General features: G+C 38.0%; 11 protein-coding genes and 2 long non-coding RNA genes across 14 annotated transcripts; 8 read left to right on the top strand and 5 right to left on the bottom strand.

Annotated features, from left to right (window-relative positions):
- The first annotated feature begins 1189 nt into the window (after positions 1-1189).
- Positions 1190-10758, top strand: LOC135074346 (nuclear pore complex protein Nup85). Its single transcript, XM_063968601.1, has 9 exons — positions 1190-1357; positions 1428-2117; positions 2252-2374; positions 3582-3797; positions 4669-4778; positions 6227-6444; positions 8022-8240; positions 8832-8931; positions 9721-10758. The coding sequence occupies exons 1-9, from the start codon at positions 1283-1285 to the stop codon at positions 9926-9928; spliced, it is 1959 nt and encodes a 652-aa protein (XP_063824671.1). The 5' UTR covers positions 1190-1282; the 3' UTR covers positions 9929-10758.
- Positions 10759-10967: 209 nt separating this feature from the next.
- LOC135074887 (oxidized purine nucleoside triphosphate hydrolase-like) lies at positions 10968-12056 on the bottom strand. Its single transcript, XM_063969263.1, has one exon. The coding sequence runs from the start codon at positions 11859-11861 to the stop codon at positions 11361-11363; it is 501 nt and encodes a 166-aa protein (XP_063825333.1). The 5' UTR covers positions 11862-12056; the 3' UTR covers positions 10968-11360.
- Positions 12057-15956: 3900 nt separating this feature from the next.
- LOC135074347 (ecdysone oxidase-like) lies at positions 15957-20976 on the top strand. The gene is made up of 4 exons (XM_063968603.1): positions 15957-16109; positions 16594-16740; positions 17119-17252; positions 17657-20976. The coding sequence occupies exons 2-4, from the start codon at positions 16599-16601 to the stop codon at positions 19247-19249; spliced, it is 1869 nt and encodes a 622-aa protein (XP_063824673.1). The 5' UTR covers positions 15957-16109; positions 16594-16598; the 3' UTR covers positions 19250-20976.
- Positions 20977-32981: 12005 nt separating this feature from the next.
- Positions 32982-37126, bottom strand: LOC135074888 (uncharacterized). The gene is made up of 7 exons (XM_063969264.1): positions 37076-37126; positions 36506-36988; positions 36027-36271; positions 35759-35812; positions 35198-35350; positions 34631-34717; positions 32982-34513 (listed from the first exon to the last, which is right to left on the bottom strand). Exons 2-7 carry the CDS (start codon positions 36604-36606, stop codon positions 33303-33305), a joined length of 1851 nt encoding a protein of 616 aa, XP_063825334.1. The 5' UTR covers positions 36607-36988; positions 37076-37126; the 3' UTR covers positions 32982-33302.
- A 1757-nt stretch (positions 37127-38883) lies between these two features.
- LOC135074785 (uncharacterized) lies at positions 38884-41390 on the bottom strand. The gene is made up of 5 exons (XM_063969167.1): positions 40973-41390; positions 40690-40792; positions 40435-40563; positions 39636-39703; positions 38884-39033 (listed from the first exon to the last, which is right to left on the bottom strand). The coding sequence occupies exons 1-5, from the start codon at positions 41387-41389 to the stop codon at positions 38884-38886; spliced, it is 867 nt and encodes a 288-aa protein (XP_063825237.1). The 5' UTR covers position 41390.
- Positions 41391-41953: 563 nt separating this feature from the next.
- On the top strand, positions 41954-44570 carry LOC135074352 (uncharacterized). Its single transcript, XM_063968607.1, has 5 exons — positions 41954-42314; positions 42545-42683; positions 42836-42955; positions 43541-43652; positions 44365-44570. The coding sequence occupies exons 1-5, from the start codon at positions 42027-42029 to the stop codon at positions 44432-44434; spliced, it is 729 nt and encodes a 242-aa protein (XP_063824677.1). The 5' UTR covers positions 41954-42026; the 3' UTR covers positions 44435-44570.
- Positions 44571-44823: 253 nt separating this feature from the next.
- Positions 44824-45871, top strand: LOC135074889 (uncharacterized). Its single transcript, XR_010257899.1, has 3 exons — positions 44824-44924; positions 45085-45202; positions 45843-45871. It is a non-coding gene; the product is annotated as an uncharacterized LOC135074889 (long non-coding RNA).
- A 5541-nt stretch (positions 45872-51412) lies between these two features.
- Positions 51413-55052, bottom strand: LOC135074890 (uncharacterized). The gene is made up of 4 exons (XM_063969265.1): positions 54820-55052; positions 52980-53159; positions 52225-52342; positions 51413-51553 (listed from the first exon to the last, which is right to left on the bottom strand). The coding sequence occupies exons 1-4, from the start codon at positions 55000-55002 to the stop codon at positions 51504-51506; spliced, it is 531 nt and encodes a 176-aa protein (XP_063825335.1). The 5' UTR covers positions 55003-55052; the 3' UTR covers positions 51413-51503.
- A 9849-nt stretch (positions 55053-64901) lies between these two features.
- LOC135074350 (C-type mannose receptor 2-like) lies at positions 64902-77187 on the top strand. Its single transcript, XM_063968605.1, has 6 exons — positions 64902-64981; positions 69260-69397; positions 69590-69721; positions 69835-70011; positions 70458-70709; positions 74794-77187. Exons 1-6 carry the CDS (start codon positions 64927-64929, stop codon positions 74961-74963), a joined length of 924 nt encoding a protein of 307 aa, XP_063824675.1. The 5' UTR covers positions 64902-64926; the 3' UTR covers positions 74964-77187.
- Positions 77188-77742: 555 nt separating this feature from the next.
- Positions 77743-86790, bottom strand: LOC135074349 (macrophage mannose receptor 1-like). Its single transcript, XM_063968604.1, has 7 exons — positions 86716-86790; positions 82809-82843; positions 82402-82536; positions 81149-81283; positions 79833-80009; positions 78962-79213; positions 77743-78512 (listed from the first exon to the last, which is right to left on the bottom strand). The coding sequence occupies exons 1-7, from the start codon at positions 86727-86729 to the stop codon at positions 78328-78330; spliced, it is 933 nt and encodes a 310-aa protein (XP_063824674.1). The 5' UTR covers positions 86730-86790; the 3' UTR covers positions 77743-78327.
- Positions 86791-91605: 4815 nt separating this feature from the next.
- LOC135074891 (lipase 3-like) lies at positions 91606-93073 on the top strand. Its single transcript, XM_063969266.1, has one exon. The coding sequence runs from the start codon at positions 91633-91635 to the stop codon at positions 93025-93027; it is 1395 nt and encodes a 464-aa protein (XP_063825336.1). The 5' UTR covers positions 91606-91632; the 3' UTR covers positions 93028-93073.
- An 8211-nt stretch (positions 93074-101284) lies between these two features.
- On the top strand, positions 101285-123015 carry LOC135074786 (uncharacterized). Its single transcript, XM_063969168.1, has 7 exons — positions 101285-101337; positions 110347-110551; positions 111278-111429; positions 113349-113394; positions 120040-120117; positions 122214-122317; positions 122406-123015. Exons 2-7 carry the CDS (start codon positions 110351-110353, stop codon positions 123013-123015), a joined length of 1191 nt encoding a protein of 396 aa, XP_063825238.1. The 5' UTR covers positions 101285-101337; positions 110347-110350.
- A 4046-nt stretch (positions 123016-127061) lies between these two features.
- LOC135074892 (uncharacterized) lies at positions 127062-128565 on the top strand. 2 transcript variants are annotated; one of them, XR_010257902.1, is made up of 2 exons: positions 127062-127541; positions 128403-128565. It is a non-coding gene; the product is annotated as an uncharacterized LOC135074892 (long non-coding RNA). The 2 variants fall into 2 exon arrangements; XR_010257901.1 differs by lacking the exon at positions 127062-127541 and adding an exon at positions 127645-128320.
- The last annotated feature ends 15614 nt before the right edge of the window (positions 128566-144179 follow it).

The raw sequence follows: 144179 nt of genomic DNA on the forward strand, positions 1-144179 counted from the left end.
TTTTTCTTATTTTTCCTAAAGCAGTCATGTCTAGGTCCACACTGCGGCGCCGGCTTATCCTTGAATTTTGGGACACGTTGTATACACGTGACGTCACAAAACAACCACCCAACCCGCGAATAAACACACAACTAAGAAGATTACGCGGCCTAAATCTAAATACTTCGCAAGGCGCTGACGGGGCTACGTCATGCTCGCCCGCTATTTACTACGTTCACTAATCGGATGCGGCCTCATGAGGGTGAAGGTCTATGAATACAGGCAAGTAGTGGCAACGGTGGGACTGTGCTGCGGTCCAGTAACTACATAGAAAGTAAGTGACAGGCAAAAAAATGCAACCAAAAACTTACCAAATGGTAATGATTGACTTATTGTGTATCCTTTCCTTCAACCACCTTATTTACGTTTGTATACATCGAGCATAATCAAAATTATAGCGGTCTCAAGTCGCACAACACGATATCACTTGGTTTACTGAATAATTTTGTTCAATTCTTGTCTAAACAAAACACTTTTTGACGAATTGACAAATCGTTTTTATTCGTGACGAAAATCAACATGTCCACCGTCCGCTCAGCTCATTTGATCAATCAAGTTAAATACTTAATAATTAAAAACTACTCACATTGAAATATCTGTGTGGACGTAAATAAAGTATTATGAACTATAGAATTGATACTGCTATGACTAATTAATTACACTAAATTATTCATCAAAAACAAAATAAAAATAAACCGAGGAGTATCCACATAGCGGAAATGCTATTGACGTTTTGATCATATTGCCAACATACAGCTATGAATTCAACCCTTCTTTAGCTCTTATAGCACTTATAGCTCTTTAATTTCAATTGAAATAATTTTAGTAAATAATGCTACAGCTATTTACCAGACATTTATACATAATAGTATTCACAATTCACAGATTATCGGAAGACCATGGCAGTGGCCATAGAAGAATTTCTACGGCAGTGGCACTGAGGTTCTCTTGCTGCTCGACCTACAAAAAAAACTGAAGAGACTGTATACTATAATTCCTTTTCCTTTGCCTTTTCCTGCAAAAGAAAAGAATCGAACAGAACAAAAGTGTTTCGTTTCGGCCACGGCCAATGAACAAAATTCCAGGCCAGAAGAAATCGAAGAAATAAAAAAAGTGTTTGTCACTGTCAATGTCATTATTCTTTGTTCATGTGTGTGTGTTGCCGCACAAATGAAACGGTCTTTCTTGTTGTTTTAAACTATATAAATTTAGCTACGTATTGAATCGTTTCGTGCTGACAAAAATGAGCATATCCAACCACCCAGGTAGTTCCGCGCGTGGCGGAAGTACTGAATCTACCAAGAACCTTAAAACATTTGTAAGTATAATTTGATCATACGATTGAGGTTATGTTTGCTTTTATTGCACTAAATATTAAACTTTTTCAGGTCCTGCCTGATAAATGCTTCGAGAAGCATGCAGCGTGTGCCTGGAGACGCGGCAACAAGTTTTCTATATATCCACGTAGTCAAATTACTAGCAATTCGCCGTCCAACACCGAAAACAAAGTACTCGATATCCGCCAAGAAGTTCTTTTATTCATTCCGATTTTGCGTAAACTAGTGAACGAATCCAATGGAACGTTTTTGTCGCTACAAAAAGCTGCCGAAGCTGCAAAGTCTACGGATAATCAAGTGGAATTGTTAAAACTTTCGCGCCAGTATCGTTCAATCATCCGAGTTTGCATCGAGAGCTTACAGGACGCCGCAAATAAAGAAACTAACGGCATAGAAAAGAACAGTTTGCTTTCTTACATCACAATATTTTACTCTATCGAGTGTATTTGGCATCTCTGTGAGATATTGTACATAGACAACATTCCTGGAGATATTGTTTTGCCGTATCTTCTAGAATGGGTGCGTTTCCACTTCCCGTGCCACGAACAGACCGCTGCGCAGTTGTTAGAGGCCTGCGAGAGAGGGTCCGAAGATCACCCCGAATACTGGGACACCGTGGTGGGAATGATTGTTCAGGGAAGAGTAGATGTTGCTAGAGCGTTGTTGAAACTGCATTCACTGACTGATTCCAATGAATTTAAGTTGCTGGACAACTCTTTGAGGAGCATGCCTGTGTACAGTGTAAGTAACTAGTCTGAAGTTTAGAGATATTCGCATAACCATGTAAAAATTGCATTAAAAAAAGTGAGATTAGCTGAGCATACATTTTTGTATAAATCACTTGAAATATAATTTTATTTGTCTAATTACTTCAGGTATATGGCGGTATATCAACAGGGGAGTTTACCGTATCTTGGAAGCACTGGCAGGCGGAATGCCGTTCCAAGCTTGGCAGTCGTGTGTTGGCTTCTCAACCCAAGTTGGAACTTATTATGAAGGTATTTTTTTCTCAGAATAGTTTGTTTTTGTAGTATTATGAGTCAAAACTATCTTTACGTTACACAAAACAAATGAAATAGACATTTATAAAGAAACCTTGGCCGCATAGCAAATCAGACTAAGGGTGGGTTGCACCATCTTACTTTGACTTTGACAAACGTCAAAAATCTGTCAAACTCCATACAAAATGCACCGGTTATTGTCATAGTTACCGTTAAAGTTAGGTGGTGCAACTCAGCCTAAGCATATTTATTGCAAAACCACACTTGTTGCAACTGCATAAGTATACCTTGATGCTAAAGTGGAATATTTTTTAAAACTTGTTTACAAAAATCCCTTGGCATCTTGTTATGGCAGCAGTTGTTATTGGTAGAAGCATTGTGAAAAACAATGTGCATAATGCAAAACTTATTCAATAATAATGAGTCAGATGAAGTTTTATTTTATAGACATGTTATGTACTTTTACTATTTGAAACTCAATGAATTTTAATTAAATTTATTTGAGTTATTAATTTTAACATTATGACTGTGTCCTACATAAATGTGATCTTTTACTCCTTGATGATGATTCTTGTCATTTTACAAGAAACCCAAGAAAAGCAGTTTTTGGCACCTCAATCATTTTAACACTCAGTTAGTGGTAACAACAATGTAGTAACAATGTGGTAACAGCATTAAAAAGAAATAAGAATAACACACACTTGTCACCTATGTTAAATCTAATAGTGCAAGTACCAAATCACGAGCCCGCACACCGAAGTATGGGCGGCGATAAACCGAAGTGCGTGTTTACACTGTCTCGATCAATTTTCCGCATAGTGTACCTGCTTAATAACAATAGTAACTTGAATTAATTTAAACAGGTTTTAACGCGATACGCAGATAGGTAACATTGAAATATTACCTGTATTTGCCTGAAATTTCGACCGAGTTGCATCGGCCGTGGTCACAGCACAGGCTGACTTAACGCGAAAGTTTTTTAATAAAGCCTGGTCCGTGAGCACGTAGAATCCCGTCCAATGACCCGCTCGCACACTCACTGCGGGCGCGCGTCGCACAGTCGCGACAGCAATATAATTACGCGCGAGCGATAAGGATGGGTAGCTTGGGGTCATTGGACGGGATTCTACGTGCTCACGGACCAGGCTTTAGTAACTTGTATTCTATTACATCTTTTCCAACTAATAACCAAAAATATCACCAGTTGATCATCGGCGACTACTCAGCGTTCGAGTCGATCCGGGACAAGTACTCGTCCTGGTTCGACATCCTGGGCGGCTGGGTGATGTTCACGGCTCCGTGGGCGCGCCGTCACGCGCTCGGCGCCGCCGCCGCCGCCTGCGCCGGCATGAGGCCCGGCGCGCCGACCACGCCGCTTGATGAAATGGCGCGAGCGCTCATGGACGGTGATTTGCATCAGGTTAGTGTCAGATCAGGGTTCGAAATTATCAAGATAATTACGCTTCGTGATCATTATCAGATAATTATCGGATAATTATCAACAGTATAAGCCACATTTGTCATATTGTTTTATAAGAAATTCTGATGTTACATTAAGAATGTTACTTTATGTTTTTGGTTCCTATAGTCTGGTCTGTGAGCAGCTAGAATTTTGTCCAATGACCCCAAGCTACCCATCCTTATCACTAGCGCGCGCGTAATTATGTTGCTATCGCGCTCGCACACTCACTGCGGCAGCCCGTCGGACAGTCGCGACGGCAATATAATTACGCGCGAGCGATAAGGATGGGTAGTTAGGGGTCATTGGACAAAATTCTACGTGCTCACGGACCGGGCTTTACAAGTTATTTCTCTTCGTCCTTTGTCCCTTAGGCCCAGTTTTTTGATTCTTGGTTAAAATAACTAATTGTTAAATTTTGCTACTAATGGTTAAATATTAACAAAATGTAAACAAATAGTTAAAAAATGTACTAAAAGTCAAGCTAACCATTGTTCGAAAAACATTTTTTTCTGATATTTAATCACTTGTCATTTGACATCTGTCAAATTTGACCATTGGTTATTTTAACTTCGAATCAAAAAACCGGGCCTTAGTCTGGGGCCTAAACGTCACTTGTATGGGTAACTAATTTAGCAGTGCAGCAAAAGTGCGATAGTTTAACGCGGTGTATTATGTGCCTTAATGTAAAGCCAAGACAAGTATAGCGAAAGAAACCCAGCATTATGAGGAATGAGCAAAATATGGTAATATTCGCGATACAAAGAATTTTAAATTGAAATTACAAATTGAATAGTAACTCATTTGAACCGCTACTTCTTTCTTATTGCAGGTGATCCATGAAATACAACAGATATCGGACAACGGCTGGTTTGCTACGCATCTGACTGACATTCTGTTCCACTGCGGCAAGCTGGAGATTATGGATAAACACCAGACCGAGTAAGAAGAATGATGCTTTATTTAGTACCTTAAAGTAGCACACTTATCAACACGGAAAGGGATTGTAACCGTTTCAACTCGAAGCGGTCAGTAAGGCCCAGAACACACGGCGAAACGCAATTGCAACGAAACTGGAACTTTGACTGGTCGCGTCATCTGTGGTCTCTCAACTGACGCTATGGCAGAAACTTAGATGCAACTCAAAAGCAACTAGAAGTTGCAGTTTCGTTGCAGTTGCGTTTCACCGTGTGTTTCTTCTGGGCCTAAGTACTCAGTATTCTTTGTATGAAACTCCATACCGCAACGCATACTTATCCACACCGACCACACTTTTCATTTTTTTTTTCATTTTTCATGACAGCTCACGAAAGGCGATACGGTGTTGACCCCTTTCCGAGTTGATAAATCTGCCTTGACCTTAAGGGCCCTTGCCGACGGCGACTTTTTGTAGCGATGCAGTCGCGCTGCCGGCAGTAGTAGCTCGTTGGAATCACTTCTTCAGTGCGTTGCAAAAACGACTAACGCGCGTTAGTAGCGATACCGTGGACGAGGGCCCTAAGAGTCCTACTATCGTCCCACCGCCGTAAAGTTGCTTCTCTAACAGTTTTCTACAGGCTACACTTCGGAGAATGTGCGAAGGAATTACACAACCTAATTCCACCAGCCCCCTTCCATCTCCGGGGAACCAGACGCAGGTTAGCGTACCATCCCTACATTGTCGACATTCCACCAGCTCGCACTAAGCGTTTCGAGAACTCGTTTATAATGCGAACCGCTAGGGACTGGGATTCGCTGCCTGCTGCTGTATTTCCTGAACACTATAATCCGGGCGTTTTCAAAGCGAGAGTGTACAGGGCAGATATGTACCATCCTAGACTGCATCTCACTTAACACCAGGTGCGATTGTGGTCAAATACCTGCCTTGTCTAGCATAAAAAAGAATCAATTTTATAATAATAATATGAAATTTTAGATGTCCCAAGTAATTTGCTCTACACCCTTCAAAAAGCCTCGATACTGAATACCTGCCGCATCACACGTAAATTTTTCACAGCACTGCGCCCTATGATGCTTGGCTGAGGCCCGCATCGTAGGTTAAGTACACCCATCTTTAAAGTGGTGAAAGATATAATCTTAAAAATAAACATAATAATAATAAATCTTTGGACAATTTCACACAGCGCCAGCTAGCCCCAAAGTAAGCAACTTAATGCTTGTGTTATGGGTGCTAGCTTAACGGATATACTACTTATATACTTTTTTTTTTAAATACATAAATATTATACATAGTCACACCCAGACCCGTCACAGAAATTAAAATTCATCATTTCAATTTCTGCCCGGCCGGGAATCGAACCCGGGACCTCTCGGCATAGTAGTCCGTTCTGAACCACTACACCAAACGGCCACACACAATTTTTTATTTAACATGTATTGTTTCTCTGCAGTGTCACAGGCCGGCTCAGAGACAGCCTGATCCTCGAGTACGGGTCCCTGCTTATGGAGCACCCGTCTCTGTGGTCTGTAGGCCTGTCGTACCTCGCGTCTCGGCCCCCGGAGGGGCTGCGGCGCGCCGAACTTATTCTGGAGCGGATGCCCGTGCAGAACGAGGCCAAGGCGATGAGGATAGTCGCTGAAGCCAAGAAATACGGACTGCTGGGAGTCGGTAAGTTGATGAGTAACAAATGAATACTGTTTAGGTACTCATTATTACCAATTCAATCCAATCTGATAAAGGATGATAGCTGATCGCAGATAGAATAAAAGGAAAAAAAACGATACTCAAATGCGTGTAGGATGTATGTGAATTATTATATTGTTGTGAACATTTCTAACACGGCGAAGTTTGATTTGAGTTTCCTGAGTTTCTTGCGTCGCTTCTCAGCACTGGCCCATTTATTGTCCTGAAGCAGTGGTAGGGTTAATACTGGGACATGTAAAAGTGCTTTTTATAAGCCTACTTGCAAAAATAAAATAAGTTTTAGTTTATGTGCTGAATTTCGGTGGGACTATTCAAGCAAATCAATCAATCCAAAGCCATAGACAGCTTGACCTTAAACAACCCAACCGTTTCAAGTTTGTCCCAGGGGGATGGTTAAATTCATTCGACCCACAACGAAATGAATTATTGCTTAGCGTGGTGCCCCGCATACGTTGCACCCGCAAGTGTCCTTTTCATACGAGTATTTATTTTAGTGCTAGGGCAAAAAAAGAATGAGACATGTATAGGCTCCTTAAGAGCATTTGACGATTTGCAAGTACTAATTTAATTAGTCTAAACAAATAAAGATAATTTTGATTTGATTTGATTTGATTTTGAGTGGAATACGCACCTGGTAATCGGGATCTTGGGCAACAGCCCCGCGCTCGTGCGTTTATGAAAACCAGTGTATTTTACTGTCATGCAGGTGCAGACGCGCCCGAAGTTTTCCGCTTGGGGAAATCACATTAAAATCTGGAAGAGATCGCTTCATAGCGATAAGACCGCCTAGTTGTACCTTGTGTGTTTATTTCTGTTCTGTTCTTTGGTGTGCAATAAAGAGTATTTATTATTATTATGTTTGTACGCTTTGGAGCTCACGGGTCAACAAAAGTGGCCCGGTCCTTTATAAGGCTTGCGTGGGGATACAGATCCAACACGTAGAGGCCGTTTTAAGCGTAAAATAATCGAAAAAAGTGAAAGTGGAGCACATGCTGGATCTAGTCTCTGACTATATGTAGAGAGGTGTGCTGCGCTTTCTCCGAGGTTACTCGCGGCGTTATGCCCTTTAACACTTCCACCCCTGGAGCATATAGCTCTAGCGACTCCACTCTGGCCGGCCGGTTAAGGCAAGCCAGAGGAGAAAGTCCTGCAGACCCTCTCGGATTCCACTTCAGAAGACGAGGGTCTTGACCGACTCTCGGGAGCACTCGGATTAACAACTGGCCCCGTGGTGTCGCTACTCACCAACAGCTCGCCACAAAGCTGCCCTGCGGGGCTATTATTGTTATTAACTAGCTGACCCGGCGAACTTTGTTCCGCCTTAATGGCAATAAATAAGCAGACTTTTTTTTAATTTCGAACGGGATAAAAAGTATCCTATGTCCTTCTCCTGGCTCTAAACTACCTCCCTGACAATTTTCAGCTAAATCGGTTCAGCCGTTCTTGAGTTATAAGTGGTGTAACTAACACGACTTTCTTTTATATAATAAGATAAGATATAAGATAAGATAAGATTAATAACACCTTTATAATGTTCCCAGTGCAATCAGTATGCACCTGCATGGGCGCTCGCCACTTAGCGGGCGGTCGCGTCGGCGGCGCGCTGTCTTGGGCGGTGCGCGCGCGCGATTCGGCGCTGTGCGCGCGCGCCGCCGACCGCGCACTGCGTCAGTACTGCGCGACGGGCGCGCTGCCGGCTGCCGATCTGCTACTCACGGCTGGAGCCGCCATGCTGCTGTGCGACACGCTGCTGTTCTTGGGTGGGTCACTGTGACACATTTGACGTAAACGTAACTACGTCTGACGTAGAATGTGCATTTCGAAAAATGCGCACATTTCTATAATTTTTGAAAGAAAGCATTTGTATAAAGTCCGGTCCCCGAGCAGATAGAATTTCGTACATTGACCCCAAGCTACTCATCCTAACCGCTCGTGTGTAATTATATTGCTGTCGTACTTGTACACTCACTGCGGCCGCCCGTCGCACAGTCGCGACAGCAATATGATAACGACCGAGCGATAAGGATGGGTCAATATACGAAATTTTATCTGCTCGGCGACTGGACTTTAGAAAAGTGCGCATTTTGCAAATTGCTCATTTTGCGATGAGTACATTCTGCGTCTCTTCTCTTACCTCTTGGTCTTTGTCTCATCTGATGCAATGATGATCAGGCCGAAGGTAGAAGCAAACTTCGTCCGAAATCCTCAACCACTAAAGAACTGACTGTCTTACCTTTAACTGTCGAAACACCACAATTTTGTAAAAGGCACAGAATACGTCATCATATGTATGTATGTATAAATATGACTGCCTACTGCTCCACCATAACTCATGTATGTTTTTGTTGCAGGAAAGTACTGTGACTTCCACAGATTGTACAAAAATAGAGAATTCAAGAAGGCCGGCAAACTACTAGTGTCTTTGCTCACATCCAAAATAGCACCTGATTAGTAAGTTTTCTATACTTTAAACATATTTCTTCTCTAGAAACGTAAATTGAATTGTAAATTCTCAATAAAAAATGAGATATTTTTTGAGAGACAATCCGGTCGAGTAACTGTGCACCTATCAGCCGTGACGTCATAACGACGCTCTGGTACGGACGGGGCGAATGCGGGGAGAAGTTCGGATAAATGGGAGGAAGAGTAGCATTCCAGCCGGTGCGCAGTTAGCTCGATCTGGTAGTAGTTTTGATAGCAAACATAACTAACCTCAGATCACAGAAACTAAAGGGAGATGTGACATTATGCCCAAAAACAGAACACATTACTCGTGACGTCATAATGTAAACAGCATACATTGCTTGCGTAGTACTAAAGATTATTCGAACGTTGAGTACTGATACCGCAGTGGATAATGAGCACATATTTTGATTACTTTGTGTGTGTGAATTTCTAATACGACACTGAGTTTCGAACTCAGCGCATTAGTTGGCAACTCTCTACAGGGTGTTAGGTAAATGGGTATATGAGCCGACACTAGCCCATGTTAACATGGTCATATAAATGGTATGGTGAAGTAAGAAATTTGATATCATCATTTTTTTATTTTTATTTTCATACAAAATAAATTTTATAAAATCCGATTTGTATGAAAATTAAAATGAAGATATCAATTTTCTGACTCCACCATACCATTTATATGACTATGTTAACAGAGGCTAGTGTCGGCTCATATACCCATTTACATAACACCCTGTATATCCCTAAGTAACTAACAGTACCTTTTTCTCTCGCCAGCTTCTGGGAGACGCTCCTCCTAGACACACTCCCTCTCTTAGAGTCAGACGAGCCAGTCTTTTCATCCAGCGACACCTTCGAGATCATGCTGTGTCTGGAGCTCAAGCCGCTAGCACTAGCTGGCGAGAAGGCCGACTTGCTGCGACTGGCGCTGGCCAGGAATCTCGCCCGGACCACCCTGTCTGATGTGGACAGTGGGGGAGAATGAGACATGTCTACATTACTGCCAACATGTTTTTAGGATAAAAAAAAATTGCGAATGACCAAACAAGACTTGGAAAACCACATCTAATGTTTTTTTCATGCCTCACACAGGTTGGAAATACAGTATTTTGCCTTACCATAAAGATTTTTTTTTATGGAAGTGAACACTTAAAATGCCAATGTTTGTTGATTCCTTCATACACTTGTTTGGTCTATTTGCGCCAACACACAGAAAGCAATTTGAAATCAAAAGACAATTCTAATGTTCAGTGAATTTGTATTGTTTTCTTCTCTTTTAGTTCAGTCTAAAAACATGGAGTTCATGAGCTTTAATAACATTCAATCTATTGTGAATCTTCAATGGAATTGATTTACTGCTAATTGACCTAAAATTGTCATTTAACAATAATCCGTGATTATAAAATCATCAATAAATTGTAAGCAATCCACTTCGATAAAATGTATAGTGGTCGAGGATCAGAATCACTACAGCACTGTGTATAAAAACTAAAAATAAGAATAAGAAACAGTCTCACTAGTCAGATTTACGAATTGATTACATAAAAGAACAATAAATTATCAAAATACATAACCCCGGTGCCAAATACTGCCTCAAGATTTCAATAATACCTACTAAGTATTCAAATAAAATAGACTAATATCCATTGCAATATGCCTTAAAAGCTAGCTGTAGTCTTTCTAATTTTTACACCTAACTTCTAAAGTAGGTTTAATGTTCAAAATTAATTTGTACTTTAGTTAAATGTATGTTTGTTTTCTGAATGGTTTTACACAATGTTGTATGGGTGATGATGAATAAAAATATTTTTTTAATTCCTTGTTTGATTATTATCCTCCTGGAATACACTTAAAACAACATTAACCCTTTAAGCTCTGAAAATTGAGACAATAGAAATCACTTTGTTTTGTGCAGTCTTATGAGACCACTTGGGGTTTGATGGGTTAATGTTAGTGATTGAGCTTGATGTCCCCATTCTCTGTATTGAGTACATCAATATTTTAGAAATCAAAGAAACAAAATGTGATTTGTTTACAAATATATTTCTCACAGAATATTAATACTAAAATATACTATTTAGGGTCCTGCCCTAACACTAATAATTAGTTCTCACTCATTAAATTGTAATTTCTCAAAATCACAGTAATCTTATAAACTCTACTACTACAAAACAGAGATATTGGCTTACAGTGTAATAAAACTACAAAACTTAAATAGGTCACTAGAAAATTTAAATAGGTAAAATGCACAGTACTGAGAATCAAAATTTAAGAAACTAATTATCATTGTATTATTGTAGGTAACCATTCATTACTTTTAGCTGGAAGCCTAACCACTAATAACAATGTATCATGTCATGTGATAAAAGAACCGAACTACACACTAAGTCAAATGTTAAAATTAAAGTTCCATCTGATTATTTCTTCTTAGCATAAAAACTTTCCATGGATTCCAGCTCTTCAATAGTGTAGTTCAATATTTTGTCAAAACCTTGGTAATGGAATTTCCCATAGAACAATTTCCCTTTTAGCATATACGGGAACCAGAGACGATCGTCCAGCCACATGTCATCGTAAGGAATCTGGTCTAATTCAAACCATTTGGGTAACATTTCTTCCGTCTCTGATGGGACTCCTTCAAAGGAATTGGTGGCGAAAACTCTCACGTCCATCATCGTCGAATCGCCTTCAAAAGTAAACTCCAGGTGGCCTATATTCTTCAGATTGCTTGTTTTTACATTCAGACAACACTCCTCTTTTAGTTCTCTGGCTGCAGCATCAATTATCTTCTCATTTTGCTCCACTTTGCCGCCGAAACCATTCCACTTGTTAATACCAAATCCGCGTTTCTTCAAGCCCAATAGAATTTGCGCATCATTGCGTATGAACACTAGCGTGTATAATTTTTTAATGAACATATTTTGATCATATGTTTTTGTTATTAATTATTGAAAATTAATAAAATTTTACAGCAAACAAATCAGCTGAGAAATGTGGCAGCTGGCGGCTTATTCAAATGTCTGACATTGACAGTTGACAGCGACACAATAACCAAAGACAACCAGAGAATTTTTCTTGTTCTTGTTCAGCACCAAGGAATATATCGAGACACAATCGACTTTTTATGGACAGCGGTTTGATATTCGATTTATTTCCATTTTTTAGCAATTTTATTTTTAAGGTTTTTATCATCGTTCTTTAGCAATGAGGGCTATCGTTTTAGCGCTCACCAGTTAGCGCCACTGTAGAGTAAGGTCCTGTGACTTGCTAGTAGCGAAGACAGTGGCACCAACTTGTGAGCGTTAAAGTGGTAGGAGGACTATCGCATTTGCACTCATCAAGATGGCGCCACTGTAGAGTAAGGTCCTGTCAATCGCCAGGGGTGCCAACTGTTAAGTGGAAACACCTTCTTTGTTATTGGATGGAAACAAACAACATCAAAACTTTTCACGCATGTTCACGCATCAACGTTCGTAGCGACAACATTATTTAATTTTAACATTAAATTAAATATACTTAATTTTAATTTCGATAAAACTGCTTGTCATGTATTTCTTTGACACATTATGTTAAATCCGCGGCATGTAACAATGAAGAGAGGATGAGAGGATTTTCACGTAAAATTAAACTTAAAACCGAAAAAACAAAAAAATTAACGCTGTAAATTTTTAAGTGGAATTTCCATTTGCAACGAGTCGTTAGCGCGGCGCGCACAACAGACGGATTCCGAATGTATAAATAAAGTCCAAAAATCATGTCGCATTCAGCTGTTTCCTGCTGCATAACTTTGTTTAACTTGTGTATTCTGCATATGAATGAAGAGTGCCTTTTATTTTGGAATCATTCAAAAAAGTTTCGCTTGACTTTACATCCGTATTTCATAACTTGCGTAGGAGAATAGGAGCAGAAAAATATGCTCAATTTATGATTTACCAATATAACTCAAAAATCCTGTTAATTATTTTAGAGCCGCATTTCTCCTATCAGAATGTTGCCGATAAGTTAAGCGTAGGAGTACGTACATCTCGGCGATTACGTCATTATGCAGCTAATTGCCGGTCGGCCGCCCAGATTGTTGCGTATTTAGCGAGGGTTGCTGTCGGGATACACAATAAATAAAGCGGTTTTCTGGAATAAAACGAAGCTAGCCGAATGCAAATCATTCAGCCCACTTAGATAAGTAGATACTGTTTCTGGAATGCGCATACCTCACTCTATGCCTGCTATCAACCGATTGATTTTTGGCCATTTTATTTATAACCGCCAATGGGCCAGTTGACCCATCCAATAAAACCTTCGCGTGTTCCTTCAGCGCAATATGGGTGGAAGGATGAAGGGGATGAGACACAGTGGCGTTCGCGTTGTTATCCGGAATCTTGGCATACGACCGGCTAAGTAAGCTGAAATAACGTATTTTTTTTTACTTAGACCAAAGGTTAACTGGCAGAGAATGTCCAAAGGCATTAATTTCGCCTTTTGTACCAATTATAATGGCATTAAAGCTTAAATAAGGTAAGTGCCCCCTACTTCGGTATATTAAGGCACTTACGACTTTAACATTTTATTTAAAAATAACCAAGCATGATATCAGTATGAAAGCTTTTGTATGCTAAACTTTGGTCTTTTGACAGTAACTTAATACATAAATTATAGTTATATAGTTTGAACTTTTTTTAATATTAATTGTTCTGTGGACCTCTTGTTTGGATCCTGTTTCGTGATAAAATTTTGCTCTGATTCTAAGTTCATGAACTCATGTCCCCTATTTCGGGATAAGGTTTTATGGATCGAGTTAGGATATTTTAATAATGATTAAGGGTTTAATAAATTTAAAAACGAAAATATACATTTAGAATAAATGAATTGTGTGAAATTGACGATATTACTTACCTGAAATATTTATGAGAAATAATGTGTCTAGCTAGGTACGTACCTACGTATAAAATTTTGATTTGTTAATTCTAACAATATGTGAAAATATTTATATAACCATTAGAAATGTGGGGGGGGGGGGGCTGGCGGCCCCCCTTCCCCCTAATCCCATCTCTGGAGCTGCTTCAAGTGAGGGTAGCCCCCCCCCCCCCCCTGAAAATAACCCCAGATACGCCAATGATTCATAATAAAAAGTAAGTAATTAATAAATTTTTTAGGTAGGTCAGTATTAAAAAAACTAAAAAATATGTCGATTTCTTTGATGGTATGTATCATAAAAGTACCTAACACTATACGTTTATATATCACGAACTTGGAAAAAAGTAACATTAATACGGTTTCTTGTTTCGTGATATTGATTATTCCAAATTCCCCAAGTAAAATTCATGGATTTTTGGCAAATTGTGTCAATTGACTATTATCTATCTAATATATTACACAAATAAACAAAGATAAATAAAACAAATCGAATTAAAACCAAAATTGCACTGGTAGTACTTATGTTAATTTATCTTAAAATTGGTCATTTATGTGAACTTCAAACTCGTGTCATATAAATTCTAGTGAACGAAACATATACCGAATTTAGGTCATGAGAAACTTAAATAAATGCATTATTTGTTTCATAACTTACATTTAAATTATCATAAATAATTATTTAAAAACCAAGCATCAAAATGTTATCCATAATATCCTTGATTCGGTAGTGTCACGAAATAGGGGACACCCGAAAAATAATATGTACGCTATTTCGTGAGTCAATTAATCGCAATTTTAAAGGAATTCTACGTTTTCTTATAACTTTTTTCTAAGCCAAATCAATTGTCAAGGAACACATGAAACCACTATTACAAGTTTTATTCGAATGGGCGTTCCTTCGCCTTTCTATAAGCTTAAGAAGTTGGAGCGCTAACCTTAGGGTGAGAGCAACCTTTGCACGCCGCACGGCTGTTTTTGGCTCTCTGAGAGTTTGAAGCTTCGTATTGCTCTCATTTTTGGCGCCACAATGTTGGTACTTGGTTTTTTAGATAGCTTGAATAATAGAGTTTTTGTAGTAATGAAGAATTTTTATAAATAATATTCCATTTGCTTATTATTTGAACTAGAAAAAAAACTTACGAACTTACGTACTATCACGAACTAGTAGCCGTTTACCTTAAATGAGTAACAACAATGGGACCCATTGGCACAGACTACGAGCAGTTCGCTCGGAGCAAGTGACACAGGCACAAGCGCAGAAGCGACATTTTCTTAGGTAAGTACTTCGTAGAGCGGAGTTCTAAACTTTCTCATTACATTTCAACTAAAATAGAGAAATATCCCGTTGTTCTCTACTTGAGCGGAGTATAATAATATCAATAATACCCATGGAAAGAGTGTCCTGCCCTCCATTTCGCACTTTGGCCAACCCTACACCGATTTGATTCATACGAGCGATTAGCTGGGAATGCGCAATTTCGTCTGTTAATCGATTCCATTACGCGGTGTACGTATCAACCATCCGGTATGTTTAACAATACAATAGAATACTACAGCTAAATGCCCTAACGCGTAAATCATGGGGTAAGTAATAAGTAGTCATTTAGTAATATCATTATTGCAAAGACGATAAACAATGATGATCACGAGTTCACAACCACTCTGGCAAGGTACCGAATAGGAAGAAGAAAAGATGTCCTGAGATTGTAGTTACCTACAATTAATTTAAAGTAAATTATAGGTAGGCTAGTTTGTGTATGAGTTTGGTGTGCACTGTTCATACAATCATATGAGTGAATCCTGTAGTAGGTATAGTTTAATAATCCTGTAGCGATATAAGATAATCTGAACCTAATAATGAACTCAATTTTGGTCATGATATCTGATTAAAGAAGCCACGATTAACATTTACAAAATTGTGCAGTTAAATCATTTGATTAATACATTTTATGTAATTACATAAATGGCCTTACATACTTTTGTTTATCATCGAAATTAAATAACTCGCAACCACTATCTAAATGAATATAATTATGAGATAATACCATTCACTTCGCTATAGGTACTGATAGCCTATTATATCGTGAAGTAATTAAGTAAATAAATATCAATCAAAGTAATTTGTATCGTCCTACGTCTTATCTAGTTCGCGCGGTGCTATCTGGTGCCGTGCTTGTGTTTAAAACTGAATCTTTTGCTACTTAAATATTGAAATAGTGGAATATAACGAGGGACATCTCATCCAGGTGATCCAGGTAAGGTTGTGTTTGGATATTTTATTTTATTAATGGTCATTCATAATCACAATAAAATTGTGATAATAAATGTAGAAACTATAATTCATAAATAAGCAAACTTTCTCTACAATATTAAAGTTTGGTTTTCATTAACTAAGAAACACGCAGAGTTATCACAAAAAACTTAAACGTACTTTAAACATTTGTTTAAAAAGTCATTTCCACTCTAATTGACAATTTAACAAGTGTGCAACGCTCGTTTAACTTTTTGTAATAGGCTTTCTAGAGCCTTGCATACCGGAAAACGCAGCGTAAGACGTTCACCCACAAGGTGGACCGACTACCTCATAAAGGTAGCAGGAAGGCGCTGGATGCAGGCCGGCCGCTACCAACCGAGCGATGTGGAAATCATAGGGGGAGGCCTATGTTCAGCAGTGGACGTCCTGTGGCTGAAATGATGAATATTCTAGCAATTTTTAACGTTTGAATGGCGATATTTCAGGAGCAATGTCATGTCTGACGAGCCCATGCCCGGCGTACGCTCAAGGCGCCGCCGGCGCAGCGTTCGCGAACCTCATCACGCACCTGCTCGCTGCTCAGTGCCTGGTCACTGAAGACTGGCCCCAGGACCGAACTGATGAGGTTTCAGGTAGTGATGCTAGAAGAGCCATTGGTTTACGCTAGAAAAGTATCTAAATGGGTTGTCGCTATCAGTCAGACTCTATTGAAACCCTTTTTCCTCTTGATGGCACAATGAAAGCAAGAGGTCTTTCTTGAGAGTATAATCTTTTTTCTTTAAATATTTATCAAAGTCACAGTGGTTGATCTTGAATTTGTACTTCAGATTGTTCTATCTATCTTTTTGTGACTCGTGTTCGGATTGACCTCGACAAATAGATATCTAAGGCTGGGTTGCACCACCTTACTTTAACTTTAACAAACGTCAAAATTTTGTCAAACTCTATACAAAAAGCACGGGTTATCGGTTATAAAGTTAGATTATCATAATTTTCGTGTCCAACCATAGATGGAGACTCATTCGACTTCATTATCGTCGGCGCGGGCACGGCGGGGTCTCTCCTGGCATCCAGGCTGACGGAGGTCGAAGACTGGAAAGTGCTGCTCTTGGAAGCTGGCGACGATCCGCCTATAGAGTCCATTGTAAGTTAAAAAGTCCATACATTAAATGGCACTTTCTTTTTACCCGACTGTGCCAGAAGTAGGTATAGGAGAAGGATAGGATGTTTTATAAAATACTTCCCGCCCGCGGCTTCGCCCGCGTGGAATTTTGTCTTTCACAGAAAAACTTTATCACACGCGTTCCTGTTTCAAAAACCGGGATAAAAACTATCCTATATCCTTTCCCGGGACTCAAACTATCTCTATGCCAAATTTCATCAAAATTGGTTCAGTGTTTTTTGCGTGAAAGAGAGACAGACAGACAGACAGAGTTACTTTCGCATTTATAATATTAGTAGGTATAGATGTTTCAAAACATTGAACGCCATTAACGACCGACCGCTATACTTCGCCATGTAATCATTAGGTATGTTTGTTAATTTCAGATTCCGAATTTTTCTGGAGCTACTCACAGAAGCATATACGGGTGGCAATATTACACAGAAATAGATAATACTACCAACAGAGGGAGCAGAGACGGAAGGTCTTTTTGGCCCCGCGGCAGGGTCCTCGGAGGCACTGGATCGATCAATGGCCTGCTGCACATGAGAGGCAGTGCTGGAGATTACAAATCTTGGAACTTTGACGGAGAGTGGGACTGGCCGACTATTAAGGAATACTTCAAAAAGTCTGAAAAAATAGTAGATCCGTTCATCCTAAGTGACCCTGAACTCAAAGAAAATTATGGAACGGATGGCGAATTTGTTATTGATCAACTAAACTTCACGCATCCTCAAATAGTTGACAAACTAACACAAGCTTATGAAGAACTTGGACTAAAGTACTTGGATGACATAAACGGCCCTAGCCAACTGGGCGTAGGTAAAATAAGAGGAGGCAACCATAAAGGCAAAAGGGTTAGCACGGCCACCGCCTTTCTCAACCAAGCTAAAGACCGAAAGAATTTGTTCGTGTTAAAAAAATCTTTCGTTACTGAAGTCATTATTGACGACGAATTCGTTGCTCGAGGTGTTAAAGCTGTCGTGAAACCGGGCATCGGAGTTACATTTAACGCTAATAAAGAAGTAATTTTATGTGCTGGAGCGATAAACACGCCAGTGCTATTGATGGTATCTGGCGTGGGACCTAGAAAGCATTTAAGTAAGTTTGGTATAAGTACTAAAGCGTCTCTACCTGTTGGCAGAAATCTGCAGGATCACGTCAGAATTCCGATTCCTGTAACAATTGACACAGGTGCTAAGTCAAAAGATGAAATATACTGGCTAAGAGCAGCCGCTCAATATTTACTAGATCAAACTGGACCGCATGCTACAAATTACGATCAACCAAACATAAACGCTTTCTTAGCACTTTCTGAAAATGCCACATTGCCTGATGTACAAGTAGATCATAATTATTTTGTACCAAACACTTCATACGTTTACTCAATGTGCTCGGATATAATGTCTTTCCAAGACAACATTTGTAAGCAATTTGAGAGTTTTAACGAAAATAAAGAATTGATTATATTCTTTATATCACTGTGTAGGCCACATTCCAAGGGTAAAATATTGTTGCGTACCAAAAACAGCTCAGATTTACCTAAGATATATCCGAAGTACTTTAGTGACAAGCGGGACATGGAAACTTTCGTCAAAGGTATACAAAAACTTACTGAGATTATTAACACCCCCACTTTTAAAAATATTAAGGCCGAGATGCGAAGGATAAGTCACAAGGATTGTGATGAAACTGAATTTTCTAGTGATGAATATTGGGAATGCATGGCTAGAACTGTTACGTATAACGTTTATCATCCAGTAGGAACAGCTAAAATGGGGCGATCTATGGATGATTCGTCGGTTTTAGATTATAAGCTGAACGTGTACGGAGTGCAGCGACTAAGAGTGGCAGATGCCAGTGCAATGCCGACCATACCAAGTGTTAATACTAATGCTGCAGTAATGATGATTGCAGAAAGGGCAGCAGACTTTATAAAAGAAACATATGGATATAGTCACAAAAAAGATGAGTTATAGCAAATATTGAAGGAATCTAACAAATTCTTACATAAATGCAATTTACCAGTTAAGATAATCTAGACAAATTATAATTGAAATAATACGATTTGAAATAACAGTCAGTAGGTCGTAAATTAGCTCTTATTGCACTGTTTTAGTGTTTATTCTCATGCATTTCTACTACATAACTAGTTAAATTTAATTAAAAACCGTTTAGTAACACTTTGTGTATCGAAAATAAATATTCCGAAGTATTTAAAATATTAAAAAAACTATTTTTTATATTTTCATCTAAACTATCCCGAGGAAAGTGAAATCTATGTATGTAATCTGTAAACATTTTTATCTATGAAAATCTGTCAAAGAAGTCACTGCTGTCAATCCTGCTATAAATGCAATGCAATGTTTTCTAAGAAATGTTTATCTATTTATTATAATTTTCATCTTGATCGCGGTGTTTGAGGCAATTGCTTCAATTAGCATTCTTGATAAAGGTCTGGTCTCATTGCACAAGAATTCTGTAGGGCTTCAGTTCTACATTGATATTGAAAATCAGGATCGATTGTCTGGCTGTAGTGTGCACTCTTTGGCCAAGGATTGCTGCTTGACTGACCCTGAAGAAGACTGCAATACCATGTCCGTGTTTGGTGGCTATAATTTTATAAGACCCAAAGACCGGGAGACTCTTATTTTCGTGTACCCTGTTATACATCAGCATGACCAATTCGGATACTGTAATTTTGTGCTAGACTATCAGTGCGGGAGAAATAGAAGAGCGAAGAGGCAGAAAGTGGATATAGTTTTTGATACGCGAATAAATACAGAAAGAGGTAAACGTAATAATTTACTGGAACATTACATTGGAGACAGGAGCAAAACAGTCTGCGATACTTTGGACCAGGATTCCTTGAATGATTGTGAACCAGTCGATTGTAACTTAAAATATTCAGGACAGAGGCCGTTCTTTGATGGTTACGCCGGGAAGTGTGTTGAAGCGTCGATTTGCGAGTCCAGTCCAGACAATGAACTTCCCGACGTGGTGTATGTACCGAGCATAAATAGCTGTCGAGACTTGGAACACCCGCTGACAGTCGGTGATATTTACGCAATTAGCACTGGCATGGGAGTGGTGACACCATCACCCAAGCCAGACGAAGTCAAAGTCGAAGTGAGGTCAAACTGTTCAACGATATCTCAAAATCTCAAGTTGCTGAGGGATATAATGTACGGGAAGTTGTGTCCTATTCTGAGGAGCGATATGACCGACTATAGTAAATGCTGTAAATCGGCTCTGTTATCTATAGTGACGTGTATTGTGGGGGTGTGTGCGTTGTTACTGTCGTTTGTGTGCTGCGTTCAAACATCTGTATGGGTGCACAAGAAAATCACAGAAGGGGGTTTTAAGGAGTTTCTGGAGAGCTGTAAGGGAAAATTTAAGAATTCAAATAATAATCAAAATCATAACGATCCCAGAGTGAACAGTGAAGTCAGGAATACTCTGCTGCGAGAGGTGATAGTGAGAGACATTCCAATAGAGCTGAGGGAGAGTATAGTGAATGTTTGTGAGAGAATGGGAAAGAAAGTGAAAAGGAAGAAACGGTACAGGCGAGCAGATGTTGGGAGCCAAGTGAGCCTCACCCAAGTGGAGTATGACGTCAGGACGACCACAGGCACTTCCTCGACGTATTCGTCGGACGACTGCGATGAACAACATAAGCTATTGCAATAAAGATGGTTGCCCAGTCCTTTTATTGTGTTTTCATATCATACCATAGGTACTAATAGTGCTCAGGCGACTTCAATGGATCTCTCGAGAAATATGTAAAATAATATAACCTATTAGCACCTGGCCTGTAAAGAGGTATTTAATTGAAAATCATATTATCAAATACTCAGGTCCTACCTTTATGCTGTAACAAAATAAAGTTATTTAAATACCTACAGGTTTATACGGAACCCTCGGTGCGCGAGTCCGACTCGCATTTGGACAGTTTTTTTCAGTTAACTTTGGTCTTACTTATTTTCTTTTTTTGCATTTATACATTTTGATTCTATTAACGTACAACGAAAATTAATCATAAAATATTGCAACATTGTTTATTTTCCAGTTTTATGTTTTATCTAACTAGATCTTTAGCTATCGGTGTAAAATACTGCAACTACGTACTCTATCAGTATTAGACTTGACTTTTATGTTCGTAAATCCTGCAGCTGAATATGTTACAATACAGGGTGTGATACTTCACATCTACTGATGGGTGGCTTATAGGATCCCCTTCGCCTAGGGTAAATCTCCCTTGCTTATGCGCGTAATAGAATTCTCAAGAGATTTATTGCTTGACGCCTTTTATTAACTTAAGGCTCTGTTACATACTCGTACGTAACGCTTTATTTCATCTACCCCCTTCGAGCTTGCCACCGGATAGGTGGCGTTTAACACCCCGGTGGTAAATGTCACCATTTCGTTTCATCTGCCCCCTTCGAGATTGTTACCGGGGTCTGTGTTGTGAGCATGACGTCAGGTTTTCAGTCGATTTGACAGTTCTCGACGCAAGCTGCGACACGCTGCTTTGAAACACCTCAATTACGATTGTCAAATCGTGTGGAAATAACGTACGTTCACCGCACCTCGTTCATGCAAGTGTACAAGAAGCCTTCCTTAAAATCCATTGTTAAGAAAAGTGGCCAACATTTTGTGAAACGTTTTTGGTAGGAAGGTGCATTTTAAGTAGGTACCAAGTTTGGTCAGATGGCTAGAAGAAGTACTTTTAGTAAGTAAAGGTCAGTAAACACTGTAAGAATAATCCAACTTTACTGCACAGAAGATTAAACAAATTACAGTCAATCATTTGACCTACGTGGCTGTGTACGTTCGTTTCAGCCGAAAGACGTCCACTGCTGGACAAAGTCCTCCTCCAAGGATTTCCACAAAGATCGGTCCTGCGTCGCTCGCATCCAGGCCCCTCCCGCGACCTTCACCAGTGGCTGTGTGTTAGGATATAAATAAAGGTGCTAATAGAAGATAACATAAATAATGCAGATAATTCACGAAGCACTAAACCTTAAAAAAAGATAATATTTTATCTGTCTATCTGTCTCCTAGTACAGTCACCGTCAGATACAGGTTGATGATTCCGGGTGAAGCTCGCTTCCACCTTCGGCCTGATCATCACTTACCATCAGGTGAGATACAGGACAAGAGCTTCCTCGTTGTGGATAAAAAAAAGATAGGTACTTCGTGACACCCAAAGTGGCTAAAAAGTTGACAACACAACACAACCTTATTCCAATAAAGGTTCGGCCAAACCAACGCGATCAGCCGGCGTGCAGCGATGGCGACCAGACTTCAATGCATTGATCGCCATCGCTGCACGCCGGCTGATCGCGTGTGATCGCATTGGTTTGACCGAACCTTAAGTAACAAGACGCGTTGCGAACTTTTTGGCTACTTTGGGTGTCACGAACTACACTCAACATCAAATAAACCGAACCTTCCGCGACGCGAACTTTAAAGATTTTCTTCTGACACAATCATGGAACCCCAATAATATTGATGTTATTTGAAAGCCCAATAAATATCCTTAAAGAAAAATACATTTCATTTCCAAATAAATGATTAACCTAAACCATAAATGTGACTTGAAAATAGACCTCACTTTGGGCTCACCTCAATCAATTAGACCAATTTTTATGGTTATAAAACCAAATAAAGATCTCACGTGTCCTCTTTAACATATGGATAGCGATTAATCCCAATCCCAAGTTTTATAGTCATAAAAAATGGCTATAGCGTAACTACCTATTTTTTGAAGAAGTGTCGCTGGATCCTTGTAAAGACACATTTTTGGGGTAAAAACCTTTCCTTTAATGAAATGAACTTAGAACTAGGCTTTCAAATGGTACCAATGTTGGTGGAAAGTGGGGATGCATACGTTTGATAAGTGCTTGTCGCGGGAGGTGCGATTTATTTGATGCCGAGTGTATTTGAAGCTGACTGCATAAGATGCGATTCAATTTGTCTGCACACTGCTGTGTTCTCTTTTGCTAATATTTGCATGCAAGTACATAAATATACATAGCTAGTAATCTTAGTTATGTTTTGAAGTCTGTATACAATGCGCTGCATGAAAGGACATTGTCAGAAACCGCCTTAGATTCCTGGGCACAGCAGTAAAGTATCAAAATTAATCTCTTACTTTTTGAATACTTAAATATTAATTAGATTGTAACGGACACTTGAGGATTAAAAAATGAAATAATAAAAGTATTTTATATGTATTCCATAATACTATGACGACATCCGGACATTTTAGGGCGTGGCCTGCTCCATATCCTATGAATTTCCATAATTTGTGTCGATAAAATCTATGTAAAATCGGCACAAGGCAATGCCGTACTTCATTGTTAGGAATCCATGTAATAGTGATGTTGACTGCGGTCATCATAGACAATAAGATACCGATCTTGTAAATAAAATAAATCGTCCAAATTGCTACAGTATGACTAGATTTTAATTAAATCTATAAGATCGATTGCAGCTGTGGTAGTTCTTATATAGGACAAACTAAGCGGTCTATAGCTGAAAGAGTCAAAGAACACATAGCGGCTGTAAAGAACCGACAGACGTGCAAATCTGCGATAGCTGAACATCTGTTAACTTCGGACGTTAATCACTGGATGGAACTTCATGACCCGAAAATCCTCTCAACTGATAGGCACTACCATGTTAGGTTGATACGTGAAGCCATTGAAATTAAAAAGCATAAGAATTTCAATCGAGAAGATGGATTTAACCTATCATCAGCGTGGAATCCGGTGATAACGAAGTACAAATCGCGTTCTAGGCCGTCTCAGAGAGACCCGGACACTGTTAGTGTAGTTTGTCGGACTGACTGTACCACTGACGAAAATATTGTGCAAATGCGGGTGGGTGAAGAAAACTCATCGCGCCGGAGCAGACGACGCCGCATCTCTTCAGTCTGCCCGCGACCATGACTCGTGCAACCGAGCCGAAACGTCGGGAGGGTAAATATTATTTACCGTTAAAATAGATATTGTTGCAATAAATCCCGTGAAGTGATAATTTTAATTAAAAGTTAAAAATATATTGCACGATACTACAAGAAGCTATCTAATGTGTCCAACTGGTCGAAGGTCATGAATAAAATAAAAAGAATTGTGATCATAACACTGATAATTATAGACAATGACAACAATATGAGATCATCTTTATATCTGTTACAGTTTCAAAATTCGATGAAAAATCCAATGCCGCTTAAAGTGAGAGAAATGTCTAAAGTTCTAATAGAATTGAAAGTTTTATTCGCTCAAAATGCTTATAACAATAATTGGTAATACATTTCAAATATTAAGTACCTTTATAATGTATCGATAGAACCAAAATGATATCCTCTCAGCTTGGAAAGGGAAAACCCAGGATTGGGGGAGCGCTCCAGGCAATTTTTAGAACATTTCATAGGTGGTAGTAAATAATATTTATTTTATTATTAAAATTGAATATTTTGATATTGATAAAATTGAATATATCTTTCGATTCAAATACCGAATATTTTTCAATCGATAATAATTATCGAGAATTGTTAATAATATTCAATTAAAAGTTGTTCAATCCCTAGTCATGCATAGACTAAGACGGTAACCATGGAGATAGTTAGTTTGGTAAGTCACGTGTTAAATGTCAAGAGTGGAAAGTAAACATAGGATTCATGTTATTTATTTACGTGCAAAATGTAAGTAAGTAAATCATAAAAGTGGAACGCCGAGCTATTTCCAAAACCCGTCCAATATTATAATACAATTTGGCTGCGACAACTACAATACAGAACATCTCCCAAATCGATGTGCATAAAATAATATAATACAATACTAGTAAGTAAGAGGTTATGATAACAATATTGCTATCAATAAGTTTATAGAATTGGTCCGCCAGGAATAATTGTTCTTACATAAAGATTTGTGTCATTTAGAACCTAGAAAGTATTATTTCGGCACTGTTGATCTAACGGCGAACAATGTATGGAGAACGAACATTGTCCTTTAATCACAACTTCAGTACGCAGCTGTTCTCGCTTCAAGTTGAGAACAAATCTATTACGAAAGTACAAATGCTAATGCACATGAACTTTTGATGTCCCACTTGGATGTATACAGATGACAACACATGAATCTAGAGATTTTGTAACCAGGCGATGTAGTTGTAGAGTGACATAATATGTCACTCTACAACTACATCGCCTCATATTATAATACTCTTATTATAATTATACTTAGGAATATTAAGAATTATAGATTAGAAGCTTATGATGATAATATATTTGTTACGGTTAATGTGATAAATTGAAAATTATTAATAATAACCGGTTATTATGAATAATTACCGACGGTCGCGGTAAAAGTGATAAATTAATCACATTTAACAGTGATTATTTAATAATTCAACCTTAGTACTAACAAATTTCATAAAAGAGAACAACATCTTGTGTACATGCTCCTGTACAGCCAAACTTTTGAACGTTTTGATATCATATATTAATATAATTTGGCATAATAAGTTTGAGATGTTTTTTGCATAATATTACTTTTTCATGATGCTTATAACATAATGTTTTGATTTAAAGTGAAAAATAGGTTAAGGTGCGGCGGGGGTGGCCCTTGGGCCACCCCTAAGCCGCCTATTTAGTTTTATACACACATAAATGACCTCATATTAATCACATTTACCAAATCATGCGGTAATTATTCATAATAACCGGCGATTATTCATAATTTTCACATTTATCACTTTGACCGTAACATATTTACTAGTAAGAGTTTACTAGATTTTCGTTAGCATCGCCAATAATTTATAGTACCATTCTCCGTATACTTAGGGCCTAGGAATAACTCGTTCAAAATAGTATAATCAGGAAGTAACTTTACTCGGAGCTCGTGATAGAGGCCCTTAACCGCGTCGCTAGCTACTAATAAGTAGATAATCTAAAAAATCCACATTTTATTGTACATTTAAAGCAAAAGTTTGCAATTGACCGTCAAACTGTAAACACCAACTGACGAGACAAAGTCGCTTAAGCCCGGGGACCGGCGACCGGACGAGTCCGTTTCCGGAGCTGCGGACTCCGGATAATCTTGACAGATCGCTGCTGCAAGCTGCAGTACGGATTTTTGAGGTTGAACACTTACAAATGATGGGAGGCAGCGGTTTACACCGACTAATTAAAATCTATAAAACTAATTTTATTTTTGCACTTTTACACACACGTCTCAGTATTAACCCTACCACTGCTTCGGGACTATAAATGGGCCAGTGCCAGAACTGTAGTAGAAAACCAGTAAATAATAATTATGTAGGTAAGAAATCAGTTTCATACAAATGAAAAAAGAAAATGTAGTTATAAGGTAAAATGGTAGAGAGGTAGGTACTTTAACCTGAACACGGCAGGCACGAATATGAGCTAGCAATCAAAAATTTTTTTTAATAAACAATAAAATCAAAATACTTATAAAAAGGTGAGAAACAATGTACCTAATTCTAATGGAAATAAATATTTAATTGTAGTAGTGTGTCAGTCACAGTGTAACATTATATAAAACAAGTTTGCATATTTTTAAATCTAAAATATAAAGAGTTTAAAATGCTTCCATCTTTGGTAGTAGGTAGGTATATCTGTTCCCAATACACAGAAGAGGGAATTCAGGATTTTTCTCAGCTTATAACTTGAAGCTGTAAAAGGGTTCACATATTCGAGCCAAATGAAAATAAATAGCTTAAACGTTATAGCGTAGCGATGTGGGAATAATATTTTGATTCCCAGCCGGAGGCAGCTGCACGGTAGATATTCATATTACGTTAAAATTGCGATTTTCTTTAGAAGAAAAGATCTTTAAAAGTATTTTTTCTTTGAGACAGTCATAACAATAATTATCTACGATTATTGTATCTCCATTTCACTTATTCGCATCATAATTGCTAAAAAAAATTAATATTGCTAAGTTCAAAGATACAATTTGGAATACACTTACTTTAAGGTATAATACTTGTTGTTAGGTTAGGTTAGATTAGGAGATTAGGAGGTCTATGTTCAGCAGTGGACGTCCTGTGGCTGAAATAATGATGATTACTCGTTGTTAAGTCCACCAATAGTGTTAGTAACTTAGCAATGTAATAAACAGTTTTCAAAGAATAAATTGAATCTTACCTCAAGGTCCATTCGTTACATTTGGCTTAGATATTCACAAGATGGCCGCCCATAAACATTGAGGGTCGGCGTTTACGGCGATGATATCTTAAACCCTTGCTCTTACAAGTTATTTCTTTTAGGGGACATCAATCGAGTTCAGATCTGGGTGCTTTAGGGGCTATAAATGCAAAGTAATGTGCGCTTTTGCGTTATGAAGGACCGTAGATAAGATCGTTTAAAGTAGGTATTTTAAGTGCCTTTTTGCTGTGATGCAGATTTGATTCAGCACGCGTGTGGATCTATCAAACTCTGCGTGGTCGAAGTCGCAAGTTCGCTTACAGTTTCCATAGCGGGCTATATACTAATTTAAAGAAAGCTTTTATTAGTCACTTTGCAATTACAGATTCATCTGAAAATTCCTGAAAAAGTGCCAATAGTCTGTAGCTTTAGTCCAAAGTCCGTAAAATCTGCAGCTATGGCCATGTTTCTTCTTTAGAGTAGGCTCACATCGTTGATTTTTAGTTGACCGATAGTTGTGTGTGCCCAATTTTAATTTGTATGAAGAATCGGCCAAATCGAATCGGCGTAGTGTGCGCACTCCCATACATGCCCATACTGATCAACTGCCCGACTAAACTATCGGCCGACGAAAACTCAACGGTGTGCGCCTACTCTTTTAACCCCATCCCAACGTAACTTTGACTCTTATTAAGGAACTACTATCTCCCGTAGGTAAACACTTGAATCTAGTTAAAACATCACACAAAACTAATTTAAAATATGATTCCAGCCGAACAAATTAGCATACAAGCCCCAACAATGTATGCCATCTGTTTGTTATAATCCGAGCGCCAAGTGTAAATCATACGAGAACATTATACGAGTATACTCGTAATTACGTTAAAGGTCATCAGTACCAGTGCCATCGTATGGTTATTCATAATTGTTTGGACATACCTAGTAACATAGGCTTCTATTTGCTTTGTATTTTCATTTGAGTGGAGTGGCAGAAAATCAATGGCCATTATGACAGTTTGCTTGCGGTGGATTACATTCCCATTTATCGAGAAAGGCTGGGTTACGGTACGACCATCAATGAATGTTGCGAAACCGGGAGAAAATATTAAATCGATTTTCATGCGATTTCATCAAATCAAATCATTTATTCAGTATTTAGCTCTCTAGGGCGCTTATACACGTCCCAAATATAGGTTATAAGAAGTCATAAGCTAGTAACTTATAATCTGACGAGCTTCCTTTGTTGCATATTTAAATACCTAATACTTTGGGTCTAGATGGCGCTGTGTGAAATTGTCCAAAAGAAAATAAAAATAGTTGTACCACCGAAGTTTTTTTGTTGTTCTCATAAATGACATCACAAAAATTCTCCTTTCCTGGACACATTTTATTTCGGCAAGAAACCGAAACAATTTACGGTAGCAACCCAACATGTCTAAGTGCGCCCTACCATAATGCATCAGACAGGCTCAAATTAAATTTGCGAGCAATTAGCTAACGAAGCAACGAATGGCTTCCACCATACCACAGTACACTAACCTTAGTAGTCCATTTAAGGGGTTTTATTGAGGTAAAAAAGGAAAAAAGACAACCCTAACTGACTATTTAGTCTGGTTCGAGTAGGACTCATGAGTAGCGGTTTCGAATATTCTAAGTATTACTGGTATTACTTTTATGATTTGTCAAGTTATATTCCGTAAACGGTATGGAAACTTGTAGGTGTACGTAAGACGTCATAATAATATTTATTACCAATGATTCAGCCACAGCCTCTCCCAATGATTTCCATATAGCCCAGATGGTAGCGGACGAGTATGTTTATGTTTTCTGTGGTAGCGGCCTGCATCCAGCGCCTCCCTGCTTTATGAGGTATCAAGGCACATATAAAGTTATTTTACTGTTCTCTTCTACTATGACTGTACTTTTAAAGTGTGTCGCTAATTACTTAGGTGCCGGAATAATAAATAAACAGCATGAAAAAACACTGGTGCTCAATATTAACCGATCACTTGTTAAAATTTGTAAGTATGAACCTATAGAGAAGAGAAAATTTTTGGGAATAATGATGTTGGTCGCATACAAAAAGTTGTTTGGTTCTCTGAATGAGAACGAATTTTGAAACAATCCTTTATCTAAACTGCTCCGTGTTCTGTTCAAGTTCTAATTTGTTTGAAATCTAAGCTCACCAGTGTGAAAAGATGTTAAAATTAGTAAACTACATTCGGCCTTTTAAATCAAACGTCTGTCATTTCATAACTTAATATATTATTTGACTAATTTTAATCAATAGGCAATTAAACAAAGCTTAGGTTTACTAAACTAAGTAACGTAAGTAAACTCTTGATCAGAAAATTAAACAAAGTTTATTTAATAAAATTACGACTAATAAAGTACTCTAAATCAACATTTAAAGATACTTATTAAATTAAATCTCAACGTTCTTGTCTTTTTCGCTGTAGTATCGCATGAGTTAGGTTTGGCACTCGTCCGGGGGGATCCATTGATCTAAAATTGTATTTAAAATGATTTATTCTATGTATTTACTATTATTGCATAGTGCATACCTTTTACGAAAATAAGCTCATGAATTGCCCTTGGATAGAGTCAGAAAGACGCTTTTGTGGTCTCATAAAATCTTAATCTAGAGCAACTAAGAACTATGATGAACAATCGAATGAGATCCAGGTATCGTTTTTAAACCGGATCATACAACAATTTTTAAATTGCCCACCAGCCGGCATAGGATGCACGCCATGACGAAATCTTATCGACGGTTTTAGACGTGCAGAACCGATAATACGCACCTATAAAAGTTTATCGTGGCGCGCATCCTTGGCCTGCTGGGCTTCAGAAGGCAAAAACTCTGAAGAATCGTGTACTCACTTTGGATGCTGGCGGTCCCATTCTTCGAGCTGTGTGCACAGTTCCAAGGCGTTCAGAGAAGAAAACACTTTGCTCCCAACGACAGGGTCAAACTGACTGGACGTACTCAACTGATGGGTCCCTGAAACCAAAAGGAATTTTTTAATATCCATTTAACAATGTTTAGTATGTAGGTAGTAAAGATTATGACGTGTACACCGAGATTAAGACACAAAAGTTGGCCGGCGACCAAGTTCTGATAGCGAGTCATAAAGTGTTGCTTAAAAGTTTGTTATCCAAGCAGTACGAAAATTCAGAATGGCACTATTCCCACCTCTCGTTCCTACCACTGCAACTCCTGTGTAGCCAGGATCTACAGCTTGATCGCCAATAAAAACCCAACCAGTGAAGGTAATTTATTGTCCCGGGAGAAAGTTTTAAACAAAAATTCAGAAGTATTTTAAAAAAATTGGTATAATTTGGAGTTGAATGTAAATGCTTACTACAGTAACAAGGTTTTGGTAATGTAGCTGTGTTATGCCCTTTACTTAGTAGTCCCACATAGACATTATGTTTGTCAAATTTCTTATCTACTTCATTATTGTTATCAATCTCTGTTTTATTATTTTGGTATTCAGTATCAATATTGCCTTTTGCATCAATACGTTCATTTATTTCTTTATCTTTTGGATCTCCTAGAGCTGAAAGAGCAGTCTCTATCGGTAACACTTGTTTTAAATCTTCATTCACATTAAATTCTTTTGACAGTTGTTTCAAAATGGTTATACATTTATCAAAATCCTCATAATCTTCATTGGTCGGAGAGAAGTCAAGTCTGATCGTATTAAAATGTGATTTCACTTCAGATGGGAGTTTATTAAGTATATTGCTTTGGATTTTTGTATCCACCCTTTTTTGTGTAATATTATTGAAAATTGGATCTTCTTCCACAGAAAATACATTGTTATTTTTCGAATCGTGTGATTTTCCACCACTTGCATAATGTTTCACATTACGGATTACTTTATTTGATTCCTGGAACGATACTCGTTTGTGACTTATTGATTTTTTTGGATTCCACGCACTAATATGGTCAGCCATTGAAATTAATCTAGTTGGTCTGAATACGAGTACAGTAAAGGTAATTCCTTTGGGAAAATACATAGATAACCTAATTTACGTTAAAATTTAAAAGGGTACATTAACGGCATGACAAGATATTTTTAGATTACGAATAATTTTAATAATGTTATAGTTTTATACGATACGGTATAAGATCTCAAACAAGATCTCATTTTATATAGCTACTAGGTAGGCGAATTCCTACGATTTGTATGACATGAATTTTGATAACGCTTTATATCTACACGCCTAGATTTGTTTGTAACAAAAAACAAACATTATGTAGGTACGTTAGATCCCAATCAGTTAGTACTCTTATTTATCAGTTTACGTCAACGAAAGTGTAGACGTTAACTTGAGGCACCAAGTAGCAACCCCCCGAAAACACCAACCTGCCCCAAAATATATTGTTTCAAACTTTCATGGTCACTAACAGAAATTAAGGTAGCAATCCCGTCAATAATAATTATTCTGCCCCAAAATAGTTTTCACAAAACATCCGATTATACAGTGTTATTAGAATTGAATTGCGGTGGACTTGGCTTCTGGAATTTTCAATCAACACGTTCTGCGGTCAAATGGTTGATTTACTGCGGTATTGTGTATGATCGCTACCTGACTAATCGTTTTGCGTAATGAAAAAACTATTAACCAAGCTACAGTCAAAAATTAACCAAACAGAGCCTGCAACGACGAAAAAACTCTATTGTATAGAATCTCTGTTACAAGTCTGCTAATGTCAAGTGCGTAATCAAATTATCATGGGGTTGCGGTTGGCGTCTTTCCGTTCTATACATGGCCAGAACGCACCCATAGGAAACTGCTCGTGTATATTTTGTAGTGCCCGTTTGTAAATCTGTGACTCCAAACTATACACGAATTTTGCGTACTGATCGTGTATAGTTTGGAAGAGCTTAGTAAAAAAAGTCATATCCAAACTATACTCGATTAGTTTCTACTACACCACTTACAATTGACTAGAGTGTGTTTAGTTGATATTGATTTAGTAAAATATGGAATTATATTTAAAATTACATTTATTCGATATTATTACATAAAATATTATTATTTTACTGAATCTATAATAAATCTAGATTTTTAACACTATTGTAAGTGGTTTTTGAAATTAAATTGATTAGGTAGATTTCAAATTAAATAACAATTATTAGTGTAATCATAAATTCATTTAAAATGAGAGAGAGTGAGAGAAGAAAGCAAAGAGCATAAAAGAGTAAGAGACGGCACTCCATAGATATTTTTTGAGCTCACGCACACATATGCATTTTAGAGAACGACCCGCAAATCTTTACCAACCGCACAAACTACAGGCGGAGCTACCAACATAATGCCTTATTTTCTGACAGTATTAGTGACGTTCGTAATAACTTATCGATTATCGATACTTTGCTAGGGTTGTAATTGCATATCGATATCTAGTATAGGAACCTTCAATATTTTAATGATTACTATTTTTATTTTATACTATGTGTAAGTAAAACGAAGTTTTGTAACGTAAATTATTTATTTCGAAATAAAATAGGTATATTACAATAAGTATTGAACATGACATAGCAGTTGTAGGCATGAGGAATTATTGAAAATTATAACAAAGTACAGAAATGATAATTTTGTAAACTTTTATTTTCACAACTTTTTCTAAGAAAAAATAGGATTTTTATTTATAAACATCTTTAATTTTCTTATCAGCTGATCGAACCTCAGCCCTAAGATTACTTTTCAATGCTTTGTTGCTGTGCTTTTTTACTTTTGTCAGCAAAATTGTTTTCACTTTTTATGAAGCTGTCATTAATGATTTTACAACTTTTTCTTAGAAAAAGGTAACTTAATATTTTAAACATCTTATCATAAATTTATTTATTATGTTGTTGACATTTAAACCAACTAAAATTACAATTTGTACTCAACATTAAGAAAATGAATTTTCCAACATTTTCCATATATATCTGGTCGGCAATATGGTCATGATAAAATTGTTTAGCTTCATTTACGGTGGTACATAATTGAATTGTTGGATAAACGAGACTTTTTTTATCATGCCACCATTCGCGAAGAGATATATATGCATACAAATCATTGTCAACAGGAGTTTTCACGCTCAAACACTCTTCACAAATTAAACAAGAACTGTTCTGTAATAGTTTGGCAGCTAAATACCCGCTTACATATACTACTGGTTGGTTTTCAAGGCTACACAAATTTTCAATGGGCTGTTCTAAGTTTTCAGGGTCCGGGATAGACAACACAGGATAAAATTCAGTGTCTGTGGAATCTTGAACATTAATTTTTATTTCTGTTGTTTTTAAATTAGTTTTTAAAATGTCTTTATATTCCAGCATATGTTTATTGTTGTCTGCTTCACAATTAGCACTTCTGCTATGAGGCACTTTCAGCCCAGTAACCATGCTTGTTTTAAGCGCTGCAGTAAAGTGCGTGATAGTGGGATTTCTATTGGTTACACTGTGTTGCCTAATGATTCCAAATAAGTTTTCCAGAGAGTCTTGGTTAAACTGTCTAAGGTTCATATATTTAAACCCTTCATTCTTTAACTTTTCCCAAATATCGTTTAAGGATTTGATAGATATTTGATATCCCTTTACGCATTTAACATTTTTTAGTATCGTGTTTTCTGCTGTTATAAATTTTATGGTTTTTAACTTATCAGTATAAAAGGTCCAAGACTCAATGTGATTACTTGATGTGGAAACATTTTCCCGGATCCCTTTCTTTACGTCATTTAAAGATGATGGACCATTTGTACAATCAAATAGTTTATCTAACTGTTCAATCACAAATGCTGTATCATTGCAATCAGAAACTTCTTTCCATGCCATCATTTTTAAAATAGCTGCCACGGTATTACTCAGAGCATGCGCAGCATACTTCACCCTCATCTTAGTTTTGAATGTTGGATTTACAATGGTACTATTCAGTTTTTTAATATTTAAAAAATTTCTGTTGTGTTCTTCTGCAACTACCTTCGCTATATTCCTTATTGTTTTTTTTGCATTTTGTAACTGTCGCCAAAGCCTCTTCTCTTTAATTGTAAATGTTGATGAAGTGTCTGTAATAAAAACATTTCCATTAGTAAAAAAACAACATTAAAGCAAATTGAATTGAATATTGGTTAATTAATCAGCAATTTTACTTAGTTTTTTAAATTAGGTATGTTTTATCTTACCTTTCATTTCAATGTTTTTCTTAGGTCTTTTATAACTGTGGACTAATATTTCTGCCTGTGCATCTTGATGGCAAATGTTTTTATCATCTGAAATATTATAAATATGCAAATTAGTTTAAAATTTATTTTGTTGTTTTATGAAACATATTATTTCCAAATCAATCAATCATTATCAAGTTTTAAAAAAATGCAAAGACAGGATAATGATAGCTCTTCTCATAAAATATGAAGCGTGGGCCCACCTTCAATAACAATGACATAATATTAAATTAAAGGCATTTAGAGGTTTTAATGTTCTGCATTCTGGATGCGGTCTGCGGGTATGTCAAGACAATCTGTAAGTGGTCGTGATAAGGCAATCAGTCACGTGTGCTTTGCGTTCTTTGTTCGTATCCGCACGGTCAAATCGCATTAATATAAAATGTACAGAAACCTAGAATGTTGTACATATAAGTTCATTTTGACCTGACTGCAGACTGCAGAACGCATCCAGGGTGGCATTCTTTAGTTTGAGGGAAGGCATATTTTAGAAGGTAAATAGTTATAAATATTAGTTTGTACACTTACCATGAGTAATGGGTTTATAGGTCATATGTTCTGGTGCATTGGAAGTAGAAGGAAGAGGTTCAAAAGTTGTTTTCGCAGAAATACCAGAATCTGGTATATCCACAGCTCCCAAACATGTTGAATTTAGTTGTTTGGTTGTAGTTGTAAGGGGAACTGAAAGCAGATAATGAAATGTGAATTGGGTAATAAAATGTCATGTTCTTACCCAACTTTAGGGTACAATCAGTCTAGTACATGTCTTGCTCACATTAAAAATTACTAGCTTATAAATATTATTAAACTAGCTGACCTGGCTAATTAATGTAGATTGCCTAAAATTTTTCAAATTGGTCCGGTACTTTTTTTGAAGAATTTGTATTACACAAATTACTAAAGTCCCTCTAACTCAACACACATTCTAAGCTAAATTGTGTTACGAGTGGGTTTACTACAATATTCAAGCTGTGGGGTTCTAACCCGCACTTTAGGCTATCTTGGCTCGAGTTACGGAGCTGATCAAATACAAACAAACAATTAAATATTTCCTTTTTATATTATTAGTATAATTTTAGATAAACATACCTCGTTCAACTGGATTTGACTTCTTTGGAATGCAATATGAATGATCATAAAGAACTGTAACAAAGTATAGATATAATTAATAATTGAAATTATATATTATTTATTGATAAGCATACAACACATGTTTGTGGTTACAAAGAAAGAACCTTGTTAAATTGCATTCGGTTGGTTTGTTTTGGAAACCAAAGAAAATTAATTAAGACATCTAAAGAAAAATTGATAGATAGTAAATTAAATTTAAAAAAAATAATTGAAGTCATCATCATACCTGTCTTGAGGTTTTCTTTATTGGAGTCTTTTACATGAAGAGGAAACTCTGTCAAAACTTCATCTGGCAAGATGGGATTGCTCAATTCCAGTGTTGGAATAGCTGAGTTCTTCAGCCGAGTTCCTTTGGCATTGAAGGATTCAGGAGTGAAGTGCCCACCACAAACAAACTTCAGTTGGTGTAACTTTTCAATAGGTACATATGCTAAGTCTTCTAAGCCAGCATTTTTAACCCACATTCGACAACTGAAATAAGAAATACCTATTAGAAAAGAAAAAGAATAACAAACTGAAATTTATTCATCAACTAATTTCTTTTAGTATTGTTATGCAATTCATTTGCAGAGTACGAAACAAAATACTGAAATTAAAAATTGGTTATGGTTATTTACTGTATGATTAAAAATATTAATCCCAGCCTTTAAGTTTACACAATCAGTAAAATTATCTTGTAATAAATGAGTGTTATTAGAAACTCACCGGTCAGAATCCAGAGGAAACCTACTCAAAAGTAAGGGTGATCCACCACGACTTCGCCTCTTATTACAAATAACGCACTTCTTGTTGTTTCTACTCTCCATTATCAGTAGAAGCCTAAAATGAAATAGGTATTAATTAAACAAAGCCTATAATTTCTCTCCAACCAGTGTCAATGCCCTGGTTCATGCATTTACCAGTTTTGAAAGTACATTTACATTTTCATCACATAGGGTTGTTTTTAATGAAAAATAGATTTGTAATAGATGTAATATTTCAAGTAAGTAGATAACATACCCATTAAACAGAAAAGTAAATAAGAGTTTAAACTTCTGTAGAAGTTGAAACACAGCTTATTTAAAAGAGTCTCTATCTCACAAAAAACATAACACTGAACAGCAAACTTTATCACGCCCGATACGGAGGAACTTAATCAACTCAACGTAAACGACAGAAAAGTTTATTTACAGTAATATTGCACCAAATCTGAGAAAATAACTTCACACGAATCAATTCGCCGGTTAAAAACTCAAACTCAATTGACAGACATTTTTTTTCATTTGTCAAACTAACAATACTACCAACATAAGGACACTAACAATTATTTTTAGTATGGTGGTATTGATCCGCGGGTTCCCCTGCTATAGTGAAATCAATCCAAAATGCACTTTATTGCTTAAGGGATAATTACCCACTGGAAGAAAGTTCAACGTGCATTATTAATACATTATGCGAGACTTTAAATGCTAGGTTTGTATTATAGGCCGTTTGGCACAGAAAAATAATAAGTACTTCGTACAGAAGATTTTCTTCGCGAAGGTATTTAAAAAAATGTATGCTCAATGTCGTTAACAATATGGTGTAATTTAGCTTGTCTCAAGAGTCGAGCACCATTTTGTTGACAAACGTCAGTGATCGGTACTGCGCCGAAGACATAGGGCTGACTTCGGTAAAATGATGTGTGACGTGAGGTGCCAAACTGCGAAAAATGGCGGAGGAAATACATGAATAAGCATGAATTATATTTTGTGTTTCTAATATTATTCAGGCAGTTAAAAAATACTGCACAGTATTAATTGCACCACCGTTTTTACATATCTTTACAATGCAAATGGGTGAAGAATACGTGCGTGCGTCAATACTCGCTCGTGATTGTCCTGTCGATTTGGTATCTCAGGAGGGGTAGTCGCGCGTGTTTTGTTTTCGATGCAAACTCGCGGAGATGAACTGGCCTGGTAGTGGTTCGAAACGGACTACTATTCCGGAGGGAGCGGGTTCGATTCCCGCACAGTACAAACATTTGTGTGCATGAACATATTTGTTTGTATTGGACTGGGTGTTTTCTATGTACCTATAGTAAGTATGTATTTACAAAAAAAAAGTATTTAAGTATGTATGTTTAATACTTAGTATTATGTACAAGCTTTGCTTAGTTTGGGACTAGAAGCGCAGTGTAAAATGTCTAAGGATATTTATTTATTATTTATTTTATTTATTAACTTTTATCTCAAGAACAAAATCATTTTGACATAATAATATTTCCATACCTACATAATTCTTAATTTAAGAGTTATTCGAGAATTGGTGAAAATTAAATATCAGCCCCAAAACAAATATCTTTTCTATGGCAGAATACGTGTCGAAAGATGATTCAATGTTTAAAGTAGACACGCAGATATGAATTAATATATAATAGAAAGAGAGGTCAATAAGACAAAATGACTAGATGCAACTACTCGCGTATAAATTGTAATCACGCACTTATTACAATACATACATGATTAGTCCGTATGCGTACTGGCGATGTATATTTTGGAGTAAGATAATTGACCTAAGTCACTACAAAGTATACGCGAGCAGTACGCAGCATATGCGTACTGGTCGTGTATAGTTTGGAGGGGCTTAGTAAAAAAAGTCATCTCCAAACTATACTCGATTAGTTTCACACCCTTGCGTTCTGGCTATGTATAGAACGGAAAGACGCGTTGCGGTTGGGGATGCGGTTGTTAGTCAACTCGCACCTGTCAAACTCGCTAGCAGGTGCGAGTTGGGAAATTCCGATTTTACCTATTATTTTGTTCGTCAACTCGCACCTTTTCAAAAGTACAGTCATATAAAAACAAATTGAAACTAAAAACTTTCAGTGTGTCGGGCATGTATGTAGTGATCAAAAACTCATCCTATGTACTTTTAGATGCAATCTGCAAGAATTATGTGACGGCAAAATAGTCCAGTGTTTGAGTATCAACCAATATTATTGAATCTTAGTTCAGACATCATGAAATCATGACCTATCTGTAATACCTATCTGGAATATTTTTTCTAAAAATAATCAGCTTTTTCCGAAAGTAATAGAGAAACCAGCAATGAGCAAACCTCAACTAGGATCCATTAGAAGGGTCTCGATTACAAATATCCCAATCAAAGTCCATCCCATTGTCTGGCAAACAACCGGCAGCACACGCGGATCGCAGTAATTGAGGCTCAGCCGATTGATATTCAGCCGGCGAGGCTCCGAGTGAGCCGGAGCACTAAGAAAAATGCATTTGAATGGACACGACAAATGCTACAAAATTTACCAGCTCTTGAGAGTCTTGACGTAGGCCGCTACCAATCGATCAACATGGAAAGCATTGGGGGAGGCCTATGTTCAGCAGTGGACGTCCGTCTTATGGCTGAAATAATGATGATGATGACAAGCTCTTCAGAATAAAAAATGTGTCACAGCGTCGTGCGAATACAACCTTCGTGGGCCTCTTGGCACATTCTGTCTGCACCATTGCTAAATAAAAATAACAGGTATTCTCGGAAATTCACATAGATTCTACTTCGGAGTCATGAAGCTTATCTACGTGATTTTGTTGCGGATATAGTACAGTCAGCGTCAAATAGTGACACCCACAGTAGCCAAAAAGTTCGCAACATGTCTTTGTTACAATTGGAATATGGTTGTGTACAAATGTCAAACAAATGTACACTGTTTTAGAAGTTTGTTACAAGTTATTGTGAAGTGGTCCTCTTCACTAATTACTGTCTCCAGATATTCTCTCTCAAACCACTAAATAAAGGAAGGAGGTGTTTATTGAATTTATGTAGAAGTTTATCATTTTTTCCTTATAATTTTTTAATGTACCGAGTCTTTCATATCCATTCCCGCCAACATCCGCGACTCTGGAGTCACAGTTTGCTTCCAGATGAGACCTGCATATTTCAAACACCATTAACCTGCGCATACTATTCAAGTTCACGGAACAGCACATGTTCCTAACGCTCCCAACAAAATGCAACCTTACCTACCAACACACAGAGCACAAAATTCAAGGTTCAGCTTAACTTTAACACTCTCAAATATGTGTTTCTTTGAAAGGAGCTAGTAATTTTGCATTATGTATCTGGCTTTTGGAAAACTTGCCAATTATCTGTGTAGCCAAGTTTCAGCGAAGTTGTAAGATGAATATTTAAAGCTCGCAAAAAGGTTCGCGTCTTCTGAAAGAGTGTAAATGATTCACACCTATTATTTCTGTATAAGTGAGTGCATTTACTCCTGAGACAGCTGCTTAGTGTACCTAACTATTATAATGGTGTTTTTATTGAATGATTTAGTTATTTAGAAATATACCTCAGTTCAGGGAACACTTTTTTTACTTATAAAGTTTTCTATGTAGTTTTTTCTTCGCAACATTAGGTAGCCTTTTTCAGGTACCGATTTGAGTGAAATCGAAAGTTTGGTGAAAAGAAGTTTTAAAATAGTAGGGACACATTGTATTTTGTTGAATTTACAATAGTATATGGGAACGACTGGCGAGCGCCACTTAATGCGACTCGCATGAAATACTCAACAAAATGATGTCGTTACGTAGAGTTCATTTTACTTTTCATCGTTCTTATACCCTTAGCTCTAATATTGAGTTGAATAAGGCAATAAATTGCACCTTTTTCTGCACTTTTGTGTTTTTGAGCTTCTTTGACCTTCGGTGATGATGTTTCCTCCATGTAGTCCCCGTTGTGGTGGTCGCAGTACTTCGACTCATGTTTGGCAGCGAACGCCATTTTTTGACCGACTGTAAGAAACCAAAGTTTAGAAATTATTCAATATCATCATCATAAAACCATACAAAAGTGTTCAAATGCCTGTCTCTATTAAAAGAAGAAGAAGGAGAGTTGGGAGTATAATAAAATGAAATAACCTCCCGTCTCTAGCCACTCCAGTGCGGGAGTCGGGACATTTTGACACTTCTCTAGACTTGTTTCGCTACTTGACGCCGCGATGACTTCTTCGTAACCTTTTTCCTGAAAAATAAATAAGAAATAAATAAATAAATTCATTTATTTGCTCAGAACATCAAGTTGTTACAAGCATTCATCTCCAAATATTCGAAGATCTTCTAAACTTCTGGGATAAGTGGCATAGGTGTTTGGATGATGATGATGAGGGTCTTTAGTGCTAGTGCATTTACAAACAAAACTTACAGGCATGACCATCAGTCCTTGTAATTTAGTTTGACTGTAGATAAACTGCCAGAAATCACTGCATTTCTTAACTATATGAGGATTGTCATCGACGCCTTCAATCGGCGTGAAGTCGAGCCTCAGGAATTGGCTTTGCATCGGTTCTCCACAATCAGCATCTGTGAAGTCACTTGCAGCAAACGTTTCATCCAAATCACCATCCTTATTTATTTCTTCCAAATTAATGTATTCTTCTTCAACCGCTTCTCCAGATATTTCTGAATCAATTGCAGTAACAGATTTTTCTTCACAAATACCGTGAATACACACTTTTCTCACATACCGATCTTCTAAATCAGTATCTTCTTCTTTTTCAGGAATGTCTTCTTCTCCTTCGTCTATTATTGATAAGGGCATCAATAGTTTAGACGCAGACATTATTTTGTAATACAAAATTATATTCTTTGTATTCCTTTAAAATAAGTTTAAATGTAAATCTTCAAATAGCCTACCCACTTGTTTTTTCTTCTGATTTCTGCGTCTTGTCTGCGTCAATGATTACTGACATGTCACTTGTTTGTCAACCAGAGCACGATCAGCCCCCCTAGACAAAACGCACTTTTTGATCGAATCGCAAATCGAATCCGTCAAAACTCCATACAAAAAAGGGGCTTTTCGACCACTTATCGACTGGTTTGCGATTATAATTTGCACTTTGTCTAGACCCACAGAGGTTCTACAAAAAATCAATGAACACAAATTAAGTAATTTCTCATTTAATTCACTTTAATTTTACATGAGTTTTATAATTCACTAAATATTCATATGTGTTACAAATACCTCTTATATTAAAGTACTTCTCAAAGACCACCTTCTATGTAACTTCTGACTAAAAACTACAAATTTCTTTTTTATGCTTTTTTCCAATATTGTCTCAATTATGTCTTATGTCTGTCAACGTTGTATTGTCTGTTTGATTTTGTCTACATTGTCTACTTTATGAACTTTGTATTGTTCGTGTTTAATTAATATTCCTAGCTACATATACCTACTATAATTTAGCTTTTATTTTAGGATGGCTCCTACCAATGATAGAACTTCTCACCACGATGTTGCTTCTACATCAGAAATCTATCCGAATTCCAGTTCTTCTTTCGAGACCACCAGCAACCCGCCTGGGTCTCACGAGTCTTTCAGCATCTTCGGGGACTCCGCTTGCGGGGAACCTTTGTCTCCTCAACATTTGATGTTAGACTTCACGCCTATAGAAGAGATAGATAACGATTTCGTTCAAAGAAAGTGCTGTGCCTTCTGGGACTTCCTGAATAGTAGAACGGATTTACATTGTTTGATGGTCATGCCGGTTTGTATCGTCACTTATCTATATGATGGAAAGACTGGTCAGATTTCTTTTAATATACTCCAAATTGAGTCTAAAATATTGTCGCTTTTAAAAACTGGACTGTCATGATTACCTACTTATTAATTAGAAGAAAGAAAAAAAAAACGCACACATTTTTATTAGACCTAGGTAAATTGTTTATAATTATTTTTAACAAATTGCTAAGAACTTTTGATCTGAATTTGTTTCAGGAGAAGAATCTTTACGACTTAGCACTAAACAGTGAGCCGTCGTTGAGAAAGGAATGCACCGGGCTGATTGGGGAGCGTGCATCATTTTTAGGGAAAGAAAAGACAGCAGTTTCCATGCTGGAGTTTGTGGAAGAAAAAGGTTAAAATCTTAACGTTGTGGCAAGACTTGGTTTTGTTTGGAAAATTCTGTATGGATTGACATCTCTCTATTTCTCTAAGGAGTATTTGGTGCAGGTGATGTAAACACTGTTGCATATGATGCTGATGCATAAACTAATGTCACCTTGGCAGGGCTCATAGACCGGACGTTTGAGGCCAAGCTACCGCAGTCCATGTGCTCGCTCGGCTCCCGGGAATACCGCGAGAACGAAGCCAGCGCGCGGTTCAAGCCTACTGCCCATAAGAAAGAAGGTAAGCTGATTATACTAAACTAAAAGTTAGTTAACCTATCATTCAGTCACACTACTAATATTGTACCTAGACCACTAACCGAACTGAGCAGAAAATTTTGCGCCCACTGGGAATCGCACCTGGAACCTCTGGGTCTGAAGAAGGTAGGCTTACCACTAGATCATTGATTTACTTAAGGTCTTATGTCCCCTAGATGGGGCAGAGGGCGTCCACACAGTCCTCGATCGCGTTCGGTCTTGAGCTTCGCGTTTGATCCCGTTTCAAGTCTTGCTGATTTTCTTTGCCTTGTTTGCTATAGTGTTATCATTATAGTTTTCCTTGGGGGTTCCAATCCAGAGCCTGCTTGGGGATGTGATCAGGGACTTGCCGCAAGTGGAACTGGTTTCGTAACTAGATCACTGCGTTTTTTGCACCGACTTACTCTTTCTGCATGACCCGTGGTCGACTGGCAGAGAATTCCATCCAGCATTAAGTCCGCCACAGTGCATTTGTATGTATATATGAGCTAAAAGTTTAAATTAAATAAATAAATAAATCATAGAGGCGGTTAAATGTGTCGTTTAACCTTACGACCTTACCTTGCAGTGTGCAAGTGCAGCGGGGACTGCAGATGCTGCCCGAGCCAGGCGCCCGCCGCGAGTACCGAGGTGCTGCTCATGTGCTCCAAGATGAGCGAGTGGGACAAGCAGCACCCCAAGTTAGTTTACGGGTCGAAGTATTACATTTCATGTTCAATTTCTGTCTCTATCTATATTTGTTTTTGCAAAAACTACTGAATTTTTTTGGCAACAGATTTTAGCGCTCTTACGCACTAGCGGTTAACCGTGGGGGTGGCTAGCCGCTTTTCCAGTTTAATATGCAACCGCATAAGATTGTACGCACCAAACCGCCAGAAAATTTCATTTTTTAAACTGAAAAAGTGGCTAGCCGCGCGGTTAGCCGCCTCCGCGGTACCGCTAGCTCTTAGTTTCGTTCTCAAATGGTGCCAATTAGGGTACCCTCATTTTGTAATGCCATAAATAAATATACCATAATGGCTTGTTCCCACATTCCGTTTTTTGCAGGAACCGTACAATTTTTCGGGATCCTTCATTACTGAATCCCGCAAAAGTGGATGGCCGTGGGAAATTGGGAATGAGTCCTAATTTGTATAATACCTAGCTAGGTGCTAACATAATCTATCTATCTATATAAATAAAAATGAAATGCTGTTCGTTAGTCTGATTAAAACTCGTGAACGGCTGGGCCGATTGAGCTGATTTTGGTTTTAAAATGTTTATGTTTGTCGTAGTCCAGGGTAGGTCTAAACGGTGAGCAAATAAGGAAAAATTGCGATGGCTTATTTATTGCCTTTAAGGCGGAACAGAGTTCGCGGGGTCAGCTAGTACATAATATTTGTAACCTCACAGGTCTATGGAGCCCCCGGGACACCCCCCTGCGCTGAGTCGCTGCGTCATGCAGCGCAAAGTCACCACGTAGCCCACTCCTGGGAAACCTTTTTAGCTCTTTATTTCATAGTTGCTTAATTCATACGTTTATCCTTGTTGTTGTTAACCTGATATTGTATTTGTTAATTAGTATTTGTTTGTAATTAAAGTTTTCGATTTGTTTTAAATATCTCTTTTATTATGTGAGGATGTGAGGTAAAAGTGGTAAGAGTAGTTGCCAGAAAAATGATTCGATACAGTCGAAAAGAATCGAAAGCATATTTTGATAACGATAAGGTATTTAATTTAAAACGTTATTAAAATAATATAGGCAGTGTGTAACAAGGTTTAATCATAGAGGGTATAAAACGTTTTTTTGCCTTTGTCAAATCAATCAAAACATTGTCAAAGACATTTCAAAATTACAAATTACAACGAAATCAACAATGAATTTAAATTAGTGTTAATATAATATCACCATTTAAGATGACACAATTACCAGATTTAAGGAGAGACCCAAAAGAAACAGCAGATCTATGCAAGTAAAATCCAAATTCTTTCTTCTATGAAATTTAATTTAGGAAATTCTTTAAAAATATTTATTTAAATCTATACTTAGATAAATATTTATATTGGTAACAGTGACTTATGTTCAGAGTCAGAATTAAGCAGAAAATATTCATCTAAACGTGAAATTTCTAGATGTCGTCCAATATGCAAGAGTCGTCGTCGCGAATGGCGAGGCAAGGTCCAGAACACGTCTGCAGAGCTGCTGCTTGAGCGGAAACCTTTGCCAGAGTGCTTCAGGCGATGCCCCACGGTGAATGCTTGTCATCGTTAGCTGGGCTACGGGACTACCCCCATCTCTCGTTGCCACCGCTGCAACTCCTGTGTAGCTAGGATCTACAGCTTGACCGCCAATAAAAACCCAACCAGTGAAGGTCAAGTTTGTCCCGAGGGAAAAATCAGCTAGGGTGCTAAAATCTAATCGATGATTGTATACCACATTGTATGGGCTTATAGCGTAAAATCAAATGGCGTGATAAAAGCTGATAACGGCGCGCGTCCTAGGCCTACAGTTCATTTAACACGCTGATGGGGCAGTAATTTTCTGAAGTGTAGGCCACGTAAATAAAGTATACCCACAAAGTGGAAGGTAGAGGTAAAGGTAGCAGGAAGTTATCAGTGGTTGAGGATAAGAATGAGATTGAGGTTGAAGTTGAGGATGAGTATGAACACGAGGATATGACGAGAAAGAGGATATGGGTGAGGATGAAACTGATCAAAAGTAAAAGTGGTTGAGATGTGGACGAGGAAGAAGATGAGGGTGGGAATAGGAATGGGATGGAGGATAAGAAAATGTATAAAAAAGAGGATGAGGATGAGAATGGAGATGGGGATGAGGATGAAAGATGTTTGCAGACGAAGATCAAAATATTTAACGAGTTTGCCGTGTGCAGAAAGTGTTCCCGAACAGCCCGTGCCCGCTGTTCTTGCGCGCGGGGCGCGTGACGGTGCACGAGCGGAATGCGGTGCGCGCGACACACGGGGATAAGGATGAGGACGAGGGAGAAGATGAGAATTGGAATAGGGATGAAGATGGGAATAGGGATGAGGATGGGAATAGGGATGATAACGACGAAGTTTAAAATGGACTATAATGTAATGTTTGCTAAATCCGCTTCTTGCAGAAAGTGTTCCCGAACAGCCCGTGCCCGCTGTTTGGGCGCGCTCGGCGCGTGACGGTGAACGAGCGGAATGCGGTGCGAGCGGCGCGCGTGGTTCGCGTTTGCCAGGCGCCGGTGGACGACGCGGCTCACACGCCGTACCTGAGGTTCGCTGAGATGGCCAAGAAAATTGGTAAGAAAATAAAATTGTTGGTTAGAATGCACCAACTTTTGAGACCGAATGTAGATTGAACACACTTCACGAACAAAGTTGAATTATTTAAAACGTAAGGACTTGTTCCCACGAAGACATCATTGAGACGAACAAAGCACACATGAAGCAATAAAGATATTATGATTATGATTATGAAAGTTGAATTATTTAAAACGTAAGGACTTGTTTCCACGTTTTTTGCAGAATCTTATTTAGCAGTAGGTAATATGTTCCCGTTTGTAGAGTCCAGCAAAAAAAAACCAATCCGTTCGAATTTGTAATTCGATTTTCAAACAATGTTATCATATGACAGTCCAGTTTTGCAGGATGTTACATCACTGGATCCCGCAAACTGGATTGTCGTGGGAATGAACCTTAATGTTTGGTACAACGCGCTGCGCCTGCGTGTACAACCTGGCCAAGAAATAAGCACTATTTACAAATTAATAGAGGAGAATGGAGGCCGCGCGTACCGGAAAACACAGCGTGGACGTCCACCCACAAGGTGGACTAACGACCTGATAAAGGTAGCAGGAAGGCGCTGGATGCAGGCCGCTACCAACCGTGTGATGTGGAAGTCATTGGGGGAGGCCTATGTTCAGCAGTGAACGTCCTGTGGCTGAAATGATGATGATGATGATGACAAATTAATATTTTTTTTACTTTGCTTCAGGCGCGTGGGGCGCCGTGAAGGCGTGCTGCGCGTTCTGCGAGTGCGGCGCGTGCTGCGGCTGCTGCGCACGCGACTACGTGCCGCGTGACGCCGAGCGCGCGGCGCGCCGGCGCGACGACATGCGCGAGTTCGACGCGCGCGTGCGCACCGACTGCTTGAAGATGCGCATCATGTACGACTAGCGCGCGTGGTTTAGTGCTCTTAGTGCGAGTTTACACTAAAAGTCCACGCTATAGTCAAATAATTCTGAAACGTTAAGAGCGCTTTCACATTAGGGCGTTAGTAGAGCGACTGCAGCGCGGCCAGCAGCGTTTTTATAATGTGAAGGCATGCATCCGCTGTCACATAATATGAAATTTTCGGCAGCGCGTCTGTCACGCGTTTGTTGCGCTGCTAAATCGCCTAAATGCGAAAGCGCTCTACGTGGCGTGCATTACCGCAGCAAAATTTTTATAAATGTTGTGCTTTAGAGAGTCGAGAGTATAGCAGATAATTAGTCCATCGTGAGCAGAAATTTGTCCACTAATAGCAAAATTCGTTCAAATTATAGTTTTAAAGTTATTAGGAAAAAACAGATTTTGCTGGGGTAATGTTTGAAACATTACCCTGGCAAAATTTTTTTTTGAAAGTCGTTCTATCCCGGAACCAAATACATGGATAGATAGCTTTTGTTGCGTAGTAATTTGTCCACGAATAGCAAAATTTGTTCGTGTTCCGGTTTTCAAGTTATTCAGAATTTTGCTGGGGTAATGTTTTGTGATGTCCCAGATCTCGTAAATGGCTCAACGCAGAAGTTTGAAAAAAATACCAATGATAGACCTTGATACGTCCAAATTAGTTCAAGCATTAGTCATTTATTTGAATGATAAACACCAGTGTAATTAAATGATTTCGAAAATCAGATAAAACGGATTTGTGAGTAAACCAGTACTCTTAGAATCGAATAAAAAGGTGTAGCATGTACCCTTGGTACACCTTTATAACCACAGTATATATAAATGATGTGGCTTTGCGCAAAAGAAAGATTTCAAGAAATTTAATTTATTTTAACAGTCTTACTTTCGTGGCCGAATACGCAATTCCCTTATAACAAGGGAACATGGCATACAATGGACAAATTAAAATGTTCCTTGAATAAGCTATCCTGTTAATTTCAGCTTTATATTACGACTTAAAAGAAAGTTATTGAACTGCAAAAAATATCAGGAATTCTTCTATAAGCCAACCAAATTATAAAGGTTACAGAAAAGCGATCACTCCATACATACAGGTATACTTTGCAAATTAGTAGCTTAGCTGTCAATGTTTTGTACAGTTATGTGGAATGTGGAATAATTGTAATTCGTGCAAACGATTTTTAAATATTAAATTTCTATGATCAGTCTCCATCGTCCTTCCACCATGCGTTTTTTTTTTTTTTTTAAATAATGTCTAAAGTCTGTAGCTAAAGGTCTACGCTGCAAGATGGAAGAATCTTCTAACCAAAAAGATGGCAGATGCAGCAGATGTCAACGGATTTAAAACTGGAGTTCATGTGACTCCTTGTAGACTTGCGTGTCTAGAGCGTCCCTTCCTCCACCATGCGTAAGAATTTTCACAAAAATACTGTCTAAGGTCTGTAGGTAAAGGTCTACGCTGCAAGATAGAAGAATCTTCTAGCCAAAAAGATGGCAGATGCAGCAGATGTCAACGGATTTAAAACTGGAGTTCATGTGACTCCTTGTATACTTGAGTGTCTAGAGCGTCCCTTCCTCCACCATGCGTAAGATTTTTCACAAAAATACTGTCAAAGGTTTGTAGGTAAAGGTCTACGCTGCAAGATGGAAGAATCTTCTAGCCAAAAAGATGGCAGATGCAGCAGATGTCAACGGATTTAAAACTGGAGTTCATGTGACTCCTTGTAGACATGAGAGTCTCTAGAGCGTCCCTTACTCCGCCATGCGTAAGAATTTTCCAAAAATACTGTCTAAGGTCTGTAATAAAAGTCTAAGCTGCGAGATAGAAGAATCTTTTAGTCAAAAATATGGCAGATGCAGCATATTTCAACGGATTTAAGACTGGACTGGCACCACCTCTCAACTCAACACAACACCTTTGTTCGCAACTGTACTGACGAAAGCTCGATATCATACCGTTGATTTAAGATGGCAAGCCTTATGTATGGAACGGTCGCTTTTTTGTGACCTTTATAATTTGGTCGGCTTATAGAAGAATTCCTGATATTTTTTTGCAGTCCGATAACTTTCTTATAAGCCGTAATCAGCCGTAATATAAAGCTGAAATTAACAGGATAGCTTATTCAAAGAACATTTTTAACCGACTCAAAAAAGGAGGAGGTTATATGTTCGACTGTATGTATGTTTTTTTTTTTCTATGTATGTTCACCGATTACTCCGTCAATTGTGGACCGATTTTCAAAATTCTTTTTTTGTTAGATAGGGTACACTTCTGAGGTAGTCCCATTGTCACCAAGTCAGGATCTGTGTGCCTACCATGAGTTTACGTTAGGTGTGCTCGCTAGCGACTGCGTAAAAAAATGACATTTAAATGTATGACATATTGTGCAGCGCCCCTAGCGGCCACTTTCAAGAAATAAAATCTTCATATAATTTTTTGACGTATTCGCTAGCGAGCTCACCTAACGTAAACTCATGGTAGGCACACAGATGATGGGATCCTAGGGAAATCGAGGGCAACCCTCAAATTTTATAGGCACGTATATCGTTTTTCAAACTTTTTCTTAAGTGATTCAAGTATTTGCTCCTGGAAATCATCATCTCATATTGATGAGCTGATGATAGAAGGTAAAACTCCTTAATGCTTAGGAGTTGGATGATAATTCTTTTAATTTTATAGATAAGTATAGTTTCTAAAGTTATTCAAGTGTTTGCATCAGATAGTCATCATCTCATCATGATGAACTGGTCATGGTACGTACAACTCCTTAACGCTTAGGAGTTGGAGGATAATTCTTAAAATATTATAGGTACAAATAGACCAACAGTTGTATTCTTTCATGTTTTTAAGGTGGGCTGACGGTTTAAGGTCTTTTTAGGTTGCCGATATTGTAACCTGTATTTTGTAGGGATTATTATTTTACACTTGACATGATGAATATAGTCTCAATGTACTGCCTACCTTCTAAACTAAAAAGCAACAAATAAGGTAATTTTTATAAAAAAAAAAAAACCGACTCCAAAAAACATACCTACACTAAAAAGTAGAAAAATAATTATTAATTAATCATCTTATTTATTAGGACGAATTAATATTTATGTATACCATGATTGATACTTTTGGAGTCGGCGCCAAGATTATGAAACGTGTGAAGTTTGCCTGCACCGACTCCAAAAGTATCAATCATGGTATACATAAATATTAATTCGTCCTAATAAATAAGATGATTAATTAATAATTATTTTTCTACTTTTTAGTGTAGGTATGTTTTTTGGAGTCGGTTTTTTTTTTTTATAAAAATTATAATTTGGCCATTGTATGCCATGTTCCCTTGTTATAAGGGAATTGCGTATTCGGCCACGAAAGTAACTGTTAAAATAAATTAAATTTCTTGAAATCTCTCTTTTGCGCAAAGCCACATCATTTATATTTACTGTGGTTATAAAGGTGTACCAAGGGTACATGCTACACCTTTTTATTCGATTCTAAGAGTACTGGTTTACTCACAAATCCGTTTTATCTGATTTTCGAAATCATTTAATTACACTAGTGTTTATCATTCAAATCAATGACTAATGTTTGAACTAATTTGGAAATATCAAGGTCTATCATTGGTATTTTTTTCAAACTTCTGCGTTGAGCCATTTACGAGATCTGGGACATCACAAAACATTACCCCAGCAAAATTCTGAATAACTTGAGAACCGGAACACGAACAAATTTTGCTATTCGTGGACAAATTACTACGCAACAAAAGCTATCTATCCATGTATTTGGTTCCGGGATAGAACGACTTTCAAAAAAAAATTTTGCTGGGGTAACGTTTCAAACATTACCCCAGCAAAATCTGTTTTTTCCTAATAACTTTAAAACTATAATTTGAACGAATTTTGCTATTAGTGGACAAATTTCTGCTCACGATGGACTAATTATCTGCTATACTCTCGACTCTCTAAAGCACAACATTTATAAAAATTTTGCTGCGGTAATGCACTCCTCTACGTGGCTAAAATTTGCACTAATAATAACTCAGTATTGATAGTAGCGCCCAGATTAAATATTATAATCTTATCTTCATACATTTTTGACGTAGGTACTCGCTAGTGACGACGTTCAATGTAAACTCGCACTAAGCATACTACAGCGATAATAGACATCAGCAAAAACCATAGAAATATTAAGTGCAGTAAATAATTTTTAATTTGCTTTTTGCTCTAAAAGGGGCAACTGCACCTTTTTTATTCAACACTGACTGGAAGATACTAATAAAACAGTAGTAATATATTATCAAGTGTTTTAATATTCTTTGAAATACAGTGTAAATAATAATAAAACAACAAAGAATAAAAAAATAAATAATTTAACAAAAAATAAAAGGATCCTGTAAAACTTAAGATTTGTGTTTTGATGTGGTTGTTGCAAATGCGGCGTTAAAAACTCCTGAAAAATAAAAAATGATTAATTTTTTTTCTAGTGGATGGAAGAAGGCAAATTGACATATCTATATATATAAAAGAAAGTCGTGTTAGTTACTCCACTTATAACTCAAGAACGGCTTAACCGATTTAGCTAAAAATTGTCAGGGAGGTAGTTTAGAGCCAGGAGAAGGACATAGGATACTTTTTATCCCGTTCGAAATTAAAAAAAAGTCTGCTTATTTATTGCCATTAAGGCGGAACAAAGTTCGCCGGGTCAGCTAGTATTCGGATATAACTAAGTCACATGCATAGTCATGCACTACTGCATCACAGGCGGTTATCAGCTGACTTAAAGATTGCACTATCATCGCTTTTCTAAATATTTACCGCAGCATGCTGCATAGTTTGCTAGAAAGGGAGCTCACAAATGAGCGACAATATATTGGCGACTGCTTGCGACTTAAGTCGGCCAAAGTCGCCGACGATAGCTTTATTTAAATTCGTCTGTCACCGATGCATCGCAACTCTCGAAGACGGGCAGTCACTATGGTATAGTCAGAGTGTAAACATAATTCATGACAGCGAAAGGCGCGAGAAAGTTGGCGAGGGAAAAACCCTCGCCAACAGTCGATGACTGACATAATGTCGCTTAGCTGTTCTAAGGCTACTACATCTCCGTATACTCGTACTAACCTGTGTCTCCCATATCCTTGATCGAGTGCAGCGCTTGGAAATTGGGTTGGTGGGCACTGGGAGACGACGGCTTGTGGACCGGCACCGAACTATTTATTACGGCCTGTGTCTTGTTCTCCTAGGATATTAAAGTAGACAATATTATCGGTTCTGAGCGTTGATTTGTAATACAGTTGAAAATTCAGACGCGGTATCGAAAAAGCGGCTAAAGACCATAGCAGACTTATTAACTTTTTTTTTTCTTGGCTTTCGCAGTTTGCGTTTAGCCACAACGGTGACTTATTAACTTGGAAAGGGATCAACACAATTGCGAGGCGAGGCGGATAAGTGGGACCTCGAGTTGATACGGTTACGATCCCTTTCCGGGCTGATAAATGTGCGACTTCCTTAATCCACCGATGGTAAAAGTAGCATGTGTGATGTGACTCTAAAGCCGAATGTCCACCGCCGGCTAAACTAAGTTAGTTTAGCTTAGCTCGCATAGTTGAGCCAGTTTTTCATAAATGTGCGTCCACCGCAAACTATGCCAGCCAAGCTACGTGAAATGCCCCAACTAAGTGGAACTAACTTAGCTCGGTTAACTTGACGTTCTAGCACTAACGTAGTTTTAGCTTATTTATTGGTGGACGGACAACGTAGTTTTAGTGCTCAGCTTAGTTCACTGAGTTTAGTTTTTATTTAGTTTAGCCGGCGGTGGACGTTCGGCTTTACAGCGAAATTGTTCTCGTGACCAATTGAAATTTGAGGGTACTAACAGGCAGAACCATCATGCCGTTCAGGTCGGGATGGGCGTTGACGGTTTCCCAAAACTGCTGGCACTTGGCGCCAGTCTCCTCGGTGTCCCCGGGCTGAGGGCTGAAGTCTATCACCAGGTGCTGGGCACGGAACGGCTCCCCGCTGGCCCTGCCTGGCTCTATCCTCGCCTCGGGGAGGATCTGAAGTAGGATGGATGGTAAAGGATAACTCAATCAAGGGTACAATCGCCAGAGATCTTGGGAGATGAATAAAATAATATTTTTACCTTGCCCCTTTTATTATTAAAAACTTAAAAACTCATTAAAACTCATTTATTTCTGTAAATAGGCTTAAAAAAAGCACTTTTACACGTCCCAGTATTAACCCTACCACTGCTTCAGGACAATAAATGGGCCAGTGCTGAGAAGAAGCAGCGCAAGAAACTCAGTCACTATTGTCAGCCTCTTTTTCAAAGGTTTACATGCTTTAAAATGTACAAAGTTATAAATATTTATGCGAGCTAGGCAGTAACGTATCCCAAACATTTTTATCTTTTAAATAATCATCGACTTTATAGTAGCCCTTTTTCATTAAGGTACTTTTAATATGTGCTTTGAATTTATGAATGGGTAGTTCTACAACAGTTTGTGGTAATTTATTAAAGAATTTAATACATTTTCCCATAAATGAATTACCAATCTTATGCAATCTGAAATTTGGAACGGCAAGTTTATTTTTGTTTCTTGTATTAAAGTTATGCAAATCGCTCTTTTTCGTGAATTGCTCTATATTTTTGCGGACATATAAAAGGTTTTCATAAATGAACTGTGAAGCTACTGTCAGTATGTTTATTTCCTTAAAAAAATCTTTCAAGGAAAATCGGGGTCCAAGGTTATAAATGGCCCGCACTGCTCTCTTCTGCAGAACAAACACAGTTTCAATGTCCGCGGCTGAGCCCCACAACAATATGCCGTATGACATTATACTATGAAAATAGCTAAAATATTTCTTAATAGCATGCAATTAGTATCTGCAGTATGTAGAAAAATACATTCGAAAAGATCTTAAGCGAGGCGTATCGTGTTCAGATCAACTCAATGAAACCCGCTGTCACCATAGATATACCAACAAATGAATGAATAGACGAACTCAAGTGCAGTGCAGTACTTCTAGGTGCTTCATAAACTCTATCCATATAATGGCAATATGAAATGGAAAGCAAATTAGATATTATATACCTACTTTATTTTACGTATTTACCTACTTACCTACTTCTCACTTTAAAAGAGAAAAAAATAATTGTTAAATGTTTACTTATTTTCTAACTTCTACAGTCTTATTTCTAAAGGCTTTCACCGCCAAGCTTTGACCTTGACTATGACGATGACCGTGTTTTTGTATGGAGTTTGAGAGATTTTTGGCGTCTGTCAGGGTTTGGAATGAGGTGGTGCAACCCGGCCCAAATTATCATACAGAGGAGCAGTCTCATTCTAACACAAGTTTTACAAACTTAAAAGGATGAGACTCACAACATCATTGTTAAGACTTTTATCGATAAATAAATAATTTTGTTTTTTTTTTAATTTGAATTTTTGAATAAACAAGTCGCTCTTTGAAATTACTAGTAACTATAATGGATTACTTACTCCTGACGAGAGGGTTGGATATTATAGAGATGCGCACTAAACGAAGAATGGTTACGATGGCAACAATTCATCATCATCATAATCAACAACCCTTTACAGCCCTCTGCTGGACTATGAGCCTCCTCCACTATAGTGGAGAGTTTTGCCATAATCCCCACGCTTGGCTGACGACAACAATTGAATTGAAAAAATTGACAAGCAGAAGAAGGCTTACTTGGAAAGACTCGACGGATGCCTTCTCACTCGTAGTGGGGGACAGAGGCATCAGGGTCCAGCACTGGCAGCACAGCATCGACAGCAGGAAGGTCAGGCAGTCGGACACCACCTGCACGTACCGCCAGAGCGTGACGAATCGCTGCAGCAGTGGGTGGAACGCGTACGGACTGATGGTGAACATCAGTGAACATTTAAAACGGGCTGCTCATGGTGTCTCGATGACAGTATTGACTAGAGTATGTCACGTGATGTCATGGCACAGATACAAAACGTTTAAAACTTGAAGTGACGTCCAGAGAAAAAATACCCATGTAGGTTTTATCTATATAAATAAAAATAAATTGATGTTCGTTAGTCTGATTAAAACTCGAGAACGGCTGGATATAAAAATATTGAACTGAACTGAACTAAAAATTATGGTCTTGCTTTTTGGCGTGTTATAAGCTGTAAACTTGTCTGGCTGCTGGGCCAATAAAGAGAAAGGATATCGGTCATTCTCCGGATCTGGATTATTTTGTTGATTACCCCGACCTTTTTTATTTTTGAATTTAGAGTAAGTTTAGGTAAAACATTTCAAAATAGACATTATTACGAGCATATTTTTTATATTGGCCCATCTGTAGCAAGCAGGAATAAAAAGTTATGCGACATCAAAATTTTCATGGTCGGGGTAATAGGCCAGTAGAATTAAACACAAAAATTGATTAAATCGGAAATAATTCCTACAAAAGATTTTATTGTTTTAATGGCTTCATTGGTTGCCCATTAAGACTCTCCTAAGTTTTCGACTTCGACGGAGTTGTGCTTAAGTGGTGGGGGCCCCCGAAAGCGGCGTTTTTTCGGTTTTCCGGTTATACCGCGTAAAGGACTTACCCTATCGAAAAGTGGTCTTCATGACGGTTAAAGGGCACTTAATCCTGAATTGAATAAGACCAAATTCATATGTTTTGGACAAACCGTTCTCGTGCAAATGTTCGGCAAAGTAGAAAATATGTGTATAATTAATGACCCTCTCCACGTCCAATGGCTTGTTACCCACATGCTTCCAAGCCTTGTAAAGGGTCGCCTTAACCAGTGTTACCCTAACAAGGCTCACGAGTTTGATTCGCTTATCCTTGTTCGTCCCAGCCGTTCCTTAACTGCGGTTGCTGCACCTCTTCCTGACACTCTCCTGAACGACTCTGTGTTACCTAATGTGGCTGCCTCTCTTCCTTGTACCCTCCTGTACGATTGCATTGCTTAGCTATATGCTTGGTCCAAGGTTCGACGCCACAAAATCAACTTTGTACGCGTGAAAATAGTTTAAATACTATTTTCCGTGCTTGCAACATTTTTCTTTACTGCTTCGCCTCTATTAGTCGCAGAGTGATTGTATATATCCTATAGCCTTCCTCAATGTATGAGCTATTCAACACAAAAATAATGATTTCAATCAAACTAGTAATTCTTGAGATTAGCGCGTTCAAACAAACAAACAAAAAACTCTTCAGCGTTTTAATATGAACTTGTTGTTGTTGATTTTTGGCGTCGAACCTTAGACCAGGCATACGGCTAGGCAACGTAGTCATGCAAGAGGATACAAGGAAGAGGGGCAGCCACAGTAGGTAACACAGAGTCGTTTAGGTGAGTGTCAGGAAGAGGTGCAGCAACCGCAGTTAAGGAACGCTGGGACGAACAAGGATAGGCGCATCAAGCTCGTAAGCCTTGATATTGTTACACTGGTTGAGGTGGCCCTTTTCAAGACTTGGAAGCCTGTGGGTAACAAAGCATTGGACGTGGAGAGGGTCATTAATTATACGTATATTTTCTACTTTGCCGAACTTTAGCGCGAGAACGGTTTGTCCAAAACATATGAATTTGGTCTTATTCAATGCAGGATTAAGTGCCCTTCAACCGTCATGAAGACCACTTTTTGATAGGGTAAGTCCTTTACGCGGTATAACCGGAAAACCGAAAAAATGCCTCTTTCGGGGGCCCCCACCACTTAAGCACAACTCCGTCGAAGTCGAAAACTTAGGAGAGTCTTAATGGGCAACCAATGAAGCCATTAAAACAATAAAATCTTTTGTAGGAATTATTTCCGATTTAAAAGCTAATTCTACTGGACTATAATCAAAGTTGGGAGTCAGAGTAATCAAAAATAAAACAAAATATTTTATTTTCTAAGGTTTTTTTTAAGTTATGGTAAAATAAATGTTATTATAACTAGCAATTTGTTATTTTGATGTATAAACGACAATATTGTAAAGTTTCAACAAAATCTGTTAAGTAGTTGTTGCGTAAAAGAGTAAAAAACATACATATACATTATACATATAATATTAGTGACTCAATGTCCTATGTCTCCTATATGGGACAGAAGGCGTCCACAACAGTCCTCCATCGCATTCGGTCTTGAGCTTCGCGTTTGATCTCGCTCCAAGTCTTAACAGTGCGCCGCTATGTTTTTTTGGCGCGACCACGTTTGCATTTTCCCTGGCGGTTCCAATCTAGAGCCTGCTTGGGGATGTGATCGGAGTCCCTTCGGAGAGTGTGGCCGATCCAGTTCCACTTGCAGCGTTTATTCTGCTGAACGATCGGTATTTCGTGGCAGCGTTCCAAAAGTTCGTCGTTTGAAGATTTTGGAGAATTCGGCGAAGACAGCGGCTGAAGAAGATCTCCAGCTGGTGCGAGATAACCTTAGTGACCTTCCACGTTTCACGCCCGCCCATAGAGCAGAACTGGTTTGACGTTGGACCCGAATATTTTGATCTTGCTTGGGTCAATTTCCGTGACTGCCATACGGCTCGAAGTTGTGCGAAGGTAGCTCTGGCCTTGGCATTGCGCGAAGTGATGTCCTCTTCGGTACCTCCAGGCTCTGAAACGATACTCCCGAGGTAAGTGAAATTGTGGACTCGTTGGACATCCTCTGCACCAACGGTGTGCAATTCCTCACTTCAGATCGCATCTCTTGGGTCTTCCGGTACTGATACCCTTGCTTTACCCTTTTTTCGGCACATTAATTAGAAGCCCCTTATGCCAGTCGTCTGGGACTTCCTCTTCCATCCAGATGTTTTCGAAGACAGGTATAAGGACGTAAACGACGGAGTTTACATCGGCTTACAGCATTTCAGCGGTGATAAGGTCGAGTCCAGGGGTCTTGCCAATTTTGAGGGATAATATAAAGGGTAATTTTGCTTATTAAACGTTATTTAGTTAATCATTCATTAGTAAAATTACAGTATTATTGATTACTTGGTGACAAAAGTCGGGGTAATCAAGGTCGGGGTAGTCAAAAAATTAAGGTTTATCCTGAGCCCTGCCTAATCTGTAAGTTGAATCCCATATGTTTTAATACACAAAAATGCGGTTACATGGACCATTATTCCTGTACATTCTCAAGAACTTTCCATGTAAAGAAACCTAAAAAAACAGGATAGAGTAAATCAATCGTGCACTGAACCAAGGTCGGGGTAATCACATTCTTATCTCGATAACTCCGAAATCCTGCGACGAGTTGCATTACCGATCACCTCGGCACGCAGGCCACTACTAAAGGTTCACGGGGGAGGATAGAGCTCGTTTCTAAATTGCGTAGCTAGGGACGTAGGCGCACATTAGCGACGTGTCGGGGTAATCACGGTTAACGCCCGGACACAACTTCAAATAGTTATTTTACAAAACCTTTTAGTGATATAGTTATATCGTATTTAATTTATCAATGTTTATTTAATCAGTAATCGATTACATAAGCATTGAAAGCGGTAATAATATCGGATTAATTTATACGAGCAAATTTGTTCTGAAATCGGGAGCGCGGACACGTCGTGGTAATCAATTTTTGACGACTTACGATTTTTTTTTAATTACTTAATTAACTATTATTAACTATCTCTGTGGTTTAACAACAAGAACCAAAGTTATACTCTACACTAATATTATAAAGAGGAAAACTTTGTTTGTTTGTTTGTTTGTTTGTTTAGTTGTAATGGATAGGCTCAAAAACTACTGGACCGATTTTAAAAATTCTTTCACCATTCGAAAGCTACATAACTCACGAGTAACATAGGCTAAATTTTATTTTGGAAAAAAATAGGGTCCCGTAAAATATTTGGGATTTTCATAAGACGTGGAAAAGCGCCATCTATCGTCATTGGTTAAAATCTTCTTGCGCCTGACAAAAATTTTTGAGGTACGTAAATATTCATGAAGGCAAAGCTGTCAAACGCCATCTATCGACATCATTAGTAAATTAGTAACTAAATATTACATGTACTATGAATAGCGCTGTTCGTAAATAATATTGAAAATTTAATAAATAAAGATATTTTATGTTATTGAACCATTCACTGTATGTACCTATTTGAATCATTCACTGTGTTTAACCGAGCAAATCAAAGTGTTAATTAGTGACTTTTTACAAACTTCCTTGCAAATTCTTACTATGTGCCGCCATCTACCGAGATGAATATTAGGGTACGGTTCAGCGGCGGACAAATGGGATGGGCGCGTGGGCGATTGTAGTTAAATAGGATAAGAATTACTTCGTTTTTATTTTCTGTATGTAATTTGTAAATTTTTTGGTAGGGTCTTTATTTTAATTACTTAGGTTGGTAGGTACTTACTTCGTTCGTTCGTTCGTTTCAGCCGAAAGACGTCCACTGCTGGACAAAGGCCTCCCCCAAGGATTTCCACAAAGACCGGTCCTGCGCCGCTTGCATCCAGGTACTTCCCGCGACCTTACTTATTTGATTTTAATGATAATTACTATAGGTACGTATAATTTTAGTAGAAAGAAAGGTCATTGAATGACTAAGTGACTCACTCACTCATCACGAAGTCTCAGAAACTACAAGTCTCAAAAGAGTTCTCAGGGGTTAATGGTTTATTCCACCTGGCTTTGATCACCAAGATGATCAAAGTGGACTCCAGACTTTAGTGTTCTTTGATCACCTATAAATTAATCATACCTCTGAATTGTCACATACATGTCCAATTTGTTTATTGGGGGCCATCCATAAAGTACGTCACACGAATTTCATGATTTTTTGACCCCCCCTCCGTCCTTGTCACAGGTGGTCACATTTCTGAGACCCCCCCTCCCTAGTGTGACGTCACATGTTTTGCAATTTCACATCGAAAAATTATTAAATTAACAGCAGTTCTGAAATTAGTTTTATTTCCATTTAAATTAAGTACATTTTTTTATGAAATCACACATGAATCAAACATTATTTCAAATATTTAAAACAATTGAAATGTGATGTCACGAAACTTAGGACCCCTCCCACCCCTTGTCACACCATGTCACACTTTGTCAACCCCCTCCCCCCCTCTTTACGTGTGACGTACTTTATGGATGACCCCTTGCGGTTTTTAGAAAATATCAAAAATGTTACAAAACAAAATATGTAGTACAACAATTGGACATGTGACTATTCAGAGGAGGTGTGATTTGTTTGTAGATGATCAAAGGACACTAAAATAATAATTTAACTAGAGTCCACTTGGCTCACCCAGGACATCGTATCCGTGGGTGATCAAAGGCACAGAATAAATTCAAAGGACACTAAATTGTCGCTGTAAGTCCACTTTGATCACCTGGCTGATCAAAGCCAGGTGATCAAAGTGGAATACACCTCCTTTTAGAACGTAGGTAGTCACTAAGACGAAATTTTGCAAAATTCAACCCCTATGGGAGTTAAAAAGGGTGTTAGAAGTTTGTATTGCAGTCCTCGGTTTTTAAAGTAAGAGACTTGAAAGTTAAAATGTATGCTCACTATGATCTCTAGATATTGTGGAGGTGTACATATACTGTTCGGTACACTGTGGTACTGTGTACACATCGGTTTGCCGACGATATTGTGGTCATGGCAGAATCGTTGGAAGATCTTGGCACAATGCTCGAAGACCTTAATCGATTTTCCCAACAGGTAGGCCTGAGGATGAACATGGACAAAACGAAGCTTATGTCGAATGTCCATGTTGCGCCCTACCCAGTTTCAGTTGGGAGCTCAATTCGCGAGATTGTCGACAAGTAGGTATGTCTACCTCGGACAAACGATCCAGCTAGGTAGGTCCAATTTCGAGAAGGAGGTCAATCGTCGAATCCAACTCGGCTGGGCAGCGTTCGGGAAACTACGCAACATCTTTTCGTCCAAAATACCTCAATGCCTGAAGACTAGAGTGTATAACCAATGTGTGTTACCAGTGATAACTTATGGCTTGGAAACGTGGCCTCTCACTATAGGCCTTATAAAGAAGCTCAGTTGCACAGCGAGGTGAGGGCTATGCTTGGTGTTTCTTTGCGAGATCGAATCAGAAATGAGGAGATCCTTAAACGAACCAAAGTCGCTGACATAGCCCGACGGATTAGCAAGCTGAAGTGGCAATGGGCAGGGCACATAGTACGCAGAACTGATGGCCGATGGGGCAGAATGGTTCTGGAATGGAGGCCGCGTACCGGAAAACGTAGCGTGGGACTTCCACCTACAAGGTGGACCGACGACATCGTAAAGGTAGCAGGGAAGCGCTGGACGTAGGCCGCTTCCAATCGATCAACATGGAAAGCATTGGGCGAGGCCTATGTTCAGCAGTGGACGTCCTATGGCTGAAATAAATAATTTGAATTTGAATTTGAAATGGTGGTGGTGGTGGTGGTACATATACTGAAAATGTATCATTAGAAATCAACTAAGGGGGCTAAGGAGATAAAAGGAGGGTTGGAAGTTTATATTATGAAAGTCCTATGTGTTTAAAGTAAGAGAGTTGAAATTTAAAATGTATGCGCTATAGATGCTAAGAGCGGATTTTACGAAACTCCACCCCTAATGGAGTAAAACGAGGTCCACGTGTACGAAGTCGCGGGCGGCCGCTAGTATTTTATAAAACATGAAGAAGTATCAAAAAATAATCACAATAAGTGTATTATTTGTCATTTACTCACTTATACAACGGAAAGTTTCTAATTACAAATGACGTAAGTGGTACCAGTGGTACTTACCAACTTTTACGTCGGAGTAATATATTTGTTCAAATTATTAACTGCCACATCAGTAATTGTACACGGGAACAAAGTTCAGCTACTACTGACCGTAACTCTCACTCTAGGCCTATAGTCCTGCTCGACGAGGCATAACAGCGTCCCGCCTCGTTTCCCAGATAGTGGCATATTGGAGGCACTCAATACCTTAAGATTCTTCCTTATCTAAGGGTTTTTTTTACTGAAGAATACCTGTAGAACCGGTAAATTTTCTTTGTCAATAGTGCCGGCCAGGTTTGACAGCATGACATCGAGTCCGAAGATCCACATGGCTCTTTTTTGAGTTCGATCTTGTGGAACATTGAATATGACTGGGTACTAAGTGGAACCCTTTTCAAGGGCATGAATATTTCAAGGTATCATCTGTCATGCAGATAGTTTCATCATTACAAGAATATCCTCATAAATAAATAAATAACTTTCACAGCGAGGCGGCTTGCCTGGGCTCCACAGACGGCATTATGGTCGCCCTAGGCCAGGGACCACATATATTTAAAGGCATCCCTGACACCTTCACCTGACGCCCACACCACTGTCAAAACTAAGGCCCAGATCTAATATCTAAGAGTTATCCTGTAAATCACCAGTGGCGCTAAGTAGTGAACGTAAATACGGTGACCTTAACTGTATATAACCAGTGGCAGCTCGCACTTTTTCCAATACGTCGCCGTGCGAATGGAAGACAGCTTGCTTTTTCGTGGCTGCTTCCCTAATTTGGAGGTCCGAAAACTCTATGTCGGAAGGCTATGGAGAAAGGCCGGGAGCTCTATACTGGCACCTTCAAAGCATGATTCTGTCCCATCTAAGGCATCACCCTCATTGGGAAGGGTAATGCTGCCCATCTTCTAAGACCTTAACAGGCCCAGAAAGTCTACAAGGCGACATCGTCGGCTTTAACGCAGCGTGAAGAACGAGGTGAAAGCTCCGCCATAGGAGGACAGAGAGGCCGTTTGACGTGAGACTCGCTAGACTGTGCTGTAGTCTAATAGTTGATAAACCACCTCGCCATGGGCCGTGGCTAAGTTGGGTCGTCGAACCTTATTCGCACTCGTGCTGAAGTTTAAGGTTGCTCTAGCGATCGCACCATGACTGGGCACGGATCCTTCGAGCCCTACCTGTATTGAGGTGGCTAGGAACATACGACACACCATATTCTTGCGGGATACCATAGTCAAAGCTATGTGGACGGTAACAAAAGTTGGGTGGTAATGAATCACCTCTATCTGAGAAGACAAGGTGCCGCAAGAAGCTGCGGTACGATAGCGCGACTACTAACCAAGTGCATTTGAATTCGCTCCAGGGAAGGTGACAGTATGATTGCCTCCTATCTTCCTTCCTCGGTACCTAATGGCCAGCGTAACGGGGGCGTGGGGCCGCACGGGAGGCATTGCATAGATTGGCCACCACCACCGTCTGCTGACGGTGAGTGTGTGTACGGGAAAGCTGTGTACTTCCAGTTCCTCTCAACTGTCGCCGTGTAGGTGGGAGATCTTGTCTGGAATCTCAAAGTTAGCACTTATAGCGAGTGACGGGGCACCACCGCACCAGGGTATTTTTAGTGGGTATACCTCATCCTTCTGATGGGTATATGTTTGCAATATCATGTAAGCATTATCATGTAATAGTATATTCTATATGCAGTTAATTTAAACTTTTGTTTGTAAGTGCTACCTGCATAACTTTATTTCTGAATGCTTTAATATGCTTAATAAATAAATAAAATAAATTTCACGATTTTTTACTGGTATCTTGTATTATAAAGTAGCATAGGAGAAGAATTTGGTTGCGTTGAGTCTAATAAATAACCCTAGATACCTAAGTCGTGTTGTATAATATCATATTTTATATTGTTTTGTCTTCACTTTTATGTCCACCAGATATTGCTAAAATACAATTTCTCAGCGTAAAACACCGTTACTGGCACTAACTTATAGACATAAAACAAACTTCGTTCGTTTCAGCCGAAAGACGTCCACTGCTGGACAAAGGCCTCCCCCAAGGATTTTCACAAAGACCGGTCCTGCGCCGCTTGCATCCAGGTACTTCCCGCAACCTTCACCAGATCGTCGGTCCACCTAGTGGGAGGCCTGCCCACGCTACGTCTTCCAGCTCGTGGTCGCCACTCAAGAACTTTCCTGCCCCAGCGGCCATCAGCTCTCCGAGCTATGTGCCCCGCCCACTGCCACTTGATTTTAGCGATTCTGCGGGCTATGTCAGTCACTCTGGTTCTCCTACGGATCTCCTCATTTCTGATTCGATCACGCAGGGAACTCCGAGCATAGCACGCTCCATCGCTCTTTGGGTGACCTTGAGCCTTCTTATGAGGCCCATAGTAAGCGACCACGTCTCAGAGCCATACACCATCACTGGCAACACACACTGGTCAAATACTTTTGACTTGAGACACTGCGGTATTTCGGACGTGAGAATTTCGCGAAGCTTCCCGAACGCTGCCCAGCCGAGTTGGATTCGACGATTAACCTCTTTCTCGAAGTTGGTTAATAGGTTAAGGTTAATTTTCCCTAGTAAAACAACGCAACTACCTTATGCCTACAGTTAACTGATTAATTTGCCGTTGGTATAATGTTGAGTGAAATAAATTAAGTCAGAAACCATAATAATACCTTTGTCCTTCATAAATTACGTATCAATTTACTCGATCTGCGCGAATGACAGTGGCAGTTGCGGGGCTGGGCGCGCGGAGTAAGGCGTGCGGTCCAACGTAAAATTTCTTAACTCCCACTAATGCAATTTTACTGCGGAAATCGTTCTAATTTTGTAGTTGCGGGATTTGTTTTTTGACGTTTTAAGGTTCAATTTGAATAAAAACTGTATGTTTTTTTATCTGAGCCGAAACTGTTGGGTGCTCTGAAGGTTTTGCAAACAAAAACGGCAAATCACGGAACTGGTAGATACTGAATTATACGTAGGGACCGTCGATTTATTTCTGTACAAAAACAGGAAATATTTTGATAATAGGTACTCGTTTGCGGTTTCAATGGATAAACGTAATATTATAAATATAGTTTTTAATTCAACGCGCGCAGTTCTTAACTTCCCGCAACACGCAACAGTCTTCTCGAGATGAAAGTCTCTATTGTACTAGTTTTGGTTTTTATTTTCTACCCACATCATGGTGGTAAGTCCAAGCGCAAAGGCCTGATCATCACTTACCATCAGGCGAGATACAGGCCAAGAGCTTCCTCGTAGTGGATAAAAAAGCATACCCGCGACTTCGTACGCGTTGATCCCGTTTTACCCCCTTAGGGGCCCGTTCCCGTGGGAATTTCGGGAATTCCTTTCTTAGTGCACCTCTACGGTACCTAAGCTACGTCCCTTCCAAATTTCAAGTGCCTACGTTTAGCCGTTTAGGCTGTGCGTTGATATGTCAGTCAGTCAGTTTCTTCTTTTATATGTATACACTGGTCATCACAAAAATCTACCCTCCCGCGACAAGCACTTTCAAACGTATGCATCGGGGACTTCCCACTAATATTGGCACCATTTAAAAGCCTAGTTCTAAACTTCATTTCATTAAAGGAAAGGTTTTTACCCCAAAAATGTGTCTGTAGAAGAATCCAGAGTCACTTCTTTAAAAAATAGGTAGTTACGCTTGAGCCAACTTTTATGGCTATAAAACTGTTAAGTTGGGATTAATTGCTATCAATCTGTTAAAGAGGACACTTGAGATCATTATTTGGTTGTATAACCATAAAAATTGGTCTAATTGATCCCAGAGGTGAGCCCAAAGTGAGGTCTTTTTTCAAGTCACATTTATTGTATATCGCGTTTATGTTAATCGTTTATTAAGAAATTAAATGTGTTTTTCTTTAAGGATATTTATTTATTGGGCTTTCAAATAATACCAATAGTGTTGGGGCACTATGATTGTGTCAGTAGAAACGAGTTTTCCTGTAAAACGTAGGTGGGCCGATTTTTGTGATGACCAGTATATTTAGATGGAAAGTGATGATCAGGCCGAAGCGAGCTACACTTCACCCGGAATCCTTAACCATAGAGGAACCTTACTCTAACATCATCATCATCATCATTTCAGCCATAGGACGTCCACTGCTGAACATAGGCCTCCCCCAATGCTTTCCATGTTGATCGATTGGTAGCGGCCTGCGTCCAGCGCTTCCCTGCTACCTTTACGATGTCGTCGGTCCACCTTGTAGGTGGACGTCCCACGCTGCGTTTTCCGGTACGCGGCCTCCATTCCAGAACCTTTCTGCCCCATCGGCCGTCAGTTCTGCGTACTATGTGCCCTGCCCATTGCCACTTCAGCTTGCTAATCCGTCGGGCTATGTCAGCGACTTTGGTTCGTTTACGGATCTCCTCATTTCTGATTCGATCTCGCAAAGAAACACCAAGCATAGCCCTCTCCATAGCACGCTGTGCAACTTTGAGCTTCTGTATAAGGCCTATAGTGAGAGGCCACGTTTCCGAGCCATAAGTTATCACTGGTAACACACATTGGTTATACACTCTAGTCTTCAGGCATTGAGGTAATTTGGACAAAAAGATGTTGCGTAGTTTCCCGAACGCTGCCCAGCCGAGTTGGATTCGACGATTGACCTCCTTCTCGAAATTGGACCTACCTAGCTGAATCGTTTGTCCGAGGTAGACATACTTGTCGACAATCTCGAGAATTGAGCTCCCAACTGAAACTGGGTAGGGCGTAACATGGACATTCGACATAAGCTTCGTTTTGTCCATGTTCATCCTCAGGCCTACCTGTTGGGAAACTCGATTAAGGTCTTCGAGCATTGTGCCAAGATCTTCCAACGATTCTGCCATGACCACAATATCGTCGGCAAACCGAAGGTGAGTGATGTACTCGCCATTAATGTTTATGCCGAATCCTTTCCATTCCAGGAGTTTGAAAGCGTCTTCCAATGCAGCGGTGAACAGTTTCGGAGATATAACATCTCCCTGCCTAACGCCTCGCTGCAGTGGAATCGCCCTCGTGCTCTGCTCCTGTACTCGGACCGACATGGTGGCGTTTTTGTACAAGCACTTCAGCACCTCGATATATCGATAGTCAATACGGCACCGCTGGAGAGATTGTAACACTGCCCAAGTCTCAATCGAATCGAAGGCCTTTTCATAGTCCACGAACGCCAAGCATAGTGGCAAGTTATACTCCTCAGTCTTCTGTATAACCTGCCGCAGCGTATGGATGTGGTCTATGGTACTATAACCTTTTCGGAATCCGGCTTGTTCGGGAGGCTGGAAGTCATCGAACCTACGCGCGAGACGGTTCGTGATGACTCTCGAAAACAGTTTGTAGACATGACTCAGAAGCGAGATGGGTCTGTAATTCTTCAGCAAGGTCTTATCACCTTTCTTGAAGAAGAGCACCACCACGCTTCTGTTCCATGCCTCTGGCGTAGTTCCCTGGAGTAAGACGGAGTTAAAGAGTCTCTGAAGGACTTTCAGTATCGGTGTTCCACCCGCATTCAGAAGCTCCGATGTTATTCCGTCATCACCCGGTGCCTTGTTGTTCTTTAGCTGTTTGAGAGCCATCCTAATCTCGTATAGGCTGATGTCCGGGATATCTTCGGTATAGTGTCGAGTTAGCTTAGCTCTTGGATCTGAAGTTGAGCTATCAACGGGTTTGGTGACCGAGGTATATAGCTGTCCATAAAACCTCTCGATCTCACCCAGAACCTCGGCTTTTGTTGACGTTACACTACCGTCCGCCGTCGTTAGCTTCGTCAGCTGGCTTTGCCCAATAGAGTTGTCTCTTGCGAACACTTTGGAGCCTTGGTTCCGCTCTATCGCCTCTTTAATACTGTTAGTATTAAAGTTGCGAATATCATGTCGCAAGGACTTCCTTATCTGTCTATTGAGCTGCCTATATGCCGTAGCGTCAACGGAGGACTGCAGCGTCATTGCACGTCGTTCTGCCATGAGGTTGAGGGTGTGGTCGGTGAGCTTTTGCGGCTTGTCTTTACGACGAGGTCTTTTAAAGAATTTAAGCCCAGCCGCCTGGACAGTTTCTACGAACCCGTTATTGATCTCATCCACTGACTCGCAGTTTTCCAGGCATGCAAAGCGATTTGTCAACTCGAGCTGAAAGCTCTCGGGGCAGTGGATATGGGAATTGTAGGGTCGGAGCGTAGACTTCATCAGACGGGACCTTTCTAGCTTGACGTTAATATTTAGTATGCCTCTGACCATTCGGTGATCACTACCGGTTTTCACCCTATTGATCACGGAGACATCACTAAATATTCGTCGCTTTGTGGTCATGATGAAGTCAATCTCATTTTTCGTAGAACCATCGGGACTCATCCATGTCCACTTCCTATGAGGCGGCTTCTGGAAGAAGGAGTTCATCGCAAAGAGGTCTTCCTTCTCCAGAAATTCGGCCAGCCTCTGCCCCCTGGGGTTCCGTTGCCCACATCCAAATTGCCCCACTCTCAGCTCATCATCACTTCGCATGCCCAGCTTCGCGTTGAAGTCCCCCATAACAACATTGAAGTAGGTTTTAGTAGTATGTATGGCCCTACTTATGTCCTCATACATAGCCTCTACTTCCTCATCTGGGTGTGTAGAGGTCGGTGCGTATACCTGAATTACCTTCAGCAAGTATCTTTTGGATACTCTGAGTATCAGGTAAGCAACCCTGCTCGACACACTTCCGATGGTGATGATGTTGTTAATGAGGGACTTGTGGACAATCCGTGGGAGAGCCACGCTTCGGCATGAATGGGCCGGCTCGACCGGAGTGATACCACGGCCTCACAAAAAACCGGCGTGAAGCAGCGCTTGCGCTGTGTTTCGCCGAGTGAGTGAGGATACCGGAGGCCCAATTGGGGGGGAATGGGATTTAAAAGGTTGGCAGCGCACTTGTGACTTTACTGATGTTGCGGGTGTACATGGGCGACGGCAATTGCTTACCATCAGGTGATCCGTCTGCTCGTTTGCCTCCTATCACATAAAAAAAAAAAAAAAAAAAACAAGAAACCCGACACCACCTTGGGACAGTTGTTCGCCCTCCCGGTAGTAGAGTAGGTTGCCGGATTTTAGAGTGATCGTGTCCTCGCCCTCTTGTCGGACTTCCGATAGTCCCATTATACTCCATCGCAACCTACTCAGTTCGTCTTCCAACTCTGTGATCCTTTCGTCAGTCCTCAATGTGCGTATATTATGCGTTACCAGGGCCAGTCGTCGTTGGTGTGGGTAGCCAGTCCGCCTCCGGAGATTCTTAGCACTCTAACAGCCGGAACATTATTATTATTTATGGCGACAGAGTTACACGGGTTTTAGAATCGCGCTGACTGCTCGCTGAATGTCGGCGCTGCACTGACGCTTCGTACTTTTCGGCTTTTAGTGCCGATGGTTAGAGTGCGTCAATCTAAAACCAGCCTTAGGTAAATTGGTTGAAGAATGATTGTGTTATTAACAGGTAGTTCCGAGCTCAACACGTCGAAGCCAAACGGGTTCAGATCTGACTACAGTTACAGCAAGCTAACTGGAGGCTGGATCAAATTCCACAGCTTGTCTACCACGTGGGAAGACGCGCGACTACAGTGCTATTATGAAGGTGGGCTCACTTTATAACCGACTTCAAAAGACTTTCGAAGTGTTTTAATGTTTCACTGCACATTAGAACACAAATTAAGACCAGAGTTGTACACTAAAGTCCATTAAATACATTCATTTAAGACGGTAAGACCAATCAATCAATCTGAGGCGATAAATTCAAAATCAATTCTGATAGTAAACTTTGTTTTAGGAGCCGAATTGGTTTCACCATTCAATGAAAATATAATTCAAAAGATGATTATGCTGATGGAGGCTCACGAGCCATATATCTTCACTGGGATTCACTCGACATTTTCAAAGGGAGTCTACACATCAGTTGGAGGTTAGTTACCGATGGAAGACGCAATATTTCTTTATTAAAAATAAGTATCTAACGTTGTCCTTTATTTGTCAGACTTTCGTCCAGTCCTTGGATTGTCGACTTGTGATTTCCAGGTGTTCCTCTGCACGAGATGCCCGTGAGTTTACACAGTTGTGACGTGTCCGGAAACTGCGTGACGATGCGTTCCAACGGGCGAGTCGAAGCCCGCAACTGTTCCAGTCAATATCCATACATATGCTTCAAAAAAGGACCAGAACATCTGACACCGTCGGTTTGCGGGGCCGATCAAGGTATTTTTGTTTTACACTCAGCGTCAAATGGTTCGTGACACCCAAAGATGCCAAAAAGCTGTGTTATCAACTTTTTTGGTCACTTTGGGTGCTACGAACTGTTTGACTAGTTATCATACCAGTTTTAAGAGGCGACTATGTTATAAGTTTTCTACCTTCGTCTATCGCATCTTCTATCTACGTAACAAATAAATAAGTTCGTCTATCTATGCCCAAAAATTTTATCTATCAGTCATTCTAACGGTACAGGTAGAATAGGTTTGACTTAGAAGCTTTAGGGGACCGTAAGCTTAGTATATGGATTGTTTCAGCGTGTGGAGATAAAAAATTGTAAGCGCTTATTTACTGTGTTTTTGGTAATTCTTGACAATTTACTCGTACCTATTCGTTAGTGTAAATTTTTGGGTTCAAATGGTCAACAAATACAAATGTGCCTTTGATTTTAGAGTACAAATATGAAAAACGAACTGGTAGCTGCTATAAGTTTCACACACTCGGTCGAACCTGGCCTCAGGCGTTTAGAGTGTGCGTGGCGGAAGGCGGGCACCTGGCCATCATCAACAGTGACGTAGAAGCCGACGTCATCAGGGGGATATTCCAGAACTACCCCAACGACGCCTTCCAGGCGGACGCCAAGTACGCAGCGAGCATCGGATTCCAAGGTTGGGGAGCAACGAAGATCTGGTGGACAATACACGGTACCTACTTTTTTATAACACTTCAAATTATGTAACAGAAGCTCAGAAGCCTGAGCAGAAGCTCAGGGGTTCCCAACTACTGGTCCATGGAAAAGGTTACAAACCTTTGTTTGTCACTTGTCATCCGCTTTGCAACGGAGGAACTCTCGGAGGTTCGACTAACCTTAACTTCGAACTCCTCTTATGTTCTTCTGATTAATTTCGTGGCAGTTTAACTTTCCCCCGGGACAAACTTTACCTTGACTGGTTGGGTTTTTATTGGCGATCAAGCTGTAGATCCTGGCTACACAGGAGTTGCAGCAGTGGGAAGTAGAGGTGAGAAAAGTCCCGTTAGTGGTCCATGGACCACCGGTGGTCCACAGGAGCTAAATATGGTTCACGAACGATTTTATGTTTCGTGAGCGATGGACTTCCGCGTGTCATGAGAGGGTTTAAGTATTAAGTAATAATAGTAGTCCAAATGATATCATCTTCATGAATGGTTTCTGTTTAACTTATCGTCATCCATAATTATATTATTATCTATCATCTTAGTATTTATTTATTTATTATATATTTTATATATTATTTATGTATGTGTATATGTAGCATATTTGTTTTGCCGTTGCTTTATTTTATTTTATTTTTTGTTATACCGCCAAACTAATTTCTCTGCATAACCCAAAGGTAAACTGGATGAGAATGCCTTAAGGCATTAAGTTCGCCTAATGTTAATATTTTTGGCATCGAAGTATAAATAAATAAATAAGTAATAATAAAAACTCAATAAAACTCAATAAAACTCATTTATTTCTGTAAATAGGCTTAAAAAAAGCACTTTTACACGTCCCAGTATTAACCCTACCACTGCTTCAGGACAATAAATGGGCCAGTGCTGAGAAGAAGCAGCGCAAGAAACTCAGTCACTATTGTCAGCCTCTTTTTCAAAGGTTTACATGCTTTAAAATGTACAAAGTTATAAATATTTATGCGAGCTAGGCAGTAACGTATCCCAAACATTTTTATCTTTTAAATAATCATCGACTTTATAGTAGCCCTTTTTCATTAAGGTACTTTTAATATGTGCTTTGAATTTATGAATGGGTAGTTCTACAACAGTTTGTGGTAATTTATTAAAGAATTTAATACATTTTCCCATAAATGAATTACCAATCTTATGCAATCTGAAATTTGGAACGGCAAGTTTATTTTTGTTTCTTGTATTAAAGTTATGCAAATCGCTCTTTTTCGTGAATTGCTCTATATTTTTGCGGACATATAAAAGGTTTTCATAAATGAACTGTGAAGCTACTGTCAGTATGTTAATTTCCTTAAAAAAATCTTTCAAGGAAAATCGGGGTCCAAGGTTATAAATGGCCCGCACTGCTCTCTTCTGCAGAACAAACACAGTTTCAATGTCCGCGGCTGAGCCCCACAACAATATGCCGTATGACATTATACTATGAAAATAGCTAAAATATACTAGCCTTGCCGTTTCAATGTCAGTTAATTGCCTTATCTTTCTCACTGCAAAAGCAGCCGAACTGAGCCTTTTTGACAAAGTTTCAATATGAGGACCCCATTGAAGTTTAGCATCTAAAGTGATTCCCAAGAATGTTGTGGAATTTATGCTATTTAATGGTTCATTCTTCACCATTAATTGCGTGGAAACCTGCCTCACATTAGGTAAGGTAAATTTAATGCACTTAGTTTTGTTTGCATTTAACAATAAGTTGTTAACAGTGAACCAATGTAGAACCTGTGAGAGTGTGTTATTAATATCGTCAAAATTTACTTTACCTCTATCAACTTTGAAAATGAGAGATGTGTCATCAGCAAATAACACAATATCACACAGATCTTTTACAAAGTAAGGAAGGTCATTAATATAAATAAGAAATAGCAAAGGTCCTAATATTGATCCCTGCGGCACACCCATAGTAAGAGGTGCTCCAGAAGACTCAGTTCCGTTAATACAAACTTTTTGTTTTCTGCCTGTGAGATACGAGTTCAGCAGATCAAGTGACTTATTCGAAACACCATAATGTCGCAATTTGTTTAGTAAGGTTTGGTGGTCTACACAATCAAACGCTTTTGAAAGATCACAGAAAATACCAACAGCGTCCTTTTTACTCTCCCAAGCATCAAAGACGTGTTTCAATAGTGCTACCCCAGCGTCAGTAGTACTTCTACCTTTCGTAAAACCAAATTGCTTATTGTGTAATAATTTGTTAAAAATGAAGTGAGATAGAAGTTGGTGGAAAATAATTTTCTCAAAAATTTTGCTAAGTACTGGTAGAATAGAAATCGGTCGAAAATTAGAGGGGTCACATTTGTCACCAGCCTTGAACAATGGAATTATTTTACTTAACTTCATTAAGCTAGGAAAGCAACCTTGATCAATACATGTATTAAAAATGAATGCAAGGTGAGGAGCTATGGTGTCAATAATTGTTCCAATTATACTGACTGAGATTCCCCAAAGGTCCTCGGTTTTTTTCATATTTAATTCTCTAAAGGTTTTAATTATTGTATTACAATCTATATGCCTGAACTGGAGCAGACACTGGCACTCGGTGACATTAGATTTTAAAAGAGACTCTGCAAGAACTGGTGATGAATTCAGTTCTTTAGTTGTTTCAGACGCAATATTGGAGAAGAATGTCTCAAATGTGGTTGCAACTTCTGTATCGGAATTTATAATTTCGTTTCCGATTTTCAGTGAAAAAGTGTTATCCTTCGATTTATTTTTACATGTTTGTTTATTTATTATGTTCCACGTAGCCTTAGCTTTATTATTAGAATTTAAAATCATGTTTCGAAGATGATTTGATTTAGCAGCCAAACAAACCCTTTTAAATATTTTTGAGTAATTTTTAACATATTCTATAACATTCAGATCTTGCGTATCGGCTTTAAGACTATATAATTCATACATTTTATTTCTACTCTTGTGAATGCCGGTTGTAGCCCAGTCGTCAAATTTACATTTAACAGAATTTATTCGGATCTTTTTCTGTGGGAATGTGGTTTTGAATTCCTCACTCACAACACTGAATAGATCCTCATAAATGTGATCAACATTATTGTCATCTAATATAAGTTTATCAATACCATCACAAATATTTTTCTTAAATTTGTCAATTCGGTTAGTTGTTATTGGCCTACAAACAACATCCACTGTACTAGGGACATGATGGTGTTCAAATGTGGCCAATTGTCCACTATGATCTGAACTAAGGCAATTAATTATTGATTTACTTTGAATATTACAGTTACAAAAAATGTTATCTAAGCAAGTAGCTGATGTTGGAGTGATTCTAGTAGGCTCATTGAAAAGATTTGATAAATTAAAAGATTTAAAAAGGTTTAAGAATCTTATTTTATATTGAGTATTATCTAATAAATCTATATTAAAATCTCCACATACAACTACTCTCTTATTTGATTTAAATACCTTTTTCAAGACCTCCTCCATAGTGGATTCGAATAATTGGTAATTTGCAGATGGGGGCTTGTACACACTTACAATTATATACTGCTCTAGCTCTGCACACGCAAGTTCTATAGTTCGTTCGATTGAGAGTGAAACAATGTCTTTTCTTTCCTTGTATTTAAATTGATTATTTATTATTATGAGTGACCCCCCTCTAATAGCAGACTCCCTGGTGAACGAACTACAAACTTTATAATTACCTAAATAAAACATTAATTCATAATTTTTAAGCCAATGTTCTGTTAAGCATAATACATGAACATTGTATTTTTTTAAAAACAATTCTAGTTCTAATTCTTTGCCAGCCAGGCCTTGTAAATTTTGATGAACAATATTAAATCCTTTAATAGACCTGTCTGTTGTCGTCCCTCTCAGTTTAAATCAGAGGTCGTCACAGAAATATTCTAGGATTACCGTGCAGAAGAACGCTCGCTCAATAAACACACGAATTTTTACTTAATTGATTTGGTATTTGGTTTTTCCTTTTCAATATTACTTTTTGCTTTAAGGACTTTTTTAATATTCCCTGGGAACAATAAAAAAAACGAAATGGTCCCTGAGCCTCAAAGAATTACTGGCCTAAATGATAAATGAGTGTTTTTTTTGTAGGTCAAATATTGCAAGATGCAGGATACAGCAAGTGGGATAAGTTTGTACCTGCCATGAGAAGTACAAGGCATTATTGTGGTGCAGTAGGGAGGAATGGGACATTATCTCACATAGAGTGTGAGGGAGTCACTTTCCCTGCCATTTGCGAAAAGAAAGCTGATCTAGTTTAGTTCCTAATTTTGAACAGCAACCAAGTAGCAGATAAACAAGACCGCTATTTAAAAAGTTTTACATAATTTAAAATTTTTGTTTCACACATTATTATGTAGTTACATAGCTGGGCACCGTTAATCAAATAGTTAACTTCGTTAATCGTTAAACCGTTAATAAAAAAATTAACTTCGTTAAACGTTAAAACGTTATATTTCGCAAGACTTAACGCAAGTTAACGTTAATCGTTAATCCGTTAACACATGATAATAAAACGAAAAAAATAATTGTAAGTATGCAAGGTTCAAATAATTTCGTAAGCTTGTATCGCGCATGGAATTTATTCCTCTTTTATGTTTGCGCTACAAGCTTTCGAAATTATTTGAACCTTGCATAAGTACAATTATTTTTTTCGTTTTAGTACAACTGCATTTCAAAATAAAAGCTTGTTTTAAAAAAAGTTCTTTTTTATTATAATTTTATTTTACACTTTTTAGGGTTCCGTAGTCCTGACAAGGAAGTAAGGAACCCTTACAGTTTCGATATGTCTGTCTGTCTGTCTGTCCGAGGTTTTGCTTGGAAACTATTGGCACTAGAGAGCTGTAATTTTGTGGAGGTATTACGACAAAACATGTAAAGTGGGGATGATTTTTTTTTCATCTTCTACCACATCGTGTGGGGTATTTGCTTTTGAAATGGATTAGGGGTTTCTAAGACTATTTTTCGATTTAAGGATCTGTTTGCAAATTATTAAAGTGCCAATTTTTGTTCGAGTAGGGCGTCCCCCCCCCCCCCTCTAAAAACTAAACTGTTCGCTTGAAAAATGTGGAAAAATTTGTAATAATACTGCTTTTTATGAACTTTCAAGGAAAACTATAACGGTTAAGATACATCAGTTCGTTTAAAAGTAATAGTCATTATTGACTCATGTATTATAAAATTTTTTAATCAGTAAAAATTCCTTAGAAGAAAATATGAAAGTGACTTTAGTTAGATGAAGTAATTGATTGCTTCTGAAATATATTGTGGTAACGACGGACAACTACGGAACCCTACACTGCGCGTGGCACGACACGCACTTGGACAATTTAGCACCAAAGTGCTCGAAAAGACAAATCCAACAAACCCAAACTCGATAAGTTTTCACCGTTTCGTTTAGGAATTCCTATAGCCACTTCCTGACTCCATCATCAGAACCCTGGACATCATCTAGTACTAAAGTGGTCGAAAAGACAAATCCAATGAACCCAAATTTGATGCGATTCCGCCATTTCATTTAGGAGTTCCTATGGCCACCTCCTGACTCTACCATCAGACTAGCTCAATGGTACCATAACATTGCATTGTCATTGTATTTACATAAGTATAGCAAATTTCAGCTCAATCTGTTGAGAAAAACTGGTCTTAAATTCAGTTGCAAAATTTGTCCCACAAGTGAAGTCAATATAAAGCTTGTAAATAAATAAATAAAAAATAGAATTTTCTTATATCGTTATATATCGTTTCGTTAGTGATATGGTTACAAAAACTGTTGTTTTGGCTTCTGGAAGTTCTGGAAGCCCGAACGTACTTGTCAGAACACATTTTTCTAGAGTTTTTCAGCGTGCCTGCTGTATATTTTTGGTAAATAGTAGGTACTGGATTAACGATTAACGGACTTAGGATAATTTAACGGAAGTTAACGAGTCCGTTAACATTTTTCAAAGTTAACTTAAAAGTTAATCCGTTAATAGAAATGTTAACTTCGTTAATTAACGATTAACGGATTAACGAGTTAATGCCCAGCTATGTGTAGTTATTATTAATGAAATGAAAAAGCACGGTCAGTATCATGGTGAAAGTAGCTAAAAACTATATCAAAGGAACTTTATTATTATTAATTCTTATTATACGAGTAAATCTTTTGAATAATGCATTTTTTATTTTGACAAGATCCTATAGCCGTAGCCAAGATTCAGTGTTTATAAAGTAATCTTTAAAGTTTAGTTTTTAAGTAATTATAAGTTTTTGGTAAATGTGTTATCAAATTGTATATTGAATAAATATACGTACCTAATTAGTAGATTCATGTATTGAAGCCTTTATTTCAAAAAATTAACATTTAAATTTTAAGAACAATACTTAGCAATTTTAAATAGTGTAAGTTTTGGAGGTCCGTGTATTTTTGTGTGCGTATAACTGATACAATAATTGTACAGTGTAAATGATTTGTTGTACCTAAATAAAGAGTTTACTTAAATAGTTGATAGGCATTTTATCATTTCCCTACCTACCAAAATTTCTCCATCAAAATTTTGTGATGGTACGTCAGAAAGGCACGTTGATTTATCCAAGTTCGCCATTAAACTAATAGGATGCACTGTTGCATGTCTAACACCTAGGCCACACACATCGCGATAGTCCGGTAAAACCCGGATAGAAATCGAGCAGATGGATCACCTGATGGTATTACCGTCGTCCATAGACAGACACCCTTTGACGGCCTATAAGATATAAAATACGCTCTCTTCTTGAAAGATTGTAGGGCAGAGGTGGATTTGTGTAAAGCAATCGTAATCATTTGATAGTCCATAACGTACGATAAAGTCAGTTAAACAAAGCGTTTGACAGAATAATCGTACGTTATGAACTGTCAAATGATTACGATTGCTTTACACAATTCCACCTTTGGATGTATAGTTAGTTACTACTGATGAATAGTTCAACAGTCAGTTTGGGAATATAGTATGATAAAAAAGGGAAAAGGAAATAAAAAATCTATACACAGACACAGTGTAGCTGATTAAATTGAATATTACATTGATTTGTCACAATTTTATTACACATTTGTTATATTGGTCAAGCAGTGGGTCATATTCATATTCATTTATTTATTGCATCACATATGTATGTATTGGACCTTACTGTAGGTCTTATAAAATATGTAAGGTAAACATATGGGCCCTGCAAAGGCATTGCAATTTTACTCGTATTTACAATAGCAATCAAATAAATATAGATGTGTTTGATAGGAAGTACATCAAGCAATTTAGAATATAATGTCTATTATTGTAGTATCTATAAAAAATATATTTAAAAAATCACGCGTACTGGGCCGACACTTTTTCTATAAAGTCTCTCCAGGGAATAGGAAAAAAAAATTCTAATAATTATCATAATAGGTAAGTATAGTAGGTAACTGAACAACTGAATGTCATATGTATAATGGGTGATACAATAGATAATAGTTAAATGTATGTATTGCATAGTACTGTATATGTGGGCTTATCATTATAATATTCATTTAAATCATAGTAACACTTGCTTAGTAGATTTTTTTTTAGCAAATTAATAAATTTGTATTTGGTTCAGATTTTATGTATGTGGGTAGTTTATTATAGACTTTTATCGTAGGGTTATCAGTCTAGGGCTAAACTCTGTAGTCTTCTCACAAATGGCAGGAAAAGTTTGTTTTTCACACCATATGTCATTCAATGTCCCTGCCCTCATCACTGCGCCACAATACTGGGTCTTGTCGTCAGGAGATCCTTTATTCCACTTGCTGTAGCCGGCTTCTGTCAAATCTTGACCTATAATAAAATTACCAATTTAAACTTCATCTTTAGTTCACTGTGACGGGACTATTCCCACCAGCTCCCACCGTTGCAACTCCTATGCTAGCCAGGATCTACAGCTTGACCGCCAATAAAAATACCCAACCAGTGAAGGTTAAGTTTGTCCCGGGGCAAAGATAAACAATAATTGGACCCGAAACGAAATTTATCAGAAGAAAAATAAATTAGTTCACTGTTAAAAATTATGTTCAGCATTATAAATAAGTTTAAAAAATCGAACTGCCTAAGGCGGGAATTGGACCCACGATCGCCGACGACGGCTTAGTTAGGCAGTTCGATTTTTTCAAGTTGTTTATAATTATCAAAGTCATTAGTTTGAGATTAACGCTAAAAATTAAATAACTATGTTAAGAATTTTACTAAACATTGCAATTTAAGAGTTTAATTTAAAATGTTTTGAGTACCGTGTATTGTCCACCAGAGTCCTCGTACTCCCCAATCTAGGAATCCGATGCTCGCTGTGTGCTTGTGGTCCGCCTGGATGGTGTCGTCGGGGTAGTTCTGGTATATCCCCTTGATGACTTCAGCCTCCACGTCACTGTTAATGATGGCCAGGTGCCCACCTTCCGCCGCGCACACCGAGGCAGCTTGGTACCAAGTTCGCCCGAATTTGTGAAACTTGTAGCAGCTGCCAGTTCGCGGGTCATATTTATACTCTATTGTAAAACAAAACAAAAGTCTATTAATTAGTTAAAAACCTTGGCAATTTTTAATATTGAGGTAAATATTAGAAATCATAACCTGTAACTATTTTCGATTAACTAAGAGTTGTAATCATCCATGCATTTTCACGAATACCAATGTATAATTCTAGCTATAGTCGGCCGTTTGGTGTAGTGGTTCGAAACGGACTACTATTCCGGAGGCAGCGGGTTCGATTCCCGCACAGTACAAACGTGTGTGCATGAACATATTTGTTTGTATTGGACTGGGTGTTTTCTATGTATAATAAGTATGTATTTACAAAAAAAAAAGTATTTAAGTATGTTTATATCCGTTGTCTAGTACCCATAGTACAAGCTTTGCTTAGTTTGGGACTAGAAGCGCAGTGTAAAATGTCCAAGGATATTTATTTCTTATTTATTTAGCTCTACAGTCCAGACTAAACTTAACTTCTTTCTTCTTCTGCTTCGCCTTACCCCGTAACGCGGAGTCGGCTTTTCCATTTTGAACGAAACTTAACTTCTTTACTTAATAAAACTGCTGTAAAGGTATAGGTCTCGTATCGATGATATACTCGTAGTTCTTAAAACATTGTTATTATACTCGTATTACCTTGATCGACCCCGCAAATTGAAGTCGTCAGATCCCTTGGCGCTCTTTTGTGGCATATGTATGGGTATTTACTTGAGCAGTCGTGACCTTCCAGTCGTCCGTCCATCATAAAAGTGACACATTCTCCCGATATATCCCCACTTCTTATATTCACGGGCATTTCATGGACAGGGATACCTGAAGATGTAAAAGTTCGACATCGAGGTGTGGATACTTAAAGCAAGCAGCTGTTGGTATTGATTCCAATTTCCGAAGACGCACGAGGCAAATTAAATGTGTTGAGGCGAATGTTTATGTCTGGGGTAAGTTAAGATATATATCAATGTATATCTTACAACCCAGTCGAGTTAACTGGGCACCTGGCGACCGTGAATCCTCAACCACGGAGGAACTGGCTATCTTACCTCTAACTGCCGGAACACAACAATGCTGTTAACATTGTTTTTATGGCGACAGACTTAGGTAAGATGGTGGTAGCTAGCCAGTAGAGATGAGACGTATTTACTAGAACAGATCCACACACTAGGTATTTTACAGTACTAAGCGGCACCTATTCCAATTTTTTAAATACTTGATCCACCTAGTATTTTTTAAATTACACGATTTCCGACCCTACCATTAAAGTAATAGAGGTTATTATTGCGTAATCCGTAGTCGCGTATTACGCGTACCGAGTATTTCTCGCTAAGCTTATGTGCGAACGTAGAGATTCACTCCGTCTCTGTCTGACCAAACAAATTTGAGCGCGACGAAGCAAACGCACACAAACGTAGTAAAACCATATTCATGTAAATACATGTAAAAAAGAAAAAAATTGTAAATATTTTTATGAAATTGATATCTTTTAAATACGCCAACTTTTAAGTTGACAGTCCTAAGCCTGTTGAAGTATGATGGGAGGAATTATTATTCAATATCAAATTGCATTATTCATACTACGGTTGTATCTTTACAAAGAAAATTTTATTTTAAAGTCATAATACGTGGATCAGTCCGCACTAGTCGTGTCAAGTATGCTAAATTACTACATACTAGGTGGAATAGGTATTTGGATCGAGTATTAATAAATACTAGGAATAGGTGCACCTAGTATCAAATTTACCTAGTATAACCCATCTCTACTAGCCAGGCGGACTTAGAACAAGCGCTACTACCAACCAAACCGAACAGAAAAATCTGCACCCCCTGGGAATCGAACCCGGGACCTCTGCGTCTGAAGCAGGTAGTCTTAACCACTAGACCACAAGGGCGGTTAAATTAGAACACTCTTATTACATCGATTGCTGTTTGTTATTAAAAAGGCTCTAAATACCAACCTTCAACAGATGTGAAGTCTCCCTTTGAAAAGATTGAGTGAATTCCAGTAAAGACTTTACTCTCCAACTGATCGACCAGCAGTTCAATCAGACCTTGTTTCATGTTTTCATTGACTGGTGAAGCCAAAACGGCTCCTAAAACAGGTGAATATTATTTACACTTATTTCTGAAATATGAAAGAAACTGTTTATGAGTTTTATTGTAAAATGTCCAAAGATATTCATTTATTATATTTTACACATCAAACAGAGAATGGGCAGCAGCGCTCTCTGAAAAACATCAATCTTTTAAACTGCGATCTCCAACCCGCCTGCCAAGCGTGGAGATTATGGCAAAACCCTCCACTATAGTGGAGGAGGCTCATAGTCCAGCAGTGGACTGTAAAGGGCTGTTGATAATAATAATAATAATATTTTGTACAGTATATTCAACTACATTGAAATAAACCTATTATACATAAAGTAAGAGTATTATCAGTATTATATGTACTACAGAGTGCGTAACATCTAGTTGTATGTAGAATATGGAAATTTTTACATAAACTTTTACATACGGATAATTCCGTAGATTATTATGTTGGTACTACATAAGTAGTTAACCTGGCATATAGCTCACAGAGCTGATGGCCGCTGGAGCAGAAAAGATCTCGACTGGCGACCACGAGCCAGAAGACGTAGTGTGGGCAGGCCCCATACTAGTTGGACCGACGATCTGGTGAAGGTCGCGGCAGGTGCCTGGATGCGAGCTGCGCAGGACCGGTCTTTGTGGAAGAAATCCTTGTCCAGCAGTGGACGTCATTCGGCTGAAACGACGACGACGACTAGCTAACCCAGTTATAACTACCTACTGTTAATTGCGAAAAATCTAAAACGTTAAATAACGGTATCGTTGTGGCCAATGAGCTGTTGTCATACGTCAATCGATCAAACGTCAGAATAGAGGGACGCGCGGAGACGACTCCGCGCGCTTTTGTACTAAGTGATGAATTGTATCTAAAATAAGGCAATATACTGTGAAAGTTAAGTAGCCAGTGTTTTATTTATGACAATAGATCTACCGGCCTTTACTATTAAAGTACCTATGTACTACCTACATAGAAAACACCCAGACCCGTCACAGAAATTAAAATTCATCATTTCAATTTCTGCCCGGCCGGGAATCGAACCTCTCGGCATAGTAGTCCGTTCTGAACCACTACACCAAACGGCCGATACAATTATTATCTTTAGATGATCTTGTGTTCTTTACTCACCTTCTAAATAACATCTTAGCCGTGCCTCGAGCCACGTGGTTGGTACGTGATGGAACTTCACCCAGCCTCCAGCCAATTCATTGTAGTGGTAGTCAGGTCTAAACCTTTTAAACTGCGTTTCATTTGGCATGCTCTCTGGCGAAAAATAAACCAAAATAAAATTGAGAATTTCGTTTTCATTTGTTATATTTCAAACTTTAGTGATGTAGTGGTAACTAATTAATTTAGTTCTTTTGGAGCAGGTATACTATGCGTGAAATTGATCGAACAGAAGCTCGAGCACGTACACCGAAGTATGGGCGACGCACGGCGAAACTAGCTGAAGTGCCTGTTTACACTTTATGTCTCGACCCGCATAGTGTAACTGCGCCATTTCAAAGAGACACGTTCCATTGGTAAAGGCTTACCTCCATAATGCACGTAGTAAAACAACAAACTAATAATAAGGGTGAATATCCCAAACACGTTTTTTACGCGGCGGAGCTGAGAATCGATGGGAGAAATGTAACTAGAGCTATGATTTTTTTTCTGTATATAGTTTATACAGCGTTTTACACGATAGCAAAGTCTTCAGGACAATAGGTAGTTATTTTATGTACTAAAAAAATTTTCAAAGACCCAAAATCTAATAGCGGTGGCGCGTCCTAACTCTATTTCTACTCATAAATTGTGTTATTCCTTCTTTCTCGGGGATTCTAGTAATTTAAAAATAGTATAGCCATAAAATACATTAAATAAGACTTCCAAATGATATGAAAGAAATGTGATATTTCATATTTTAAGTGTTTTAAATAGCCTTTCAAAACTGTCCCACGAAAAAAAGCAATTACAGTGGCTCAATTTCGACACTCTCTTACTTCTCCAAAGAAGCTTTGAGGGACGTAGAGTTCTTCTTCCCTGCATCACTCAACTGTGTCCTCCTGATCGGGCTATAAAGACTTGCGACTTGTGGTATTGTTTTTCCAGCAGACCCGTAAATATTAGTATCAGCGGCACAGGAATACAAAATTTTTCAATTTCGCTGGCAAGTGTATCAGTGAAAGCTACTTACTTAGATGCTAAACGATTCTTTAACATGATTAAAGTTTGGTGTTTTGTTGTATCTGCATACAGAAATTATTGATCAAAATTATAGTTTTCTTTATAATTTGAATTTTGTAACAGTTTTTCAATTCCGGTGGCGCAATTTCGGTGGCTCCGGTGGCGAATCTATTGCCGGAATTGGTCTTATTGGCTCTGGAGCATTGTACCTAGGTCTACTAAGGTCTCAGTCATAACTACAATATCGTCAGTGAATCGAAGTTGTGTGATGTACTCGCCGTATCTTGATACTGAGCTCGGTCTAGCTCAGAAGCTTGAAAACCTCTAAGTGGAAGGTAGTGAAGACTTTAAGAGATTATGGTGTCTCCAACTCTGAACCCTCGCAGCAATCAGATAAGTTTCGAGTTCTGATCTTGGGGGAGGGCTGATATGATGAAGTTTTCATACAAATACTTCAGAAGTTGCATGTATCGACAGTCAATTTGACGCCATTAAAGAGACTGTAGCACAGCCCAGGTCTTGACCGAATCGAAGAAGGTACAAAAAGGCCAATAATAATGACTGATTATAGTCCTCAGTCTTCTGCATAATTTGACGCAGCATTAAATATGTACGTAGTATTACAAACGTCTTTTCGAAAATGAGGTTGTCTGGGAGACTGGATGTTTCAGGAAAAAGCTGCCTCACCTGACTCTGGACCATCGCCAACGTCCATTCCATTCCAGTCTCTAGCACCACCACCATGTCTTATTTTTTGGTTTATCGACCAATAAACATGGTGGTATTTAAGAAAACTTTAGTACTAGCATTCCATCTGATTTCATAAGCTCAGTTGTGATTTCATTATCTCCTGGTACATTCCTTGTTGTTTTTAATAGGGCATTCTAATCTCACTCAAGCTAAAGTCTAGGATATCTTCGCTAAAGTGTCGGAATAATCTCGATCTTCAGCCTAATTACTAGTAGTGCTTCTTAATCTCTCCTAGCAGCTTAGGCATTTACCAAAATGGTTCTGCTATCCTCGTTATTCATGTTGGTATATTCAATTTGGTCCTCTCAAATACATACTTTCGATTTATTACAAAAAAATCGTCTCTATAATACACTTTGTATCAGCGTGAGGACTTGGATAGCTATTTATACATCGATACTAAGCAGAATCTTAAAAACAGATGAGAATAGTCCTGAAACAGCTAAAATTTCCCTAGTCTCGTAGGTTGCAATCTATTCTGCCACTCGAGATGAAAATTCGTGGGGCTTTGGAGCTGGATTGGCACTGGTCGTGACTTAGGCTTCATCAGTCGACAGCTTTTGAGCATCTTTTATTCGGCATTCTTCTATTTCGGTGATAACTTCTTCTTCTTCCTCGGTCCCTCACTGATGAGGATCGCAACCGCAGATAGTGTTCCTTCATAGACTGCGGTCATAAGCTGTGTGGTGATCGGAGAATGCAAATGTGATTAAATTGCCTGTTCGTCTAAAAATTATTACTACATTTTGATTTTTGCAGTACTATTAGGGTGCAGCTCAGTACGCTTTTACAGTTCTGGCATCTTTTGCTAGGCCTTCTCTCTCTATGAGGCTGGCTGGATTTAGTCCTCCGTTTCTTAATTGTACTACTTTCATCTAGCTCATTGTCGCTAGGTTTGCATAGTATTCCGTTAAATTACCCTGTCACAAATATTATGTATAGCCTGACCAGGAACATAAAAACCCTCGCCATGTTGCGGAAAACTAATGGTACTAATTTCTTTTAATGGCAACAGTAACTGAAAACTTCATTGTCATGTCACCTTGCATGTCAGTCTATTGCTGTCAAAGTGTAAACAAACTTTATTTTAAATGTGCGCAATTGATTTTGTGAATTAAATTGCTAAAATATTTTTATAGTCGTGAAAGAAAAATGGTTTACAATGTGTTAAAGTATTTGTCGAAGAGAAATACTAAGGGTTCGGACAATATTTTCATTGAATAATGTTTCCGACAAAGGTTGTCAAATTGACTGACATGTTTATCGCATAGTACAGTCCACTATGAAAATTAGTTGTGGTTTGTTTCAACTACCTATTTTAAAAAATTTTGTCACTTTCTAAGTGTTGTTAATTTTATGGAATTGGGAAAGAAGTACCGAGTTTGAAGCGTTCATGAGCAAACATTGCAGTTGAATATTCAAGTTCTGAATTTGATTATTGATGAATAATAAAATAAATCCTACTAGCTCGATTGATGTTTTCATTTAATTTATTTAAACCAGGTTACCTATAATAATATTTGTTCGTTAATTCATGAAAATATCAAATTAGCCCGTAATCCTGAATCCTGATACATAAAGTTAGCCTATTAATTTAACACAGGTACGACTGTACTCAGTGTTGCACTATCAAATGCAATTGACGCGCCTCTATGCCAGGGTTTTTATGTTCCTGGTCAGGCTATAATGTGTTAGTTCAGTAGCTGGTATAGATCTAGAAATATCTTCATACTTAATCTCCAGTTCGCATGGTCTTTAGCGAATAATTAGTTGCGTAATTCTGAGTATAGGATAGGTATGATACCATCATGAAAACTTGGCTAGCCTGGACCAATATTTTTACTTATGGAAGATAAACCTAACACCAACCTGGGGCAGTTGGTCGCCCTCCTGGGACTAGAGTTGGTTTCTGGGTTTGAGGGTCATGTATGATGTCTTTGTGATGACTCTAGAATAACGGGGCTGTTGGCGGCTAGAGCCAGAAAGTTTTGGATTTGTTCTCTATGGAGGGATTTTGCCGTTATTACCATGCTTAGCAGGCTGGTTGGTAGTTCCAGTATGGTAGTATAATACCCGGAAAGATGCTGCAGCCCACCCTCCAGTATTTTGATTCCTTAGTCGGCTATTACGACTCACGTGGGAAGATTTGATGCTTTTTTAGGGTCACAACACAGGCCTGAATATTGTTTTTAATTATAAACATCTTTACTGGATAATAATACTTAATTGATTACAAATAAATAAGTAATTTGAGACAATCATCCGTAACATTCCGAAGTCCGCTGTATAAATAAATTTCGGTGGATTGGTTCTTAATTCCGGTGGCTCAAATACAATTTCGGTGGCTCTTGATAATTTCAAATTGACATATCTCGAGAAGTATTAATAATATTTTGATCTCTACCATATCATTGAATAATACAAGTTATTTACTATTATTTCTGCCACAAAAAAGTTTTGGAAAGTGGAAATTAAAATTCGCCACCGGAATTAGGCAAAAAACGAGTTTGTTGATATTCACCCATAAACACTTTCATGATTTCAAGTTCTGTTCAAGACTGCATAGCGTTAAGTTAAACCATGATTATTTATAGGTACTTGCAAGTCGTTTCCGTTGTAGTAATCTCAATTTCAAACAAACAGGAAAGTCCAACAATTTTGATGTAAATAACTTTAATTATGTTTTATTCAAATATTTATTATGGGCACACGCATACAGATTACACGTTATCTTGTATTTCATTCCTATTTGAGTTATTTATAATTATTTATTTTACAGAACTGGAGAATTAGGTAGGTAGGTACTAGAAGATCCGAACTTAATGAAAAAATAGTTTGTGTGATTTAAGATGGCCTTGAACTTAGAATTGAAGAAGAATGTGAATATTTTTTGCACTGTAAGGGCCTTGCCACACTGGCAGATTGCAAGCGTTTTCTGGGCGGAGCAGCGGTACGGTGCCGCTCGCGCTCCGCTTGCAATCCGCCAGTGTGGCAAGGCCCTTAGTTTCAAATGCTAAGGCAGATACATTAGGTTACTTTTTACGTTAACTTTCATAACAACATGTAACGACGAGAAACACGATGTGATGAATAGAATTCTAAAAAGTTGGAAGTACCAACTACTTATTACTTTCCGAGTTTCATTATCTCCACGTAAATATATTTATCTTTATCTACGAAAGCAAATACTAATGTTCTGTTTGATCAATTTCCTAACTTCATCAATGAGGGCTATCGTTTTAGTGCTCACCAGTTAGCGCTCACCAGTTAGCGCCACTGTAGAGTAAGGTCCTGTCACTTGCTAGTAGCGAAGACAGTGGCGCCAACTTGTGAGCGCAAAAGTGGTAGGAGGACTATCGCATTTGCACTCATCAAGATGGCGCCACTGTAGAGTAAGGTCCTGTCAATCGCCAGGGGTGCCAACTGTTAAGTATAAAAACGATAGCCCTCATTAAGGTATTTCTGAGACGAAATAATACTGTCTTGATCTATTTAGATTCCTAATTCAAAACGTTTATTGCATGTCACATTACAATAATTGTAATGTGACATGCAATAAACGTTTTTTTACAACGGTGTTACAAAATAAGGGTAGGTATACATGTGTGTGACGCCCTGCAAGGGGAAAGCAAAACATCAGAGAGAGGGTTAGTATCTACCTTAAATTAGTTTAAAATAAGATTTAGCTCGTCTTAAATCCTACCAATATCCTACTTCCTACTTAATATTATAAACGTGAAAGTTTGTGTGGTTGTCTGGATGTTTGTTACTCTTTCACGCAAAAACTATTGAACGGATTTTGATGAAACTTTACAGTATTATTGTTTAGAACCCAAAATAACATACAGGCTATAATTTATGACGATCTGTGACAAACTAAATTTCACGCGAGTGAAGCCGCGGGCAAAAGCTAGTGCTCAATATACAGACAATCATTATTCCATTTTATATTCTGCACGACAAAAAGAATTAGAATTGCGATGTCGAAGCAAATCAATATGTTTCTTAAACTTCATATTCGGCCACCCTGTATTCAAACAATTACACAATGTTCCTTGATCAGAATACGATGTAGCTCTCACTCAATGGGCTTAAGAATACACTGTCATTAAACGGCCAATTTAAATGTCAGCAGCTACTTTGAAGCTATTTAAAGCACATAGTGTAGTTTGATGATGAGGCTAGGGCTGCCTGAGCAATAAATACTGTTTTAATACTTTAAACTGATGACTAGACTTAGAACTGATGGCCGTAGGGGCAGAAAAGTTCTCCAGTGGCGACCATTAAGTGGAAAATGTAGTGTAGGCAGACCTCCCACTGGTGGACTGAAAATCTGGTTAAGGTCTGGCATTGGAACTGACAGTGCAGGATAGGTCGTTGTGCAAATATTTGGGGAGGTCTTTGTGCAGTAGCGGACGGCATTTGGTTGTAGAAACGTATAGGTATTGTAAATTATTACTTGTGCATGAATATGAGAAAATGAAAAAAATGCGGTACTTTATTCAGTTGATTTTATAGAAGTAATAAAAAAAAACTTTGCGTGTGTTGATAACTTGTAACTTGTAAATGAAACCTGTTTTGAGTCAAATAGATACTTTCTTTTCTTTCAAAACGGGTACATATTAAGATAAGTAGATAACACAATATCTAGGTGGTTTTACGGCTAACAAGCGATCTTTTCCAAAAAAACCTGTAAGAGAACGTTTCAAAAGTTTTCAATCATTTAGCAGCCCTAGATGAGAAATTCAGGTGGACGGCTCATAGGCGTTGGCTCGCGTCCAGCAGTTCTCTCAGGTAGATGCTGCCAGTTAAGGCAGGTCTACAGTACCGCAGTACTTTGTTGCAAACCAATTTCTATAATAATTTTTTATTTGATAGGGTATGATACCGTTTAATGTTTACCTGCGCCTCTCCACCACTACAATCAGGCGACCACTGAAAACCAGCGTCGTGGTGCTACGCACTGCGGCATTATGCTGAGTGGAAGCCTATTTGGCATAATTTTTGAATTAATTTTTTATCGTATTAATATTCTGTAATTTGTTGTTCTAGTGTGCCAAATAAATGTACTTATTTTCTTTCTTTCTTTCTTTCTAAAATGATATACCGGGGTGGCTGACACTTGATGGGTGCCATGCACTCCGTTGAAGGCTAAGACTATGACTACCGGGGTAGATAAAACACTTTTTTCCATCCACCCGATTGGGACTACATATCTCAATTTTACCATGATTGCTATTCATGGGTCAGTGTCGGAAAAAAAATATACGTCTAACTTTGGAATTTAATAGACTGGCAACGACTTCGAAAATCAAGCGTCGTTCATAATTGGTTATAATAAGTAAAGTAATTATTTTTCTCCTTTTTTGGAATTTACTGTAAAACTGTAATTAAGATAGTACCTAGTCCTAAAACAAAATTATGTATGTAAACCCCTTTGCTTGAATTTGTGTCTGTCTTGTTGGTTGTCCTAATTAAATAAATAAACAAATAAATTTTATGTATAACAAGGCAGGTATTTTTGACCACATACAATCGTACCTGGATGTGGGATGCAGTCTAGGATGGTACATATCTGCCCTGTAAGTGTTCTGTTGTGCCCTGTTGATGGCTTCGTCTAATCAACAATCAACCCAAACATCTAAGCTGTGGGCACACAATCGGACAAATTAGGCCAAGAGCTAGCCGCAGACCAATGCGCAGGGGAAAGCGATGCGGCTTGCGGCGGGTTCCTAATTGATTGGGTGTGGTATGGCCGCCGTAACTACAGATCTTGGCAGTTTAGACAAGCCTTATTTATATGCAACAATGTTTTTAATCGTACCGACGTGGTTTTGTTTTATGCAGAACAAAGATTGATTGCAATCACACCTGATGTTAAAGGAGATGCAGTCTAGGATGGTAATAGTACATGTCTTGTAACGTTGAAGAGGCCCGGATTAGTTTTCGGGAAAGACAGCAGCTGGCAGCAAATTTCAGTCCCTAGCTGTTCGCATCTTATTAGCATGTAAAATTAAATAGTGTGAACCGACCTTATTGAAACTATTCAGAAGAGCTGGTTAAAAGTTGTATTTTGCCTTCACAGGTGATTTAAAGTGGTTGACTAAAAGATACTAAAAATATAGTGAACCTGGGCACGACCTAATGAATCAGATCAGGTCAGATTTTTTAGGTCAGTTCAAAGCGACTGCGACCTGGCTACGCTCAAGTTTGAAAGGGATACTATAACATCATCATCATCATCATCATTATTTCAGCAATAGACCGTCTACTGCTGAACACAGGCCTCCCCCAATGATTTCCATGTTGATCGGTTGGTAGAGGTCTGCATCCAGCGCCTTCCTGCTACCTTTATGATGTCGTTGGTCCACCTTTTGGGTGTACGTCCCACGCTGCGTGCTAACATGGTATGTTGCCTAAAATAGAGTGATTTGTTATCTCTAATCTACGATCATGTGCATTTAATAGCTGGTTGGCAAATGGACCGCGAGTGAGCGAATTCCTTTTAATCGGTCAGCCGACAGATTGATTCGATTTTAAATTAGCTGGCCATACATTTGCCTAACTTGAGAATTGATTTATCGCTTCTACAGTGGTCTAACAATATAACTGCGTTTCATAACTCTTATAACTGTTTTAAAGTGACTTCTAAAGAATCATGTCTTTGGTGTTTCTTATAAATAGTTTAACATCTAAAATGTCTAAAAATCTAAAATGTAACCCCAAGTCATAGTCATAAGTCATTTATTCCATTTAAAAACAATAAGGGTTCCTCCTTGCGTTTTCGTCCGTCACAATTTACGTATAAATATTTTTTGCATCGGCTCAGTCTCAGATGAGTCAAGAAATAGAATAGAATGTGTTTTGGGAAATTCTCCGAAGTTTAAAGCAATACCGGAAATGAAAATGAAAAATACATCATATTTATTCAATTTTGACCAATATATGGTACCTATGAACGTCAAAATAAATAGCAAAAAGCAAAGTTAAACATCTTATAATTCACTTACCATCCGTTGAGATTGAGGTCAAACGTAGTCCAGCCTCTGAAAAAAGAAAGAAATATATTTCAGACAGTGTCCATTAAATATTTTAGTTATTGCTAGGTAAAGAGATTTCAAAATAATTATAAATTGAAAATATTTGCAGGGAGGTATAACAATAGGCAGCATATTTTTTACCACTGGTTAAAACGATGTCTTTATTTAAATCAGCAGGTACAGTATGATTAATAAAGGTAGGTACTCGTACGTGTTGGTAGTTTGAACCATGTCATGTTACTTCGACAACGTCATTTTAACATTATTTTTATGACTCATAAAATAATAGCAGTGTTTTCAACAATGACGTCTCTACTTGACCCTTAGGTGAACTTTTGTTCCAAACATCGCAATTTATACTCGGTCGGTTAGTGCTGTCTGCGCCTCGGGACCAGACAAGATGTTTAAACTACTAACGAGTACCGTCGGTGTGCTGCTAATGGTGACCCGACACGGCATCGCCACAGCCGACCCAAGCTGGGAAGAATACATCACTAGGCAGAAGACTAAAGCAAACGACTATTTTGAAACCCAAATTAACTACATAAAGCAAATAATGGATTCCACCTACAAGGAAATTAACGGCAATACCTGGATAAAGGCTGTAGAGGACTACATAGACAATTTTAAGGATAGAACTTCCTTCATGCATTCAGATGACCCAGGCGCAAGACTTAAAGACCCTGAACTAATTTTATCTGTACCAGCGATGGTGACCAGCAACGGGTACGACTGTGAAACGCATTCAGTGGTATCTGAAGGCTACATTTTGACTGTGCACAGGATTCCGAGAGCTAAGGCAGGTGGGTCTACACCTAATAAGGCAGTCATCCTCCAACACGGGCTGTTCGACAGTTCCGCGAACTTCATCGCCAGTGGACCAGAGAAATCCCTCGGGTACGTCTTGGCAGATGCCGGGTACGACGTGTGGATGGCCAACGTGAGAGGCAACAGGTACTGCCGGGAACACTCTCGGTACAAAACTAACACGAAAGAGTTCTGGAACTTTTCGTTCCACGAAATTGGACTTTACGATATGCCAGCTATAATTGATTACATACATAAAGTTAAGGGGGACGGCGCTAAGGTTGGGTACATAGGGCATTCTATGGGGACGACGATCATGTACACGATGTTGTCGCTTCGGCCGGAGTACAATGAGAAGTTGAGCGTGGGCGTGGCCTTGGCGCCGGCGGTGTTTATGGCGAACATGGAGTCTCCGGTGAGGGTGCTGCACGCGGGCGCGAGCCGGGCTGCGCACGCGGCGCTCTTGCTGCGCTCGTACGAAGTAGGACAAGCAGACTACTTGGATAGACTCGGCAAGATATGTCAAACGGAGTTGGCCAGCGACTACTGCAAGCGTTTAGCGTTTTATATCATCGGTAAGGACGAGGAACAGTGGAACAAGTTCCGCATGCTCCAATTCTTGGCGAACGGCGGCGGCGCTTCCTGGAAGTGTATACTGCATTACGCCCAAACGCATCTCTCTGGAAAATTCCAGCAGTTCGACTACGAATCCCCGGCACGAAACCGAGCCGTGTACAACTCTGATACACCGCCCGAGTACGACTTAAAGAAAGTGACGTTAAACACGACTTTGTTTTGGGCTGAAAATGACTTGATGTGCAGTGAAAAAGATGTGCAAAAACTCCACGACACGCTTCCGGAGACCACCACGATGTACATGGTCCCTTTCTCGAAATTCAACCATGCAGATTACCTATGGGCAGTAGACGCGCCAAAATTAGTGAATGTAAAAATTTTAGAAGTATTAGAAGAAGGTATGAAAATGTAATAAATATAACTTTTTCCTTTATAGGTAGTATTTTAGATAAACAGCATTTTCGTTTGTATTATTTTGTTACAATCATCTAGTGATTAAGCCCCCCTAATCCAAGAGGAGGAGGGTGGGTCCATATAAGTATGGGGCATTTTTGTCGATAAAATTGACATCACAACATCGACAACCTTAAATTATCGCTAGCACTATCCCAAACACACTGTACATTTTCGAAGATCCCTATCATCTCCTTTCTTTCCCTCCAGCCTCTTCATTCTAACCGAAAGGGATCCAAAAGCGAATGGGATTGGATGGAAATAAATGGAAAAAAAAAGACCAGTATTAGATACTAGTACATGATTGTATGAGCTGGCCAAGTGAAGTATCATTAGTGAAAGCCATTCAATTATATCAAGAGAGATATCTCTTCACTTTACGACGTCCTTTTTTATAACGCAAAGTTAGCAGCTACAAAAATGCCGTTCGATTGGTACTCTGGCCAGTCGTTTATTATTTTTGTAAATTCATAAACAACGGCAGTTATCTGCTGACAACTGTCCATTGGGAGCCAGTGTTCCGGAATGGTCGCGATTGCGGTTCATTCGTTAATGAACGCCAATGATATCAACGTCAGAGCCAGAGCGACGCCTCTTTACCTACGAGCAAAATATAATAAAGTTTTTGTTAGAGCATTTTCACATTTAGGCGACTTTAGCAACGCGACTGTCGCGCGACAAACGCGCGACGATCGGGCATTTTAATTTTATACAATGTACGACAGCCGGCGTTTTCATTCACATTATGTCCCCTAATGTGAAAGTGGTCTTATTTTAACGACTACTGGTATACTCGTATAATTATGGTACCTGTAGTCCACCCGTTGCAGGGTTCGTATGTCTTTGATGTTAAATAAATGCTGAAGTTATTTTTACAATGAAAAAATCACAATGAATTAATAATGAATGACCTTATTCATCATCACTATCTGTATTCTTGTTAGGTTCACTACAATAGTCCAGCGGTGACGTTAATGCGTACTATTAGATAGTTTTCAATCACCAAAAGAACAAATCGCTAGACCTGGCACGCGGATGCGCAAGCGCATCATTCCGCGCCTTTTGAAGTGATTGAGGACAACATGCCTGTTCATCGGCGCTTTTTGAAGTGCTCGTGAACAAGATGCCTGTTCATTGTGGTGTGCAAATTGGTCTAGTCTAGCACTAAAATAAGACTCATCGTACAACACTACAAGGAAGCTAGATCTTTCTTTTTGTTCGGCTTCTGCCTATTTCCATATTAACTAATTTTGTGATTATTAGTAAGTATTCAGTTAAACTAGCGTTTGCTGCGGCTTCCCCGCGTGAAATTTTGTCTGTCGCAGAAAAACTGTATCGCGCGCGTTCCTGTTTAAAAAACCGAGAAGAAAACTCTAGGAACTAGTAGAAGTGTAGAGTGCTGATGGAATTAAGATTTAAAGAAAAAGAAGAGAGTGATGAGAGATAGACCGTGTATTTTCAGAGAGAGAAGTGAAGTGACAGATATATAAACAAACAGTATAAAAGTCACATTCAAATATAGCTATTAAAACATAGAATGTATGTACAGCCAAAACTGGCTGTCCTATTGTCCTTTCCGCAGACTCAAGCTATCTCTACTATACCAAATTTCATCAAAATCGTCGATCGAACAGTTTCTTTGTGGGTCTCACCTCAAGTGAGAGGCTACTTCTTCTACATAATATTATGTTAATTGATATATTATATTATCTATACATAATTATATTGGTTTTAACCAATAGAGTCAGACTTTATTAACCGTTAAGGCGTCTGACATCGCTTCGATAGTAAGTTTAACGTGTCGCGACGAACTTACTACAATCATCTGCACTGTGAACCGTGTGATAGAAAACGTCGGGTTTAATTGGAATACAGATTAAAGGATTCCCACCGACCCTGTTTTAAGTAGAGTTGTTAAGGATATGAGACTTTATATGGATAGGGATGGGGTTCAAATTTATTTACGGATATTTTTTCGGATATAATGAGTAATTATAGTACAGAATGGTATAGTGAATAAGTAATAATGTTTTCCTAAGAATGACGCAGTAGTTCAGATTATGAAAACTAACTATCAGTACTTAAACCATTCCGCAACTAATCAAATTGTAATTATAACTTATTTTCCTTATTTACGAGTACATATTATATCTACAATAATTTACGTTAAAAAACCTTCATTTAAACACGTCCCAAATATGCTTCAGATAAACGAATATTCTTTAATACCTGGTATTACATAAAAATTAAAATAACAGATTTTCCAAAAAGTACTTATTGATGTTAGTTTACCTATGAAAAAAAAAACAATTCGGATGAATGTTGAGTAACCGAATTTGGCGTAAGCTAAAATTTCTTTAAGTACCTATACCTACCAACTTCTGGGACTGTTTTATTTTTAATACCTTGTTTGTACCACATGAAGCAATAAGGTTTATGTTTATGATTATTTACGCACATCTTAAGTTCGGATAACTAATCTGTATATTCGATGCTTTACAACACTAAGTACCTAGCTGTTAACTAAGATCTTAAGGGGAATAGCTGTGAACTCGCCCCAAGTCTTGATCGGGTCATTTTATGTCATTCTAGAAGCACCCACGCCTTTTCACTCTCCCATACAAAGTTACACCAGCTTAACTTTAAAGGGTTTCATGATAATGGTAAGTGTGAGCTGATAGTTAATATAGATGAGAAGATAAAGTGTTCTTTTAAATAGTAACGAAAGTATAAACAGTGAATTTTCTTTTTGACAGTTGAAGCTTTAACTTTTTTGTTATCAGTTTGCCTACCATGAGTTTACGTTAGGTGTGCTCGCTAGAGAGTGCGTCAAAAAATGTATGAATATTTAAGTTCTAGAAAGTAGTCACTAGGGGCGCTGTACAATCTTTCATACAATTAATGTAATTTTTACGCTGTCGCTAACGAGCACACTTAACGTAAACTCATGGTAAGCACACAGAATGTCTATTGTCCATAATTTATTTAAATCGTTCGTAGTAGCCAAATGTCATATAATGCTGGACAAAGGCCTTCCCCTTTATCTAACTGTGTATATTTTGTCACAAAATCAAATGAATAACATATCTAACAATAGTCAATCAATTCAATTTGTTCATTCATGAATAATTTGGCGCAATACATAAAAATACGTCTCGGTAACGCCCCCAAGTGTTAGCAACAAATCAAGTCCCACATGAATCGAATAAACACTTTGAAATGTATGATCAAGATAAAAAGCTATCTATGAAAATAAATCCAAAATGAAATAGAGGTTCGTTGGTTAGTTTCAGCCAAATGACGTCCACTGCTGGACTAAGGCCTTCCCAAGGATTTCCATAACGAACGAACACATCCAGGTACTTCCCGAGACTTTCACCAGATCGTCGGTTCATCTAGTAATAGAAGTGTGTCACTGATAATCTCCATTCAGACCAATGAGGCAACGACACCAGGAGAAATAAAAATAAACTTCAAATCGTCTTGTTTTAAAAAAGTTTTTTGTCATTGACGAAAAAAATATCAAGGTGACAATATTGTACTTCCCTATAACGATAGTGTGTTGTACTGTACTAATCTATGAAAGGAAATGCTCAAAATACCTTTACCAATTAGCATGTGATTATTATTCATTCGTAAAAGTAGACATCAGTGGGTGTAGGGCATACTTCAGGAGGTGGTGAGTAGACTTGCAATGCACTGAGGGCCTAGTGTGAGTTTACATCAAACGCGCTCACTGGTGAGCGCGTCAAAAAATGACATTAAATGTATAACGGAATGTACAGCGCTCCTAGCGGGAAACGTTCAAAAACTAAAATTTTCATACATTTTTCAAACGCGCTCACTATATGTAGTAAGCTCATTGATGTAAACTCACACTCAGCCCACTGATTCTTTTTATTCATAAAAAAGTTTTAAGCTGAGTTGCACCGCCTAACTTTAATCGTTACTATAACGATAACCAAAACGGGACTATTCCCACCTCTCGTTCCCACAGCTGCAACTCCTGTGTAGACAGGATCTACAGCTTGACCGCCATAAAAAAAAACCCAACCAATGAAGGTCAAGTTTGTCGCGGAGGAAAGTTAAACTATCATTAGACTCGCAACGAAATTAATAGAACATAGGAGGAGTTCGAAGTTAAGGTTTAACGAGAACCAGTGTTTTTTGTATGGAGTTTGACAGCCTTTGTTACCCAGCCTTAGAATGCAGGGTCCAGTTTAAACCGCTCTAGTTTATAAATATGCAGTGTATTTTGGAAAGAGAGAGAGAATGACATTTCCATACTTAATGACAATTTAAACAAGTATTCAACGTGCGTTTAACTTTTTGTTATAAGGCCTTGTAAATGATATTAAATGATTTGGATTATTATGTACAAGTTTCGACTCTCTGTTTTGACTTCACTCAATGTCACGTCACGGCATATAGCGTAAATACACTCTGCTTGAGAGTATCCTATAACGTCGTAGCATGGTTAGAACTTAGAACAACTTGTACTTAGTAACTTGGATAATGAAAGGTCATGACCATTTGACTTCCTTCATCATCATGACGTGTGTGTATCGAATTAGAACATATCGTATTATTTGAAAAATCTACTATTATGCTTAATTGCTTACCCTTCTTAAAACCTACTGTATTCACTTCAACTATGGCATTGGCTCAGGCGCTCATCAGTTTGCGACATCGAATGCCTTGTTTGTTATCCAATGACTCACAATCTATAATTTGATTAAGTGATTTTCGATCATACATTGCTGCGTTACATCTAGGTCTTTATCAATCGTCTTATAGTGGCCCAGCGATGTGCACGGAAGTTCGGGGACGGTCGAGCGAAATGTCTATTTTTTCCGTTACGCATCCGAGTATTTAGTTCAATGGTTAGGCTGCAAATAGACCGCATGACTAACGATTGCAATAAATCTTTCAATATAGACAGGTATTTTGAGATACCGTGGAGCTCTATTTAGGAAATGCATATTTGATTGGATGGATTTATTAATCAAAATTGGCAATTAGGTCTAATAAATTACAATGTTGTGTTCCATCACGAGGGCTGTCATTCAAACGTGTGACGTTTACCCTAAAGTATGACGTAATACGGCACTTGTGCATCTTTGGAATTTCGTTTATGAGAAAAGTTTGCTAAAATTATTCCAAAACTTTCTTCCATATTCATATTTAAACAAAGTTATAGCGCCATTTTCACGCTGTTTATTTTGCGCGTTTTTTATAGCACTCTGGTGAAAACAACGACGTTCTTATTTAGGTTAATTTTTAATACTTTTTGTTGTACATCTCCACGCAAAGTAAAAGTACGTAGGTACTACTTATGTTTAAAAAATTTCAAAACCGATTCCAATGATTTGTATAATATTTTTAATTCCTTGCTTTAATTCTTTTATACGCGTTTTAACAGATTTCTAAATAGTAATGGTGCCGTTCTGCGAATCAGCGTGGAAAGAACTAAGTACCATGACATTAACGTAGCATTATCAAATTATTAATCTAGCATAGATTTGGTGCGTTTGGCGGAAAATAGAAATTGTAAACGCTTATAAGCAAAATAGCGATTGATACGTCATTTTTAACTAACTTCAACTTTTTTTTAAGTGACAGCGCTTACCGCTTAACGATCGCCATTTTGCTTAAGCGCTTATAATTTTTATTTTTCGCCAAATGCACCCATTGTCTTAACAAATACTTAAGTGAGGAGCGTGTAAAGACAGCCTAATGTATGTCAAGCGAATAATTGCGCCATCTGTCGCCGCCTCCATTCATGTGGGCTCTTGGCGCGGGCTCGCGATCCGATGGTTGTCATTTCTTTGTCATGTATTACAACAGCACCGCGTAACTTGCAGATCTGAGACCGCCCATGTTCAATACGCAATTAATAAGATTTTGGCCATGTAATTATTACACTTCACTTGCCTTTTTTTGTCCACAAGAAGAACAGACGACCTCGAAAGGCAAGTCATCATCTGCATCATCATTATTTCAGCTACAGGACGTCCACTGCTGAATGTAGGCATCCCTCAATGATTTCCACATCGCACGGTTGGAAGTGGCCTGCATCCAGCGCTTTCCCGCTACCTTTATGAGGTCTTCAGCGTAGGCCCAAATTGTGAGTGGACGTCCCAAAAGAAAAAAAGTTACTGACATAGCTCGACGGATTAGCAAGCTGAAGTGGCAATGGGCAGGGCACATAGTACGCAGAACTGACGGCCGATGGGGCAGCAAGGTTCTGGAGTGAATACTACGTACCGGAAAACACAGCTTGGGACAAGTATGATTTTTCGATTAAGATGCGCGCGCATGAAGTCTAGTCACAGAGAGGTTATTTCCTAAACGAGTACAACCAGTTATATTATTTCATTATAATACTTATTTCTATTCAGTGACAAAACTCCGTATCCTAAATTATGAGAAAAAATAACGTACTTATGAGTAAGCACGTGTATTCATTACAATTTCAAATGATCTCGTATACGACTTTACAAGACAGTCGAAGATTCCCATAAGAAAGAAGATAGGTAAATTATATTTTTAAAAGCATCGCGAAACAACAAACGGAAAAAGCACAAATAACATAGGTAAGATAAATAAAATCTTAGGCTGGGTTGCACGGGTTGCACCATCTTACTTTGACTTTAACAAACGTCAAAAATCTGTTAAACTCCATACAAAAAACACCGTTTACCGTAACGGTCAAAGTTAGGGGATCTCGTACCAGCATTAGGCTGCGTTTCTACCATAGATGTGCGAGGATGCGTGTGAGGGGTGTGTTTTTGAGGAATCAATAGAATTGTTTCATTTACTGAGGCGAGGTAAATGAAGCGATTCTATTGGATTCCACCAGAGCTATGCGAGGATGCGTAGCGAGGGATGTGTTTGTAAAGAACCACATCCTTACACACACATATCTGGTGGAAACGCAGCATTAAAAGTAAAGGAGAGACCCAAAAATAAGGATTAGTAGTAAAGAGCATAGGACTATCGTATTTTCTAGTTCCTAAAAATGCAAACTAAAATCATTATAATATTTTACTCGTGTGTCACAATTAATAGGACGTAGTATTTTTCTCGTGTGTATCCCAGAACTTTCAATGAGCAGTACCTTAGTTATATCAATCTTCTATACTTTTTGCGTCCTCAAGATGGAGTCAATAAAACGTAATGGAAGATCCGATATAACATTGATTGACATCTACCCGGACTGACATGCAAAGCCACGAAACGAATAATTTAATACGAAAAACATTGTATTTGTTCTTTGCAGGTTCTTCAATAAGACCGATATTTTGGCGATTCCACAATTTTGATACTTTTGATATTTTTGTAGCTGAAATATTGTTATTGTTAAGTTCGATAACAAAAGCGCTACGTAGAATTTTAATTAAAAAGAGGTATCGTCTTTCACGTGTCAGTCTATTGAGGGAACATAACTTTATTTTTAGAACCTACTTAATTCAAAATCTGAAATTCGAATTTGGAACAATCTATCGCAAATTTCGGTTGGAATACTTAATTTTGAAGGTGTAGCAGGGACTCGTTTTCAGCAAAAATATGAAATTCATGAAAAAATGTTATATTTCAGACTTCACACATTTTTTACATGAGAAATAGCGTGTGTATAAAAGTAGGAGTTACCCATTTGCGCGAATAATGATTAAGCTCTTGTTGTTCTTAGTAGGGTGATGCATTTGTAGCAATAAAATTGTTTAAACATAATAAGTAACTTAACGTTGTTTTGAGTAAGTTTAAGTACCAATTACGTAAAGTATGAATTCGTTTGTCAATATTCGTTGATCAAAAATAATGAGTCTCGTTAAGAAAAAAAAAAGCCTGGTAAGCTAAATAAATTCTTGTGTTAGGAGTGGTTTACATTTCGGCCAGCTCGAAACCGACACTATTAGGCTATTGTCGCCTAATTCAATTCATTTTAGAAGCGATTGCTTTTAAAATTATTGTTTCCAAAGATTTTGACACACGTCAAAAGAAGTAGAGTCTGTCAATGTTAGGCCCATGCGAAATTCCAAAGCAATTCACCATTTTCTAGAAGCATCCCCGAATTCACCACAAATATTGGCAGCCTTCTTTTGTCTTTTAAGTTGCGCACACCCACTTTGGCAGTAATTTCGAATTTCGAAGTTGTGCTCTTGGCGTGCCAGCCAGCCGCCTACGTCCGATATAGACTGCCACGATCAGTTCGACGAACACTTCAACTGAAGTAACATACGAGGGGTGAGGGTCGCGACATTCGAAGGTTAGTGGGTCTGAAGGTTGAGAAAGTAGGCCGTATGGGTGAAGTGAGCTTGTGTGGGTGGCTGACTTTATTTTTAATTTTGGTGTCTTGTGCTTTTTTTTTCGTGCTTTCTATGCGGTGAAATGTAAGTAGCTTAACTGTGAAAGGTTCAATTAAGTGGCAGGCTCAGAGCTGAAGTGGGGCATTTTAATAATTAGAATTTTAATTTTCAAGAATAAATAATGAGCGAACTATCTTAATAATTTCATTAATTAATTTTTATCTTTCTTTACATCCGTAATTAATCTTTAAGTTCCAATTTCTGAATTTTTGATTATTTTTTCAAGCAAATACTGTTACTACAAGGACTTACCTACTGCTTTTCCACTGTCCCTGCGACTATCAAACTCCGCTAACTTGGGAACACGTCCCGATAGTGCCCATGATTTGCCTCATTACGCTACAACCACGAAACAACCTCCCATAATAATTTAAACTCATACAATCTAATCTAATTGAAATCACTAAGAAAGAAGAGTCGGCTTTAAACATTTTGTAACCCACATCGTCAAAAATTTAAAAGACTTCAACAAATAGAGAAACTATAACAAAAAGAATGACAATTACAAAATAATAAATTAAATAACTGCCTTGAAATTGGAGTAATAAGTGCATACTGCATACTTATAGAACAACTAAAACTGTGTTTTTAACACAGTCCTAACAAAGACAAATACCCAAAATCCAAATTAATCGACTTTTCTCAAAGTAATAGATATAAAATAGGTGATAGTTAGTATGTTTGTCTCATTTCGTTCGTTTCCTCCGAATGACGTTTACTGCTGGACAAAGGCCTCCCTCAAGGATTTCCACATCTTTTCTCTCATCTTATCAAATGTATTTATTTTAAAGTTAAATATTACACAGTGAAAAAAATTACGCAAGAAAGATGAAAGTTATTCGTGTCTCCGCTTGTTAAGTGAAAATGAAAACTAAGTGAAAGAAGGAAGCTCCTGCTTAAAAGCTTTTCGAAGTTGATAATTATAAACTTTTCACATCATGAACTAACTCAAAACAGTAATAAAAAATAAGATGATGAATATAAAAGAACTTCACTTGTAAACGTAGCAAAACAAAGTAAGATAGAAAAAAATTACGAATTTTAGACTGAGTTGCACCACCTTATTATAACCGTAACAATAACAATAACCGGTGCTTTTTGTATCGAGTTTGACAATTTTTGACGTTTGTCAAAGTTAAAGTAAGATGGTGCATCTCAGCCACGACTCAGCCTTAGTTATTTTTAAAAAAAATCTTTAACTAAATCTTTAAATAATAAACTTAGGCTGAGTTGCACTACCTAACTTTGACCGTAACTATGACGATAACCGGTGTTTTTTGTATGTTATTATTATTCTGTCTCACGGTTTCAATAGTGCGAATTTGAAGCACATTTTTTGTGTGGAGTTTGACAGGTTTTTGACGTTTGTCAAACTTAAAGTAAGATGGTGCAACCCAGCCTTAAAATTGTTAACATTGAAAGAAGAGATTCAAAATTCAAATAAATGACACTGGTGACCTGACATTGACTAATGCAAGCCAAGATAAAAAAAATATAGCACAGACAACGGCAAATTACGCTACAATTTGTGGAATCTTAAGCAAATTGTAATAGGAGTAATTTTGCAACAAAAATATCTGACGTAGATAGACTGTAGGTATCTCAAAAATCGTAAAACTAGATAAAACTTTTTTTTCTTGGCTTTCGTGGTTTGCAAAACTAACCTACTGGCTGGAAACGAACAAAAAAAAGAAACACGGCTATTAAGTTTAAAAAAGAACTCGTTCCATTCAAGCTCTTTTGCCTCCTTCGACATCATTACTCGTGTAATAAGAAAAATAACAAATTCTCTTTGATTTCGAGATGATATAAAGGCGGGAAAATTTCTTTGTGAGGTGTCGGCAATGGAGGATGTTAATATTAAATTTAGTTGGTACGTAAACATTGAAATAGCAAGCAATAATTGGGTATTAGTATTAATAGTAAAAATAGGAATAGAGATTTTCACACTCCCACGATTTGTTGTCGATTTGTAAGCATTATTTTGATAATGGACTATCTTTAAGACTATACAAAAACTTTTTGACTTTGACACGATTTTGTATTGATGATTTCGGAGTTAAAGCTTTATTGGTGATTTACTTAATTAGTACCTACCTACGAATTATTTACCTAATATTTGTCAGTAGGTTAGACTTTGAGTATTGTGTTAATGGACCAATGCTTCTAAATATGGTGAAATATTTTATATTCCCATCCCACCATCTGATTATGGGGTAAAGAAATCGACCCTTAAGGACGAAGTACACTTATCAACTCGGTATCGGGTCATAACTGTATCAACTCGAGGTGGTCAGTATTATTTGCATGAAACTCCGTACTGCAACGCGCACTTATCTGCGCCGTAACGTAAACGTTTTTGCCTCACCGCGACCGCACGGCTAAAGGCGATACGATGTTGATCCCTTCCTTTATGCTGCCAGTAAGTAGTTAAGTAGGAAAGAGTAACAGAACTTTGCGAAAGGCAATCAGTCTTTTTTTATAAAACCGATTTTTCCGTTAAAAAGGTCACGCGTCCCTAAAGTCGTATATCAATCTCGTGCAAGAGGAAAATGAACGTAAATGGGTAAACTTTGCTTACGGATCCATCATTCTTCTGACCTGTTCTTCGGAACGTTCTTATAATACCGTGTGAGTATATCTTAACTGAATGAAGATGAAGATACGCTTCAATTATATCGCCGTTTTTATTAGTAAGGCTGTTTCAACAGCTCTTAACGTCTAAATAATAACGAAAAAGAAAAACCTAATAAAACAAGTAAGTTGTGTTTAATTACGAGCCTTCTACGACTTAATTTGCATTACTTTCTGTCTGTATTTCCAAAAGAACAGTTACCAAACGTTGCCTCCAAGCTAAGCAAAACACCGAAATTGACTAGGCTCTTGTTAGTCAACTAAACATTTCGTTTACGAACTTTGGCAACTTATTCTTGTAAATTTCTTCGCAAATTTTCCTCTTGAGCCCGTTGTTTACAGTCCAAATAAAATTTACACTTTTCGCTGTTATCTTAAATCTAATATTTATTCTGTTTATGGTCGATAGACTTTGTATGCCGTTGGGAAAGTTTTGAGGAAATTGGTTTTTCGAAGTTGTCGTGTTCTTTCTTTTCGCGGAAGGCCCGTGTGGCGGATCAAGACTTATTTTTGAGTTTACACGTTCCTATCTTATTTTCACGCGGAATGGATCATTTTAATAGAGTTGAATATACATTATAGCGCAGTTTGAGTACATCTATTTCTTTATTTTTTATGTTATGTATTTCCTAGTATTAACTTAAAGAACAGTGGTACGGTGCACATTTAAAGTAGAGGGAATTAGACTTTTCAAACCTCGCATCACGATGTGCCCTAAATGAATTTCGTCCGCTAGGTAGGTAGGCTGCCAATTTGGTAGACGGCATCTCCTTAATTAGTGAGCATGACAATTAGAATTTTGAATCTAAAGCACTATAAATAGCATTTAAAGTCAAACAGATTCCAGAGCAATGCTTACAAAAGGCCTGCACAATGTATGAGCTTACAAATCACTCGGCACAGGCGCGCTACGAATTTCAGCCTAAACCTGCGTGCCTATGCTGACTTTAGAATGGGTTTGCCTGGAACCATTAACTATCCTTCTAGTTGGGCCAGGAAAAACATCATGGTGTAACCAAGCGCGTTTCTGATCATTTCATATACTTCCATTTCAGTGTTTTGGGACTTTTTCTTCTTGTCGCGTCGACAACTAACCTATACAGTGTCAGCCCAAAACTCCGCTACGAGCGTTGTCAGTACATTCATTAAATCTCTTCATTAATTTATGACTTTCTCAGGTTGAAAGTAGATTAGTAGAAGAAGTTATAGTACAGTCGCGGAATGAAAAGGTTCGTCACCTTAGTGTCGGTTTTCGCTTGCACTAGGTATTATAAGGGAGAGTCCGCTAATTTGGACCAGTTTTTTTCAATCCCATTTTACACATAGTTTTCTTTTGTTTTTGCTAATATCCATGGTATATAATAAAAGATACATTATTCAACTTACTATTTCATAAGTATTAATTAACATGATTGTTGTATATTTGGCACAAATCAACATAGTACGAGTTCAGAGCTTCGGTCCAATTTAGCCAACCGGTTCGATAATTTGTACCACAGGGTTACTAAATTGGATTTCAATAAATTTCAAGCCTATAAAAAAACTATGGCAAAATATTATACGATACATTCTTAACAAATTAGAAAACGAAAAGGAACAGTAGTTAATAACATAGACAATCGATATTGTTTTAGACGTTATCACAATTTTGAGTACAAGTTTTGTAATTCCAATTATCGTAACGCACACTTGTACCTAATCTACTTTGCCAGTCTTTTGCTTTCATTTATTGTTAGTCAAACATAACTACGCTATTATAACTTCAAAATATGATTTACTAAAAAAAATTTCAAAATCCTTTGGTAAAGTTCCATACAACTTGATGTGGTACAATTTAGCCGACTAGGTGATAGTGCTTTTAAAAAATCGGTAAAAAATATAGCTTATAAATACCGAAAAATGTTTCAAATAATTGCAATCCACACTAATTTACGCTTCTAAATAATATATTAGAAACACCCTGTGATTAAATTTAACAAAATTACAAACTAAACATGTATTGTCAAAAGTTGCTTGAAAACAATGAAAAATACTTTTCAAAATAAAACACACGTGTTTGTTGTCACGGCAAAAACCACATGGCCGATATTAATTGATTTTAGTTGTGTATCGCTGAGTGTTGCAATTACAGACATTCAATAAATACTTTACGAAATATGAGGGTGGTACAATTTACCCGGCGGTACAATATACCGAACTCTCCCCTAAGAGTCAAACCTGCCAACATAACAGTGCAAGAAACAGTGCTGCTAACATTCAAATAAATATGACGTTTGCTAACGAATAAGGTTTTGCTTGTTTATTTTTCTATCCCATCAGTGCAATGCAATGATGACATTGACCAATTGACAATAGTTTTTTTTTATTTAATAGAAATAATAATGGCAGGTTGAACCAACAAGAAGGTTTTAGTTTATCAATCATAATAATCTTCTTGACAAGATAAATCGTCAAACAACTGATCTGAATAATTTTGAACTTTACTGACGAACAGTTAAAGATTATTTTCTCTAACTCGAGATTATTCTGTAACATAGTTTCAAAAGGTAATATGTGCTCGCGATTCGTTGAAGGAATCAATCTGAAAACTGACGAACCTGGGAGATTTAAAAAATAATACTTATTTTGACAATTATTTTACTTAATGAAGTGGTCGCCTTCTCGGCATATAATCTTGACAGTCTTGTGAAATCGTACTTATAACCAAATTCCTGGAAAAGAATTGTTTCTGATGTTGACTTCATACATGTCATGTTATTTATTTACTTCAATATAGGCAAAGACTTTCTTAAACATTGGAGATCGTTAACTAACCGTCTACGCGTGACACGTGCTAAGAACACGTAGGCGTCTACAAAATATCCACCACGTTTAGTATCAATTTCTAGGAACGCATGACTTGGGGCCATAAGATGAGAGTAAAGACAACAATTATATTACTTTTTACCTCTTAACTTTCGTTTTTACAGTTTCATCTTTCCGCGACTGCTTGAAAAAGTATTATAAACAGACATGCTAATTTTAGCATCGGCGATCGCGTGTAAGAGTAACAAACATCCATAAAGGCATACATCCATATAAATTTTCGCGTTTATGAGGCCCGATTTCCACCAAGGCCGAAGCGGAGCGGAGAAGGGTCATGCCGTCAAATTTTTGGCGCGGAGGGAGCTATGCGGAGCGGAGAGAAGTGGAAATAATGAAATGTGATTGATTATTCAAATACTTCCCCGTCTGTTTGGCCTTGTTGGAAACCTGGCCTAGGATTCTGTCGGTCGCTGCTGGTTCTGTGGCCCTAAAGAGGACAACTTCGTACCCTCCGCCCTCGCGGGCGGTGGGCGGCAGAAAAACATCGAACGGGACAGCCAGGCCCGGAATATATTACATTTTTTACCCATATTATTTGCGAAAATTAAACTCATTTTAGTAAACTGAAAGGTTTATTTATAATCAATATAATAATAATAACGTGAGTCAGCCGTCGATACCCAAGAAATTATCTTCGAGGTTTAATAAAACTTGTAATAACAATAATAAAAAAATTAGGAAATTGAATTGAATAAACGAGAAATAAATAAATAATATTCGTTAACAACGACTGTAATCTCTACCACGGTAATACGTATTACCGTGTCTCTACTATCTCTACTAATATTATAAATGCGAAAATAACTCTGTCTGTCACGCTTTCACGGCAAAACCACAGAGCCGATTTTCATGAAATTTGGTATAGACATAGTTTCAGTCCCGAGAAAGGACACAGGTTAGTTTCTATCCCGGTTTTTGAAACAGGTACATGCGCCATAAAGTTTTCTGTGACAGACAAAATTTCGACAAAAACGACGACCGAGGGCAAAAACTAGTCGTGCATAAACCCTACAAAAGAATCCTCGTTCAACCCACGTTTCGAGAGCGCAAATCCAGCGACATTTCATCATATTTCATTGTAAACACAAAGACAATGCACAAATAAAGTACAAAGAAAAATGCCATTAAATGTAATGAAATTGACACTCAAGAAACGAGAACAACATCACAAGATTATCTTCTATGTTGGTGCTCGCTTTTTATGGGAATAGAATCTTCAAAGAGATAGTTAAAGAAAACTTGTATTATTTTCTATTCTCCATGTTATTAGTTCCAAAAAACATAAAATTTCAAACAATATTGAACGGTTGACATGGTTTATGATCAGCAAAATGTATCAGGAGGACATGATAAAATATATGTTACTATGGAGGTTGCTGGTGTTTCACAAAAGTGGTACAATAACTAGAGGTCGTTTTTAACCATCATTAGTTTCAACTGAGTGTAACTATTTAGCTACTCTATTTGTGATTATCGTAGTAGTTCTCTTACCTACATCGTTCAATAAGCAAAAATGTTAATCAGTTTTTTAGATTTTTGGGATCAATTCTCTAAATCAGCCTACAAAACCTCACATTAAGCTTCGCATCATCCTGATTCCTGACCCCGATAGCCCTTTGGAAGGATAACGACAATGTCGTCGACAGTGTAAGGGATTTGAACCTGACTTAAGAACTCCTAATTCTCGGATAAACTAGGAAAACCCCTCGAGACCGCCTCAATAGGTGAGACCCCAATTACCAAGACCATCTACCAGTTTTGAAGTATGCAATGCGCGATCATGCATTTATGATGATTGAGAGCCAAAGATTTCGTCGTAAAGCGGCATGGCGCCGCACCGCTCATGAGTGCCCGCCACACACAGATATTTCTATGTAAAACAACGCAGCGACACCGCTCCAGCATCGCACCGCTACCGCAAAGTATCGTGTGCTTTGGCTCTTCTTATTAGTCGGGCATTCTTGTCAGAGTGGTCGTGGTTGCGCTGGCGAGGTACACGGCGGGGTGTTCGATGTCATCTCCAAGGGTAGATCTTCTGGCGATGTGCTTCCATTTCTGACGGTTAGATGTGTCGCGAGTACACTGGACTATGGTGAACTCAGTAGCCTTTGTGATGGCGTCTATCCAGCGGGTTGGCGATCGAGTTTTGGCTCTTAGTTTTAACTATTACGAGTAAATGCGCAATCATGCGTTTACAAGTCAAAACCAATTACATTCCTTCACAACTTGGCCACCCATGCTGAATGGGGAACTTCATTTTCCGCCTGCCAAACTGTCACACACGGTGACAAGAGGACTGATAAAAATTTATACCACATGTCAGAAAGGTGCCAATTAAAATGCGTATTATATGATTCATGAGGGCATTCGATTGTTGATTGTTTAATTTGGTAGAAATGATTAAGTTGTTATGAAAACAATAGAATAGAATTTGATGATTTGGCCCATAGAAATTTTCAATAAAATGGTGTGTCAGAAACATCCTCAACTCATATTATATGTTTTTCTCAGGTTTTCTAGCTATCGTGTCGTGTTTCTAAAAATACACTACGAGTAACGAAGATTATTATTTTTTCTGCTTGCTTATTCATTTCGTTCAAACATTTTACACATAAACCCAGAATACCTAGTTCATATTTCGTTTCTAGCAGCAAATAAATAGAGCCTCCAAATAACCTACGATAATAGCCTCCAGACCCCTTTAATTCATCCCTATCGCCAAAGGATTTTGCGATAAAGCTGACGAGTCCTAAAATATAAACCTGCCAAGTTTCAGTTTCAAGGGTCAAGTGGTCTCCGAGATTTTATGTCTAGGTAGTCTGTGGGTGAATGAACGAGTGACCTTTCTTATTATATTTTAGATGTCTACCCTATATTTGTGGAAGGCTGTCGTCCGGATGCGGACTGTAACATAAGATCCTAATAACATATTGGTTAAGTTTACAGCACACAGAGTTTTGTATGAAATAATGCCACAAGCCACATTAAAGTAATACCTATCATAGTAATACAGTGCAATGTCGTGCACGTGCTTTTAGAATCGTTGAATCTTGATTCACCTCGATTCTTGATCTTCAACGTTTAGGAAATTCTGGGCTTGAAACTCAAATGGGACACAATTGTGAAACCACTTTTATTTATTCCCACACCTTTGGAGGCCTGAATCGACCAGTTTGATTCAAAAGAAATATGATTTCGTGTTTCACGTTCAGCTGCCTTTTTGATCAGATATTATTAGCTATTGCAATTCTAAATTCGGGCAATAGACCAGTTGTTACAACTTACGTAGTAGAAGTAAAAAGAAATGTTCCTAGTTCTCACAAAACTCTTCATTACCAGGGACACTTATGATAAAAGTCCAAATTTCCTTCAATCTCAAGTATGAAAAGATCTGGTGGTGTTGTTTCCAGGGTGATGCCTCCAGACATGGCAATCTCGATGCGCCACTCGAAGCTGAAGGCGGAGGAGGCGGCCCTCCTCGCGGGCGAGGTCAACAAGCCCTCCTGGGAGTCCCGGAACGAGGGCATCCACGAGAGAGTCAGCTTCGAAGACTCCATCTGGGGGTTCGACCTTGCAGGTGGCTCGTATTACAAGACTCCTTTGAGGGTTACTTATGTAAGTACTTCTTTCTTATTTCAAATCTTCCATTCACTCTCTAAATAAAAATCTCTCCTTCACCAAATAGTTGACAGGTGGGGCAGCTGTTAAACGTATTGTGAAGCTACTCTACCATTATAATGTACCATACATCTGTGGATTGAATCCTGTAGTGATGATAAATAATTAATCATATGGTATTTTTTTAGTATCCACTGCAGGAAGGAGCACGACCAGCTGCAGTTTACCAGAGGAAAGTAAAAGATAGATTTCGGCTTAATTGTGGGAGTGCCATACGCTGGCCAGACGGGTTAGGGAGGCCAGTTGTTCGCATAATCTCTCTAAGTCGCCTCCAGGTTTTCACCAAAGCTAAGAGGAGAGATGTGTTTGAATACCTAATTACATTTCCGAAGCTCAGAGAGAGGTGATGTGGAAATAACGAAAAATTATTGGTAATTCAAAATATCTCCTCTCATTTGTGAAACTGCTTTAGTGCAACCCTTAGGCCCTTTTCACACGTCCCGGTTGCCGGCTAACCGGCGCCGGGTACCCGGTCGTGAAGTAAATGGGCATGCCGGATTAATTACGCCGGAACATGTGAAAGCTACGTACTATGCCCATACCCGGATACCCGGCGCCGGTTAGCCGGCAACCGGGACGTGTGAAAAGGGCCTTATTCTACTCTGCCAGAACCACACGGCCAATTTATACAATCACCATAATCGTGCTTATTGTTAATCCCAGGTGAAACCAGACAGCCGCGCGTCCAAAGCCGGCATCAGGGCGGGAGACAAGCTCCTGCGCATCAACGACATTGATACCTCGACGCTCACCATCCAGGAGGCCCACGAGATCATCATCGAGTCCGGGATCCACCTCAAGCTGGCTGTCACGGCGTGAGTGTCTGTCATCATCATCATCATCATCAACAAGCTCCTGCGCATCAACGACATCGACACCTCGACGCTCACCATCCAGGAGGCCCACGAGATCATCATCGAGTCCGGGATCCACCTCAAGCTGGCTGTCACGGCGTGAGTGTCTGTCATCATCATCATCATCATCATCATCATCAAGCTCCTGCGCATCAACGACATCGACACCTCGACGCTCACCATCCAGGAGGCCCACGAGATCATCATCGAGTCCGGGATCCACCTCAAGCTGGCTGTCACGGCGTGAGTGTCTGTCATCATCATCATCATCATCATCATCATCAAGCTCCTGCGCATCAACGACATCGACACCTCGACGCTCACCATCCAGGAGGCCCACGAGATCATCATCGAGTCCGGGATCCACCTCAAGCTGGCTGTCACGGCGTGAGTGTCTGTCATCATCATCATCATCAACAAGCTCCTGCGCATCAATGACATCGACACCTCCACGCTCACCATCCAGGAGGCGCACGAGATCATTATTAAGTCCGGGATCCACCTCAAGCTGGCTGTCACGGCGTGAGTGTTGTGTGTCATCATTATCATCATTATCACCATCGTAATTATAATCATCACTAATATGGTGTGATTGCAAATGGAGGATTTGACCTACTTTCCCCACGCCGGCCAGACGGGTTGAACGAGGCGGGTCAGTTCATCATCATCATCATCGTCATTTCAGCCATAGGACGTCCACTGCTGAACATAGGCCTCCACTAATGCTTTCCACGTTGATCGATTGGTAGCGAGCGGCCTGCGTCCAGCGCTTCCCTGCTACCTTTACGATGTCGTCGGTCCACCTTGTGGGTGGACGTCACACGCTGCGTTTTCCGATACGCGGCCTCCATTCCAAAACCTTGCTGCCCCATCGGCCTGGGTATCTGCGTACTATGTGCCCTGCCCACTGCCACTTCAGCTTGCTAATCTGTCGGGCTATGTCAGCGACTTTAGTTCGGCGGGTCAGTTGTGTAGTTATAAGTAGTAATTATTGGAGATTTAAGAGACATTCCGAACCTAAACGCCAACTACAATTACTTATCAGATACGCTAGTAAAGTCAGTTTAATCTACATCAACGTGGATATCTAGCTTTATTGAACTTTGTATTTTGTTTAGTCTTCACCCGTTTTAGTGCGGAGTCGTGTCAGTTTGACTTAAGTATATTCCAGTTCCAGGCAAGTAAGTAGCGAGGACCTTTCCTCGAAGAGCTAAGAGTGCACTTTAGTTACTCGCGTGTTTAAAGCAGAGCTTATAGTTCGCAGTCTGACGTCATATGACATGAATACACAAAGGAAAAGCTAATTTCTGACGAAAATATTCAACTTTCCACAGACTTTGAGGCGTCTTTGAAACTATAATCAATTTTGTATTTTTGCATGAGTTCTATACTCGTTTCAGTATTTATACGTTTTGATTTTTTTTTAATCTAATCATTCAAGGAATAAGAAATAAGATTAACTAATTGAAAGCACCAATTGCGGTGCAGAATGTATTTAAATAAATAAATAAATAGTTTGTTTAGTTTGATGTACAAAGTTAATAAGGTCATACATAAATGGGTTCAGATCGTCGGTTCACCTAGTGAAGGACTCTACCCCACTACGTCCTCCGGCCCGTGGTCGCCACTCGTGAACTTTTCTGCCCCAATGGCCATCAACTCTACGATCTTATATGCCTCGCCAACTGAAGGTGAAGGTCGCGGGAAGTACCTGGATGCGGTCGTTATGGAAATCCTTGGAGGAGGCCTTTGTCCAGTAGTTGACTTCATTTGGCTGAAATGGAATGTGCTCATGGATGATACATAATGTTTAAACAGCAACATCTTGTAAAAATAAAAAAGTTACACAGATTCTACTAATCAGACCAATTGGTTTACAGGCCCGAAGACGAAGAGGATGCGTATTACTGCTATGAAGACCCGATTGTGAGTACTATTTAATTAGTAAAATAAACTTTGTTTTAGCTTATTTTTAATAATGTTTGAAGAGAGGAAGCGTATTTGCTGTATGTTAAAAGCGAAACCTAATTTAGTTTTCCATTAGATGTGTATCTTTAATGTTTTGCGAGCACTGTTCAACTAAGGCAGATTGAAAACCGTATATTATGAAAACCATATCTGAGAATATTTGTGTGAAAATTCATAAGGTTTACTGTGACTTCTGTACAAAATTCATTGGGTGATAAATCACCGCCCCGGAAAAAACTGACTCTACCATCACTGTGTAGGTTTTTCAAGCGGTAGATGGCAGCATTGTTGTACAAAATAAAGAACAACATAATATTTTTTTTCAAAAGTAAATTTTTATGATGTCCTTTACATAAATGTTAGGTCTCAAAGGGCTTGAACATTTTGTATTTTATTTTTCATTTGTATTCTGTACCTAATCAGTAAATAAGTCACTTAATGTCAGCTGTGTTACCGAGTAGACCAATTCACTTTCATTACATTATATTATGTATTTAAATGGCTTCAAAGACTTGCCGACGATAAAACGTGTTTCGTGGAAGTTTTGCGTAGTGTACAAAGCCTCGCCTACGGCTTACATGAAACACATTTGATCTTTTGACTAGCTACCACATTCAATAAAAAACATCGGTAGGCTCGATGGTAATAAATCTGAAGGTTCATGTACAATTATTTTTAAGGTTGTAAAGTTATGTGGATGGCCCCAGGAAGTTGTTGGAAGATGATAGTACTCACTATGATACCAATCGCCTGGGAACAAGCCCTAATGAGTCTATGAAAAGTTACAAAATTGCGTTTGTTAGTCGTATACCTCGAAATCAAAAAATCCTTGTAGCTTTCACCTATTCGCATTTCACCGTGATAGCGTTTTTTGTTGTAGCGTGTAATATCGGTAGTATATTTTGTTACTAGCATTATATTTTTAACAGATTTTTACAACAGTAGCAAATTTTGGTGTAGCATGTATTATCAATAGCCTATTTATTAAGCCGACACAGGCAGGAAAGTAAATCTACTATGAATTTTTTAGACAATTGTAATTAGCGATCATAAATTATACTAGGTACAAGAATAAAAATCTGTTCAGAAATTTTGATATCGCGGCGAAAAGCGAATAGGTGAAAAGCTACAAGGATTTTTTGATTTCGAGGTATACGACTAACAAACGCAAAATTGCACACTTTACCTACACTTTTCTAAAAGTTCAATGGTGAAATATACCTTTTTAACACTATAAACGTGCGCTCCGTATACAAAATGTAAGAGCGGAGCATTAGAATGAGAATATAACTGGATTCCGACAAACGAGCGATGCAGAATCCGACCTTTGGACGATTCCGTGGCATAAGGGGAACAGTTACGGTAGCTCCTACTTTTAATGTCAATTTCTCAAATATGTCAATATTAAGCTACATTACAACAATACAATTTCACACTGAAAACCAGCGTGGCGGCCTTTCGATCCAGTGGGCATCCTTATTACTAGTAGGTCAACTGCTCAGTTCACTCTTGTTTTAGTTTTTCTTTCTTATTTATACCTATGTAGCACTATTATGTCTATATGTGACTGTCTGTATTTGTGTGATGTCAGTGTGAAGCGTTGCAATGGCAACACTGTGGCGTGCTTGTTGCACCCCTAATAGTTTTCATTTTTTTTTTGTGCAATAGCACAAATCAAAATCAAAAATATTTATTCAGTTTAGACCACAAGTGGCACTTATGAACGTCAAAATGTTATTTACATAAAAAAAGAAAAGGTAGCCCTTATGGGGCACTTTACATGTCTCCTTATCTTTTGGACCCTACCAGCGCTTCGAGACAAACATTATGGCAAGTGCTGAGAAGAACAGTGACACCGTGCCAGGCCTGGCTCACTCCGCGCGGTACATCCGATAATTACCTACAGCGAAGCGCCCCGCCGGCGGGTATCAAATCAGTCGAGTGTCACGCGCGCGCTCGTCAGGACGCTGGCGTGCGTTGTAGTATGATTATAATTCTATGATCGAAGTATTATTTAAAAATGGACATAAAGAGAAATAAATATTGTTCGGCGTTCGGGTGTTTAAATTCGAAAAGTAATCTACCGGATTTATCTTTTTTTTTTCGCTTCCCAAAGATGCTGAAAGGTATGTTGGCCATGTAGGTAATCAATAATTCTTAGGATAGTATAGGAACCTAACCTAACATGACTACAGCTCAGAATGCGTTCGTTCGTTTCAGCCAAATGACGTCCACTGCTGGACAAAGGCCTCTCCCAAGGTTTACCATAATGAATGCATACTTACCTACATACGTAGGTCATTACAAATAAGTAGATTAATTATTTTTTCACTAGACAGCAATTCTAATAGCGTAAGAAGAGTTCAGAGGCACGCGATAGAAAGAGACGAAACTTGTAGGTGAATAAAATTGTAGGTACGTAGTGCTGTGCGAGCTGAATTCCACTGTATCGCGTCGTAGCAAGACTCGCATTTATTTAAATCGTCTTGCGGAGTAATCCTTCTGTACCTGTACTATTACTTATTCTGTGACCGTGCCAAAGACGTGTGCGGCTGTTGTGCTTTGTATGAAAACTAGTGGTGGTGCGGCAAGTGCGCCACAGTGACGCGTCATGAGATATTTCATTTTAGCAATATTCTTCAACAATATTGATTGTGTTGAGTGAACACACTGAATGTTTTTTTTGCTATGTGCTTACTGAAGTTATGGTAATAAAAATTCATTGCTATATGCCACGGCTACCGTTAACTGTGGCTGAACGTTTTGCATATTATCTGTTACTGTTATTATCTTTGAAGGAATTAAGCTTTATAGAATACTAGCGGCCGCCCGCGACTTCGTACGCGTGGACCCCGTTTAGGGGTTGAATTTTGAAAATCTCGCCGTAAAAACCATCATTGGACTTCAACGAACATTAAAATAAAAGGATTGCTCCAGGCGTTGTTGAGTTATTATGCGCTTACTAATATTATAGATTATTAAGACAGCTTATTGTAGCTTTCATTCATAGACGCATCTATTATTTTTTAATCTTTGCTGATTCATAATAATATTCTGTACTGTATGATTCTATATCGTATGAATGTATATTTCATTTAGGTAGGTAGGTAAATTCTGAATTTCAGTACTATAATCTTTGTAATTCAATCACTATTTAAACATAAAAAAATCCTAAAAGCATCGTAAAAAGGGAGTCAAGCTGCGGTCTTATTCCAGATCAGAGTTCTGTATTTAAAAAATCTAAGATAAAAATCATATTGAGTTATCCTTCCACCAGTTTTCTGGGCTAGTCAACATCCTATATGTTTTTGTCAATTTTTTTGTTTTTTTTTTTACTTAAGTAATTTTTTTTGGAAATGAGCACTTTCAGGCTCAATCCATATACTTATTACGAAGTATTGACAAAATATAATATTGGGTAGAGTTGTTCCTAAGTTTGGTTTTGGTACAGGTAAAATGAGTTTGGAAAAGTTTTTTCTATTTTTGTATTGTTGATTGATTTCCCGAAATTAAACTAGAAAATATTATTAGACGTAGTTCAATATACCACCCTCTTACCCCGAATAGTAGTTCGCGTTTAAGACCGATCCATTCTTCGCGGGAACCCTAAATCTGCCCACTACCCACATTACTTTGATGCCGGCCCTAACTAATTAGTTGTAGTCGTAAAATGTTTTACCGCTGTCAGACTTTTGGGATTAGTTTATGAATGTTAATGGGACTACTCCCATTTCACAGTTAATTAAATGTTAATTTTATTACCGCACTGGCTGTGCCCGCGACTTCGCCCGCGTGAAATTTTGTCTGTCAAAGAAAAGTCCTCTTTGGTGCATATCTTTTCATAAACGTTACTAAACCTTTGTTTGTCACCTGTCCCCGTTTTGCAACGGAGGGAAGTCGAACCTTAACTTCGAACTCCTCCTATGTTCTTCTGATTAATTTCGTTGCGGGTCCAATGAAAGTTTAACTTTCCCCCGGGACAAACTTGACCTTCACTGGTTGGGTTTTTATTGGCTGTCAAGCTGTAGATCCTGGCTACACAGGAGTTGCAGCGGTGGGAAAGAGAGGTGGGAATAGTCCCGTTGATAAAGAAAAACTTTATCGCGCGCGTTTATGTTTCAAGAACCGAGATAAAAACTATCTTACATCCTTTCCCGGGACTCAAACTATCTGTATGCCTTTCATCAAAATCGCTTCAGTGGTTTAGGAGTGAAAGCGTGACAGACAGAGTTACTTTCGCATTTATACTATTAAAGTAGGGATTGTGGTAGTTGCCAAATATTTACTACGGTTAATGGTAAAGTACATAGAATTATTATTATTGAAATGAGTTCCTTGCGTTGCTTCTTCTCAGCACTGGTCCATTTATAGTCCCGAGGCAGTGGTAGGGTTAAAGTATAGTGAGCGCGTCTATTTTTTTCAAGAAAGAGAAGTAACATATGAAGTAGGTTAAAAAAGAAACTATCTTTTCTGAATTTGTATACTATTATTTCGGACGACTCGTATTTATTTACTTTGACTACGTCTTTAACCAGTTCGCCGTAGTTTGTAACAATAACTAACAAGAATTTAAGTCTAGAAAACTTATTTGGTATCCAATTACAATACAATACACGTGTACGTAGAACTCAGAAAGGTACGAGTATATCGAAATTTTACGTGTAATGTATAAAATAGTTACGCCAGTAACAAGACACGGAAACCTTATTACTTGAACAACTAATTAATACATTAAGTACATATCATAACCTCACTAATCCGTGGTTAAGGTTAAGGGTCCTATTTCCCATTTGATTATTATAAGTACGAGTATGTTAAGGGAATTGTAATTACTTTGCTTAATTTACAGTTAACGTCAATATAGCTACGTCTAAGTTTTGCTAAGGCTGGTTTTAATCGTCAGATAACTTAATAAATTCGCTTATTTTATTTATTAAATTACTTAGTTACTGATAAATAATTAAATATTACCTAAGCGACATGACAATGTTACTTTGTGAAACTTTTTCAGGCAAAATTAAGGACTTTGTTACAAACTTATGTGTCTACAAATCTCTAGTATGAATGTACGAAAATATTTATTAAGATAGATAATTTACTGAAGGTTCAATCAAATCAGATAATTTCAGTTTCAGTTACTAAAAGCACTTCTATAGACTGATATAGTATAACGTCGTTAATAAATGGCTGTTATTTTTGGGGACATTATGATGTGATTAATAATTTTGATTGGTATTTAGCCAGTCTTTTTCATTAATAAGAAACCTCCATCGCCTTTTCTCTAACGTGCAGACACTGAGGGGTTAATGAATTGTTTAGCGGATGCGAGCAGGTTAAATTGCGTATAAATTGCTTTCCAGCGATAACTCCGGCGTGAAGAGTGCGTATCACTGAGGGATAGGGTTATAATTTGTTAGGTTTTACGAAATTGCTTTTGTGAAATAATTTGTTTGGTACATTTTCGTGAGGGATGGTAGTAGGTACTACGTAATACTAGGTAGCAGTATCTAGTGTGGTAGTTTATCGATTCTGGCAACTACTTTTTCACAGGAGCCTAAAAATTCTTACTAAGATATTTCTTTTATTGATTCTGTCTCCGGTCGAAAAATTGCGATCTGTCAACTGAAAGATACATCACGCACGATCTATCAGTAAAATAACTTTCGTAGAGTTCGAAAATACAGTGCATTAGAATGTACATTTTAAATATCATCCCTATCACAACTAAATAAGATATCACGGTAGGTACCTAATTTGATGTGCCTTCTTCTAATATCTTCTTAATAGTAGGTAAATGAGCCTTGCAGCTAGCAATCGTGAAGAGTAGATTTAAAGACGCTTTATGGCAGTTCCTTTCAAGAGATTTAATGATCATTCCTGCAGGATCCTCACCGGATTAAATGCGAACTTACAATCGAAGGAATCGCCAGATAATTAAAGTTGGTAGGCTTCTAAATCATTATTATTTATGTATGTATATTTTATGCAGTATATAGGTTAGTGTCCGTGACCCTCACTCGGCATGGGGCACACTGAAAACCAGCGTCGTGGCCTCTCTCACCGGGGGCCACGGCATATGCTGAGTGGGGTCCCATTGCGATGGGCATCGCTGTGCGACAGGGTGGCACTGCTTAGTTTACTTGCTCATTCATTGTATGTTTTATGTCACCTCTGTCTTATTTGCTTTTTTTTTTATTTTACCTCTTTTGTCTTTTGTGATGTCCATGGCAATAAATGTTTCTTTCTTTCTTCTTTCTTTCTTTCAAAGCCTTAATCTGAAAAGATCCTTGAAAGTTTAAATGGTTTCAATGCACACACATGCTATAAACACTGGACTGCAAAGAAAAAGAGTCGGTTAGAAAATCTTCTATATCTTCAAACTCACACATTTGGAGAGAGCACTGGCACTTTCATAAGTACCTTAAGAAGTGGCTCCCCTATGTTTATAAAAAATATAGTTAACTAGGTATCACTCAAAAAAGTTGTTGAGATTTTGTCGTCAATTCTTTATTAAGTTAACAGATTACCGAAAGCCTTGACGTTATTTTCAATCCTATTACGCCCCCTCAAGATACTTTCTAAGTTTATTCTTATCTTTAACAGGATGATGGATACGACAGCGAGGAGGAAAGAAGGAAAGAGGCTGAGAGGGCGAAAAAGAGACAAGTGCATGCACGAGTCGTAAGTACTAAAACATTATACACGTACTACCTTCGTTGGGTTTTTATTGGCGGTCAAGCTGTAGATCCTGGCTACACAGGAGTTGCAGCGGTGGGAACGAGTGGTGGGAATTGTCTCATATACTCGTACTACACTGACCTGCAAACTAAGTATCACACTTTTAAAATTGCTAAACTTTTTAAGCCAACCAGATAAAATTTGAAACTAAAAAGGACTTGAAAAAGAACTGTTCAATTTTGTAGATGTAAAAACTTTAGAAAGCTGATAAAAGCCATAAACGTTTTTTATTTTAAATCTCTAACTTCTATAGTTTAGAAGAAATTTTATTGAAACTCTAAAAGTAGTAGTAGTTTTGCAAGCCAATGTATTTAACTTTCCTCCTAAAAAAGTTGACAAGCTTAAGAACGGCTTAGATGACTGCATTCGGAGAAGTTCTAAGTTCAGCTGAGGACTACCTCAGTTCTTAATGATGATGATAAAATGCTGAAGCTCATCTGGAATAATAACTGAATAGAAACAAAATACTTTACGTAGAGAAAAGTCCTTTTTACCAAACACACTCAAATGAAGTTATGGATACTTTATGGCGAACTTTTTTATGACATTTCTGGTGTGTGCTAAAACTAGATAGTACGAGTATTTCATAGACCTCAGAGTCGACAGTATAATTAATTGTGTCTGGCATTGATTAATGCCTGCCGCGATCGTGGTTGTAATAAAAGAGTCGTAACTACTTATAAATAGCAGTAAAACTTTAACGCTTCCAAGTATCAAGATCTTGGGAAAAATACCTATCTGTTGCGGTGAATGAGTACAGCATAGAAATAATGACTTTCTTGACAAATTGATTCTTAAGAGACCTTATTATATTATAGCTTCATTATCGTCATTTCACCACAGGACGTCTATTGCTGAACGTAGGCATTGCCCAATGATTTCCATATTGACCGGCCTGCATCTAAATACCTTATGTAGCACGGCAGTCTAAGGGAATGTATATGTTACGGTCAATGTGATAAATGTGAAAATTATGAATAATCGCCGGTTATTATGAATAATTACCTCATGATTTGGTAAAAGTTATTAATATGAGATCATTTATGTGTGTATAAAATTAATAGGCGGCTTAGGGGTGGCCCAAGGTCTTCCCCCGCCGCACCCTAACCTATTTTTCACTTTAAATCAAAACAATATGTTATGGGCATTATGGCAAGGTAATGTTACGCAAGAAACAGTCCAAAGTCATTATGCCAAATTATATTAATTGTATGATATCAAAACGTTCAAAATGTGTGGCTGTACACCGGCGCTGTACACGAGCCGGTGTTCTCTTTTATGATATTTGTTAGTATAAAGGTTACATTATTAAATAATCACTGATAAATGTGATGAATTTATCACTTTTACCTCGACTGCCGGTAATTATTCATAATAACCGGCGATTATTCATAATTTTCAATTTATCACATTAACCGTAACATATACATCTTTAGCCCCTGCTATACGTTTTTAGCATATTTTACGATAGTGGTATGATATAAAAATTGGGTTTAATAGGAACTGCATAAATGATGACAATGACAATAAGCTTTCGGATTGTTTTTACTTCCGAAAAGTTAGTCAATGTTACGACAATATTGTCATGCATCTTGGTTTTATAAAACTACATCCATAATGACCGTATAGATCTATGTTTTTATCGTGCACGTGTTTGCCGATGTCAGTAGTTAGTTTGAGAGTTGTTCGAAAAGTCAACTTATTTGCTTTCGCTTTCTGAAGCTATTCAACTTACGGTACATTGTTATATATTTTGTCAGTTAACGTTTTATGTCTATGAATTGTTATTCTGCGTCTATCTTGGTGGTGTTTGGCTTGCTTACTTTCCCAGAGAATAATGTTTACTTTAAGTCAAAGTACCCTTTTGATATCCAACCAAACAGATGTTTTGATTAAGAATAAAGTTTAATTTTCTTCGAGTAAGTTAGCAACAAATGGTTTAGGTTAGGTTCCTTGGATATCAAATGTACATAGAATTTTATCAGAGTTTGGATACGAAATTACTTTAAATGTACTGATTAGTATTGTTTTAATTCCAGAGCTCGTATTGGAGCCTCCAGTGGCCTTGGGTCAGCAAACGAAGGGTGATATACAGGGAGTCCAACTGTTTCATGGTGCCTAGCAAGTACGAGGGCAAACACAAGTGAGTAACTTTTCTAATTCATTTCTTCCTATTCAAGAAAAAAATCTGAATAAAACAATCTTATTAACTCATTGTAACCATTTTACAGAGATAAATTCACACCATTACCAGCTCTTAGATATTCAGACGATGTTGTTCTTGACAGCATGAAGAATATTAAATTAAACGACACCGTGGAAACCCTGGTAAACAACTTGAGTTCTGTTAAGGATGTAAATAATTCTGAAGATACTGATGGATCAGAAAAACTTAAGCAGGATACTTCTAAAGATTCCATTAGTAATGGCGTTGAAGAACCTCTATCTAATGGTGTTGATGAAACAGCACAACCAAATGTGCTCAACGGTGATGCAGAACAGAAAGAAACTACCATTGATAGCAAACACACAAATGGTAACCTACACAATATACCTGAAGATGACGAAGAAAGAAACATTGAATCTCCAGAAGTTCAAGAAAATTCTAGAGAAGAAGATAGTATCCAAGAAATTTCTGAGGCTGATAGCGAGAATATTGAAGAAGTAAAGAGTAAGCCAGTGGTAGATTTAGCTAATGAACTAAATGGCGATGTCGAGCCTAAAGATGATGACGTCATAGATGACGTTTTGAATAGTAATACCGATGTATCAGAAATGGAAGAAGACAAGATTCTTGACAGCATTTTAAGCGACAGTGAAGACACGACAGACAAAACATAATTAGCCAATTTATTTAAATAATTGTGATAATTAAACTTGCTCAATTAAGCATAGAGATTTAAGATGTAAATAAATAGACGTAATAGTTATTTATCGATCGACATTTATTTAATAAAAATCTTTTAAATTCCTATAGCTTTCTTGATAGACTGATTAGAATTTAGAAATTAGTTAGTAGTCATATTAGATATTTACCTACCTACATTTTTATAATACAAAGTATTGTATTGTTAAAAATTGTCCTAGTTTCCCTTCGAAACCACACCATATCATTGTATTTTTCTTAATATAGTGATATAGCGAACGAATTAATTTTTAAATAAATATATTTTTGAATGAACAAACAATTATTTAATCCTGCCCTCTTTGACCTAGTTAGACTAACTTTCGTAATTAAATCTTCAAATTATATTAAATGGGTCACAAAATGGTGTTGAAATAAAAGGCAAAGGAGCAACTTAAGAGCAGAATTTATTATGGCTAATTTAGACGTAAATGAGATAAGTGGAAGTTTCTTCTCTTAAATTACGCGAACACTTACTTATGCGCTTATACAGGCTGTTTAGAAAACAAGATAATGTTGATTATGATGTAGAGTGCTAAATTCTAAAACTATTGACTTAGTTCTCCGTGCGTGTAACCCGCGTAATACGAAAAACATGTATGGCGAGCAGCCTGCATGTATTGTGTATCCAAATCCGCATCAAAGGAAAAAGGCACTTATGCTAGTTTTCACCATCAATCCCTAATTTTTAAGTGACCCTTATGGTAACACATAACAGGAATTTTGTTTTCCGATGGGTCACTTAAAAAAATAGGGATTGATGGTGAAAACGGGCATTGGTACCTACTCTGTTTTGTAATACAGTCGTAGGTACTCATGATGACGTATAATTCACTTTATTGAAGAGGCTACCTGCAGAATACCAAGAAAGCGTCATATCTTATATAAAATTTCCTTAGTAGTGCTTCTTATTATTAAAATATGTACCTACATATATGTTCTAATAAACTGCCTGTTTTAGTCTTGCAAAAATGTAGAGTTATACAATATTAAAATATTAATATTACATTTTGTAAGGATTTCATCATAGGTGTAAAGGACCTATCACTATAATGAGCCATCCATGAAGTTAATCTACCTATGCAATATGCAACTTTTTTACTCTGGAATGGCCGATTCTTGATAATATTCAAATACCCAAACTGTTACTTCTATTCGTTTGGAGTTTATACAGGTTGTCCCAAAAAGTAACCAGCCGTAATAAGCCGAAGTCCAGAGTTAGAGCACCACCAGGGCTACCCGAATCACCCCAATGTATGTTCCGCGATTTTTCATAGTTTAGGAGTTATCGTCAATTTTGTAATTTTTAAGAAATTTATTACCCAGTGGGCGTTAAACATTTTTATCTTTTTTTCGGGTTGACTTTCTCAGATTTCTTTATTTTTGACAGAATCTCTATAAATTGTAGGTATGTAAAAATAATATCAACCTTCCTATCATTGATGCAAGATACAAAACTTTTGCTAGAAACATAATTAAAGTTTAGTATGCTTTAAGCAGAACATTATCAAATTTTATTCTACAGGCGCAGTGTTTTAAGTTATTCTAATGTAGTTTTCTTTAATCTATTCTAATTACTCTTAGCTCTTAATTATGCCATTAAAGGCTGAATATCTAACTACGCAGTAATTGAGCAAGTTGCTGGCATTAATTAAGATTCTTGGCCCTATGCGCCCGATCACGGAGCACATATCTCGCAATACCTCTTGTATGTGCCGGTTCGAGCGTGCCGGCATCCAGGTCGGACTGGATTGTTCGATTGTGGTAGTATCACAGAATAATAATAAGTACTACGTACAGAAGTTTTACTTCGCGAAGGTATTTAAAAAAATGTATGCTCAATGTCATTAACAATATGGTGTAATTTAGCTTGTCTCAAGAGTCAAGCAAGTTTGTCAGAAGTTTTGTTGACAAACGTCAGTGATCGGTACTGCGCCGAAGCTATAGGGCTGACTTCGGTAAAATGATGTGACGTGAGGTGCCAATCTGCAGAAAATGGCGGAGGAAATACATGATTTAGCATGAATTATCATGAATAATATTAACTACTTATTTACCTCTCAGTGTCTTCAGGCAACTTAAAAAAGTACATTCTGTGTTTTTATTATTATTTAGGCAGTTAAATACTGCACAGTATTTAGTACAACATTTTCTTTATTTTCTTCCATATGTCTTCCATCATACACAAGAATACGCGTGCGTGAGTCAATGTTCGCTCGTATGTGAGGCCTTGTCGAATAGTACTCTTGTAGGGGGCAATCGTGCGTGTTTTGTTTTTGATGTAAACTCGCGGAGATGAACAGGCCTGGTAGTATGAAGGTAATTATTACACTCGCAGTAAATTACAAATTTAAGTTCCATGGTAGTAAAATTAATTAATTTTTAGAACCTAGATTACACTAATGAGCAAAATCGAATGAACGGGAAGACTTTTAACTTCGAACGCATCCTATGTTCTTCAGATTAATTTCATTGCGGGTCCAATGAAAGTTTAACTTTCCACCGGGAAACTTGACCTTCACTGGTTCACCCATAGTGAGCAAAATAATACTTAGAATGTAAGACACAAGTAGGCCTTTTTCAGGGCACTTAATGAACTTAATAAAATTATAGCTTGCTCTACCACAACAAAACTTGTGTTAAGAAGAAGGGGTAAATGGCAGAAGAAACTCGGTCAACTTTATCAGGCTCTAATGTATTACAGGAAATACAATTTGCAAGGTTATTTATTCCATCGTATTAATGTTGTTTTACCAAGCATTTCTCGAGAATGCATGTATTCATCTAATGTTGTACGCAGTGCGCACAATCACATAGTTCCTGTTCATATACACATACACTTCGTATCTGGGATTCTGGGCCGAGCGTGCGGTTTCAAGGCAACTGTCCTATAGTCCAGTGTTTCTTAACCTGTGGTCCGCTGACCCCTGGGGGCCGCGAGCATATGTATCGGGACTCGCAACCTTATCAATGGACCATTTAACAATCATAAATAGTGTCGAATTATTGCTTTGGGGTCCCTCAAATTGTGCTAGATTTCCTAAGGGGTCCGAGGAAAAAAAGGTTTAGAAACGCTGTTATAGTCCATTGCCGACATAGAGGCTATCTATGCTTTTAGTCGGAGCATTGTCACTATAAACTAATATCTGGCCCGGGGCAACGTGGGGAACTATCCAAGATTCGAGGCTATGGCGACGTATTCAATTGTTGATTTGCAATACGCCTATTCCGTGTGAAATTAACATGCGTCGTAACGTATTTACTCGTAGGTTCATATTCACAATGAACATTTAGAACTGGATGGACTGTAGATTCATGTGATATACAGGTTGTCCCTAGAACGTGCCAAACTTAAGGAGAAGATAGACTAATGGATGACCATCTAGCTTGATAACAAAAAAATAAGATATCACCGTTTTCATATGACTGTTTTTCATATTTTAAATTTTTGCTTATAGGTATGTACCTAGTACACACAGCAACGCAACAAGATGTAGGCCCAAAACAGAGGATTTTTAAAAATGTGAATAAATCTCTGAAACGGTGATACTTTTTTACTAAGGTATTTTTTTCTGTATATATTAACCTATAGTTGAGCTGTTTATACTAAGAAAATATTCATCTACTATCACGAATAAAAAGCTGAAATAAATTATGAATAGAACATGGTCCCAAATTAGAAACGAAATATGTTAGTAGTCTTAAAAAGAAATACAAGTAAGACCTTTCCACAAACTGGTAGCATCACCCAGATGTTGAAACATGAAATATAAATTCATACGTGGAATAGGAAACATGGACAAAAAAGTCAAAGGGCTCTAATAAGTATTCATTCGTCGTAATGCCGAATGAGTATTCGGAAATAGGGCTGGCGTTACACTACACATCGTACCTATTTGTTTTTACATCTGAATAACTCAAAGGTGGCTGACTGACTGACTGACTGACATAGTGATCTATCAACGCACAGCCCAAACCACTCCCAAGTAACACAAAACACAATTATAAGAAGCGTACAACAGCATGAACCTACGTGCAGAGCAGTATATGAGCAGCATATGTAGCACTATATCAGCCGTATAAAAGTCTATAAGTGTCTTGTAAGCGCAATTTGGGCCCCAAATAATACGGCTTTGAGCATTATTAAATATTATTAGTGCTGCTAACCAGCGCTTATAATGTTATTGAAGACAGACATTAGTAAAGTTGTTAGACAGCATATTCTAATGTAAAAAGCATTTTATTAGATGTTAGTACAGCTTTGAAACAGCTTTCAGAATTACAATGCCAAAGTTACGTTTTATTCTAAGGCTGAACGTTTTATTTTGTTTGTTTGAAAGTATTCGAAAAAACTTATCGCATTTTATTGTCCGATTTGATTATTTTTCGTTTAGAGTATTGCAGTGCAATGGTGTTGTGAGGAGATGTTTTAATGTCTTTATTTAAAATAATTTATCATAAGGTAAGTTTTTTTTTTTTTTGTTTCAAGAATGAAAATGAGCTGGGAGTATTAGTCTTATGTGAAAATATATATATTTTGGTTTGTGGTTTATAATTCACGCGCCCTCACAGAAATCCTTTTTTTAATAAAATAGGGACAAATTTAGAATCGACATATGACACTTTTTGTGCTTTTTTTAACGATTTGATTAATTTTAACTTATAAAATTGCTTCTATCGATACTCCGCTTGTAAGAAAAGGATAATAAGTAGTATTTCATGCATATGTGTATTATAATTTTATTTTCTATGTTAGAGAAAACAGAAAGCAAATGGCGTCAGATAATATTAATGTTTTAAACTTTCAACTAGTGTCTTTTAATGTTGTCAGTCTTATTATAGTAAAAAGAAAATGGTTAAGTCATTCAACCTACATATAAAATATCTAAGTGATATCTTTAGCATTACTGTAACACTTTTTAGGTATGTTATAATGTTCATTAGGTTTAAACGTCATAAAAATGGATTGCTTTAGTGTTAATCAGGGTACCGAAACAATAATTTAGAATCCTTTAATCACGTCATGATCCCCTACTCCACGTCTTTCAATTTTATCTGTCTCCAATTAGGTAGGTACCTAGTTTGACAAGTGTTAAGTATAAAATCATTATCACTACAAATGTAATTTGTAATGAAACACGATATAGCTACCTATCTTATTTTTCGCTCATTGTAATAGTAATAATTTAAAGGAACTTTTTGTAACTAGTTAGTAGTGTTGCTGTAGTCGTTTTTTTAAGGGTATCTATACGGGTAATTATTTAGTTTTCAGGTAACTACTTCTCTATTAAGTCATAAATAAGCTTATTTGTTTTTTTTTCAGATGCCTTTTAAAATAGTGCAAACGACCGAAAGGGATGAAGGAATGTTCTACGGAACTTCTTGACTCACACAACAACCGATTGTACTGTATTTTGTGTATGAGGTGTATCATTTTTTGGAACACGTTTTGCATTTCTTAAACCAAATATAAAGTTTGAATATTCCGTCTTTATCTTTCTCTTTACTCCACCTGTTCTCTTAGGCTGAGTTGCATCACCTAACTTTGACCGTAACTATGACGATAACCGATGTTTTTTGTATGGGATTTGACAGATTTTTGACGTTTGTTAAAGTAAGTTGGTGCAACCCGGCCTTAAGTCTTTTTCCACTGTTTATTCATGTCAATAACGTGACACGTTCGACATAAATTTTCTAATGAATATACAGGACCTACTAACGCACAAATGAATATAATCATACGGCTCGTGGTTTTATGGCCAAATTATGACCTAAAGTAATAAAATATTTTTTTAATTTATCTAAATAGTGCTAAAAGCTTTAAAGTAACAATAAAATAAGAAGATAACAGAGCTAAAACTTTAGTAAATGTTTGGCTAATGCTGAGCAGTAAATAAGCATAAGAAAAGATCATAAAAATGCGTTCAATCTGTAAAATGTGTTAATATATCTGAATGCACTATAGAATATTTCGACAACGTTTATTTAATGCATTAGGTTTTCTTATTTACTAATATACGGTTTTAACCTTTGTGTTAGTGTAAATGCTGTTAAAGGTGCTGTATATTAAAAGTAATTAATGTTTTAGTATGATTATAAGCCAATTAACTTAATTTTTTTAGACCATATAATAGCTTCATGCATTGTAAATTTTACTGCATTCTACTCAAAAGCATTTAAACTAAGTCAAAACTGATTTAAAGTGATAGTCTGACTTTAAAACGTAAATCAATCTTAACTTCAGTGAATATACAGATTGCGTGTTACTTGGGCTGGACTTATCGGGCTGAAATTTGGTATGCAGGTAGATGTTATGACGTAGCCATCCGCTATGAAAGGATATTACGAAAATCCACCCCTAAGGAGGTAAAACGGGATCCACGCGTACGAAGTCGCGGGCGGCAACTAGTATAAAATATAACACATACTCAAAGGCCTATTTAAAGTCTTTTAACCCATTTTGGAATGGTAAAAACAGACAGTATAGTAGGAATTTTGAAACATTATTGTCACAAATTTTTTCTTCAATGCGTAAATACGTATTTTAGGTGCGTAAATAGGTTTCTAAGCATAAGCTTTGATCTTCTATTTCACGCCTTTAAAATATTTATTGCAAAAAATGGTAGCATTAATGAATTTGTTATGCATCGAAATCGGTACCTCCTACAGTTAGCTTCGGAGTGAAACGTAACAAATATAGGGACGATGATGATGATGGTTTGTATCATAGATGAAGAGAAGTGATTGTGTAGTTTGCTTAGAAGCTACTAGAAATCGCACAGGTGATATTATGTTTATAAAGTTTATCACATGGGAGTAAACTCTGTGAGCCCGCGACTCTACATCTTCCTGCTATAAAAGTGGATCTAAAATGCATCAACTAGATGTTAACTTTGTTGCAAGATGAAACTTTGTAATTCGCTCATACTTAGTACATGTTTCTTTTTGGTTTCGTGAAAAAGTAATAATCCACTTCTGGCATGTAAGATTGTTTAATTATTTTTTTAATCAATCTACATGGCAGAAATAGATAGTACAAATATTTTGGACTGCTACACTTTTAAAGTGTCCCCAATATAGCGATGGTCCCACCAGTGTGCCCTGAAAGTACCTATTATGTATTAGACTCGCTGATAACGGCGGAACCCATGTTGTATTCAAATAATGCTGATGATGAGGCTTCCCCACTGAGGTTAAATAAGGAAGCCCAAATCCTCATAAGTGACCCTTAAAGAATAGAAAAAACAATACGCTTCTTGTTTAAGTTTACTTAGGCCGGGTTGCACCATCTTACTTTAGCTTTAACAAACAACAAAAATCTGTCAAACTCCATACAAAGAGCACCGGTTATTTTATTGTTACGGTTAAAATACGGTGGTGCAACTCAGCCTTAAACTTTTACCTACACTAACTACGACAACACGAGTGAAATAATTAGCAAGTACATTCTTTTAATGTCGTGCTAACGATTAGGCCAACGTATCGCAAACTGAACGCCACTCATTTCAGCGGTCGCGTCACTCGTGCGCAAACATCAGAGCAATCAGTCGCTCGCAATATTTGCCGGACGTGGGTGACGTCACACAGACTATTGTATGGATCACAGTCTTTGCTCTACGCGATTTAATAGTGGTGCAAGGGTATTTGACGAAGAGGCAGGCTAGAATCCGCGACATGATAAAATCTTATCGACTAATTTAGACGACAAATGTAAAAGCTTACCTCGATAAAAGATAAAAGATAAGTAACTTTGGCCTACGATTACATAAATCGATAGATGACATAAATTCCTCGACGTATCTCGTAAAAATAGGATGTCAGACAACACCCAATAAAATCAAAGCCCGTTTTCCTGCTGCTGACAGATGATAAATATTGTTCTGACAGACGGAGATCTACCAGGCAGAAGCTAGATTATTCATTCCGACAAAAAAAAATGTAGGTACCGATAACTTCTTGGAAGGAAAGCGAATGATCCAAATTATTATATTATTCTCGGAGAAACAATCGAAGGTTGTATCATATTTAATACATCACACAGAGTCTGTGGCGTGACAGTGCCGTTATTACAAATTAAGATGTATGGGTATTTAACAAACCCAACCCATTTAGGTATGTCTTATCGTGTTATTTTTACAAAAAGAATCATCCATTTTCATGTAATAAATATGTTATTTACCTAATGGATTTTATACCATGAGATCCATTCCGTTTCAGCCAAATGACGTCCACTGCTAGACAAAGGCCTCCCCCAAGGTTTTCCATAATGAACGGTCCTGCGCTGCCCGCCTACCTTGAGGTCCTTTACGTTACAATTATTTATTTGTTTATGTCTTATTCATAAATTCAATTATATATAACATATTTTGCATGTCGAAACGAAACATTAAATGTTGAATCTGTTTTCAAAATCTGTAATTTTTTACAAACATGATTTTCGTAAATTGTGAATTAATAAATACTGAGATGCTAATAACTGTGATTTCATTTGTTTTAAAATCGTCCGTGGGAATGATATCATCGAATTTGTACCCATTGAAACGTATTCTAGAATTTTACAATAAATCCTCAATAAATTAAAGAAATGTAAGCAGAACTACTTTTAGGTTGTTACCTAACTTCCTAAAAGATCTATATAGGTATGTACAGAACCCACGTTAAAGTTAACACTGTAGCATCTTATCTAGTTGGAATAGGTGCGACTTTGCAACAAAATGCGCTGTCGACTGTACTTTCAATTGGATCAGCCCTTACGTCCAAAGTAGAGTGTTGTTTGCCCAACATTGCGCCCAATCAGTCTGGACTTGTACGGCCAATATTTGTCTGTGACGTCACTGTCGGCTGCCTGGATTGTTTTATTACAAAGACAGAGTAACGTCATCACGTGTTGATTAGTTTGATGAAACAATGAAGAACTTTTGAACTACACTGGACTGTTAATATTACTTAATATTCGTCATGCTACATATCCTAATCAAAGAGAGATGTAAGTTTATAAATCTACCGTTTTACTAGAAATTTAAAGATTATGATAGTCGGCTCTGATCGAAAAGATCTAGAATTTTCTGAATTATCTAACTGAAAGAATAATATTATTAATCTTTTTCACAATGGAGGTATTACCAACAGTAGGCCTAACGCCCGTATTCACAAACATTACTATGAGGTCTCACAGTGCGCGTGGACGCACAGGGTGACACACGAACGCTCTATTTAACGCTGTGCGTTCCATTTGCTGCTTCACTTAAGCAAGCATCGTTTGTGAATACGGGCTTAAAAATATCAGTACATTTGTATTTAAGGGTGAATTTTGGTCTACGAAAACGTCGACAACTTTTGTTACCGAGTCGACACAATAATCATCATGCTGTATGGCGTTAAGTGAAAGCAACTGAATACAAAGAGTGTCAGGTCGGCGCAGAAAAGCGACTGATTTTATGATAATTCAATCAAAATAAAGTATTCACTGATGGCTTGTAAGTATAGCTTACATATGACACAAATGTGTCTACCTACAACCTACCTATCTCGTTTGGGCAGCCTCTTAGTTAGGCTGAGTTGCATCACCTAATTTTGACCGTAACTATGACGAAAACCGGTTTTTTTGTATGGAGTTTGACAGATTTTTGACGTTTGTCAAAGTTAAACTAAGATGGTGCAACCCAGCCTTACTGTACAAGTACAAAAGCGAAGGCACATAGACACCATCAATCAATGGGCGTACCTACCTATTTTAAAAAACTGTTAAAATATCAATACAAGTCGATGACGTCACTATTGTGCCAACTCAATTTACTAACTTTTTCAATTACAAAGCTATGAAATCTTAAATTATTTCATTTGATGCAAAATTGAATGAGTTCTTAAGACCGGAATGAAGGGCGTTTTTAAAAAAGTTGTGTTATAGAGATACTTACACAAAATCGGTACAAACGCAACTCACAAGAGTGAAGTTGGTGAGTATACTTTATAAAACGTTTCTCCAGAAACTTCCTGCCCCGTACAACCAAACTGTGGAATGAACTGTCGTCTGCGGTGTTTCCGGACAGATACGACCTGCAAGTTTTCAAGAAGAGAGCGTATCTTCACCTAAAGGCCGGCAACGCACCTGTAACGCCCCTGGGTCTGCGGGTGTCTATGGGCGACGGTATCACTTACCATCAGGTGATCCGTCTGCTCGTTTGCCTCCTGTCACATAAAAAAAAAATCTATTGAGATATTCGAATGAACGTTCTGCTTTTCTTCTATTGGTGATCCAAAGAATATCAATATTAAGGTTTTGGGAATAACTTCGAAAGAGACGATTTTTTTTCAGCTTAATTAGGATCAGGATAAATCCGATTAATATTAATTCGTTCATTAATCAAGGAGGCTTCGGATTAAATACGAAATCACGAATTGAGTATGCCCGTTGAAGGTCTCTTTATTAGGGGCTTGCCCACGTCTACATTGATCAGATTAAGTATTTTCTCTTCAGCTAAGAAAGAAAGAAATATTATTTTGTCCATATAAAATAATTCAAATCAAAATCAAAGAACAGGCCTTGAAATATTGTAAAGATCTATTTTGAGACGATTCCCCAAAGGTGTCAACTCATTAGCTTTGTATTGATTGCCTTCATTTTTCGGCGCCGACTATGTACGTACTATAGGCTACAGTATTAACTATCCATTTCCGTTTTTGCTCTCGCTCTCATGAAATGGTGATTCTTTGTGCGATAGAACGAGACGACATGACCGGCAATGGGCAGACAACACTGTTGCCGATAGTACCTACATACCTATATCTACATAAATAAATATTATACTTATTGCTCTCATTTTTGTAGAGAAATCACACCAAACATAAGGAAGTTCAATGCAAAATGTTTGTTCAAGTGTATTTAATTAAAGTCCCTCGCAGTGGAGCTGAAACGTCTTAAATTGAAATAAAAGATGTGTCTTTTAAAATAAGAGCTTTCCCATTCCTGTAAAGGTCACAAAGTATGTTAAAACTTTTGTACTTATTCGAAATATTGTATGTTTCACGTCCGTTTCAGCCAAATGACATTGCTATCACAAAGACCTCCAAATATTGTAAAGAACCTATTTTGAGGAGTGGCGGTTTCCCAAAGGTGTTGACAAATAAAATAGGTCTACAAAAATGATCAAATAATAAGAATAGAACCTGAAAAAGCTACAAATAGAGTAATAGAAAGCCGTAATTTTGTTTGTAAGTCTTAATTAAAGATTTTTTGCGATAACATAGAACTACTTTTCGAAGTGCTGAGTAGTTGAACATTGAAAATAGTAAATACATTGGCAGTTTCTACTAAATTGGCCTTAATTTGTCGCACTTTTTGTCTGTTCAAGGGTGCATTAGGTTACAATAAAGTTCGTCGCTATCAAAGGAATGGTTTTTCTGTTTTTGTCTTCGAAACGTGACCCTTCAAAGGGCCGAAATTAAATTGTTGTTGGGAGTCCCGATTGGTTTAATTATTACGCTCGCCGAGTTTTCTTATTGACCGAATGTTCTAGTTAACGCGGTTACTGTCTCCGAGAAGTACAAATCTAGAAAACTGCTAAGTGGCTACTAGAGAATCTGGAGCAGTTCCAAGTACTGTCAAAATAAGTCCCTTAGTTTTCGACTTTTGCGGCCTGAAGTGGAACTCAAGAGAATGTGTAGCCTTTAGTTTGTCTTATTCCGTGAAATAGTAGAGACCAATTAACGCCTTGTTTCATTTTCAGTCAAAAACAATGAACTGAAAAAAATTGACGATGGTGAAAGTTGAAAAATTGATTGATGGTGAATTGGTGACATAAGCCATCATTTTTGGGGTCAGAATACATGCTTACTTAGGACACTATCGATATTGCAGACATTGAATTCATGAAATGATTTACACTCGACACTTTTATTACTGGTGTGAAATCGATACACCTGAAAGAACGAAAATATTTCATACAACAAAAGATTCAGTAACTTGGGTCTTGAAAACGATGAATTGAATTCTTTTGCACAAAGGCATCGTAGTTTCTAATATCAAATATTGTCAGAGAAACACCTTTTTGGCATATTGGATCCTCTCATGTTTTTCGAGTGTAAAATCATTTGCCCGTAGCGTCGGTACCTCCTGAAAACGGCTTTATGTATTTCCACGTGGGTGGACTCACGAATACAGGTTATTCATAATCTTATGTAAAATTGAACTGGAGCTGTATGGCGGAGTGAAGATCACGTCAGATGTAATAAGTAATACGTGACGATTTTTGGTAAAACTATGATATTTCGGTAGATTTGGATGTGCCTATCTCTAAAAAGACTTAACTTAGACCTTGTTTTTTGATTCATAGATAAAATAACTATATCTAACCTGTCATATTTTGACATCTGTCAAATCGAATAAAAAAACTGGGCCTTACTTGACTTAAATTCCTGTCCCCTAGATGGGGCAGAGGGCGTCCACAACAGTCCTCCATCGCATACGGTCTTGTGCTTCGCGTTTGATCTCGCTCCAAGTCAAATCTCTAAAAAGAACTGCTAAGTATTTGCTGGTCTACTAAAGTCACTGACAAATGAAAAGATTAAACCCACACGAATATTATAAAGTGTAAAGATTTGTTTGTATTGAATAGGCTCCGAAACTACTGGACTGGTTTGAAAAATTGTTCACCATTAGAATCCAACATTATTTCTGATAAGAATAAGAATAAGAATAAATTTATTACTTAATAAAACTTAGCCTAGAAGTAGATACATTTGAATTCACATGATGAACATTGGCTGTACGAAGTTTGCCAGGTCAGTAGTAGTTTATAATTAAAAAAATCGCAATCTTTAAAATATGATTCCTATATTGCTTTGATGTGCTAGTCTGGCATGAAAAAATTATTTCAATATTTTTTTTTATACCGAAATTCCTCCTATTTAACCCCTAAAATCATTCCCTTTCGGATTTAGCTTTTTGTATAAAGTAAAAGGCGAAATCCGTGACAGAAACGTGGTTAAGGCAATTACAGACGCCACCTCCTCAAAGGGAGTGACGTAACGGTTCGGACGCGCCGCGAGCGAACGTGATTGTATCGGAAAATCATTTTCTTCGCTAAGCACCCAATAATTAGGTTCAGTTTTAAATATATGAAATACGAGGATATTTTACACGGCATGATCTAGCCTCTCTATGGATGCTAGAGAACAGTCATTTTTTTTTATTATCCACTACGAGGAAGCTCTTGGCCTGTATCTCACCTGATGGTAAGTGACGATCAGGCCGAAGGTGGAAGCGAGCTTCACCCGGAATCCTCAACCACGGAGGAACTGGCTACCTTACCTCTAACTTCCGGAACACAACAATGCTGTTAACATTGTTGTTATGGCGACAGACTTAGGTATGATGGTGGTAGCTAGCCAGTAGTAATCATGTCATAACAAGCTCATTTTGAAATCGTTTCGATTTTTTTACACTGTTAATCTCTAGAAAAATATTTCGATTTGAAATTATTGGGAGTTAACAACTCTGAGTTGCTACACCTTATTTTAACCGTGACTATAACCATAACCAGTGCTTTTTGTATAGAGTTTGACAGACTTTTGACGCTTATTAAAGTTATTAAGTACGATGGTGCAATCCAGCTCAAATGCAATTTAGTAAATTCAACGAAAATATAGAAAGAAATTAAAAATTAACCGGAAGCAAAAGATAAAAAATGAAATACTCATTTCTTAAAATTTAAAATAGAATTTCAGAAAAGACTACGCTTTTATCAGGCGGAGAGCTTTGGTTTTGAAAGTTTCTGAATTATTAAGTTAAGTGAAAGCTTGAACTCAAGTTGCGCGATCCAACTAAAGATCTTTGGAATTGGCCCACTTTGATTAAAAAGCATTTTTGGGTTCCGTTGAAGGCATAAAGGGAACAATAACATCAAAAGAAGGTCTTATTGTTCATTATTAAATTTTTCAAGATAGCTTCCTTTTATTTTTGTTTTAGAAGGAGATTTCTAATGAATTATTCAAAAAATATTATGCATTCTATTAAAATATGAATCTGGAAATGGAGCCGTGTGCAATAATAAGAATAAGATAAATAAATCCTTGGTCGTCGACTTCGGTGATAAACATTGATCTTAGGCGATTCCAAAATGACCAAAAAATTAACAACACAGCCTTATTCCAATTGCAATAAAGACGTGTTGCGAAGTTTTTGTCTACTTTGCGTGCCACGAACTATTTGACGCTGAGTGTACAGACATAATCACACCGATTGTTAAAAGTTCTGAACAAGCAACAATAATTAAGTAACAAGGCTGTCCCAAAAAAAAAAAAAACAATAACAGGCGTCTCTACGAGGAAAATCATTCCGAACATCAAAGACCGAATTCCTCATCGAGCTGTGTCTGAGAGCTGCGAAGTACACATTTTATCGATAAAATCTGTGCTATACTTATTTGAAGCAAAGACTCGGGGCAAGAGGGGCCATAAGTAATTTTGAAACAGAGACATGGGCCCTCGCCAATTTATTGTAACATTACTATGTGGTTACAATAAATTGTTGATAATAAATTATGGCAGAAGAACTTTGACAGTTGAAAATTCAGGACATTTTGAGAAAATTTTAGTTCGTTACAAACATTAATTGAGTAATTATAATTTGTTCACAATCTCGGTGTCAGATTTTATAAGCAGTCAAATATCTCCGATGGTAGTTTATTACAAATACTAAGTTTATTACAAATACTCTGATTTCGGAATTACACCTTGAATCTTTGAGTCGAGAATCCAACCTCTGGCCATTGGGCCAGTCAAAGGAGTTTGGTAACTTTATCGACAAAATATACGTAGCTCCTTGGACAGCTCTAGTTCAGTTCAAGCGAATTTATTAATCGCCGAAAACAATTCGACGTTCCGTTTGACTTTGTGTAACTTGTTTTGTTGTTTATTTGTCTTTGATAATCCCTTGATGATTGTTTGAGGCAGAATTCAAGGCATTGTTAAGATGGCGGACTTGTCAATGGGAACGTAAAAATTTGTGCGAAGAAAAATATTGAGATTGTTATTGTACAACGTCGTAAAAATAATACAGTTACAGAGATTGGCTCTGTGTTGGTGATGGGAACATAATTTCACTTTTCAAAGTTTATTATGCTTATAATATCGATATCAGACTAACACAACACTATTTTTTAATAACAGCTACCTTTATGCGTAAAGTTTTAGTTTAATTATGCATTTAGAGAGCGGTGCAACAAAATATCCACCATTAGCGAGCTTTCGTGCTTATTAAGCTTGTGCTTGCATTCTCTAGATAAGCTTCAACAAGCTTTCTGTGGCGCCGCGTAAGCCTTTACGGCTCATTTAAGCTTTTAGTACAGACGGCACATCAGGTAAACAAGTTGCAATCCTAGCTAGTTGTAATAAAGTCTATTTCGCAGTGAAAATGTTGCTAGTTGCTGTCGACTGTACACACCTTCAACTCTACGAGCTTTTTAAACGCAACTGCACGTCTGGCTATAATATAAACATTGTACCTTATGTACCTGTGATAGCTGCTATTTTGCAATAAATGCGTACTCTATGTGGATTTGTATGTAGTACTATTATTTCGGGAATATTATAATAAAAGCGCTTTATGTTACCAAAATAATCAAGGTAAGTACATGCTACACGTGTTTGTAAAGTTTCATGGAAAATCATAATTTGCACTTTCTAAGTAATTTTCAATTTAGTAAATGGAATCCCTTAAAAAATCATCAATGGAAATTTGAAGAAAAATTTTCAATTAATTTAAAAGCATCAAATAGAAAGTTTAATTAAAATATCGGGTAATCGGGCGTTTGAATGAATAAACCCGTATTAAAATCGGTCCATCCTTTTATATTAAGGTTTTGATGACATCATGATGTCATTGTCACATAGGTAGCCAACGCCCGTATTCACAAACATTACTATGAGGTCTCACAGTGCGTGTGGACGCACAGGGTGGCACACGTACAAATCAGAGAGCTCTATTCAACACTGTGCATTAAATTTGTTGCTTCACTTAATAAGCAAGTGCGTGTGGACGCACAGGGTGGCACACGTACAAATCAGAGAGCTCTATTCAACACTGTGCATTCCATTTGCTGCTTCACTTAAGCAAGCATCGTTTGTGAATACGGGTGTAAGTATCAACCTGTAGTAATATTAATTATCGTCACCAAGTTGAACATAGTACACCCCTTGTGACGTAATCTATCTTCGTTGGTTTTTAAAATTAATAACCGCCTGAAATTAACTTCTTTGAACATTAAACTGCTTGAAAGGAGATTTATTCTAATACCGTACAATAGACGAAGTCCTCAAAGCTTCAAATATACATTTTAAAATACTCATTTTGTCAGTAAAATGCGCGGCCGGCACAATCAAAGGTTTCTGGTAACATTATCACCGGATTGATCCGGGTTTAGATGGACGATTGTCAAACCTATCAACTGAAGCACAGAGTTGATATTCTGCTGACAATTTTAAACAATAACAGCTGCCTATCGTTTCAGGCGGCATTTACACGGAGCGATTTATCCAGGCTTTGTGGTCTTTGCTTTGGTTGATAAAATAAAATGATTATTGTTTGGAATACTGGGGGCGTTTGGCCGAAAAACGGCCAAACGTGTGCGCAAAAATGGCGTAGGTACATTTAGCGGTAAGTGCTATGACTGCTAAAAAAATATATGGAAAAACGTCACTATTTTAGACAGAGCGAACAATTTATTACGTTCTGAGAGTCCACCAACACTGAATGAAAATTGAAATGTAGCCTAAATAAAAACTGAATGTTATTTTCAAAAAATGTGATGCAGCAAAAAAACAATCTTACTCATGTGATGCGGTAAAAAAAACAATCTACTACCAGAATAGCTCAAACCAGTAAGTACTTATTATTACAGGGAACGTAAAATAAAACTGTATTGTTGTCATATTCGATTAAATCTGCCCGTGTAAACTCTTCAAGAGACTGTTCCCAATTTTAGCGAAATCTGAAAGACGTGCTACTTAATGGCTGCGTCATTCAAATCATGCTCGAGCAATATCGCCGTGTTTGTAGTAGAGGGCGTCACGTTCCTGAGTTCCTGAAGTGGGTCGGAAGCAGGTCATATGTGCGCGGTCTCATCAAAATCAAATCGAGGTTGATTTTAATGACGCGGCGCCAGTCAAGCTCACGGTCGGAGCTTTAGGCCTCCCACGCACTAGGCAGCCTGGCTTCCGCAGCCTAGTTGTGGCAGTCTATCCGGTATTTTATTTTATTAGGAAAAACCAACAGCAAACAATACAAATAATGAAACTTAAGTTATGTATCAGTGTGATTACCATGAGTTTACGTTAGGTGTGCTCGCTAACGACTGCGTAAAAAAATGACATTAAATGTATGACATATTGAGCAGCGCCTCTAGCGGCTACTTTCAAGAAATAAAATTTTCATAGATTTTTTTGACGTACTCGCTAGCGAGCACACCTAACGTAAACTCACGGTAAGCACACTGATTAGCTATTTACAGGTAATCGCAAATGGAAGTCAAGATGCAAATAGACCATACGCTGTTACAAGTTGTTTCTCATATGAACACTCTTGGCTGCATAGTGCGCGGGTTCCCATATACCGTCATTCGTCAGTGAATCGAAGTTGTGTAATGTACTCGCTGTATCTTGATACTGAGCTCTCTAGCTCAGAAGCTTGAAAACATCTAAGTGGGCGGTGGTGAAGACTTTCAGAGATATGATGTTTTCCTATCTGAACCCTCGCATCAACCAGATAAGTTTCGATTTCTTGGAATCGGGCTGATATGTAGGATTGTAGGCCTGGCTGCCCAACAGCCTGGCTGCCTAGGTCGCTTAGTTCTATAGACAGCGCCAATAGAACCTGAAAATGTGTCTAGCATAGAGGCATTACGTTAATGATTTATCGCAAGTTAGCTCACAACCTGAGCTTTGCTTCTATCAGCATAAATAGAACTTGGCAGTTTTTCTAACTTTTGGCTTGTTAGCGAGAGCACCGAGCTGTTTATGTATTATTTTTTATGGGACAGGAGGCAAACAAGAAACGGATCACCTGATACTAAGTGATTACCACCGCCCATAGACACCCGCAACCCCGGGAGAGTTACAGGTGTTTCTAATAAGTTTAGAAAACGTATCGTTATTTGCAACTACGATACGTTTGATATTACGATACTGAACTAAGTAATGGAGCACTGAGGCAATTAAATCGCTGTTTGAGTAGTTTTTTTTTCATTTACATGTTGTATTTATACTTTTCAATTTATCACATTTACCGTAACATATACAAAATTATGTTTCTTTATACGCGGACGATACGTTACAGGACTCAGGAGAGTTCCAAACAGTTTGATTGATTAAATTTATGTGCATGAAAATGTCTTTCTGAATTAGTTCTAACAAAAAGTTTTATTAAATCTTGAGTCTGACCTACTTCTAGAGGATAGTTTAGTTTGAGACTCGATGGCGCCGAGTTAAATGTCCCGGATTAGAAAAGAGGTTACTAACTATTATGTAAATATACAATGTAGTTCCAATTAGGTACATTTCTGTTGCAAAACATGCTTTTATTGTGTAGCCTAGTTCTAGTCATCATCATCATCATCATCATCATCATTTCAGCCACAGGACGTCCACTGCTGAACATAGGCCTCCCCCAATGACTTCCACATCGCACGGTTGGTAGCGGCCTGCATCCAGCGCCTTCCCGCTACCTTCCTACCTACCTACCTACCGCTGTGTGAAGACGAAAGTCTACAACCAATGTGTGTTACCTGTGATGACTTATGGCTCGGAAACGTGGCCCCTCACTATAGGCCTTATACAGAAGCTCAAAGTTGCACAGCGTGCTATGGAGAGGGCTATGCTCGGTGTTTCTTTACGAGATCGAATCAGAAATGAGGAGATCCGTAAACGAACTAAAGTCGCTGACATAGCCCGACGGATCAGCAAGCTGAAGTGGCAGTGGGCAGGGCACATAGTACGCAGAACTGACGGCCGATGGGGCAGCAAGGTTCTGGAATGGAGGCCACGTACCGGAAAACGCAGCGTGGGACGTCCACCCACAAGGTGGACCGACGACCTAGTTCTAGTAATGTAATATATTTGTTTGTATAGGTCTGGACGTTTTTAATTAAATTATGTATGGATTTAGGAAAAAAAGTATTGAAGTATGTTTATACAATACATTGTCTAGTACCCATTAATACAAGCTTTGCTTATTTTGGGACTAGAGGTGTAATGTAAAAGTTCAAGGATATCGTCTACGTTATATGAAGGCATGTTAATTTTCAATGCTGACAAAATGTATTTATTGATCTTTACATTTCCTGGAATACTGAAATTAGTTTCTAGGTTACCACGGAAACGCCTTGAAACTTGTTTTACTTATTAATAGCAAACAAGTGAATGAATAAACTACTTAAACTATCTTGTTGTCGTCTTTAAGCCTCTACTAACAGAAATTCGGTAGTCTGCACAATATCTGAAACCATTACTAAGCATTATCTTAAGTAGGAGTTGTGAGTCTTACAGGCTGTGCGTTTATTTCACGCTAGTAAATTTTATTTTCCACTCGCAAGTGAGCCTTCAAAGTATTTAAGCAAACGCTAATGTCATTGGCGGTAAAATGTAAAGTACTTTATTTATTGATAAATAAATAAATAAAGTATAATTGAATTACGGGCTACAATACATCAAGATAAACCTTGTGGCATCTTATAAATGTTAATAAGGTGTAATTTGCAAACAAAAAAGTATCACCTGATGTGCTGGTGTCTGTAAAAAATTAATAATACAACACAAGCCTGCTTCATAACTTAATTTCGAAAAGGCGTTTCACCGCGCGGTTTAAAAAACGCTCGTCTACAAAGTAACGCAACAGTTATTATAATGAACCGTTGCCCTGCAAAATTCTAAGACAAATCGGGTTAAAGCCGCTGTTTAAAATAATCTTCTAAGGGTCTACGCTGGGTTCTCGACATTTCGTTACGGTAACTGTATTAGATACTATTTTGTCACCACTAATTCATTATTTTTAAATTAATAAACTAACACAAAGTCGGTGCTGCTGTCTAAAAACTTAAAGCATTATGATGTTCAGCAATAGATTGAGTGGTAATTTAATGTTACTTTTGTGTTTAATTTAAAAAGATTTTTGCAAAAAATATAAATTTTAATATGCTAATCAAAAAGTTGTTTCTATGATAATGACATCCGTGTACACATTTACATAAAAATACTCGGTAATTTCATTCAAAATTAAAGCAATGTAATAAATTACCCAATCCCCGAATTTAGCTTTTATATCTATTTTCCTTTTGACGTGGAGCGCCCTAACCGCCCTAAAGCTTCAGCCAAACCAACGCGTGCAGCCAGCGAGCACGATGGCGATGACGATGGCGATGTATGATGATGTATATCATTGGTCACGCGTCCTGTCATTGGCCTATGCACGCACAGTTTGTTCCAGGGCAATTTTTCTCAGCCCAAAATAAGGGCTACCTTTTTTTAATTATTAGTTTTGACGTTCATAAGTGCCAAAACATAGCCCGACGGATTAGCAAGCTGAAGTGGCAATGGGCAGGGCACATAGTACGCAGAACTGACGGCCGATGGGGCAGCAAGGTTCTGGAATGGAGGCCGCGTACCGGAAAACGCAGCGTGTGACCACCTACAAGGTAGACCGACGACATCGTAAAGGTAGCAGCGAAGCGCTGGACGCAGGCCGCTACAAATCGATCAACATGGAACGCATTGGGGCAAGCCTATATTTAGCAGTGGACGTCCTATGGCTGAAATGATGATGATGATGATGAAGTGCCAAAATATTGGTCTAAACTGAATAAAATATTTTTGATTTAATTTGATTTGAGTGATCGCCATCGCCGACGCGTTCTCACGCGTTGGTTTGGCTGAAGCTAACGTCCCACATACTCGTAATATCAAAAGGCGAAAGTTGCGTATTACTGACGTGCCTTTAATAACGCGCACGATAAACGTTATCGCTTCAGGCGGCGAAAAACGGGTAACGTTACTGTAACGGTACGCTAGTGTTGGCCACGGTATAATAACTAGACATAAAAATAAATTGAAT

The sequence above is a fragment of the Ostrinia nubilalis genome, chromosome 9, assembly GCF_963855985.1.
Source record: "Ostrinia nubilalis chromosome 9, ilOstNubi1.1, whole genome shotgun sequence".
NCBI lineage: Eukaryota > Metazoa > Arthropoda > Insecta > Lepidoptera > Crambidae > Ostrinia > Ostrinia nubilalis.

What these genes read in the sequence shown, in the direction of transcription:
- LOC135074346 (XM_063968601.1), top strand. Translation starts at nt 1,283, where the DNA reads ATGAGCATATCCAACCACCCAGGTAGTTCCGCGCGTGGCGGAAGTACT. An exon ending in GGAGCATGCCTGTGTACAGT is followed by an intron (nt 2,118 to 2,251) that starts GTAAGTAACTAG and finishes TAATTACTTCAG; the next exon opens with GTATATGGCGGTATATCAAC. An exon ending in CGACACGCTGCTGTTCTTGG is followed by an intron (nt 8,241 to 8,831) that starts GTGGGTCACTGT and finishes TTTTTGTTGCAG; the next exon opens with GAAAGTACTGTGACTTCCAC.
- LOC135074887 (XM_063969263.1), bottom strand. Translation starts at nt 11,861, where the DNA reads ATGTTCATTAAAAAATTATACACGCTAGTGTTCATACGCAATGATGCG.
- LOC135074347 (XM_063968603.1), top strand. Translation starts at nt 16,599, where the DNA reads ATGTCATGTCTGACGAGCCCATGCCCGGCGTACGCTCAAGGCGCCGCC. An exon ending in CCGAACTGATGAGGTTTCAG is followed by an intron (nt 16,741 to 17,118) that starts GTAGTGATGCTA and finishes GTCCAACCATAG; the next exon opens with ATGGAGACTCATTCGACTTC. An exon ending in ATCCGCCTATAGAGTCCATT is followed by an intron (nt 17,253 to 17,656) that starts GTAAGTTAAAAA and finishes TGTTAATTTCAG; the next exon opens with ATTCCGAATTTTTCTGGAGC.
- LOC135074888 (XM_063969264.1), bottom strand. Translation starts at nt 36,606, where the DNA reads ATGGAGAGTAGAAACAACAAGAAGTGCGTTATTTGTAATAAGAGGCGA. An exon ending in TTTCCTCTGGATTCTGACCG is followed by an intron (nt 36,272 to 36,505) that starts GTGAGTTTCTAA and finishes TTCTTATTTCAG; the next exon opens with TTGTCGAATGTGGGTTAAAA. An exon ending in GTCAAATCCAGTTGAACGAG is followed by an intron (nt 35,351 to 35,758) that starts GTATGTTTATCT and finishes ATCTGCTTTCAG; the next exon opens with TTCCCCTTACAACTACAACC.
- LOC135074785 (XM_063969167.1), bottom strand. Translation starts at nt 41,389, where the DNA reads ATGTCTGCGTCTAAACTATTGATGCCCTTATCAATAATAGACGAAGGA. An exon ending in AAGGACTGATGGTCATGCCT is followed by an intron (nt 40,793 to 40,972) that starts GTAAGTTTTGTT and finishes TTTATTTTTCAG; the next exon opens with GAAAAAGGTTACGAAGAAGT. An exon ending in GAATGGATATGAAAGACTCG is followed by an intron (nt 39,034 to 39,635) that starts GTACATTAAAAA and finishes CATTTTTCTTAG; the next exon opens with TGCTCCGGCTCACTCGGAGC.
- LOC135074352 (XM_063968607.1), top strand. Translation starts at nt 42,027, where the DNA reads ATGGCTCCTACCAATGATAGAACTTCTCACCACGATGTTGCTTCTACA. An exon ending in GGAGTTTGTGGAAGAAAAAG is followed by an intron (nt 42,684 to 42,835) that starts GTTAAAATCTTA and finishes TCACCTTGGCAG; the next exon opens with GGCTCATAGACCGGACGTTT. An exon ending in TACTGCCCATAAGAAAGAAG is followed by an intron (nt 42,956 to 43,540) that starts GTAAGCTGATTA and finishes CTTACCTTGCAG; the next exon opens with TGTGCAAGTGCAGCGGGGAC.
- LOC135074890 (XM_063969265.1), bottom strand. Translation starts at nt 55,002, where the DNA reads ATGTTCACCATCAGTCCGTACGCGTTCCACCCACTGCTGCAGCGATTC. An exon ending in CATCCGTCGAGTCTTTCCAA is followed by an intron (nt 53,160 to 54,819) that starts GTAAGCCTTCTT and finishes ATCCTACTTCAG; the next exon opens with ATCCTCCCCGAGGCGAGGAT. An exon ending in ACGGCATGATGGTTCTGCCT is followed by an intron (nt 52,343 to 52,979) that starts GTTAGTACCCTC and finishes TTAATATCCTAG; the next exon opens with GAGAACAAGACACAGGCCGT.
- LOC135074350 (XM_063968605.1), top strand. Translation starts at nt 64,927, where the DNA reads ATGAAAGTCTCTATTGTACTAGTTTTGGTTTTTATTTTCTACCCACAT. An exon ending in ACTACAGTGCTATTATGAAG is followed by an intron (nt 69,398 to 69,589) that starts GTGGGCTCACTT and finishes ACTTTGTTTTAG; the next exon opens with GAGCCGAATTGGTTTCACCA. An exon ending in GGTTTGCGGGGCCGATCAAG is followed by an intron (nt 70,012 to 70,457) that starts GTATTTTTGTTT and finishes CTTTGATTTTAG; the next exon opens with AGTACAAATATGAAAAACGA.
- LOC135074349 (XM_063968604.1), bottom strand. An exon ending in AATTTGCGGGGTCGATCAAG is followed by an intron (nt 79,214 to 79,832) that starts GTAATACGAGTA and finishes GTTTTACAATAG; the next exon opens with AGTATAAATATGACCCGCGA. An exon ending in ACTCTGGTGGACAATACACG is followed by an intron (nt 78,513 to 78,961) that starts GTACTCAAAACA and finishes ATTTTATTATAG; the next exon opens with GTCAAGATTTGACAGAAGCC.
- LOC135074891 (XM_063969266.1), top strand. Translation starts at nt 91,633, where the DNA reads ATGTTTAAACTACTAACGAGTACCGTCGGTGTGCTGCTAATGGTGACC.
- LOC135074786 (XM_063969168.1), top strand. Translation starts at nt 110,351, where the DNA reads ATGCCTCCAGACATGGCAATCTCGATGCGCCACTCGAAGCTGAAGGCG. An exon ending in CTCCTTTGAGGGTTACTTAT is followed by an intron (nt 110,552 to 111,277) that starts GTAAGTACTTCT and finishes TGTTAATCCCAG; the next exon opens with GTGAAACCAGACAGCCGCGC. An exon ending in AAGTACGAGGGCAAACACAA is followed by an intron (nt 122,318 to 122,405) that starts GTGAGTAACTTT and finishes ACCATTTTACAG; the next exon opens with AGATAAATTCACACCATTAC.